At 41.7% G+C, this 144,179-nt stretch overlaps 3 protein-coding genes across 3 annotated transcripts; 2 read left to right on the top strand and 1 right to left on the bottom strand.

Moving 5' to 3' along the window:
* Nucleotides 1–3,700: 3,700 nt before the first annotated feature.
* On the top strand, nucleotides 3,701–31,566 carry ADSS1 (adenylosuccinate synthase 1). Its single transcript, XM_083863795.1, has 13 exons — nucleotides 3,701–3,901; nucleotides 15,941–16,043; nucleotides 17,415–17,477; nucleotides 18,223–18,273; nucleotides 18,617–18,683; nucleotides 19,077–19,184; nucleotides 19,543–19,624; nucleotides 20,531–20,657; nucleotides 22,319–22,473; nucleotides 23,638–23,762; nucleotides 25,475–25,572; nucleotides 26,706–26,855; nucleotides 28,274–31,566. Exons 1-13 carry the CDS (start codon nucleotides 3,716–3,718, stop codon nucleotides 28,324–28,326), a joined length of 1,368 nt encoding a protein of 455 aa, XP_083719921.1. The 5' UTR covers nucleotides 3,701–3,715; the 3' UTR covers nucleotides 28,327–31,566.
* An 11,121-nt stretch (nucleotides 31,567–42,687) lies between these two features.
* On the top strand, nucleotides 42,688–45,420 carry SIVA1 (SIVA1 apoptosis inducing factor). The gene is made up of 4 exons (XM_083864438.1): nucleotides 42,688–42,806; nucleotides 43,030–43,206; nucleotides 43,844–44,003; nucleotides 44,466–45,420. The coding sequence occupies exons 1-4, from the start codon at nucleotides 42,689–42,691 to the stop codon at nucleotides 44,521–44,523; spliced, it is 513 nt and encodes a 170-aa protein (XP_083720564.1). The 5' UTR covers nucleotide 42,688; the 3' UTR covers nucleotides 44,524–45,420.
* Nucleotides 45,421–60,427: 15,007 nt separating this feature from the next.
* AKT1 (AKT serine/threonine kinase 1) lies at nucleotides 60,428–135,793 on the bottom strand. The gene is made up of 14 exons (XM_083862718.1): nucleotides 135,677–135,793; nucleotides 129,043–129,219; nucleotides 96,969–97,097; nucleotides 90,262–90,373; nucleotides 87,383–87,530; nucleotides 83,155–83,286; nucleotides 82,924–82,989; nucleotides 80,998–81,066; nucleotides 80,182–80,307; nucleotides 78,794–78,922; nucleotides 74,385–74,599; nucleotides 67,025–67,112; nucleotides 62,342–62,444; nucleotides 60,428–61,761 (listed from the first exon to the last, which is right to left on the bottom strand). Exons 2-14 carry the CDS (start codon nucleotides 129,086–129,088, stop codon nucleotides 61,682–61,684), a joined length of 1,443 nt encoding a protein of 480 aa, XP_083718844.1. The 5' UTR covers nucleotides 129,089–129,219; nucleotides 135,677–135,793; the 3' UTR covers nucleotides 60,428–61,681.
* Nucleotides 135,794–144,179: the final 8,386 nt, after the last annotated feature.

Genomic DNA, 144,179 nt, shown 5'->3' with positions numbered 1-144,179 from the left:
TAGGCAGCTTTAGACTGCCTGGTACTGGGGCAAGAAGCCTGAAGAGTAAAGCCTATGCTCAAGGAGTTGTGGCCAGACCATTTGGTACATATCAGACCACAGGAATCAAACGTTTTTAAAGAATTCACAGTAACTAATTTCTGTATTTGGCCTCACTAAGATGGATTTAATTTTCCCCATAGCAGCCCTCCTAGAGCTGTGCTTTGCATTGGCAGCTGTAAGGGTGTTGATAACACACCAGTGTTTTGGCTACTGCTGAACAGTGCCCACACAGCATCAAGGTTGTCTCTCCAACATTCCTCCCTACACAAATAGGCTGTGGGAAGGGACAGAACCAGGACAGCTGACCCAAACTGATCTAAGGGTCTACTCAGGTAAAGCAAAGAGAAAGGAGGAGAAAGGGGGCCATTTATTATTTATAACATTTGTCTTCCAGAGCAACCGCTACATGTGCTGAAGCCCTGCTTCCCAGGAAGTGGTCAAACAGCATTTGCTGATAGCAAGAAGAGAATTACATCTTTTGGGTTTTTCCTTTGCCTGTGTGCACATGACTTCTGCTTTTGCTTCAGAAAACTGCCTTTATCTTGACCCACAAGGGGTTTGATCATCTTATTTTCTCTGCCCCCATTCTGCTGAGGAGGGGAACAATAGAGCAGCTTGGGTCGGCAACTGGCTCCAGCCAAGGTCAACCCACCAAACATCCTTCAAAACCGAAATAATAGCCAAAAAAAGAAAAAAGTTTAAAATTCTATAATGCAAAATTCCAAAACCCAAGCTGGAGTCTCATCTCTCAGGCCACATTAGATCTCACGTGGCATTTAGCTGTGAATATATACATGAAATTCCAAGTAGCTGAATTGTGCATGTGAAGTGCCAACGGCAGAAGAGGCAGCGGTATTTCAGTGTGTGAGATACCAGCACTGCAGTGAGGTGTGGAAAAGGAGCTGACTCTCACCATGTATGTGAAACTTGGCAAGTCCAGGAATGTCTTAGATGAGATATTTCCATCTGAAAAGAGAAGACTAATTGCCTGTTAGAAGGTAACAGGGAACTTGACAAGGACCACAGTGTACAATTCTCTCTCCCCATATTCAAGAAACATGAGCAAAAATCAGAACAGGTGCAGGGCTGGCAGGTGAGAATGATCAGCAATTTGAGAGTCTGACTTGAGAGAAGAGCAAAAAAATCTTGTCTTTTTCTGCTGAACAAAACAAAACTGGAGACTCGATGTAATTCTGTCTATAAATAAACATACGGGGAAGGGAAAGGAAGAAGTATTTAACTAAATGGCAACATCAGCATAGAACATATGGACATAAATTGGCCAGAAGGTTGGAAATTAGCAAAGGTTTCTAACTTGAACAGCTCTGGAACTTATTCAATACGAACAGTGAGGTGTTGTATGATTTCACTGACTGCAGAAGCCAGAGAATTAGGCTCAAACGTCAGGAGTTCCCTTCCCGCCTTCCATATTTATTACCTCCACTGTTCCCTGCTACATACTCAGCTGTAACATACAGAGTGTTAAATCTTCTCTACTTCTTTTTCCTAGAAGAAATGCTGCAAATGCTAGAATTGAAGTAAAGCAAATGTCTTCTCCTTTTTAATGAATCCCTACAAGGTGCTGGAGTCTGGATTTATGTCCTATACACGTACATACATAAATGGATCCACATATGTCTATAGGCATGGTAGAACTTCACATGCACACATACAAGGTACACATATGCATGTTTGAAGTGGGCTGTACGCACTGGATATTTTTATTTCTCAGGAGTTCATTAGAGTATTCCAATAGTTTCTTTTCATCCTTCTGCCAGAGTAATAGATGTGGAACTACCCTTCTGCATTTTGACCATGGCACAAACCATGTGCTTGTGTGATCTCATAAGTATCATAGCACCTCATCTGAGTCAGAGTGTAAGAGAGGGAATGTGTCACTGGAAAATGCTGAATTTCTGTCCCTTGCTCTCTTGGTAGGGGTCATATGCACACAATTGCCAGGAGGAGCATGGAAGCAGCAGCTGGTGCAGCTCTCCCTGCACTGAAGCTGCAGCCTGATACGTTCTGCTGTTTTGCCCCTGTGTGTGTGTGTTGGTACATATGTGCATTTATGCACCTCACACTAACACTGGTGCATGTGCCGCAGACTAGTCTGTTAACCTTACACAGTTCAATTCCCTTTTTTAAAGGACATTGTGCCAACCTGCCTGGAGCTACAGGGCACGTGCTGCAAAAAAAGCCAAGCCTAGCCTGTGACTTGTGCGTGGGGAAGGGGTTATAGGTGACAGGCACGGTCTGTTTGCCTGTCACAACAGAGAAGTGGGTGCTTGAATGTGTCCTTGTGACACAGCTTCACATGCCTCGCTTGTTTATATGTCTGTCTCAAAGGGATGGCCCTGTGGGGTTTTTTTCAGGTCAATGTGTGAGTGTATATGTGGGTGTGCATGTGTGCCTCGCCAAAATAGTCTTGAGTGTCTCAGACCATGGAACAGACTATGAACAGACTACCCTGCCTGTCAACAGGGTAAGTGCCAGTTCAGTAACAACAGTATTTTAGGCTAATGTGTGTGTCAGTCAAACTCGAAGTGCGCCTGCCTGTGTTTCTCTCAGGCCAGCGGGTGGATGTTTGTGTCTCATGATCCCCGTGTGCTGGAGCAGCTCGTGTGCTTGTCCCTTCCCTTCCGATTGTCACGTACCACAGTGACAATCTGAGTGTACCGTGCACATGCCAGGCTTCTCTGGGTGCACAATTCCCTGCGGGTCTGACAGCAACAATCCCAAATGCCTCAGGGCAACCAACATCTGTCTTGCAGTGACAGTGGCCTGTGTTCCCTGGGCCAGTGTCTGTCTGTCACTGATACAGGGTCATGCACCTCAGGACTGTGTATGCGTGTCTCACGGGGACAACAGCTCCTATGCCTAAGACACCTCACTAACAGTGACAGTGCCTGCGAGTGTCACAGTGACAGTCATGCACCTCAGTAGGACACATCTGCACATCCGTGTGACACGGCCACACAGGCCTCAGGCCTCCATGACAGCCACGTGCCTTGAACCGTGTGCTGTGACTCTGTCGTGTAGCCCGAGAGTGACACAGCTTCAGACCCCTGTGTGAGAGCACTTCACAGCCCAATGTCTGTAGCACAGGCTCATCTCAAACTCTGTGTCCCTGTGGGTGACACAGGCCTGCATCCCTGTGAGGCGCCCATTATGTGCCTGCCCTCGGGCTGTGCACTTTTCACAGTCCCACAGCCTCTGTCAGCTGTGCCTGTGTGCGAGGGCACTGTGGCGTGAGGGGGCCGTGAGTGTGAGGGCACTGTGAGTGTGAGGGGGCCGCGCTTGTGTGGGGCGCTCCGTGTGTGAGGGGACTGTGCCTGTGATATGCAGCACAGTGTGTGGTGTGTGTGTGTGTGAGGGGAGACCGTGAAAGCTCCTGTGAGAGCGTGTCTGTGTCTGTGTACCGGTGTCTGTGTGTGTCTCTCTGTGTGTGGGGCCCGTGTGTGTGAGCGCGGCCGAGGCCGAGGCCGAGCCCGGGGGGCAGCGGCCCCGCACGTCAGCGCGGCGCGGGGCGGGCGGCGTTGGCGGCGCCCTTAAATGCGGGCGGCGGCGGCGGCGCGGGCAGCGCGCAGGGCTCGGCGGCGGCGGCGGGGAGCGAGCAGCGAGAGGCGGCGGCTGCTGCGGCCACAGCCACCCTCCTACCCACCCACCCAGCATGTCGGGCACCCGGGCGTCCAACGACCGCAGCGGCCACCCCGCCGCCGGCGGGCTGAAGCGGGCGCGCAGCGAGCCGGGCGGTAACAAAGTGACGGTGGTGCTGGGGGCGCAGTGGGGAGACGAAGGCAAGGGCAAGGTGGTCGACCTGCTGGCCACCGAGTCGGACATTGTGTGCCGGTGCCAGGTGGGTGCCGGGCCGGCTCTGTCAGTCACTCCCTCGGCGCTTCCCCACCCCGCGTTCCCTTCGGCTCCCGCTTTCCCGCAGCTCTCCTCGGCCCGGCGCCCTCCTCCCCGTGCGGGTCCCCTCTGTCCCCCGCTGCTCCGCCTTTCCTCCTTCCAGCTGCCGCTCCTCGCTCCTGCTGGTGTTCTCCCTCCCCGCTCCCCACTGCCCGTCCCCGTCCCTCTCCCGCAGCCGGGACGCGAAGGTTCCCGGGCGGGAGGGCTGCCGTGTGCCGCACACACACCCCGGCCCACCCCGTCTGCGCCTCCAAATGCCACTCGGAAAGAAAAAAGCCCTGAGCTATAAATATAAATAGCTGACCCTTCCCGATAAGCGACACTGGATCCCGAGGTGCCGGCGGGCGGGGGCCCGGGGAGGAGCCGCTCCGGGCGATTCCAGCCCTGGGCTGCCCTGGGAGGCCGAGCCCCGGCCCCGGGTGCGGTCAGGGCTTGCGGGGATGTTCCACGGCCTGGGAGGGGATGGTTGGGTGTCTCCGGCCGTGCTGCTGCTCTGGGGAAAAGCGCTATGAGCCGGCCTGAAGGCCAGCTGTAATAAACCTCAGGGGTCTGCCAAAGTTGTGCTGCTGGGGCTGTTTGGGATGGGCGGACTGTGTTCCCTGCAAAGGGCCTGGAAGTTTAGTTTAAAAAAATAAAAAAGTTGAGTGTGAGTAAAATAGAGGGGGGAAAAAAACAAGTTATGTAAAATGAGGATTTAGAGTTGCATGAAAACAGGAAACACCTTGCATGGCTTTGTTTATAGGTATTTTTGAGTTGAATAGAGTGTAAGGATTCTCAAAACAATGTATTTGCATAATATAAACCAAATTAGACACATAGGTGATTCCAAATAGAATTGTAGGACAGGTTGGAAGGGACCTTAAAGTTCAGTCTCCCTGCCATGGGCTGGGACATTCCTCTACTGGACCAGATTGTTTAAAAGCCCCATCCAGCCTGGCCTGGAACACCACCAGGGAAGGGGCATCAATAATGGGAATAACTTCTAAAGAACTGTTTTCAAACATTAGTTATGAACATATTAGACCAATACAGCTAATAATATCTCTGTTGTCCATTTAAACTATGTGAGCACATTAAAAAGTAGTCAGTTTAGTCCAGTTCAACTGGTATGTACCATGAAATTTATTCTGCTTTATAATGCATGATAGCTACTAAAAACCTACAGACGTCCTTGATTCCGAGATAATAAATCCAAGGACGTTTTTCTAATTAAGTATATTATGTAAATAAATATTATCATGCAGGTTAAATATTTAGAAGGTGGAGGAAGTATTTTCAGTAGGGACATTAAACTCCCAAGATCTTGAATCACCTTGGGGAAAAGGTTTCCTTGCAAAAGGTAGCTAATGAATATGCATTGCCAGGACCATAGCTTTATTTCCATATTTATTTCCCCCTTGCCTCTCCCAGCAATGTGTTGCCAGGAATTTAAACTCAGGTCTTGGGATTTCTTTGGCGAGAAAACAAAATTTCAGAGTTTTAGCTGAGGAGGAGCATTTCATAAAGGCCCCTGTCAAACAATGCATTCTCATGGAGTTACTGCTGCAGGAAGTCATACTGGTTCTTTTAAGGCTTGATTTTGAGGGGTGCCCTGAAGCTGCTTTCAGGACAGATTTGCTGTCCATCCAGTGTGGCCCCCAGGTTCAGCCTCGGGCTGCCCTCTGAAGGTAAAGGAGTGTGTGTGTGAACATGCCAGAAGGGTTGTGTTAGTGTGTTAGCAACAGGCCCATGGCTTAGGTGGTCTGACGTGCTGCTGGGCATGTTCGATCATTTCTGCAGTCTGAGGAGACCAGGATGGATGGAAGGCAGGTGGGGCTAGAAAAGCACTGGGCTCTTTTTGAAAGTGTTCCCCAATACTCAGTGTATGAGACACGATAATGGGATTCCTGATACACTGGATAGAAGGAGATGTCTTCAGGATTAGAGTTCAGGCCCAACTATAAAGCATTTGAAAAAGAAAATACGAGTAATGGTTTATTTTTGAGTGGCAAATATTATGTAACTTTGAGGAGTGGATTTTTTTTAATACTTCAGTGGGTGTTTTGTGCATTTGGTAATTTTGATTGTGTCATTTTAATAATTTCATATTTCATATTTTCAAAGCGAATCATGCAAGTAGATAATGATGTATGATTTTTGCCTCTGTTAGAAATTTGTTAAGGTTTAGTAAAGATATGCACATATTTAAGGATGTGAACAGTACTGATAAGTTCTCTCAGTGCGATAATGACAGGTCATTAACTTACAGGTGTGATCAATTTGAGAAGAACTTCATTAATGCTGTGGAGTGCCATGAAAAAGCTCAGTGACCAGAGCCTTGCTGCTTCACAATGCTCCTGGAAACTAAGAAAAACTTTCAGTGCCATAGCACTTGTGTATTAGAAGTAATTTCTTAAACAAGAAACACTGAATGACTGACTTACTAGAGATTTTAGAGAAAATGTCAGAAAAATTTGCACCTGATTTTTTTTGTTAGAATATGGTAACTGACAATGTTTTTACGTGATGTCTTGTCCAGTCCATTCTCTGAGACATTGATGGAAATTATGTTGAACAGCTTGTTTTAGTTCTCAGTTGAATGGAAGTAGAGAAAGCTTGAAAACTAACATCTGAAAAATGGATTTTCAGGTCTTCTGAAATAATGCCCCAACTAGAGTAATTCTTCATCCCAGTAGGATACTCTTTGAGCTAACCTTTTTAAAAAAGGTGAGGCTGCCCTCCTCTCTGTGTAGGGATTTAAATTCAGGACCAGATTTGAGTTTGAAGGGGTTTTAAAAAACAGTAATTCCCTAATGTTTCCATGAAAGGAAGTAACTTCCATTAAGTGTTTCTCAAATATTTTAGCGTGTTGGTTTCATGAGAATAATCTGTGACATCAGTTGCTGCAGAGGAAATTAAATTCTATTTTCTGGGATACTAGAAAAAAAGGCAGGCAGGTGAATGGCAACACAAGTCCATCAAAGGCACAAAGGAAGCTTTAAAGTATGTTAAAAGAAAATTCTGCATTAAAACTCTAGACTCTGTAATTTTCCTGAGCATTCAGAATTTCACATGAATTGATGACTTAATTTGTTGTCCAGTGCTTAGATTATACACAGTCTGAGTTCAAAAATTAGGTACACACCATTCAGTGACACTGAAATATGTCAACATAATTTAAATATGAAATACTAGTTCACCAGAAGTAATTGATTTCATTTCACCTTTATACTTGTAGCATTCTTTGTGAAAGAGGATGTTTCAGAAAAGGTAAAAGATCTCTGAATGTTCTTATGGATGATGCTGTACAAAACTTTTCACAGGTTGCTTTCATTAAAATACCAGATACACAGGCACACAAACCCATATAAAGAAGCAGAAAAGGTATTTCTAAATAAACTAATGGCAGCAGGTTGTTAAGGAACTGAGTAGGTTTAAGTTCAGGTTATTAATGGAGAACATCAAAAACATTTTTTCCTCTAAGCTGCTCTTTCAGCAAGCAAAGGCATTCAGAAGAAAAACATTAGAGGCTAATATTTCTAATTGTTGCCTTCTGGGGCATGGAGCTGTCACGTTATGCCATGCAAGACTTTTAATCCCTGGTATATTTTTAGGAAAGGGTAAAAACAAAGATTTCAGTAGGAAATATTTCATTTTGAAGTTTCTTCAAAAAACAGGTTATGTGTATTTGTTTAAGGCTTTTAGCTGAGAGAACATTGAACATAAAGATGGGAGTTCACTTTTTATGCGGCCGCTTAGCATGTTGTCAGAGAATCAGATGAATTTGGATATATATAACATAGGAAGAGAGCTTTGGTGTTGCTCAAAATATGATTTCAGATTGTGGCTTTATCTGTGGTAGCTCTCATTCCACATGTACATTTCTCACATCACCTCATTCCTTGTTTTGTGTCTCCCTTCAAAGCTAGAACTGGTGGCTGCTGTTAGCCAGGGTTTTAATGAGCTGATCTCTCAGATCAGTTTTGGCGTGTGATCAAACAGTCCCCTGTCACAAGTGCCAGGGGGCCAAGGGGGTGTGCTTCCAGAGGGCCTGCTTGGACTAGAGCTGTTCCTAAAAAGTCACACATCGTAAGTTCTCGGTTAACTGAGGCCAGCTGCTTGTCATGCAGTTCTGGCTGTTTCCTTAAGGTGAGACTACATAAGGTACACTGTAATATTAACTTTTCGCTTTAAATGCCCCATTAACAATTTGATAAAAGATTCAAAGGAAAGGTTTTCCAAAAGTTTAATGTGAAGGATGGGAAAGCTATTGCTGCTAAGTGTGTAGAGGCCCTGTGATAATCACCTCTACCTGCCCCAGATCACATCATGGCTACTGAACAAATGTGTAAACCAGCTGCAACACAAATGCGTGCCTTTCTTCCCCTCACACCAGCACCAGTGGCAGTGATTCAGCAGCAGGGACTAGGCCAAGGCAGCTTTTAAGAAATTTTTCAAGCTGTCATTTGGCATTGCTGTTCCAGTGTACCCATAACAATGCTGGATGTGTCAGTCCTGTGACAATTCTGCCTTCTGGAAGTCTGGAAACAATCTGCCTGATGTTATCTGCATTCCCATAAGAACTGACATGTAAGAAACAGCAGTAAAGAGTGAGAATGTGATTGCATTAAGAAGAGCTGTTATTAGATTTCTTGAGCTTCTCATATAAAAGTTTCTGTTTTACACAAAAAATGCAGTCACTTTTAAAAATATTTCTTCTATCAATTCTGTGCTTTCAACTTTATTTTCGGAGATCATCTGATCTTTTTGAGGAACGTGGACAAAAATCACAGTTGATGTTAATAGTGAAGAGAGACTGAGGAGGTTGAGAAGGGTACCAGAAATAGTGGCTGTTATGGTCTTTTGTGATTGAGTGGTTCACAGTTACTTGGACTGAGAGGTTTAACCAGGTCATAAACCAAGGGTGTGAAGTGGTTTCTTTTCTTTGTTGTGGATGTTAACAAATAAGTTTGAGAAGGTCTAAGGAGTAAAAAAAGCCTGGCAAGGTTTGGGGTTTGAGCAAGCATTGCAACATTAGGGAAAAACTTAAGCAAGGTTGAAGGGTTGTGCCCAGTGCTTCCATGCAAGTAACTATTGTATGTTATTGTAGGTTTCCCTATTTCCTTGTATTAGTGTTTTAATTAATGCAATGTAAATGTCGAATATTTTAGTAACAGTACTTTGAGGAATGCAAAGGAAAATACTGTGGGCAAATGATTGAACAATAAAACCCAAGCGTGGCAGAAATGCCAGCCCAGTAGTTTCTCTGGGTGCTTTAGGTGCGAGGTGGGGAGGTTTCCTTTGTTCCTCTGTTGCTGCTGACGGGGCAGGGGAAGCGGCCACACGTTGTTGTGACTTGTCCCTATTGATCATGGGCTACTGGAACTGTTTGCAACAGGGATTAAATTAGGGCAGTTTTATGTGATGATTATGTGGAGTTACAGGGGTTTGTTGGCTGCTGTTTTTCTCTCTGTGTGTCATGTGTTGCTCTCCTTTCAATGAGATTTAACTGTGATATTTAGTGTAATTTTTCCCTACAGGATAAAGTAACATGGAAAGACTTTAATCTCCTAATGATTTAGTGCTTGATGATCTTCTGTGAAGAGATTGATGACCTTGAAGTCATGAGCGTGCACTGACTGCAGGACTGTTGTTTTTGATTTCTCAAATGTTTAGGAAGGTTGATAATCCCATTTGCATGTACACTTATACATGTTTCTAAGTAATTTTTTGCAAGATTCCCTGCAAAAACAGAAGTAGGTTTCATTTCTCTATTCAACACAGGAAAGGATTTACGTGTGAGTTGCTTCTTTAGCTACAATGAAGTAGTCCAAACTTGAAAATTTTTTTGTAGTGATCTGTCACTTCTAAGGTACTTTATCCAGTTTTATTTTTCATTATGCTTATACATACTTACATGTCACACTATATCACTTTAAGCTTTAGAACAACATGGTGACACTGCTATTTTAAACTAGCCTTTCCTTTGGGCATCAGCGAGATCATCTCAGGACCACCAGGATTATAAATACTGTATGAGAAGGTCAGGTTTAAAGTTTCCAAATCTCCATAAGAAAGCAAGCTTAATTTTCAATCCCCTTTATAAAGCCTGATGAATTTATTATCCTCTACAAGCATCAAAAGAAAACAGCTGAAAATTAAAGTGAAATTACATCTGTTCTATTTCATTCCTCTTCTTAACTTGTTTACAGATATAAGAAAAGTTTTGTTCATATCCTTGGATCATATTACTTTGCACAGGGACATGACTATGCTTCTTCAGCAGGGAGAATTAAAGACAAGCAGACTTTTTCCAGTTTTTTCATGTTTGGTTTCCTTTATTTTAGTATTCTGCAAGCATTAGAATATTTTTTTCCACTGTAGCATTTTCTACCAATACACCTTGAATTTATACTCTTTGCATCTGTTGCTGGAGTAAATATGTATTTTGTTATAGTGGTCTGTTGTGGTATGTTTTTTTGATATGACTTGACAAAACAATGAATTCAGTCTGAGAGAAAATAACTAGTGTTTGAGTGTCTAGTTTCCCTACTCTGATTGTTGTTTAAAATTTGAGTTGAATTAGACTTGGCTTTTCCAATTGCATTTTTCAGATGCTTAGGAAGACCAAGATGCCTGTATAAGTTAGGGTCATTTTTTTGTAGTAAAGAAATAATACCACATTATGGGTACAATATATGATATAAGCTTTAAGTTTTTTATTTGTGCTACAAATAATTTTACGGTTCTTTAAAGGGTCAAAAATCTTGCTCAGTTCTTAAGAGTGTTTGTGTTTATAATCATACTAATTATCTCCTGAGGTTTTAGAAGGTCTCCTCCCATGGGAATTTGGGAGCTTTTGGAGCAATCACTATTCTAGTTGAGACAGTGGGATCCTGTGGATTTTGCTCCTTCTTTGAGACAGCAAAGGGGCACACTTGGACAGGGGCAGGAGTCGGAGCAGTTCTGGGCAGAGTTATTTGTACTGAAGTAATTTATTTCAGCATAGTCTTGGGAAAGAAGAGACAAACTAGATTTGGCTGACGATGTTTGGGGTCTGGAGATAAACTTGCAACTGAGACCAGTTGTTTGTCACTACCACAGCTTTAAAAATCACCATTCCTTCAGTTCTTGTGGTCTTAAGGATTCTTCTGATTATTCCCAACCCACCTCTTCCCAATGGGTTGAGTTAAAAAATAAAAAAGTTGGTCCACCTCTTGAAACCTGAGTTGGAGTAAGTTGGATGTTACTTGGCAATAGTTAAACTGGAAAAAAAAATTAGGGAAAAAAAAAAAAAAACCAACCAGAAAAACTTCCAGTAAGGGAAACTAACAAGCGCCTATGGCAACAGCCTCCCAGCTGGAATGTGCATCACTTCCAGTCATTCACACACAGGTGATTGAGTGACATTGTGTTGAAGGGTCTACATGTACAAAGCACTTCATGTATTGCACTTGTCTGACTGGATTTTTTTAATACCAGTGATGCTCAAACCTCATTTGCAATGGTGTAAATAATAAGAAATCCCATGAAAGTCAATGGCTCTAAATTTTTATAAAGTTCATGTCAGAGCCAGGCATGCTGGTAGCGGTTATTAGCTGCATTTATTCAAATTATTTCCAAGCACTTGCTGATGTAAGTTAGAAATAGCCATTGTTAATTAAATTGTAAAGAGAAGGAACAATTTATGTAACAATGTTCCTTTTTGTTTATTTGCATAAAAAATGCTGTAATAAACTGAAGAAAATAACTCAGTTGAGGTAACAAAACAGAAGTATTTTGTAACCTGCATGATGGTATCATTAGAGAGGTATTTGGCTTGCAGGTACAGTTGAATTTCAGAAAATGTTTTGTTTCATTGATTGATGGAATTAGTATTGCTGGGACACTTATCATGAAGAGAGACAGAAATCATAGCATTTATTTTCAGATGAAAGCTTCCCAAACTGCTGGTTTGTGGCTGGTATTTCAATTCATAGATTATAAATTCATATAATAATGCCAGAGGGGATCATCTTGTAATCTTGTCCCCGTACCAAGGACACAGTATTCTAGTAGCAGTTGCATGACTGCCAAAAGGAGAGGTAATACAATCTTTCTACTCCTACTTGATATTCCCATTTAAACACACAAGGTTTGCCTCAGGCACATCATCCAGTACTGAAACCGTGTTCAGATAGCCTCATGTGCTTCCTAGCACAGATATCTCCTTCAACTACATTTAGGTTTCTAATTTTTTTTATTTAAAACCTGCTTGTGACATTTCATACATTCGTGGCATGTAGCAGTGGCCAAGGAGCTCTGTGCACTGCTGGTATGTCCCTCACACCATGGTGGTGTTGCCTGCAGATCTTCAGTAACCAGTTTCTGTCTTTTCCCCATTGTTAACTGGAAGAGGGTGAGAACTCATCACTGTGGACCCATCAAAAATAAAACTGTTTCTTGTTCACACTCTAGTTACAGTTTGAAACTGTCATCTGGTTTTAAGGTTTTTATATGTGATCTGATGATTTTTCATATCAACCTACTTAATCAAACTGTGTTTGGGCATTGTGAGGAGCACTGAGCAAATGAAGGATGTACCAACCAGGAGAGCATCTGGTGACACTCCTCCACACTACCTGCCTGGCAAGGGCAGACAGGGACACCTGTGAGCATCAGGACACATTTCCTTTCCTATTCAAACATGTATCATTAGGCTAATTGGGAGAATCAAGTCCCTGCTGCAGGTACTGAACAGCCTCACGGATGCTCTCAAAAGAAATTCTCTGTCTTGGGATGTTTTGGCTGCAGAAAATAAAGAGATGATTTTAAAAACAATACAGGCCAAAACAGCAGCCTTTAAGCAGTTTGGGAAGTGGGTTTGTTCCTTCATTGCTTTTGTAAATTCTACTATGGAGACAATGACTGTCCTCTGGCAACCTGTTCATAATAATTATCAGCTCCCTGGTGCTGTTTATGCCAGCTACAATTGTTAACACTGATAAAATATAGCTTCTCACTTTAGTGTATTGATACAGACCTGGTGTTCAAGCACTCTGGAATAGTAATCAATGTACATCAGTGCATCAGTCCAGTACCACAAGTAGATCAGTACATAAAAAGCTTGGAAATGGATTTTCTTTTTAAACAAGTGTTGTACTGCAAAAAGACCATACAATGTTGCATGGGGTAGTTTAGTTCCTCCGCCTCCTTCTAGTACTAGGAAAATAAGTGATTTTACACTTGGATTATAAAATTTCAGAAAATATGGATTAAAATCTTACAGGAAAAAAAAAAAAACAGTTTTTATCTGAGTACACTATAATCATTTTTCTAAAAATTATTTAAATAAACCCCAGACCCCACTGCACCTGTGGAAGGGACACACTCTGGAGCAGGGGAAAGGTGTGAGGAATGTATATGGATACCACTGGAGCAGCTTCCCTCATGGTGCCTTCCTGGGAACAGCAATTCCTACAGCAGAATGGTTTAATGGGGATGCCCAGACTACACAGCAACTTATTTCTAGTCATACCATCATTTCACAATGCAAATCATGTGAAAATGGCACTGATGATTAATCTGTCAGAAATTGCCTTAACATTCCCTTTGTTAGACATTTTTTAAGACAATACCATCTCTAGGGAACTAGGAAACTGCCAATGGTTGAAGAGAAATAATTTGCAGGTGGGCTCAGTGCTGAGTCTGGATATTAAATGGAAGTTTTTGATGTTCACACGTTTGAAACAAGGGCCAAGCAGAGGCTCCAAAAGTTTCTCAGTCAGAGGAAGTCTCCTAAGGGTCCAGAGAACACTGTCAATCAGTGTTCAGATGTGTAGTCTTCAAATTAACCCTGTATAAGATTTTAGGTTCACTTTTATTTTGTTAGGAGAAGAAATGGCTCATACAAGCTGTATATTGACTCTCAGAACTGGAATAAAATTACAAAAGGAGTAGATGTCTTTAATATCTCAGCTGTTAGGCTGTCAATATGCTGTCAGAGCATCTGTGTAACTGAACATGAGAAATTACTGAGATTACCAGCTAATAAACAGAAAATATCTCTTCAGACCAGTGTAATGTTTTGCAAGTGTGGTCATGTCTCTTGGGTAATTTAATGCTCTGCTCTCACTTCAATTATATTTGTAAAAGTCTAATTAGTTGAGCTGTAAAAGTATACTTGGAAAACACTTGTTTAGGAAACACAGACCAACATGAGCAGTGCAAAATGCAGTTCCTGAGATGTCAATGCTAGTTTTTAATTGGAGAAATGCTGGTTTTGATGGTCTGGCACTGAATTTCTGATGTGCATTATCTATCCAGAGGGAATGAAACTCTATCAGAGATTTTGGCCATTAAAGGATGTACAATTTCTGATGACGTTTCTGTGCTTCTGCATTTTTTACATATGCCAACTTTTACAAGCTGCTTGATTAACATCCCTTTTTGAGCATTGCTAAAGAAAGAGCATTTGTCTGGGTGTCAGTTGTTCAGGAAATTTTCCAAAAGCATAAGCTGTCTTTCATAAGCATTTTCATACTGGTGTATCCCACCTTCTGAAATTTTAGGATACAAGAAAATACCTTTGATTTAATATAGGAATGTTGTTATCTCAGATTGTGAGTCCTCAGACCTGATTTAATTTGTTCATGTTGATTGAGAAAAGCAAAGTATAGCTATAGCATTGTGACAACAGATACTTTTGAAGCTGCCTGGTTCCCCGTTTTCTGAAGAAAAGAGGAAATTGTTACTTGTAGAGGTTAAATTGGTGTTAAATGATGGAGTTAATTCTTTTAAAGTTTCCTTCTTGCCATTTTCTATAGGTGAGGAAAAAAGGAAGGCCGGGGTCTGAGAAGAAGTTACTAGCTGCTTCTTCTCAGCCTGATAATAAAATAAACCAGTGTTTCAACCAGTGCAATCCACCAGAGTCAAACCTCTTAAATATCATGTGAAGTGCTCTCCTGCCTGATTTACTAACCTTCTAGACAATTGAGTACTTTTAACTAGATCCAGATATCTACAACTGGTTTGTTATATCTGGGAATCAAGCAAGATAGCCAGGATACTCTGGACAAGTTATAACTCTACATTAGAAAGACATTTGGGAGTCCTTCCCATCCCAAGGATGAACTACCCAACAGTTTTTAAGTCAAATGAAATTTGTGTGTACTATTTTTTCTGTTCTAACTCATTCTCAGCTCTCCCTTAGCAGGTTATCTATTTAAAATGAATTGTTGAGCTTGTATGTTCCAAAACATGAAAATTATTTTTGTCATGTTTGCAGACATACTTCTTAAGGTTCTGGTAGGTAGTCATGTAAGTCAGGAATTGTGGCAGATTCCATAAAGTGGTGGTGATGGTAACTGGGAAGATCATCTCTTGGCCATTTTCTGGGGTGGTCCTGTGTAGGGCCAGGAGTTGGACTTCAGTGATCCTTTTGGGTCCCTTCAAAGTCAGGATATTCTGTGTCTGACAAGGTCGTTCAGTGAAGCTGCAGAGTCTGCACATGCTTCCAACCTGACAAAGAGCCTCTGTCTGGAACGCCAAGAGAAGCCGTAGCTGTTTGTGGTTGGGCAGGTGGGAAGAGCTTCCATTTAAAGGGAAATACTGGGCTTAAACTCAAGGAAATGTCCACGTACAGAAGATACTATATAAAGGATGGGCTTGTGAAGGTATGTCAGAGACAAGACTCCAAGGGCAGTAGTTAATTCCAGTTCCTTTTCCCAGAAAGCTTCAGTTCTTGTCTAGCTTATGCCACCACTCCTGTATTAACTCCTGCTCTGCCCCAGCCCGGCCTTGACTTCATGGTGTCCTTCTGCTTCATAATTCTACAAAGTCCTGCTGAACTCCTTTAACCACCTCACTGTCCTGTCTGAACCCTTTTTACAATGCTACAATGTGTTAAGAAAGTGTAAGGTGTAGAAAGCAGTGACCAAAGACATGTATAAATAAAAAAAGATGGTCTTGCCACATCATCTGCTGAGAGTTTAGACCATTATTCTTCACGTGTTTCTTTCTCTTGCAGGGTGGGAATAATGCAGGTCATACCGTGGTTGTTGATGGGAAAGAATATGATTTTCACCTATTTCCTAGTGGCATCATTAATCCAAAGGCAATTTCTTTTATTGGTAAGATGATTTGAAATCTACTATAAAAATGATATTACGTAGTCGATAGCTGCAGTTGTACTTTATAGTAACAAGGAAAGAAAAACATGACTTTCAGTTAGATTTTAGCTTCAGCTGTTGGACTTTTATTTCATTGCTGCTTTGACATGAAGAGTTACGCTACTGTCAGTGTCAGTTTAATTTCCACAGTTAGAAAACTGAAAGCAAGAACATCTTATCATGTTGTTTCTTATACTTTGTGGTAAAGTTTGGACCCCACCCTCTACTTGCACACTCTTTTTATACTTTCAGAAATATATGTGCTATTCTTTGAGCACACAAATGCTAGGACTTAGCTAAATCAATAATAAACCCAAAATGCAGGGCTCTACTTAGGAGGTCATCATCCAGTCCTTTTTTTGTTCACATCACCAGCTGTTTAGGATGATGTTATATTTTGCTATAAAGATACTTGGTGCAGATGGCATCATAAAAGGATTTGCAGCATTCACTGGACATTAGACTCATATTTAAATGGTAGGCAAATTTAAGCCTCTTGTCTGAAGTTTTGATTCCTTCTGAGAGAAATTATGTACAGACTGTTCAAGAAATGAGTGTAAGTTCTAGTGAGTCATGGATTTTCAGTTTTGTTCCATTTAATAATTTCCAAATGGATAACTGGACTCTATTAAACATATTTTTTCTCTCAGCTAAATATGCTGTGTTGTCTCGCTTTCCTATTTGCTCCCTTGTCAATTAGTAACGACTATAACTTGACTTACGCTAAATTTAGGCTGAGACAGGCTCTTGCATATATTTTTGACATTCCCAAGAAGGAGGCAGCAGCTGTTTCCAGCCCACTGCATCACTAATCCTCCTTGTCTCGCCAGTACTGCTCTTTATTGCTTGTGGGTTTTACTTTTGTAGCTCAAAAGCAGGGGGAAGGCATTGCTAATGTATCACAGCACTAGTTTGAGCTGAGTTTGAAACAAAAACCTGAATATTGAAAAAGATTTAAATATTTTTCACACAGGCTTGTCAGTGTGGAAAGGTCAGGGGCTTCTTTAAGCTTTTCCCTGTGAACAATTGAGGCTGAAGTTGCAGGGCAAAGTCCACCCTGAACAAAGACAAGAATCCGCTTACCTCAGCTGGCTGTGCAGCAGCCTGGTGTTCGTGCCTGGAACAAGCCAGCTCTGGTTTTCCTGAGTTCAGCAGACCAGTAGCTGCTTACCCCAAATCAGGATTTATCCAAAAAGTTCTCAAGATCACTTTGTGTGAAATCTAGTTTTACTTTTTAAATAAAATTTTAGACAGCACGTGTTTACAGGCCTTAAATCCTAAAAACAAGTGTTTTATTCCTTGCTTTAAAATAAATCATTTATGTTCCCAAAGGTAATGGAGTGGTTATACATTTACCAGGCCTGTTTGAAGAAGCTGAAAAGAATGAAAAGAAAGGTTTGTATCAAGTAATTTTTAACCTACCTTTATATTGGTAGCCAGATTGAGGGGTTTTGTAAGCTGTTGTTTCTGACTGTAAGTGTTCAGTGCAGTAATAACATTCTGGATTTTAAATGAGGAAATAGTATTTAAATTGTTGAAATGTGTGGTAGTCAGTAGATGTACTTTCAAAAGCAGTCTTTTCATGGGTTCCATGGAGTTTTATGGCATTTGATGCCACATTCGATGGAAAATAAATCCTGAAGTGTGTGCTAAGCTTCTCTTGACCTCAAATAGGAATGATTTAACCCAGAATTTCTGTGTCCAAATAAATACTCAATTGGTTCTGCTTTGAGCAAGGCTTTAGACCCTATGACCTTCCAAGATTCTCTACTTCTTAGATTGTTTTATGTTTCTGTATAGAAATTCTCTATTTTTTGAGGCACAAATGGAGTTCAAGTGATGTATTGTGTAGCAAGTTAAACAAGAATATTTATATAAAGAATTTTGTGTAAGTCACAGCATTCTGGAATTTAAGAAGTGTCTTTATCCATACCAAAATGAGAAAGCTGGTAAGTCAAAAATGAGAAAAGTTTCTCAACAGAAACATTGCTGATATTTGATACTGTCTTGTGGTTTATCTATTTTGTCTACAGTTATCTTAAAAAGTAAACTAGTAAAAAAGACAGAAAAAGTAAAAGCCAATGTCAAAGCTCGACTAATTAGTACAGCTGAAATCCTACCTTTCTTTATCTTTTCACAGGTTTGAAAGATTGGGAGAAAAGACTGATTATATCAGACAGAGCACATATAGGTAAGTGAAGATTGAAAGGGGAAAAACCCTCACACATGATTGCTTAGCTCATGATGCTAAATTACATTATTATTCCACAGAGCATCTATGCATTTGATCTAACACAGCTTCTTATGATGTTGTGTAATCTGAAGCATGATAATGGAATCTGTATCCACAGAAGAGTGATGTTTTACATGTTTTCACAATGTTTAAGGAATACTCGCTCTGTTTTCACTTGAGGAGGCCTGTGCACTGTCAGTGACAGCAGAGGCACTTTGTCTTGAAATTATGGATGTCTGTGATTTGAAGAATATTTTTCTCCTTTGTTCTCTCACTATATCCATTTAATTTTCCACTGCAGTGTTTGACTTTCACCAGGCAGTAGATGGGCTCCAGGAAGTGCAACGTCAAGCACAAGAAGGCAAAAAGTAAATATTTTCAACACCCTCGTTTCATTAATAGTTATGCAAATTTGGAAAATCAGTGTAATTGTGGAAAACAGAAATGCTGTGTGTCTCTAAAGAGCCTTGTTGATGTTACTAATTCTGCACTTCTGTTCCGTTTCTACTTATGTTAATGGACAAACTGCCAGCCAGACTCAAGGCCTCATGCTTTACTGAACACCACAAATGTTAGCAATACTTATGCAAAGCCTGAAAGGTGCTATATATTTATTATTATAGAAATTTAATATCTCTTTATGTCTCAGACATCCTGCCTAGTATGTGATATAGTGAAGAACTTTGACAAAATTACTTGACATAAAGTGTATTTTTGCACGTATTTATACATATTGGGGGGGGTTGTTTCTTTTTGCTTAGTATTGGCACAACAAAAAAGGGGATTGGACCAACATATTCTTCCAAAGCTGCACGAACAGGCCTTCGGATTTGTGACCTCCTCTCTGACTTTGATGAATTTTCTTCAAGGTACAGCTATTTTCATTTCTAAATATTATGTGAAAGAGTGATACATTTTGCCTGACAGATTTGCTTTTAAGGAGATGTTTTTAAATATGTGTCTCAATTTTGTATATAAATTGTCTAGAAGGAGAAGAAAACTGGAAAGAATGTGTGTGTGTGTATTTCTTGTACTTCACAGAGTTTCTCATAATTTAAAATGTAATTTTGAGCATTGGGAAATGCACTGGTTGAGGTGTCAGAGTCCTGGGTATTTTCTCCCTATAGCTTTCTGCATATACTGTACATAATATAAACTGAGTTCTTGCCAAAGGTTCTGTGATTCTGTGACTACGTTCCTCATAGATACAATTTCAATATTTTACAGATTTAAAAACCTGGCACAACAGTACAAGTCAATGTTTCCCTCATTGGAAATTGATACAGAAGGACAATTGAAAAAACTAAAGGTAAAGATTTGTCACTTGAAATATTTATTTTAGTTTTAAAAGGTAAAAATGAAGTGTACCAGGCATACCACTTATTGAGCTAATTTAGATGAAATATGCATATGTTGATTATTTTAAAAGTTTATTATAAAAGCTGATAAACAGTAGCTGTGCTTTGTAGTAGAATATTCTCTCTTACTGTAGGCGTTAATGTAACCTCTGTGGAGGATTTAATTCTCTTATAATATTTTACTGTTTTGAATGTTGTTTAAAAATACTTGTATCAAAGTAGTCAAGAGAATGCAGGGTGAGGACTTCAATTAGTGGCCAGTGTGTCAGTGGGACTTCCTTGCTTACTGCAGAACTGTTTGTGGAAGCATGTTTCAAGATCCTGGTATTACAAGAAAATTGTCTTTTTACAAATAAATCCAGAAGAGCCATTGGTAAAACAGCTTTCATGAATATGTAAGAAAAGAGGATGTTAAAAATATGTCTTACCTTTTCCAAGTTTTTTCTTACACTTTTTCAGAGCTGACACCGTGAGGATGTTTTTTAATATTCAAAAGGAATGATATGTTTTTCTTTTGGTGCTTGGACTAGTTCTAAGTCCCTTTCTCAGTGTGGCCTAGACTATAGACACACTATCTAAAGACTCTAGCAACAAAATTCAGTAGATACACCACATCTCTGTGACAGAAATAATACAGAAATTATGCATCCTAATGCCATAATAAGTCATGTTTTCTTACATGAGTGGTTCAATAGATTGAAAGGAGTATAAGCTAATGGTTGTATTTTTCAGGAAAACACAGTTATTGAGACTGGAAGCTCAGACTTATCTGTATGTTTTGTCTTTCAAAAGTGAACACAGTGTTCCCTGCTTCCAGCTGTTGTCTGGGGAAGCTGACGTTTGTGTTCAATTTGCAGGGATATGCTGAAAAAATAAGACCCATGGTTCGAGATGGTGTGTATTTTATGTATGAAGCTCTTCATGGCTCCCCAAAGAAGATCCTTGTTGAAGGAGCCAATGCAGCATTACTTGATATAGACTTTGGTAAGTTATATTCTAAACTCAGCTTAGCTCCCAAGAGATCAGTTTTATTTTGATTAGTTTTATTTTGATTTGTGTTTATATTGACTTAGCAAACAGCAGGAAAACAGAGAAACAAAATAGTCTTTCCTTAATAGGAACAGATCTCCCAGAAGTAAAGCTCATTAAGAGAGAGATTGTATCATTAACAGGATTAAATGCTTAGGGTTTAAATATTGATTTTTACTGAAGTTTATTCCAGTGCAGCTGAAATTTCACTGTAGATATTCTTGTCTTGATTGCTTTTAAATGTGTGTGCACATTTCCAAACAATCGAGGTACTCATTGCAGTGCTGCTTAAGTAATTCCTCTGCCATTGGAGGAGGATTAAACTGAACTTAAACCTTTAAGTCTTGCCACTACACTTGGTCTCTGCTCTGCTTTCTTATCAAAAATCTAATTAAATCAATGAAGAAAAAATTAAGGACTGAAGAGATTCTCCAGTCCAGAGTCACAGTGTAAAGATCATGAGTAACCTCTTAAGATTTAGACAATTTGTGGCAGATACTCAGAGCCACTTGTGCAGAGCATTGAGAATGCCAGTGAATGACTGTGACCTTTATACCAGGTTCTTCATGAATGCAATGGAAATAATTTCTGTGATACGCAGAACATTGAAAAAAAGCTTGACACAGCAGAAGCAACATATAATAGATCCTGTGCCTAATGGAGGTGGTATTGAGATGCTTTTAAATTTCTCCCTTGCGTGCAATCCTCAGTGAAAGTTGTAAAGGATGAATGACACATAATAAAAAGAATTTGCCTCTCTCTTTGGTTGCTGTTCAGCTTTAAAGCCAAACTTAGAAGCGAAAGTGTTGGAGTCCAGGGCATCCCTCTGGGTGCCCTGGAAAGTCACAGACCTTGGTAGAGAGGCCTGGGACTGAAGAAAGAGGGTCTGGAGTCTGTGCAGGGGAGTTTGCCTGGCACAGAGCCCAGGAGGACACAGTCTTTGATTTTGGTCCATGTGAAAAGCTTCCAACAGACAGAAGAATTGAAGCCACAAATGTTTAACAGAGAGTAGTAGAAGATGTTGTAGTTTGGGGATTTTTAGAATGTAGATGCAAAGGGACAAGATGGAGATTTTAGGGCGGTGCCCTGGGTTCTTCTTCTTCTCCCTTGGTATCCATCTTCTGCAGTAACGTGGGCACAAAGTAGTTTCAGTGGATTGGGTCAAAGTAGAAATGACCCTTCTAGTATAGGTGATAGACATTGGCACAGAATTGTAAACAATAGCCACGTAGTTATCTGTATAAGAGGTAGTGACTTCCCATCATGGAGGGAGTCACCTCGTGTCCAGGCTGCTGTGAACACCTTGGCCGGACACTGAGAATTTTAAGATAAGAAATCATAAACAATGTGAGAAACCAAGAAAACCAAGACCTTGAGACTCCTCTTCATTCTCACGCCAACCACCAAGCACAAAGACAGAGACACAGAGTCAGACCTCAAATCCTTCAGAGTTCAGGAGGGAAAAACGCTCCCTCAGACCCACACGAACCACCAGTCTTGGAATCTTGGGAGGAGAGAAAAAGCATAAAACCCGAGACGAAAGCTGATAAAGAAAAATCAGTGTTTGTTTCTTACTGTTGCTGACAGAGGGCTGAGCTGCTGTGCTTTCCCTGCAGGCACATATCCCTTCGTGACCTCGTCGAACTGCACCGTGGGCGGCGTGTGCACAGGGCTGGGTGTGCCCCCGCAGCACGTGGGCGACGTGTACGGCGTGGTGAAAGCCTACACCACCCGCGTGGGCATCGGCGCCTTCCCCACCGAGCAGATCAATGTAGGTGTGGTGTTACAGAGTGTGGTGTGCACTGCTGGCAAACAAGTATCAGTCAGTGAAATATTGGGTAAGGGCTGTTCCACTGGGAGATAAGTGCGGTAGTAATAAGGCTGGAGCAATCAAACCCATGAAGAGAGAGTTACGTGGTGAAGTTAAGGTATTTGTCATGAGAGGAGAAAAATGAGCTTGGTGATGTTACAGTGCAGTGACCACACTTCTGTTGTAATGATCAATGTGAAAACAGATGTCATCATTTTACATAACCATTAGGTGTATTTCAGTGGCGAGAGTTTGTTGTGGAGAGTGCATCCCAGAAGAGCTTAAATGACACGAACAACTTCTGTGCTTAACAGCCTGTGTTCTGTGTGATTTATAGAATGAATGTGGTGTGTGTGTCAGCCAGTCATACACAAATGGGTCAATAAAAAGAAGAGGGAGAGACTTTGGTTATTTTAGACTCTCTGCTGTATTTTCATTATCAAGAAACTAGAAAGCTCAGGATATTGATTATGAGCTATGCACACAGCAATCTCTAGGGCAGTGTTCCGAATCTAATTTAAGGATTTAGTCACTAAAATCCTTTCTCTAATGGCTCAGATGAGTTGATGGTATCCTTTGGGTTTATGAATCATGAACATAAAGTTTCTTCCTTCTTTATTTTTACCACAGTATAGACACTGCTGGTCTGAATGGAACAGCTGGCAGAATGGCAGTGTCACACTGTGGTAGAAGCAAGGAGCCCTAGGTTCTGACCTAGACATTGTACAAGCATTGGTCTTGTCCCAAGCATTTAGAGTTTTGTCCCCAAAACCAAAAGATGTCAAAAGACCAGATGAAGAAAGTAAATGCAAACAAAATTTTATAAAGGATTGAATTGTCAAGGAAATCTTCCTGTTGAATGAAGAAAGAAAAGTCTCTCCTTGGAACACGAAGATCATAGTAAATACATGATTTGAAATGCTAGTGATTGCAATACAAAAATCCTGTGCACGAGGCGATTTGTTATCTTAGTCCTCTCCTAGTAAATTTTCTTTTTTCCTGAAAAATAGCTTTCAAATTGGAACAACTGTGTTTTTCCTGGTATTCATCTATAATTTGTTTGTATTTATTTTCCAGCCATGTTTTCAGTGAAACCCCATCAGCATTCTCTCTGTCTCACTGTAGGAAATTGGAGACCTTTTGCAGAACCGTGGCCATGAGTGGGGGGTAACTACGGGCAGAAAGAGACGTTGTGGCTGGTTAGATCTTGTCATTTTGAAATATGCTCATATGATCAACGGATTCACTGCGTAAGCATCAAAGATTTTGCGCTACATTTGGAAGGGATAATTTTGTGCTTCGCAGAATAAATATGTAGGTAACATTAATATAAGTCCAGTAAAGTGTCACATTTTAAGCAATACAATGATGCATAGTGGGCAACTGAGAATTGTTTTAATGCTAATAATAATATAATTCCTTTGACTTTTGACTTTTTTTCAAATTAAGTGCTTTTACAACATGATAGCTGTGATTTTTTAGAATGTGTTTTCACTTTGCTTTCATCAGGTGACCAGTAAATTGTTTTTCTAACAGTTTATTCTGGTGTTTTTGATCCAGTGCTTTCATACTGACTTGTGCCATGGTGTGAAACCTGTTGGGTTTGAGGTTTGGTTGGCTCTAATAGATCCTATCTGTAGGACCAATTCTGAATCATTTGGAACCACTCCCTTGATAAGTGAAATTAATGGAGTTATACAAGGGTACAGCAACTGGGACACTTTTCATTCCAGTTTCAGCAGGTTCATTTATTTACAAAGGTGTACTCATATACTGTGGTATAAATTCTGCTTTTAATGGGTTGTTTTATTTTCTTTGGGACCGAGTGACTTCCTTGGCTGATTCATTCAGGCAAAAGTGTCCATATAAGCAAACACATGACCTGAGCATTTTAATGTATTATAGACTGAAACCTAACTTAATATTGTTTATGCTACTAATGTTACAAAGGAACAATGGTCTTGTTCATTAATTTATCCAAAGGGGTTTTTTGCTTTGGGGCTTTTAAAATTGGATTTATATTTTGCTTTAACTTATGCAGCTCTAGTTTATGTGGAAAATTTTAAGAAGGCATTATGTTTTCTTCCATTTCAGCTCTGTACAATTAGTGCAGTCCTATCAACAAAATTATATCCTCTTTGATAACTGTGATAGCTAAAAGATATGGGGAGATTTAAAAAGTTGAAGAACTGGCTCTATGGTGCTTCTTTCTCAAGAAGTCTTCTCACTTAATCCTTTCATTCATCATGTACTTACTGGGCACATATAGCCTGGACTATTATGCACATACCTGTCTAAATCCTTATCTGCTCGGATTTTTGCCAGGCAACATCTAGAATATTGTTCTGGAGAATTTGATGAGTTTTAAAATGCAGTTTTATTCAGATCAGTGAATTCTACAGTGTCTTCTTGAGGTTCCATTTTTGTCTCCTGATGTATTCATTCACAAAATTAATAAGGCTCATTAAACTGACAGTACAGCCCAGGCACTGGAAGTCGGGATGGGATCCTTCCTAATGAACTTCACATGTGGTTTTAGTAACCAGACTATGCTCGTTCTGTTATAAAAGTGTAATCAGTCAATAAGTCTGTCAGACAGGTGTGAATCAGTAGGAGTAACAGAAATCGTCATTGTCAGTGATGTCAAGTGTAGTACCCATCCAAGCCAGGCCCAGCAGGTGCCCCTTTCCACAGTCAGAGTGCATTTTCATGCACTGAACTGAACACTCTGCACCTGTGTGAGCAGCCAAGCATTTGGAAATGTCTTGTAACATCTCAGTTCAGTATTCATCCCAGAGGTGTGAATTCAGTTAACAATGTTCATAGTTTAATACATTTGTGTATTTCTGCTGGCTGGGCTGCCTGAGCTGGATTTCTAAAAGGAAAAAAAAAAAAAAAAAAGATGGAAAGTATTGAAAAGGAGGTTCAACATGTGTGTAACTAACTGATGTTTTTTGTGCAGTTTGGCATTAACAAAACTGGATATTCTTGATGTCCTTGATGAAATTAAAATTGGTGTTGCCTACAAATTGGGTGGAAAAAGAATTCCATATTTTCCAGGTAAGTTGTTAAACCTCTGTGTTCATTTTTATCTTTCCCGCCTGTTAAGTCAATTTTGCTTTTTGCAATCAGACTTGATTTCTTTTTCACTAGACATTCTGTGGCAATTTATGGAGCTTCAGTATCTGTATAAAGATGTTTGTACCATAAATTGGTATTTTCATTTACCTTGCATCTGTGTACAACAGCAAGAATTTCCAAACAAATAAAATATTGTGTTAGGGCCTAAGTGGGTTGTCCCATTAGATTTTTTTATTGGCAAAATCAGGGATCTGAAAGTCAGCAAGACTCGAGTCAGTGACTATGTATCATTTGCAATAGCAGTTAATGAAGCAAAATTGAAATAAAAGCTGTAAAAATGAGATGGAAACAAGCAGAATAAAGCTGTTTCTGGATAGCTTTATTAATCTTTATTAACAGCAACTACACTGTCTTTAATAAAATATATATTGCCCCCTCAATAATTCACGTTAACACTTTTTAGATGTAATAATACATTTTAATTTTTTTACATTAATGGTGTTTTCAAGATATGTAAAAGTCTCTGCTAAGAAAAGGGTTTTTTTCTGTTGAGGTTTGGGAGATTCCAGAGGCACAGGGTGGACTGGCAGCAGCCAGCTTTCCCACCACTCCTGGTGGCTCCTGGCTGTGGTACAATGGGAATTCCAGTGGGGAAAAGCTTGTAGACATCAGAGTTTTTCACAAGACTGATTTAGCCTTGTTCTGTAAAAATGAAACTCTCAGAGACAATAATACCTTGTCTACTGTTTTATTCTGTGTAAATTTGAACCAAAAAATGGAAGTACTATAAACCTCAAAAAATCTTATTTCCTCAAAAAACCCCAAACTGTAGTGTTGTTGTTGACTCCATGTTGACAGCACAGAGTACATTCTATAGTTTTTAGAAGAGGAAACTGCATTCCTGGATCTCCTTGAATCAGATTTATCATCCTAAATATCAGAATTTAACCTCAATTAAGAATAAAGAAGTGAATGATTGAATGAACCAGTAAAAATACAATTTCCTCATATATCAGATTTTAATTGTTGTCAAAAGATAACAAGAACCAATGGTCTGTTCTCTTAAGGCAGAGCAGCTAAAATCAACTGTGACAAAAATTGTTCTTCCACAGCTAACCAGGAGATACTACAGAAGGTGGAAGTAGAGTATGAAACAATGCCTGGGTGGAAAACTGACACAACTGGAGCACGGAAATGGGAGGACCTCCCACCCAAGGCCCAGAATTACATCCGCTGTGTGGAAAACCATGTTGGTGTGCCAGGTAAATTTCTATGTAGATGTCTATATGAGGGTGCCACAGCAGACAGACACAGCTCTGTGAAAGGGCTCTATTTGTTAGTTGTAAGTCACCTTATTTGGGCAGGAGGAAATTAAAGTCCCAGCGGTTGGGATGATGGAGGTAAATCAGCTTGCCAAGAAGCAGCAAAGGGTGGTGTTCAGCAGGCAGGTCTGCAGTGCTGCAGAGAGCTCCAAGCTGCTGCTGGCAAGGATTTAACCAGAGGAAAGATAAACATGTGCTGTTCTTGGCAAATGGCCACTTTCTGTCAGTGAAAACTTTGGGGTCTGTGCACCATGCTTCAGCATGTAGTTAGGGTGATGTCCTCATCTCCCCCTTTCTGCATCCTGCACTGCATCCCTGTTTGAACTTAAGTGTCTTTGTTTTGGTTTTTTTCCATTCTTACTCATCTAAGGAATTGTGTTGCATAACAGGTACAAGATTGCTTTGCCCAGTTCTTCCACTTTGGAAGAATGAGAACCTTAACATCAACAATCTGCAAAGGTTAAGCCACCCAGTTTTCTTAAAATCTAACTGCTAGAGCTCTAGATGTGCCAAGAGCTAGGTGTGGCATGAATGGTGGAGTTTGCAAAGGGAATTTCCACAGTAACAAGCTTAGAAAGCTGGCATGTGTACTTTTGTTTTCCATAAAGCACCTCAAAGGTCACATCAGTACAGTACAGGCTGGTTACAACCGTGACGATTCCTGTATCAGTCACGGATCAGGAAACATCTGATAGCAGAGACTGAAACTCAGAGAATGGGCTGTGTGTGGTCAAGGACACCCAAGGGAGGTGTAAATACAGCTCCCCTTATCTTTATTCCTCTGGTTTGCTGTGTAAAGTCAGGATACCTTGCTAGGTTTGAGTGCTAAAGGCGACGTACCCACAGTCAATTCTATAGCAACCACGGGCAATAAAACTGCAGTGGAACAGCTACGGTGTGGAATTTGGGGTGGCTGCTCACACTGGATAATGTTTATAGTTAGAGCCCTACATTTAAAAAAATTACAGTTTGTAGGCATCACTATCTCCTGTTCCACATCACACAGAGTTCAGAGTCTGGCATAGCTCTGGCTTCCTCTCTGCAGGGATGTAGCTAAACATCCTGTCACTCAAACAATGGCACTTCAACCTGCAACAAACATTCCTGAGCTTCTCTTAGGTCTTCCATCTGCAATGTTTTGTGTTTATGGTATAATTATTTCATGCTTTCAAACTTCAGTATACTTTACTTTTAGTCCAGTAGTGCAGCTGGAGTAGAGGGATTTTTGACAATGAAACTTCCTTCCTAAAACTGGTCAGTCTGTTGTGAAGCATGATTAAAGGTGAAAATTATTCCAGTTCATTGATTATAGTATTTACTCTCAGTAATTGTTCTAACAGATGTGTTTTCCTCCCTAGTTAAATGGGTTGGAGTTGGGAAATCAAGAGAGTCGATGATCCAGCTGTTTTAAACAAATGAAGAACTTCAGCGATGAGAAGCACAACTTGGCGTTCATCGGTCCCTTACTGCTTCCTCTCTAAATGGAAATGCTATTTAAAACAAACCAATTCTTCTAGGAATTAAATAGAAACACAACATATATTCTGTATTGTAATGTTTTATTTAAGTTCTCAGTAAATTCAGTGTAAAATCTCCTTGGCGTCCATCATCAAAAAAGTCAAAAAACGTATTTCTGACAAAATAGGGAAATATTTTTTTTTTCAATTGATCCATGTTACTATTTGAAAGTACTTTACACCTATATAGTATTTCTCCTTGATGAAACCAGTATTAGGCCTTTTTCAGTAATTATTGGGTAACTTTAGAGTTGCGAAGCTTGGATTTTTTCTTCAAAAGTTAAAATATCTGTGTATCTGGGTTGACAGTACTAGGACAGATACCATGCACTGAAATTGGTTGAATTATAAAGATATTCAGTTTATAAAATACAGCATAGTTAGGTGGGTATTTTTTACTGCACAAAGCAAAGCAAACACAATTACATATAACTTTTATATAATGTTTTTTGATAGCCTACTAAAGTGAATGGAGAGCAGCTAAAATGTATTTATCACAAAGTCTATCCTAATAACTGAGATAACATCTGTAAAGGGGCCAAACTGGAGAAAGCTGACCTGTGTAATAATTCTTTGAACTATTCTGTGTACTAACAGGCTGGAGACAGTCAGGTGTGTGGCCTTTCTTCTGTGCAGTAGGAAAAGGAATGAGTGAAGGTGGAAGGAAGAGAGTCCTCAGGGTACAAAACACATGAGGAGAGTGGAGCTGAGATAGCACGCTGCGTTTTCTCCATGAACCTGGATGATTTCTTCCTGCCAGTCCTGTGATTGAAGTTTCCCAAGTTCTACTGTGGTACTCTGTTGAGGAACTTGGAACTTGTGGCTCTGTAAGGCACTCGCTTCCACAGCTCATAAGTTTCCAAGAATAAATCTATGCATGACTCAATGGTGACTGCTGCAGTATTTACACCCCTCACACATTTTGACCTTCCTCAGCAAAATGTAATGTCTATTTATAGAAGGGGATGACACGTGGCAGCCAGGGTTGGGACATGTAGAAGCTATGGAGAGGTCCTAGAATCTTCAAGAATATACTTGGACTTCTTTGTGGATCTTCTAATTTGTAATGGTTATGCATTAAGAGCTATCAAAAAAGGCCTACCTCTTGTAGAGGGAAAAGTTTATTCTAGAGATGGAGTTAATCCCTATTTTCCAAGTAGATGTTCCTTTTTTTAGATATATCTCAGACCTATAACAGTATTTTTGTATCATTCCCATGGGCTGTGGAAATGGCATCACATCCTCAGTGGTGCCAATATGCAGTGTGTAAAAACAGCCCTTTTCTGACATGGTAACTCTAAGGGTACAAAACTATGACGCTTGGCATTAGAAATGGGGACAAAAGGAAAACCTGTCAGGAGGATCTCGTGCCATACCCATCCCCTTTGTCTCATCTCACTCAATATCAAATAGCAGGTAATGTTCAAAGCCATTTGTGTCAAGAAACACCTTTAAAAGTACCAGTGCAAAGCACTAAATGCAACTGCTCATGGATGTTTTGCTGCTTGTAAGGCAGAATTCTTACACCATCCAGCTCTGGTGCAGTCTCTTCATGCCCCAGTTCATTATAGTCTGGCTTAGTGCACAAGCAAATACCTTTTTTCTCTAAGAAAAAAATAACAAAATCCCAAAGCTGTGAATGCTTACTTCTGTTTTAACTCCTTCGTCTATCTTTGACAAATTGTTTAATCTCGTTCCTGCTGGTTTTGCAATCTGTGAAATACCAATTAGTAATATATCCTCACCTCTTCAACGCTGCCTTTTGGAGTTCCCTGGGTCAAACTCTGCAGTCCTTGATCTGAACTGAGGAGGAAGCTCTCCCTATCGAATTTATGGCTGTTCTGATGAAAAGACCAATGAAACTTCTGACCTTATTTAATGTTTGCAAAGCACTTCTGAAAGGTACTTGGTAAGTGCCAATTATCACAAGCACTATGAAGTGTGCCTCATTTATATGAGGTACTTTAAGCATAAAAATGCTCGGAGATACAGTAAAAAAGTTTTGTTTTCACATGGCTTAACCCTGTACATTTGCCTTCTGAATGATCTAGAGCTGTTCCTTTTCTTGGCCCCATCTTCCTCCGTGCATAGAGGTGGCCACTATATTTAAGCTTTGGTTGATTTATGGGCAAAGTCCACAGTGACTAACGAGCCACTTGGTGTGCTGAATAACTGGATTAAATGATCAACTCTAAACTGAGTATTTGGCATATTGAAGACAGTAGCTTTTATAGTGTAATTTTCACAGGATTATTTTCCACCTAATCTTTTTATTTTTCATTTTACCATTAAGTATCCGTTAGATCCACATGGCCTGTCCTTGCTTTCAAGGATTCATCAAAAAACCCAGTGATGTTGTCATTGAGCATGATGTAATAGGCAATTATCCCATTACTTACTCTGTTACCATAAAAATAATATCATGCATTTCATTTCATGGATATTTTAAATAAAAGTTCTTCTTCTATTAAATTTTACATGTGCTGTCATTGAGTTAAATGTGAGTAAGTTCAGGCTTTTATCAAAAAGCTCTTTAATCTACTGAGAGGCACTGCTTAATAGGAACATTTTAGCATAAATTTCCTTTAATTTTAGCTGTTTTCCATGTATGTTATTTTATATTGTTTGGAATTTCATTTAATAACAATCACTGTGATGGATTTAACTACTTCTTTCTCTCCAGCCAAATTCAATAATAATGGCTAAAACTGGCTGATGCATCTTGCTGTTTGATGTCTGGATAGAAGAATAAGGGTAAATGTTTACTGAAAAGCTGTAATTTGTAGTAAAGATTATAGTTTTAATTTTAAAAATAGCAATTACAGATTCACTCCTGCACAGTAATGTTTTTGAGACATTTTCTGAGACTTACCCTTACAATATGGCCTTCCTGGTAAGATATACACTTCCTCACACATTCAGAATAGAATTCTGAAGCTTTTGTAATTTTTTAATTTGGCAATATATGGTCTTACAGTTCTGGCATAATGCACTTTTAACAGGAAAGAAAATGAAGCTTTTCCATAGTAATGTGCAACCTATACTTACACCTTATGCAGATTTTTTTCAGATGATTTTTGATCCACACCTGTTTATTTTGTTCTTGAAGATGTATTAAAAAAGATTTAAAGTAACAGTGCTTTGTCTCTATTTCCCTTATATTTTAACAAAGTAAACTTCATACAAAAAATGGTTTAATATTTCATGAATTTTAGAAAATAAGTTGCAGCATTAGTGAATGAAGGTGTGTTTTCTCTCAGTCTACAATTTTTCAGTGTTTGGCCTTTTTTCACAAATTCCACAAACTGTCTCCCTTTCCCATCTACAAACTGAGCAAGGATCTACCTTTATCACTGGAATGCATGGTTATTCACCTGAGTGACCAATGGTTTTATGAAGAAAAAATACATTTTCTAAGTGGTGGAGAAATTCTTGCAAGAAAAAGTTGGTTCAGAACAACTGATGTGAACTCTGTGAAGCTCTTTATCAACAACACTGAGAAAAGGCAAAGGTCGATACAGATTCAGATAAACAATTATCACTTCTAAAACTGTCCAGGCTTCAGACAAATGCTGTTAGGGCTTCCAGAAGCTTCCATAGAAACCACCTCCTTTTCTCATCTGTTTCAGAAGGAGCCAGAAACAGCAGTTAAGTGACCCTTCCAGTAAATGACAGCAGGTCAATGCCTCACATCAGTCAGGGCAATGGCTGAGACCTGTACGAGAATTGATCTGATAAGTAATTTGTATTTCTTCATTTCCTTTGCATCAGTTATATATATATATATGCACACACACATATGTATAATTTCACATAGAATGGTCTTTGGTAGCTGTAGCATCTGAGGTAGTGTCATCTAAATCCATGTCAGGCTGGCAATGCCCAAGTCAAAAAACCAAACAACACCCAAGAAACCATACACACACACACACACACACACACACACACACACAAAAAAAAAAAAAAAAAAAAAAAAAAAAAAAAAATCTTAAAAAACCCAAACCCAAGCTGAAGAGCTGTACATGATGATTGGGATGGAGGAAAAAAAAATAAGGCACTCCTGACCCTAACCTCTGACAGTAATACTTTACATGGGGTCAAGCTCTAGCCCACTCATTATTCCCTGTGGAAGTGGCCTTGCCTCCTATACAGTAACATATCATGTCCATCAGAGAGCTGGTTTAAAGTGTCAGGTGTTAGCAAAAAGGATGAGCTCACATCACCCTTTTAACTGGGCATCAGGCAAGAAAGGAAATCCACCTCCAGCTATCTTCTTTCTAGAAGTGCCTGTTTGTGTGAGTCCATCAGGGGTGTGACCTGGCGGTTTGTTGGTCACTAATGAGTGTGTGTCAGTGCTTGCTTTGTCTCTTTATTAATCCAGATTGCCAGTGACAAAGAGGATGCCTGAAGCATGGAGCCTGCTCAGCTGCCATGGTGCTACATGGATCCATGGCATGAGACAAGTGGGATTGTAGAGCCTGTTTCAGGGAGGTAGGGAACTGGGTCATTTTCTTCCCAAATCACTGGTCCATCACAAACGAGCTTTGATAATGAATGTGTTTTACACAATGATTCCAAGATTTTGCCATTTAATCTCTGATATACTTACAGGAAATTAGTTGTTCTAAAACACCTTCATGTGTTATTAATACCTGTAGATTTCTGGAGCTGACACTGTTTATTAAATATTTGCCCATCAGCTCTATGAGATGGTAAGAAAAATAAAACAGGAGAGAAGGTCTTTTGTTAGCACATACACTTTATATCTTCTATTAATGTAAAAAAAATTGGCCAACAGCTGCATTTTCAGTCATTGAAAACAGTACAAATTTGAACACTGTCTAAATAAATATGTTTGGCATGAAATTGTCTGTCAAGAAAACAAAAACAAAACACCCAAACACTTGTGTATTTTAATGTTTTCACAGTCTCAAGATAATGCACCCTTCCTGTGACAGGCATTACCTTTCAGGAGCTGAGTGTAGACACCAGAGTTTACATTGCAGGGCTGTAAATAGTGCCTCAGACAGCAGTGTTGGGTTTCAGGTGATACCTTTACAGTGCCTGAGGAGTGGCAGAGCACTTCAGACAGTTTAGGTGGCTGCTGAAATCCTTAAAATACCCTGGGCTGAGTCACTGGAGACAAGCTTTCTTAAGAACTGCAGTATTTATACATAAGAGACCGTGTCTTAAGGACAGTCAATTATATGTGTCCTTCCAGCAGAGGTGGCAGTATCCATTTTTCCCCACAGAAGACAAAACTTTTCCTGCTAACTGGGTCTGATTCTTGAAATGTGAGAAAATGGTGTTTGCTACTGAGGTTTGTGAGCCTGGCTGGCCTGTAAATGGGAAAAGATCCCAAGCAAGTGGTGCTGGAGTCAGCCTTTGGTGAGTCTGACAAAATGACAAGCATGGAAATACAGTGTATTACCAGTCATGATCACAAAGAGGTGTTTCATGGTGTTCTTTGCTTCTGAAGAGGAAACTCACTGTGTCAAACCTATAGTAATTAGAGTTGTGTTTCCATTGAGATTCTTAAAATAGTACAGCTCTCTACCATGAATGGAAACCTGCCCTTTGAGCTCCAAATTCCAGAGTGGCTGAAAAATGGCAAAGACATTGATAAGCTTGGGGGCTGGACCAAAGAAAGCTCCTGAAGCTCAGGAAGAGGCCCAGGATTTCTCATGTCTCAGTACAGCCTGGGAAGCCCCTGCTTAAAGAGCAGCTCTGCCAAGAACAACCTGAGGTTTAAATGAGTCGTTACGATGAGCATGAGCCAAGAGTGGACTTGCATCTTGAATAAAGCAGGTGGTCTGCTGGGCTATACTGAGGGGGATAATGGCCAGGAGAGGGAGGGAAGGTGTTTTCCCTTACTCAGGTTGATGAGTAGTACCACGAATCCCTGCTGCATGTCCACTGTATGCCCACCATCCATTGTAATGACATGTTTTGCATCCTTAGTAAATGGGTGAAGAAGAAAGGGAGAATTGCCAAGGTGATGTGATATTCTTGTTTTAAGACTCTGCCTTGCTACAGATAAGACTCATTTTGCTCCCAGTGCACAGTCACTTATACATCAGTACCACAGTCACAGATTTGCTTCTCAGTTACCACCCCATAGTAGTGAAAATAGTTCAGGTTTTGGACTCCAATTTTCTTCTGCTTCATTTCTCCCAGCCATTGAGGCTGTACCCTTTTGGTGACCTTGGCAATTACTCTTATCACTGCTTCATGCTTTCCTTGGAAGCTGGGTTCTTTCAGAATTCAGGAATGCAGTTTGTGGCTGTACCAATGGGGCCTTAATCATGTTTGTGTGAGATAAAATATAGCTTGAAGACATCACCGAGTAAGTTCGCAAAAGGTTTGCTTTGTCATTCTGAAACAGAATTAAGTTCCTATCTATAGCTTTGAAAGGAGATTATTGGAAAAGGGGACTAAGACATCAAACCCATTCCCTGAGTATTTGGTCCACTGATTTTTGGTACTGTATGTTCTGCAGAAAAAAATAATATGCTTTCAGTGATATCTACTTGTATATATTGGATATTGGAATAAGTAATATCTCCAACTTTGCCAGAAGAACTGAAATCAGAATAAAATGGCAGGAAGCTTGTGCCGGGTGCTGAACCTGGCCTGAAGAACAACCCATGCCTCGGACAAACTGTGTGGGAGCTGTGAATTTTGAAGAGCTGGGAGGAATGTCAGGCTACTCTTCTTCATAATTCAATCAGTTATTCAATAACAGTATCACAGTTTTACATTAGAACCAGTTACAGTGGTGATACATTTGTATATTTAATTAGCCCTTCCTACAGCTTAGGTAGCGATAATGGATCAATATTAGTAACAGAGACAATAATGAACACCTTCACCAGCAATCTGGGGAATCTTCTAAATCTTGCAGATAGGAAAGAAAAAAAGAAGGACAGGATTGTGTCACACCAATATCTTCTCTGAAATCCTCATGCAGAAAATAAAATCAAAAAACCTTAATGCATATACATAAGAAGCTTCTGAGCATAAATACAAAGAATAAGTTATAGTAGATTTGAATATACATGAAAAATAAGTCAAGTGAAAGAAATAAAAGAAGTTAGCTAGTTAAGGCATTACAAATAGGATAAGGCATTTTGTCTATTAGAGATTGATTTGTCCTGCACTATGTAATTAAAATACTAAAGCTGGTCTAAGCCCTATGCAAAACACATTGATAATTTCCATGCAGAGGAAACATGCCAGCAGCACAAAAAGTCTCATTCTATTAATTGGCACCCTGGATGGTAGGCCTAGGATTGAGCATTACTTTTATAGACAATACCTCACCACTCATGGAAACTGCTCAGCAGAGAGCAAAGAGAATTAGTACCCTCAAGACTTCCCTGCACAAATGGATTGCATCTGCAAAGGCTGTGCTCAGGAAATTTCCACATTAGTGCTTGTGATGCTCCCTGTAGCTGTGGCATGTTATCCTGGCAGCGTTCAGGGAATTGCCTTGACTCTGTGCAGCTTCTGTTCTCTGCACAGAGATCTTCTCTGTGCAGGGCTGACAACACAGCCACACATATTTAAAATAAACACACTTTGTGGGCTGCTGCTGGGAATGGTTTGTTAGACATGGTGAGTGCAGAGCTGGGTTCTTGGCCAGCCTACACTGACACAGCCCCTTTGAGCTGAGCAGATGCACCCTGAGTTATTCCAGCTGAACAGCTGCTCTGGGGAATGGAGAGAGGAGAGCACACGAGGAACGACATATAAAGCTGTCTTGAAGGAAGGAATCACTTCCACAACAAAATAATAAAAGCAGGGCTGGATGCAGCTGCAATGTGGAAGGAGGAAGGTTTTGCCCATCCCTTCCCAAGCCATGTGTGGGAGAGGATGTTTGTACTGTGTAGGGATAGTGAAAGGACAGAGCTACCTCTCAGAGCCTCTCCCACATAAATCCACACTGAATAATGGATAGCACTACTTGGAGAAAGATTTAAAGAATCCTTAGGACAACCACCTGACATTAAATCAAAAATGTTGCCTGCAGAAAAAGAAAACAGAACACTTGGCACTATGTTAGGTCAGTGATAGCAGTTCTCACTGTCACAGCTCATATTCCTTTACTCATGACAGATTAAAATAATCTGGAAAGAAGCACACTGAAAGGAAAGAGTGCAACAGAATTGAAAGCACACCATGGAAGCGCCAGGAACAACAACAACCATGAAAAAAAAGAGAGGGAAAGCATCCCTTTTGTAAACCCCTGTCAGCAGAACAATAACATCTTTGTAACAGCAAAAATAATTTATAGTTTTGAGGGTGCCCTCTAGTGAGTGGGACCCTCGGGTGCTCTGATCTGCTGAGCAGCACTGGTGCATCTCAGGGCTGGCAGGAACGAAACACGCTCTGAAACCCAACCATGCTGTGCTAATTTAAGAGCAAGCACTGGCAGGGGTGACAAGATGGCAGAGCCTGCTCTTAACAGCAGCAAGTTCCGAGAGCCAGCCCTTAAAAATCCTGTGTATCACCATCTTATCAAATATTTTTTAGAGGCAGGAACAACGTCAAGAGCTCGTCAAGATGAGGGGACGAACTCTGCTAGCAAGCCCTCATGAAACAACATGCTCTTGTGAACAGATAATGTCTGAACCAGGTGTAGCCCCTCTGATCCCAGCTGTAAACATGTTGTCTGTTCAGGCTGATGTACTAAGAACAGGACATAGAAGAAAGAAAACGGCCCCTAGCCCTTCCAGTAGAAGTAGTTTTATGCAAGGAGGGTTTTTTAATCTTCAGATCCATATTGCAGAGCAGAGAAAGGACAGTGCAGTGGGACTGAGCACATGGGGCATGGTGCTTTACCCTAGGCCCAACAGGGGATGTGTGCCCATTCTGATAGTCCAACCCACATAACACAGACTGCATGCTGGAACATGGCCAACTGTATCAGCTACTAGCAAATAATTTCCACTTGACAGAATTTCCAGATCGTTTCTTTAACCGTTTTAGCATGAAAACATTAAAGAAGAACCAGGAGTTGGCCAAAAGCCACTCATTTTTATACAAATTCAACTAAGGAAACTCCCTATTTAAAGAGGTATAGGAGGCAGAGTCCCACCTTTATGTGATGTGCTTTGATATCTTTCTAAATGGCCTAGTAATGAAGGAATAGAAAAATTGGGAAGTTTTACTACAAGCACATAGAGAGGAGGATTTTGGTATAAGTGGAGCTGAAGGGATAGATAAAATATTGTAAGGCCTGGATCACTATTTATCTGCCACCTATTTCTGAAATGGAACACTTTGACTTTTTACAGTAAGTTTCTTGCAAAACATGGCATAGAGGGAAAGAAGTAAGGCTGATAAATATTTAGATTCACAAAGCCAAATCAGCTATCCTGTATATTTTCCCTGAGCCTGCCTAAAACAGAAGGCAGAATCTTCTTCAGTTTGCTGAGCTTGTAAGTTCTTTTCCTTTTAAGAAAGCTTTCAGTATTGAATTGTAATATCTGTGACTTATACTGTGATTTTTATCTGGCTGTTTACTTCTAATTATATTCCAGTGTAGTTGGAAGCATTGAGTGACAGGTAAACATTTATTATTATTGTCTCACAGATGGATCAGATGAATCAGAAACAAACAAACAAAAATCTTTAAATCTGTAATTGCTTACTGGAGTATAAAAATCTAAATCTATATGTTTTGTGGGCAGTCTATAGTAGTTCAGGTCAGAACGTGATATACTTAATTAAACTGATCTCAATGCAAAAGGAATGTGAAGACAGCAGTTACAAGGGGATAGCTCTGATCCCAAGGACAGTATATTGGTAAAACTGAGGAAGCTTCTGCCCAGTCAATGTATTTGTAAGAACTCTAAGAAGGGACACAAGCAGTGATGTATCAGAGAGATGTCTGTGCAGAGCTCTTGGGGTACCCAGGGCTCCCTCCATTCCCACACAGTTTTCCATGAACTTGGATGTGGCACAGGACACACTGCAAATAATGTTTCAATATGAACAAAATATTACAGCTTGAATAAAAAGTGGAGAAAGATGATTGACATCTTCATAGTCATGGATGTTATTCAGAGAATCAATAGAGAATGATTATTCATTGTTTTCCATAAAATCAGACATAGGAAACACCCAGAGTTATTCTGTGTCTGCCCTGAATTTCTTGAAGCACTGGTAGAAATAGAATACAGGAAAGACAGGCTTAGAAACAACAGTCCATTTTGTGCATTGGACTTGCTTACTGGAAATGGAAACTGTTGAAAACACATGAAAAGCCATTTTTCTTTGTGCTATAAGTGACCAAACTATCAACCTGGCAATTTGTCTGTAATATTCACACAGGCAGAGGAAAAGCAATGTAGCAAGAAAAAGACTGTAATTTTTATTCTCTAGGTTTTGGGTTGATTTTTGGCAGGGTTTTGGGGTGGGTTTTTTGTTGTTGTTGTTGTTGTTGTTGTTGTTGGTTGGTTGGTTTTGGTTTTTTGTTTGGTTGGTTTTTTGGTGGGAAGGGGGGGAGGTGGTTCACACAAAGGTTTTCAAGGATAAACCAAAATCATGTTATTTCACAGTTACCTTCACTGATCTGGGATGTATTTGGGCTGCTTTTTCACATTCAGAATCTCATTAACTAACCTGAAATATCAACAGTAGGGTTAATTTTTATTATTTTCAGGAACATTCAATGCCAACAAGCTTTGGCAGGTCAGGTCTCATCCTTTCTGCTACTTTTAAATCAGCAGCGGATCTTTCTCAAGGCTCACTGCTTTGGAACTAATAAAAAACTCAGCACCATTCTGCTGGGTAACAATTCAGAAGACAGGCAGGTGAACCAATTCCCTCCCTGCAGGGTGCTCAGGCTTGCTGGTACAGAGCAGACAGAATTATTCTGCCTTCATAGCTTGCAAAGAGAAGAGAGCTGGTCAGTAGCAGATGCTGGTGAAGGTGAGTCTTTCAAAGCAATTAAGAGATGTCACCACCCGAGGCTGACTCAGAGAGCTGCAATAGAAGATTCCTGCAGTGGGGTAGTGGTGGCAATGTGTCAAATGTAATCAGCCCTCAGCAAAAGCTGGACTTGATGATCCTTGTGATTACCTTCCAATTCAGAATATCCTGTGATTCTGCAAAAGTGCCCTTAAATTTACTCTTCAGTGACAGCACCAGCAGCACTGGTGCAGCATGAACTGCTCCTTTTCAAATCTACTTCATATTTGAGATGAGTGTTTCAGAGCACTCCTTCCCCACAAGTGGAATAGTGCTTTCAGTTCTTTCTTTGTATTTCATCCAGTTCTCAGACAGCCAAGTTCTATCCATGTTTATCCCATGCCATGCTAATGAAACATGTGATCTGCTGTCCTCTATCCTGACAGGGCTCTTTCCAACTGGAATTACATTCTGATTTATCAATATTCACCAGAGAATTTCAGGAACATCAGAGTGTCTAGCTAACAGATATGTACAGAGTAGTTCCTTAGACAGAAAGAAAAGGCCATGAGTTTTTAATATGTAGTTGGAAAAGTCTGCTGAACATTGTTAAGCGGGCATTTGCAAGCACATGCAGAAAAAGCCAAAGCAGACTTACTTTCTTTATCCTTACAGATAAAGAAAGAGTGACAGGAGTAAGATTCTTGGAGCCCAGAAGCAATTTTTGGGAGTTGCTGTGAATTACAACCATGGCTTCTGCTCCACAGACCAGAAGGATGGACTGATCATCTTTACAGAAGGAAAAAAAAAAAAAAAAAAAAAAAAATTAAAAAAAAAAAAAATTAACCTGTATGAAACCAGAGTGGTTGTACCTGCAAGCTATTAGCAATTCAGCAACTCACTCCCATTATTCTGGTGTTTGGACAATGTTCTCAGGCATTGGTGTAATTTTTAGGACTGTCTTGGGCAGAGCCAGGATGCAGAGCCAGGATGCAGAGCTTGATGATCCCTTCCAGCTCAGGACAGCCTGTGATTCTACAGCCATAGTGAGGCACTGTGTTCAGTACTACTGGTCTTGGAGTTCCAGTAGTTTTGGAAGAACTTGAGCAATGAAACCAGACCAGAGTTAGTCCATTAGGTTTTGTAGCCCATTTGCAACACACTGATTCATGTTGCATGTCTTGCATAATTGTATCTTCATATAAATTATTGCTGTTCTAAATCTTGTGCTAATATTGAAAATGTGCATTGAAGTTTTTGTGAGTTTCTGAATGGAAGAAAGCCTTTTAAAAATACTGATTATGTCACTACTTTTTGAGGAGGTTTTTGGTGTTTTGTTTGGTTTTTGGTGTCCAGGTTTGGTGTTCAGGTTTTTTTGGTGTTGAGGTTTTGCTTGTTTCTTTGTTTCTTTCTTTGTTTTTTCAGGAAGAACCACAAGTCTTAACTTGATACCTTGTTTTTGACCAGAACAAAACAAAGAAACCAGGAACAAGTCCTTCGGCCTTAGCAGACCGTAAGTTCATTCATGGAAAAAATCACTGCTGTATTTGATTGTGATTCTGTCCCCAGTACATCCAGGAGAAGTTTTGAATTCAGAGACCTCTGGAAGAAATAAAACTATCTGGAAGAAATAAAGCTGTCTTGACAGATCACCTTCAAGTGACACAAAACATAGCACCTAAACTCCAACATCAGTTTTAAACTTGTTTGCCCTGAGGAAAACAACGTATTTTCAAAATATGCATAGTACCCAAACTGGCTGCCACTTGGAATGGCATCTGTGACTTTTAATCCATGAAATCACACCTGGGGTGCTTTACAGCCCACCTGGAAATAGAAAATTAATTGCAGTAATTCCCTTTCACAGCAGAAGGTCTTGGAGAACTCCAGATTTAGCTGAAACTTGGTGTCAGTCCCCAAAAACTCATTGTGCCCACAAGTGGTAAACCCACCCCTGATGTTTGCTGGTGCTGAGGAGCCCACCAGAGCCCCCTGGCCAGACAGGGATTCTCCAGCCTCCTTGGTGGTCTTTCAAAAAGGAAATTCTCAAGCTTGTGCACATTTTTGTTGGCTCCACAGCATTCAGACAGCCCAAACCTGGGCAGGGGGTTTAGGCTGCACAAAGAGCTCCACGAGCCCAGCATAATGTGTGGGCCTGGCAAAAAGGGAAAAGAGGGTTCACAAACAAGTTGGATGCAGCACTGTAAAGGATACTAAGTTTACAGATAAAACAAAATTGGGAGGAGCTGTTGATTTGCTGGGTGGCAGAGGCCTTGCAGACAGACCTGGACAAATTAGAGGGCTGGGCAATCACCAGCTGTATGAGGTTTGAAAAGGACAAGGGCCGGTTTCTGCACCTGGAACAGGGCAATGAATGCAGAGACAGACTGGGGAACTAGGAAAGGGACCTGGGGGTCCTGGTCGATGGCAAGTTGAACATGAATCAGCAGTGCCCTGGCAGCCAGGAGAGATAATCCTGTCCTGGGGGCATCAGGGACAGCATGGCCAGCCGGGCAAGGGAGGGGATTGTCCCCTCTGCTCTGGGGTGGCCTCACCTCAAGTGCTGGGGGCAGTTTTGGGTGCCACAAAATCAAAAAAAGGATTGAAGCTACGAGAGAGCTTCCAAAAGAGAACCACGAGGATGGTGAAGGGTCTGCTGGGGAAGCCGTGTGAGGAATAGCTGAGGTCACTTGGTCTGCTCAGCCTGGAGGAGACTGAGGGGAAACCTCACTGCAGCTACAAGCTCCTCATGAGGGGCAGGGGAGAGGCAGGCATTGATCCCTCTGGTGATCAGCGACAGGACGTGAGGAGATGGGAGGAAACCGTGTCAGGGGAGGTTTAGGAAAAGAATTTTCACCCAGAGCGTAGCTGGGCACTGGAACAGGCTCCACAGGGAAGCGGTCACAGCCCTAAACCTGAAAAGAGCGTTTGGACAACACTCTCAGGCACATGGTGCGAGTCTTGGGGTGTCCTGTGCAGAGCTGGACTCGCTGACATCGTGGGTTCTTCCCAACTCTGCATATTTATTGACAAATGAGCCCCACGCCCGGTTTCGCTTTCCCCGCCGGCTCGGCCGCTGAGGGCGCCCGGAGGTGACGCCTGAGGGGCGGGGGCAGCGGGCGGGGCCGGGCCGGGCCGGCGCCTCTGCCAACCCCGCCGGGCGCTCGACTGGCGGCGGGAAAAGGAATTTTCGCCCGCCGCGGACAAAACTTTCGCTTCCTTGCGGAAAGAACGGAGCGGCCGCGGTTCCCGAGCGCCCGGGCCGGGATGTGAGGGAGGCGGCGGCGCGGCCGTGACGCGGCGCGGGGCGGGGCGGGGCGGGCGCGGCTGGGCCCGGCCATGCCGAAACGCTCCTGCCCCTTCGGGGACGCGGCCCCGCTCCAGCTGAAGACACGCGTGGGGCTGCGGGAGCTGAGCCGCGGCGTGAGGGGCGAGGAGTACCGGCGGGAGGTGTTCGGTGAGCGGGGAGCGCAGGGGGGAGGTAGGAGTGGGGGAGTATGCCGGCCCGCCGAGGGGATGGGATGGGATGGGATGGGATGGGATGGGATGGGATGGGATGGGATGGGATGGGATGGGATGGGATGGGATGGGATGTGCCGGGGGATGTGATGTGCCGGCCCGCTGCGGGCCACGGCCATGGGGAGCCCGCCCCTAACTCTGCTCTCCTGTCCCGCCGGCAGAGAGGACCCGGCGGCTGCTCTTCAGGGGGGCCCAGGCGTACATGGAGGGCGCGGCGGCCGCCGCTCGCCCGGCGGAGCCGGGGCCGGCCGGGGAGGCGCAGGACGAGGGGCCCCGCTGGAGCGGGCAGCTCCTCATCGGCCACGACGGGAAACTGCGGCGGCGGCCCGCGGACAGGGGTGAGTGCCCGGGGGGTGCCACAGAACCGCGCAGTGCCCTGAGCTGGGAGGGTCCCATCCAAGTGCAGCTCCTGTCCCGCCCAGGACACCCCCGAATTTCCCACCATGAGCCCCGGAGAGTTGTCGGGATGATTCTTAAGCTTTGGCGGGGTTGGGGCCGTGACCACTTCCCTGGGGAGCCTGTTGCAGTGTCAGACCACCCTCTGGGTGGAGAACCTTTTCCTAATATCCAACCTAAACCTCCCCTGACACAACCTGAGGCCATTCCCTCTGTTCCTGATCGCTACAGACACCAGTGCTGCCCCTTGGCTTCCCCTCCCGAGGAGGTCTGTACTGTGATGAATAGTTTTGAGCTGTGTAGTTTTCTTTACTGACTTTCCTTAAAGAAAGTGTTAGTGAGCTGACGGATTTCAGAACTGCAGCGCGTATTTTCTGCTTTAGCATCCCGTAGCGTTTTGCCACTGAGCAGAGAAAGAGCCAAGCAAGTTCCAAGCGGCGCTCGGCGCTCCCTGTCCCTTCGCACGCCCCAGCGCCCCGCGAGGTGCTGCCACCTGCAGCTCTGCAGCTGCTGGGAATTCCAGCCGCTTTCTCTGCCTCGCTGTAAAGCTCATCCTTTCTCCACCGTGTCTGTGCCCAGCAGTTCCGCCGGCGGGAGCGTCCCGAGCCTGCTCGTCGTGTGTGAGGACGGCGGATGTGAAGGACGCCTGTGCTCAGTGTGAGCGGCTCGTCTGCCAGAGCTGCAGCAGGCTCTGCAGCGGCTGCAACACGGTCACCTGCTCCCTCTGCTCCGCTGTTGAGTAAGTGCCTTGCCAGTCTGGAAGCTTATTTTAATTACACATGCCCTAGTAGTTGGGTGCAGCAGGTATCTAGCTCATACACATGGAGGAGTTAAACTTTAGCAGCAGCAAAACTGTCTGAAGCATGCGAACCAAGATGCCTGTGTGAAGCACTCTAATCAACCATAGTGCAAGTCTAGTTCAGCTTCTTATTTAAATGATGTAGGAAGCAAAAATTTCTCTTCCTTTCTCACCAGCAATATGGCATGCTGGCCAGTGCTGTATATTTGCACTTCCAAGGAATAATCTTTATTTTTTTTTCTCTCATTGTTAACATTTCGGTGGTATAAAGAAATACTGAGGGTGTGGTGTGGGAATCCCATGGTTGATAATGGAATAGTATGCCATTGTTATGTTCCAGAAACAGTGACACACTGACTTTTGTTTCTTCTGCTTTTTGTTTTGTTTTGTTTTTTTCCCTAGTTATGGTGATGTGGGAGAGCAAGTTCTCTGCAATGGTTGTTCAGTATTTCAAGTCTGAATCTTGATGAAATAACCCTTGTGGCAAAAACGTCCATGAATTTCATGAAGTCTTCTCCTTACAGACGGTCAATTAATCCTTTTAGCATGTGAATTAGTGATGGAATTTCTATGTTTTATATCTTTATATTGTACTTTTAAATATTGTAGCTAAATAAACATTTATATTTTAAAGCTTTTTAGATTATTTTGAGTCGGCTTTCTCCTTTTCCCTAGTTGTGATATGCCTGTCTGGAAGGGACCACTCTGTGCTCTTACCTGGTGTTCCTGATGTGATACAGGATTCAGAATATTCTCTCCACGTGTTGGTCATGTTAGGACACACTTTTGTGGGATCAGAATAGAAATCAGTTGCTCCTTCTGTGCTTTCAGGTGAGTGTGAATCCATTCTGGACTCACAACATTTTCTTTGTGAGATAACTAGGAAAATCAGCCAGGCCTGAAGGCTTTTCCAAATAAGAGAATTTGCTGATTCTGGTTAAGTTTTTTTTAAGCTTTCGCAAACATATTGTGATTACTGATGGCTTGAATGGTTTAATCTTTCTATGGTAACTTTGATAGAAAGAGCAATAGCACACCAGGCTTGGAGAGAAGTTTTTCTCATTAGTAAATTTTCCAGTACATTCACTGAAAGGTCTTTCTTGGAAAGCAGCTTATCTGTATGAGTTGATCACCTACACTGTAAACTTCAAATTGTCCTGAATACCCAATCAGAAATACCTCATGAGGTGGTCTGAAAAATGGTCAGCACTCAGGGGTACCTCTCCTTAAATCAGCTCATTCCTCATTTTCTTTTCAAATCACTGCAGAGGCTTAGTATTGTTTGTGCTGCAAGAGTGAAGTACTACTGGACAGCCCCTCAAATTAGTTTTCTTTTACTGATATTGCTGTTTCATAAAGAAAAGACTTTTCATCTGGCAAACCAACTATGCCTAGGAGAAAACTAGGTCTTTACCTCAGGAAAAGGCTGATTTGAGTGGCTGATTTCAGACTGTAGGATAAAAGGAATAGATTTGACACAAGAAAAGAAATCCTTGTGGTACAGCTAATGGTCTGTTTCTCAAATTCTTTGCCCTGAATTCCTGAAGCAAAGCCTGCCACTCATGCTTCCAGTCTTCTCAACTGTGATTAGTATGTTTTAGGTGGAGTGACCTTATTTTACCTGTTTCCTTCCACTTTAGCCATTTTTGTTTGAAAAGATGGAAAGGCCATTGCAGTGTGATTTGAGAGCCTGACTTGTCCCTCATGGGGGGACACCTTTGTTTGACATTCTGTTGGAGACATTCTGGGTATTTGCCTGTCAGAATACTGCAGCTACCCAAAGAGAAGGGCAAATGCTGTAGCAAAGGGTGAGGGTGGCTCTTGCTGGAGGGCTGCTCTTCTTCATAGCTGCCCTGGCTGGCTTTGGGTTTATCAGCCACGGTGAGGTGCAGGATGACGCCCTCTCTAGCCTGTGTAGCACTTTGTATAACTATGCAGAGACACTTTAAAAGCATTTGTGCCCTTCAGGGTTTCCTGAGGGGTGTCACTTCACTCTCAACCATCTGTGTCAGCTTAGACTGACCATCTGTGCCAGCCTAGACATGCTGATGGATCTGGTTAGTTTTTCTTGTTCTGAATGTTTTGGAGCCAGTTAAAATGGGAGACTTTACTGGTTCTTATTCCGGTCTTCATTTTGAGCAACTGTGAAAGGTGTCTTATCTTCGTTCCTGTAACAAACAAGAAAAAGTCTCAAGTCAAGTGACTTAGTAGTGAAAGGATTAGTTGGAATGTGCAGCACTTCCACAGCATTATCTATCTTTTCAGAGCTCTGATAGATGAAATCAGGATGGTGGCAGATCTCTGGTGCAGTTCCCAGCTGGTATCACAGGGTGGATAAAAATGTTGCTCCTGTGGCAATCATTTAAACCACAAAGCTGAGTTTTATGGAAGGGAAGAACCTGTGGTTTACTGCATTTAGATGTTCGTTTTAGGAAGGAGTTTTAAAACTTGGCTTTGCTTCATTTGAAGCTTTAAGCAGTGAACTAAAGTGTTTTTCAGTCAAGCATATTTTTCAAAGTGAAACCTTTGAGAATGTGTCTGCTTTTTCTTATTCTCTCCTGAGGGTGAGAGACTGAAAATAATGTTTTGCTTCTAGGCTCTTGGAGAGATGAGGCATGTTGTTTACAAATGATTTGTGTTTCGAACTAGTGATAGAAATGGTTTTTTGGCTCATTTAGTCACTGCTGTATTTCATAGAAAGCTGTCCTCTGTAAACAATGACATGGATTTCATGGCTTAATGTTCTTATTTGTTATCCTCTAGCTGCTTGAAAGATGATTGTGCATTAGGATAGATAACTTAATGCAGCATGAAGAGGTGGGAGAAGAAAAGCAGGAGGGCTGGAAGAAGGTTACAGGCTGGGAGGAGCAGGGCAGAAGGAGCACAGGACACCATGGCCAACTCTTGCATAAGGGTGGTGCTTCATACATGTAAGAAATGAGGTTTGGTGGTTACCACATCTGCTGCTGTGGCTTCAGAAGGTGAGAAAACTGCCTGTGTCTACCAAAAGACTCAAATATTATTCAGGAAAGTTCTTTTTCTAGTCCTGCAGTTCTCAGATAAACAATGGGAGGGGACTGTTTGTAAATCTTTATAATCCTTACAGAAAAAAAACCAACTGTGTGAAGGGAAAAATCTTTGGATGAGAGGTACAAATATTTTTTTCTCTTTGCTAATTAACTCCTCCTCACAAGGGCTTGTCTGTTGCCACTGATCATTGAGCTGTAATAGAGTTACACATAGGGTACCCCTAGGACTGTAAAAGAGAGCCAGAGAAATTGTCTGGTTTATTAACCGAGCGGGAAATTTGGTTTAATATTGTGCTTTTTTGTTGTTATCGTATTTTCTTCCCTTCCTACTCAGTGCAAAGTGTCAAAAATCAAAGTTTGCCTGCTGTTCCAAGGGAAAGAGATCCCCTGAGGAGCCAGGGAATTGATGGGTAAAAATAAACTCCATTAATGATTTTACAGCTGGATGAGAAACTTCTGAGGCCTGTATGTCATTACTGGTGACATATGTCTCAAAGAGCAGACCTTTATGTCTAAAGGGAAGCCAGCTGATCTGATCAGGATAAAACAATTTCTTTTTAGACTAATAACTGAGTAAATTGTAGAAATGTGTGGTTTCATAGAGACCAGATATTTAAGGACAGTGTAAGGTGGTAAGTGACTGCAGTAGTCTCCAGTGTCTCCAGACTATTAGAACAAACCCACATTTTAAAAAAGCTCACTGAAAAGAACAAATACACTTGAGTTGTCTCCTTCAACAGCATTTGTCCTGTGCACATAGGAATTCCCAAATCTTTTCCAGTTCAGTCCAGAAATCTACTTCCTTTCCAAGAGAAAAGTGAGCCATTCTACAGGTGATCCAGACAATGTGAAAATTAAAAATAAATAAATGGTAGCTCTCCATTCTGTGATTGATGTGACTTTTGTTTACTATAGCCAGCCCCTCAGCCTCTTATTCTCCTTTTTGTATCAATGTCCTGTACATTTGGGCTCTGACTTGTAGCCAGCTCATAGGCTTTTTTTGGTATTCCTTTCTGGACAGGTGATAATGAGATGCAGTTGTATTTTATCTCAGAACAGGGCATAAACCCCAGAAAATGCAGGCGAGAGTGAAAGACAATGTCCTTTTTCTCTTTATGAATATGAGTGAGGCATTTATGCTTTGTTTCTATGCTGTATTTGCTGCCACCAGCTGTGGCACTCAGAAGTGGCAGCAGTATGCAAAGGGCTTAAATCTTCTGAATCTTACTTTGAAGAGGTGAAGCCAAGAAGTAGAAATGGAAACAGTATCTTTGTCTCCAGGTTTGTTTGGTCTGTTTTCTTTTGAAAACACTCCACTGGCCTCTGGATTGGTTAGACAACAGCAAATGCCAGCACCATGCAAGGAATAAATGCTTCTCTCTTTCACCATGCTCCTTACCAGTCATTGCATGATGGGTTTGGGTTTTGGCAGGATCAAACTGGATTAAAAAGTTGAATTTCAGCAAAACTTACCTGTCATTAAGCTCCCAGGTATGGAGTATGTGTACAAACTTGCATCTCCTGCTGCACTGTAACTTTTGGTTAGGTGTGATACTGTTTCATCATGGCAAATTCTGCAGCCGAAAGCTCTCTGTGCCGCCTTTACCACCCATCTGGATTCCAAGAGTGCTGACTACATGGACATGAAGCCCTGTGTGCTTGGAGAGGCTCCAGCTGGGACAGAGTGTGACAGAGTATCTCCACAGTTTGTTCTGTGTCCTCTGTTCCTTGCAGTGGTTTACTGCAGATCCTCAGACTAAGCTTAGATCCCAGGCCACTGCAGGAACATGTGGGGTTGTCCAAGCAGAGGGAGGAAAACCTCAACCCACCCAACAGCAGAGCTCAGGCATGTGCAGAACAAAACTGCTGCAGCAGCACAGGGACTCCAGAGCCCAACTTTGCAGCACAACCTCGAGGCTGGCAGCTTGGAAAAGGAGAGGGATGTAGGGGGGCTCTTCCCAGAGATCATCCTGCTTCCAGCAGGCCTTTGAATGAGGGCAGGTAAGGATAAGAAAAAACACCTGTACCCCTGTGTTACTTGCTGCTTTTTCCTCCACTCAATGGCTTTTCACTACTGAAAAGGGGAAGGTAGCAAAGCTCTGAATGTTCTTTTTAAATTGGTTCACCAATTAAAAGTAGCCAAGAGGCCTCAGAAAATGTTAATGATTCCTCAAGAAATAAGTAGGAGCTATGTAATTTAAAGACAAATAGTTCTTGTGGGTAGAAAATTGGAAGAAAATTCTTCTAAATTACTTTTTATTTTACATTGTTAAAATTGCAGTAGGGTGAAAGCGATCACACAATCTTTTGTATATTTTAATGTCTAATACACATGCACACACATATATAACACTTTTATATATGGGTATTTTATATTGACAGATATTAAAATACCATACCTTTTACAGCTGATTGAATTTTGAACTGCTTCTATTGGGATACAAGCTTTAATATTTGCTGGTGGTGTGTAGTCTGGGCTTTTGTTATTTTGTTTTCTTCCTCTGGGAAAAGACTCAGGTGGAATCAAATTATTATGTCTTCTATTAAAAGTTTTTAGTTCTCATGGTTGTGATTTGCATTAAAACTCTGTGATAGATGTTAAGCTACTTATCTCTTGCAGAGCTTATTGCTTGAACATTTTGTAGGATTTACTTTAAATTTTAGGATTTCTTTAATTGTATTTTCTTACATTGTTTTGCTCAAGTGTAATAGTTTAAATCACGATCCCCTTCTCATTTATTTGTTCTGTAAGATGCAGGTGTTTCTCTGTTTCTTCTTTCCCTGACAAAGACCCAGTTGAAGGATTTGAGGGCAGGTGTCCCCTTGATAACCTGCACAGCCATGTCAGAACCCCGATGGTGTCACCAGGTACAGTCCTGATCTGTTCTGTACGATTTTACTAAAACTTGCACTGAATTCCAACAGCTGCCAGCTCCTTGTGCAGAAGTGCTCTTCAATCTGATTAGAGGCTTAAGATAAAACATAATTCCTCATCCAGCCTTGGCAGTAGAAGTTTCATATTCAAGCCACAGGGTGGCAGCGTGACGTTGGGTTTATGTCTATTGTTACCCAAATTCTTGGTTTTTCTCTCAACTCCTCACTGCTCAATTGATACTGTAATAATTGGACTGCTAGTTTGGGGAGGAAGTGTTTTAAAATATCCCCCTCATAAATCTGTAGGTCAAATGTTCCCAAAACAGATTTTTTTTTTTATCCCAGATATTTCGTACCATTCATAAAATATGGCCTGAAATTCAGAGCAGACCGTTTTTCTGCCTGCAAAGACAAGAGCAAAATGTAAATCAAATGCAAAAGCACAATTTTATCCCTTTTTAAAATTTGAATTCCAATGTATCAGTATGACAAATAAGGGTTTTTATATGCCAAGATGTAAATTATGTCACACTTTTCTTAAAAAAAAAAAACTACCACCACTAACAACAAAAAAAAGACCTATTTAAAAAAATTCCCATTACACATTTCTTTGCATTTAATTAACTACTCAAGTTGCCCCTCATAAAGATGTGAAAGAGTACAGTGAGGTCCATGCCACGAGTAGGAGTGTGAATCTGGACCAGGACATGTACAGTGGGGTGCTGACTGGCAGTGGCACCTGAGGGATGGTCCTAGTGGTGATGGAACAAAGGTGAGAGTTGTGCCAGTCTGAGGAGAATAATTTGAGGAATGATGGGCTGGTCAGTCTGACCTCAGCCCACAGGAATGTTACAGTATGAATCCTCACAGAAGCTGTGTCCAACTCTACATCCAGGCTTCTACAGGAAGGGTGGGAACCTAATTGGGAACAGTCACACAGATTATCAAGGACCTATGACGTGACCAACCTCATTGGCTTTTCTGATGAGATGAGCAGCACTGGCTGAGAGGAGAGATGAGGGTGTCTTTGCCAGGGGAAAGCAAACGTGCTGGGCTGCAGGGGCAGCACACATCCCCTGGTGCCAGAGATCCAGAGCTGCTGCTGATGCACACAAGGCTTTAGTGGCCCTGGAGAGCCTGCACTGCAAAGAAACAACACAGGAGAACAAGAAGCCTGATGACTTCCAGGTCACACATGGGGCACATCTGTGCTCTTCAGAGTCTACCAAAAGCAGGATTTTATTATTTTTTGAGGACTGCAAGGCTGTGTATTGAGGTGTGGTGCTTTTGGATACACTTAGGAATTTATAGTACTATTGAAACTCTTCAACTCCGCTGCTTTCTTCTGTTCTCCTGAGCATTGATTGCTGCTGTCAGAAATGAGGAACTGGTAAAAGACTGTGTGGTCTGAGTGTGTCCACTCTTACATCCTGTTTACTCTGCTAGAACTACCGATATGATCAAACTTACTCATATCCTTAGGTGTTTTGGTGGGATGTACTGTAGAGTGCAGCATTTTGCTGAATGCGGATTTCTGAACCTAAAGAAATGATTCAATTTTCAACCAAGTAGTTTACATACAGAATTTAATGCACTTTTATGTATTTCGTCCCCACGAGTTTCATTTTTGGAGCTTCGTGCTCCCACGCTTTCTTGCACTGAGTAATACCTCCCCAAATGAGTAATCTGATTGTTCTGATTTTGCTTTCCATGATAGCAAGATTATTTACTGCCCCAAAATAGATTTTGAAGTATTTTTAAACACGGTAAAAACAAGCTTAGAAACCTGGGACTGTGATCAGTTGGGATAACGAATAAGGAGTTAAAGTACAGTAAAATATAAGGTTGAAAATATGTAGTCAATGTACAGATTTTCATGGTCTCCTCCCAGAAATGTTAAAAGAGGAAAGCCAGCTTGAATATTTTCTTCATAAATTGTTTCCTCTTCTGTTGAGTGGTTTCACTCCAGGTTGTTCTGGAAGTCCTCACTTCTCTAAAAATGAGAGAAGTTGGTCTCGGTTGGGTGTAGTTGCCTGTACTGCTGCTTACAGAGCTGGTTTGGAGAAATTTATGTACTTAGATGGGTCACAGGAGTGCAGGAGCTTTCTTGCTCAGCCAGGGAATGGAGTAAAGAAGTTTTATAGAAAACTGCTTTATTCCTGTGACTTTGGATCAGCACTGCTGAACACAAACTTCTGTAAGTCCTAAAAATACCTTTTGTTCCTCACCTAGCTGATACTGGAGTGTGCTGTCTTGGTGAAACCAGGAAATAGAAGTTATTGAACACTGAGTTAGAGGGACTTCCTTCCTTCACTGGTACAAGACTTCACTCTGTTCACTCTGTGCACTCTCCTATACCCCCCTGTCATGTTTGAGATCATTGCTAGAACACTTTTTCTTACATCTTGCACTGACTTTGTCCCTTCTGTGCTGATGCTGCTGATAAGGACACGGTGAGAGCCTGTGCAATTCTGTTCCCCTTAGCACTAACAAGTTTTCCATTTGTGAACTGTAGTGCTGTCCTTGTTCTGCTGAAGAGATCATCAGTGCTCGTGGTGCTGTCCTTTCATTGCTGCTGCTGCTTGTAACCTGCTGGAAAACAACATGACTTGGAATTCTTTCATCTTTTCCTTAGTGCCAGGCATTGTGGCAAGTGCAGCTTCATGTGCAGGAGTCATGGCTTCAAGCTGTACCTGAAATGTCTGTGATATTAATTCCACACGTGGTCGCTTCTGCCCAAGTTAAACGAAGACTTCCACCATAACGAGTGCTGCCAGAAATGAGATTACCCTTTAAAGTTTAGTGGCATGCATCACTTGGACATGGAAACTAGTTCAAACCTCAACACTTGTTCTCTGTATTTTCTCAAGAATTTCAGTTCTTTTGAGGCCTTTAACTTAGAATATTTTCTTAGTTTGCTTAACTCCTGCTACCATCTGTTGTTCAGTAACAACTCGGAGCCAAGGCGGCTGATGGAGATCTGAGTTCTCCTAGATCAGCACTTGGCACCACAAGCTTTTTCACAACCCAACAAGCAGTTCCAACAGCTGCATGCATGAATCACTTAAGTTATAGTACCCTGCAGCACCCTGTAAGAATGGATTTTGACAATCTGGTCAGATGCCACACAAGCAAAAGTGCGATGAACTGAGCTCCGTGGAAGGTGTAAAATAAATTTAAGAGGATTATTTTGATACATATTTTAATGTAACATGCTCCACAGTTTCATTACTGTTCAGAAAGTTTTGGGACTACCTAGATTGTTTGTAAGAGTTTATAATTACTGAAAAAATTCAGTGGGCTGGTGTATGTGTGTGTTTATTTGTTGTAGCAAACTATTCTGACACATTCCCTGTGGCATTTCATGTTACTGAGAGACAGTTTGCCCCAGCAGTAGAACAGCTCTTCACGTACTTTCGAGTCAGTCTATATTTAAACCTGTCTCCAGCAGTATTTTATTTCAGTTGTTTTACTCTGGTTTGCCTAGCTGTGGATGCATTCTTGATTATGATCTGTGTTTATTGAAAATTTGCTGTCACAGAACCATAGAATCATTTAGATTGTAAAAAACATCAAATCCAACTATTAACCCAGCACTGCTGAGCCCAGCACTAAATCCTGTCCCTAAGTGCCACATCTACACAGCTTTGGAGTACCCCCAGGATGATGAGTGACTCCACCATTCCCTGGGCAGCCTGTCCCAGTGTTCACATCCTGCTCTTCCACAAACGCTGCAGAACATCCTTTCATTCAGAGTCTGGCACTGCAAGGGCACCTCTGAAAGCTTTGCAGGAGGACTGTGTGGATTCCAGGATGGTTTCATAGCAGCTGACTGCACCAACACTGAGCCCAGGGGACCAGTGTCAATGAGCCTGGTGCCACTGGGCAAACTACACAGCTGAGGATCTGCCCCTGTGTGTAATTTGTGTTCTGCTCTAGTGGTGTCATTATTCGTTTAATGATATCCATGGCTTTGGCTGAGTGTTTAACATGAGGCCATTTACATAGAATTTATGGAGTCCATATGTTTGGATTTCACGTAGCTGCCCAAATAAGGGGGGAGGGAGCAGAATGGAGGTTGATTTTATTTTGAACCTGCATCTGCAGACTAGCTGGAGCCAAGCAGGGTAACTATAGGATGGGACAGTATCATCCAGGAATAGGGTGTTAAAACTTCTTGGGCAACTTCCACAGAGCTGCCTGGCAGGAATTCCCCCTCAGTTCCTCTTAGAAAATGAGATCAGTGGGTACCCAGGGGATAATGTGGGCTGGGTGCCAGAGAGGGGAAGCTTTCCGTGGTTCTGTAGTAGGATGGGAAAAGACATGATTAAGTCTTGAGTTCCAAGAGTTCTATCAATATTGTTGAGTTGGACTGCAAGCCTTTCACACCACTAGAAAAGTGGGTAAATTCGTCTTGGGATGTACAGGCTGCAGACTGAGGCAGTGAACTCGAGGATGCTGAAGTAGCTTGGGTTTAGTTTCCCACATTTTAAAGAGTTCTTAAGTGTTTGTAAGGGTTTTAAAGAGAAGATGTAAATATTTTCCATCAGCAATTTTCAGTTAGTGTCTTATCAGGTACTTAAGTCTACATTTTTAGAGAACTCTAGATAGGTTAAACTTGATATTTCATACCACAATACAAAGTGAGATAAAGGGCAGACAAATTTTCTGGGTTTTTTTCCCAGGTTTTTTTACATTTATGAGCTGGAAATCCACACAAATTTAGGTATGTCCTGTAACAGAAATGGATGCCAGACAGTAAGAGGTAACCAAATATTTTTTTTAAGCAATCAATTCCCTTCTAACTCTACTAAAGGAGCAAGAGTGTGTGACAAAAGGCACTGAGCACTTATCTCCTCCTCTTATCTGTAGCAGAATTGATATTAAAAATATCAATTGGAATAGGAAATCACTTTAAAACTCAATGGGAGACTTGTTTTCTTTGTTTAGGCCAATATTTCATGCCAAAATAAGCCAGTCAAGAGTCTACATGAAACTTGAGGACATGGATCTGTACAGACAGTGTAAGTGTTCCTATGGATTGGGGTCAGATGAAATCTCCACAGTGACCCAAGGAGCATCCAGCATAAGGAAAATAATTATTTAAAGATATATTCTGTCAGTTGATGACACACCCTCTAGAAGGGACTGCAGATGATGAGAGACAAGGTAAGGCACAAAAAAAGAATGAAAGTGAGGGAGAAGAGGAAGAAGGAATCCATTGTTTCTTGTCTGCTGGGAATAGACTGGAGAATGATGTCACAAGGCAAAAGGCAAATAAAGAGAACTGGAATTCTGAGGAAAAAAACAACTGAAAAAATGGAAAAGGAACTCAGTAGTGCAGGCTGGTCTCTACAGGTACCACCCAGCAATCTGCATCCAACGTCGGCGCAGCAGGGAACTGAAAGCCCACCTCCATGTGCCAGCTTTTTCCCTGCTCCCAGGAGAGGAGATCTGCTCAGCAGAAGACAGATGGCACTGCCATTGCCTGTTCTCCTGTGGGGGCTTTTTCCAGATGGGGAATTGGAAGCTTCTTTGTGCTGCTCCAGCCTTCCTGTGCAGCAGCCCTCGGGTGCTCGGGGCTCCACCAGCCTGCGCGCCCGGATCCAGCGCTGCTCACAGAAAACTGCAGCTGAACCCGTTAGGAAAATAAATGGATTTATATCCAGGGTTTTCTTCCTGTTTGAGGTGTCCTTGTTGACTTCTCCTTTCTTGTATGGAGAGATTATTGAGTGATTGCTAATAAAAGTTGAGTTATTGTCAGAAAGTTGACACGACTGTTCTGCACAGGGGAACCCCAGAGAGCCCTGTGCCACTCACACAGTGACCTCCAGCCAAACTCGGTGCTTTCCTGCATAGCTGGGATGCCTCTCCTACCTCGAGCAAGGCACAGCTATGACACGTTTCTCAAAGTTACCTGAAAAACCACTGGGCAGTCCAGGAAGCATCACTCTCATTACAACTCACTTGGCTGCTTACGGGAATTTAAAGAAAAAAATGATCATTTTAAATACCAAGCAGCCACCTTTGATCTCCACTTCCTTCACATTGAAAGTCACCACAGAAAGTAAAACTTTAAAGAGGTAACCTGATTCTAAGTTTTACAATCAAGTAAAGGGAGATAGTAAGTTTAATCCCTTTATCTTAGTTACACATTAAATTTATGACCTCACCTGCGTAAATAAGTACATTTTGTTCCGCTCTCTTCCACTTCCTTTCCTCTGCAACTTTCCAGTCTGCAGTTGCTCCAAGAGACTTTGTTCTGTTTTTACTCAGTTTCATTCTACACTCATTACTGGTTGGGCACCAGGAATATTCCTGTCTTTCTGTTCAGTTTCATTTCTCCCAATAATATCAGAATAGGGAAAAATCACAGCAGCTAGACATACCACACAGAAAACTTACTATGTGCTGCAACCATCTTAATAATAGCACTCCGTTTTTTGTTCTTGAAGTTCATTGAAGGGTTTATGTTTTGATCTTTCTGCATATCCCCAAAGCCTTTAAAAGTCACTGGAGCAATTTATTAAATATGTGAGAAAAGTTCATTAGCTATTTGGAAAAAAAAAAAAAATCACCCAAATGCTGTACCAACTGCAGCCCTCTGTGTGGGAGAAAGTGTTGGAATTGCTCTCTGAAGTCAGATCTGTGCCCCAGTAAATTAAAATAAAAAGCCAATTTCAGAGTAAGGAGCCTCTAAAGCACAAGTCCTAGTGCAGAGCAGGATCACAGGATCACAGAATAAGCCGAGTTGGAAAGGATCCACAAAGACCATTGAGTCTACCATGTTTAAGAATGGATTTCATGTTCATTTTAATCCAATTTTGATGAATTCTCAGGCACTCTGCTGAAGATCACGATCACTATTTCTTGTTCTGATACAGATTTTTTCAGTACTGAACAACTTCCCGGCTAACAGCATTGGCACTGTAAGGACACAGCAGCACAAGGAAATAGATACAGGGAGCTTATCAATAACTAAAGATCACAGTGATCACAGGGGAAGGGTTTGTGTGTCCTCTGTGAAGACTTTTCACTCCAGCATAAAGATAATTATATCTTCTGCAGGGTAAATGTATTAATATGTAGAGAATTAGGGAGACCTTCAGAATCCAAAAAATACAGCAAATGCTGTCTGTGTTGCCATTTATCTTCTTGAAACAAACCCTCGATGAAATGCAGCATAGGAGCAGTTACGGTAACCTGACAGAAGACATGAAGAAAACGTGGAAAACAGAGTTACATTTAACACAAAGCCCATCTTTGGTGGGAGGCAAAAAACCCAGTTACAGGCAAAAAAACCCCATGTGAAGCAGCACTTCAGCAAAGGGGAAACAGAACTGAGCTATGTGCAGGCTGAAAAACCACAGAGGGAAGTAGAGTTTTTATACATGAAGACCTTGATTTGGTCCTTAAGAACCCGCTACGCTCACAAAACCGGGGTGGTGACCATCAGTTACAGAAATTTTAAGAAGTGTCAAGCAGGAACTCCTGTAACAAATTGCATTTGTTTAAAATGATTTTGGACAGAGAGCAAGCAGTCATCACCTGATTAGAATGCAGCATATGCTGCAGCAGACAGCGGGCACACGTCTGCACTCAGCTGCAGGGGGATAATAAGCTCCCACTCGCTATAGGCACTGTGTGTTCCTTGTGTGTTGCTCCTCGTGGCAATCAACCTCCCTGTTATTAAAAAAATTGAGCTCAAAGCAGAAGACAAACACTCATTTGCAACGCTGAGAAACAAGATCCTTCACATCCTCCCGTTTCTTCAACTGTGTTTTTACCTCTTAAACTCTTCTAGATACGGTGAAATAAACTGGACCTGCTAAATGAGCATTTCCCAAACTTTTCAGGCAGATCTGTACAACTTGCACAGGCACTTTCTGTGTGTGGGCTCCTCTTCTGTACCTCTGTCTCCTTGGAGTTTGCACTCCCACTGTGGGCTGTGGCCTCTGATCCGAGACCACCATCCTACAGCAAACTATTGGAGACACATTTTGGCATGTGCTCTCTAAGATGCAAAGCATATTTTCTCTGACAAAGATTGAAAAGGCCCCACAAACACTCAGGAGTATGAGAACACAGTGCTGCTGTACTGAGCACTTCAACACAAGGGCACAATCCAAAGCAGCAGACAAAATTTCCCACTAGTTAAAGCAAGGACCGTCCAATTCAAACAATCCAGGCAAGTTTTTGCCCTCAAACCTCCAAAAACTATCGTAATTTGTTTCTCAGGTGAAAAACTGAATGAATTAAAAATTTCTTAAGACTTGAGAGAAGTATGAGAGCTGGAGAGCAGGTGGAGGTCACCTGCTGGAGGAGTGAAGGTGAAGAAAGAAAAATGAAGAAAAGGCTGCTTATTGTGCTGGGGGGGGGGGGGGGGGAGGTTAGAGGTCACAGTTTGTGCAAAGTTTGGAATGCTATGAACCAGAGTTATCTTCATCCACTTTAAAGGGAGAACAGTCTGTCATGTCCTAATGGGATTGTACTGGATGTTATAGTTACACCAGGGAATATAAAATGAAATTTGCAGAATTACCTGGCTCCAGCCCATGTCTCAACCCCAAGCAGCACTCAGAGGAATGTATCTGTTTCAACCACTGCCCAGCTGACCTCAATTCCAGACTGCAGCCACAGGCACACAGAGAACTCACTCATGTGCTCTTGCCAAGGGTTTTTTTCTCCAAGTCCGAATTTACAGTGAAGTTCCTGGGCTGTAACACAGATCCACCACTGGTGTTCAGAACCTGGGATGGACCATCTTGGCTGCAATGTGCAACACCAGAACAAGATGACATTTTTCAATGTCAAAAGAAGAATGGGGAGGTTTTTGCTGTAGAGATTGTTAGAGAAGTTCCGAAGTTTCAAACCAAAGAGCTAAAGAAACATGCAAGATTGAAGGAGTCTTGGCACATACGGTACAGAAAGAATCTGAGGTGGATGACAGGTCACAGGTTTTTGCAACAGTATTTTCTGTGCTAAATCAAAATGTAAAGAATACATTTCATGTTTGCCTAACATGACAGACAGCTGTAACAGCTGTAACCATTCCATTATGGACAAGTAAGGTATTTGGAACAATCACTGGCAAAATGAGGATGTGTCCAGAAGACCCAGCATTCAGGTGTGGCCCTCAGAGCTCTCAGCTGCTAACAATACTAGAATTCAGAGATTTGCAGCAGCTTTTTTGTTTAATGAGTTCTATTTTATATAAGGGAATTAAAACAATCCATTAGCAACAACTGGCAGAAAAACACTGAGACATAATCACCCTCAACAAAACAACCTGATCCAGGCCTGCTCCTGCATTTGACAGAGATTTTCCTGGGGCAGATTATGGTAACCTTTGCTCACTCGTGTTGCCTATATTTGGATGCACGAAGCTGTGTTAGTTCAGAACTTGTCAAGACTTGTAGACTTGCAGAAGTTTCCTTGGACTTGGTCCCTGGGCTGGCTGGAGATGTAGATGAAGACTTGGAAGCAAAGGAAGGAGAGCAGTTAGATCAGACTTGCTGAACAGGACAGGCTGTCCTGCACCAGACTCCACAGACACACAGATCTCTTCTTCCCCCTTCTCTCCTTGCATAAAATATGCACTAAATTGCACTGCAATTTTTAAAAAGTGCAATTCTTTGAACCGAAGAATTATTATTAAAACTTACTCTTTCAACCAAAAAACGTGCTGGATTTTTAATGGCTTACCACAGTTGCAACTCCTGTAGCTTAGTCTGAAGCACACTGCAGTTTTTATTGGATGTTCATATCTTGTTCTTTGTATTTTTGTTGGAAAAAGGACATTCCAGCCTTCTGTACCCACCTCCCAGTTGTGCTTAACATTAGTGCCTGGAGAGTGTTAGAGACTGTGCAGCACAGACTGGTCCCACTGATGGAACAGAAATACCTTTGCCGATCAGGACCTTTTGCTGGCACCAGGAGGGCAGCAAAACAAGGCCAGTCCTCATTCACCTCAAGACAATTTATTCCTGGCACAGGGTGCATTTCTCTGAACAAGCGTTTTCCAAAATTATCTTTGCATAATGATCAGCACAGAGATGAAACAACTGAGGAGGAACAGAACAACCTGAATCCCTCAGTGATACACACATCAAACTTGAGAAACTGGAGCAGCTGCTGTATCTCGACAAATTCAGAAGGCTCCTACCACAAGAAATAAGAACCTAACTGGTTAAAACAATTTTATTTAAACATTTGGAGGGAAACTTTCATATCATGAGTAAAAATACTAGAGTTGATTGTTGTTAAAAGAAAGTCAAGATGATGGGCTCTCTGTGCAAGCACAGCAGTGTCTGATGGAGAGTGGAAGAGAGGGTTTGCATAATATACTTCCTTTCAAATAAAAATATTAAATGCTACTTAACTGAAATACATGTCATCATTTTTTTATACAGTCAAGAGAATTAAAAAAACAAAAAAAAGCGCAATTTAAAGAACGCAACCTACAATGGAATAACTTTATTTGCAGCAGAGACAGAGTAAGACTGCTTTTATGAAAATTACAAAGAAACATGATACAACAAAAATAGGGTGTGGGGAATTTCCCACCAAGATTAAAAATGAAAAACAAAAAAAAAAAAGTTCACTTTTTGAACACCATTATTATTCAAACACGTATGAAGTTTCAACCTAGTTGTTTTTTATACATGGGAAACACTGTTAAAACTGAATCTTCAAGAGTGAGAAGGCACCATGAACTGTTGGTTGATACCTTTAATGCACACTCAAGAAAGAAGAAATGATCTGGCATGATGCAAAAAATCATTAAGTGTTTATATATATTCATATATCTTCTCGTAAAAAAAAAAAAGCGGCAACAAGTCATTACTTCAGTGCCAAATGTACTTGTGTCTGGCTGACTCATGAGGATGATTTCTCACTTAGACCTGGGTGGTATTTCTGTACAGTGGTGAAAGTGGGTGATTTTGTGTTGTTGCCTTTCATATTAGATTGGTAAATCAAGTGTTTTCTAGGTTCTGAGAAGCCAATCCTATGAAGTATTCCTAAATTCTATGCAAATGGCATAATTAAATGCACTGTCTAGAATGAAATACTCGTCTGTACGGCGTGGCAATCCCACTGGATTCAGTTTGATATGTAATGTCTTGTAGCAGATGTTATAACAAAAATAACTTTTGCTTTTTGATTTACCTCACTGAGGCCATTAATGCTGTTCCTATAGTTGGTTTTCTGGAGTTGGATGACACTTCACTGCTGTCCAAAATGAGTTTGAACCTTAACCCTCCAGAGTTTGTTCACTTTGTTGCTTATATTATTGCACTAGCTACTAAAGTCTTATATCTTCCTATATAAATCTAATTGTTCAGAATGCAGATTCTGTATTTAGATAATGAACTGTATGAAATAAATAAAATAAGGGGATTTTCTGGTCAGAGTTGCTGATATGTTGAATACCTTAATTATTTCTAAAGTAAACAGTTTTGGTGTATATTCTTAAAAACCTATGGTCATTCAGCATAAAAGCCTTGACATAATACTTAAAAGAATGGATTTGTTCTCCTTCTCAAAAATTCATCGAAGAATTGTTTTAAATACAGAATCTGTGAGGCTTCCTACAAATTCACCTAAGTCGTAATACAAACACAGTTTGTAACTCGATAATATAGAAAGTTCTCTAGTGTCCATTGAAGTAAGGTCCCCAAAATGCAGTCTGTTTTGTTTCTGAATGGCAAAACATTAAGCGGTTCCACTGGCTGAGTAGGAGAACTGAGGAAAATGAGGTCTTCTCTCGTTATCTACACAATCCATGCTGTCATCTGAAAGAGGAAAAAAAAAAAAACACCATTAGGTAACATTTGGTACCTTTTTTAATTTTCAGCAAATCAACAATAAGATAATGCACGGTGAAGTTATTTCAGAAAATCGATGTTCAGATGTCCATTTAAAATTGGTAGGAGCTGCATTGCTTAAATCCACATTCACTGTTCTGAATTTCTGGCAATTGCTGTTTGAGAGCATCAAACATACATCTCAAAAATACAATATTTTGACTGAATATGGACATTAGTCCATGCTCAACTGACTGCTTGCATATACACAGTGCAAGTGGATATGGACATGAACAAAATTCATTATCACTGATTTCCAGTGGGAATGTGCAGATTTGGAAAAGACAACAGTACAAATAATTTCACTCTTATTAAACAGCTTTTTCATTTCCAAAACTGGAAAGATGTAGAAAGTTTCACATCAATTTACCAACTTCTTGGTCAAATATATATGGAAAACCCTCAAGTTTAAACTGATGCTTTTTCATAGGGGCTTAAGAGACCCATCGTAGCAAATTATTTCTGGTGGTGTGGAGAACACAGTGGGAAACATTTGGAAAAACTTCACCTTGGTCAGGAGGAGTGATTGTTATCATCTGTGCTGTAAATTCTTCATCAAAGTATCTTGTATCTGTTTCAGATGTAACTTGTGGCTTGAATGGAGGTACAAGCTATGAAAAGAAAAAAAAAGTGTCCATTTACAGGTTCTTGCAGTGCTGTTTGAAACAATCTGCCATAGTTATAAGCTACAGTGCCTTTTTCCAGAAGTTCCTAAAATGTCTAAAAAACGCCAATTCACAAAGGTGTTAGTATATATAGTAAAAAATACTTACTTAGGTGTGCACTTCCTGTTTATGGGGGATTTAAGGAATTTTTTCCTCGAGGATTTAACTGCACAAAAAAAACTTCAGAATCCTAAAATTTCTTAAAGCAATAACATGCTGACCACAGTTCCCTGTGTAATTACATGGAAACTGTCAACCTCATCTAGTCAGATTTATGCTTAAGGAGGATGAAAATGAGTAAAGAAAGATGCACAGTGATATGAAACTTATCAGCTAATCCTGTGTAACACCACAAAGGTTATAACATTCACCAAAAAGTTTCAGCTACAGCACTACTGAGCCCATGCAGCTCACATTGGAGGTCTGACCAACCCAGCAGAATCTAGGCCAAGGCAGCAGCAAAACTAAGCTTTAATACTTCTGGTCCCCAAAGTTTGGTGTCAACTCTGAACTTTGAAAACCTGGAGTGCTTACAAAAACCTGAGCCCAGTGAGCACTGAACATCCTCCTCTTGCTACACCAGGAGCTGCACTTGTTGGGATTTATTCCTGAGACTTACTTGGGCAGACAGGCTGGAAATCATCCATGTGTACCTAGGCAAGCTCTGGCAAGAGCAGCTCCAGATGGAGCAGAGCTGCCTGACTGGGGCTGGAGGAGGAGCGCGCCTGGGAAGCGGGATGGGGAGCTGGCTGCATACAGATGCACACACTTGGAACACGGACAACTCTGGAGGGCAATGGAGCTGGGATTCAGACCTTGCTCAACCTCCCCTGCACGGGGCAGCAGAAGCAGGATGTAAACAAGGCTCTGAGCCCCCCTGAGCACAGGGAGCAGTGCCACGATCCCACTCGCCCACCACCGCGGTTACGCGTGGCCATCTTTTACCAGCACACAGCCACACCGGGCAGCAGCTGAGGAGTGTCACTGAGGAAGCATTGAGCTTCCAATCCAAAACTGCAGGAGAGGTTTAGCAAGGTGGATGGGAAATTGCTCCAACTGGAATTATGCAGTGACCCCAAGACATGCACTTCTGCACTTGTATGAACAAGAACGACACCGACACCAATCACTACCTGGAAAACATCAGCAAATCTTGAATACACAAAACACCTCTTCCCCACCCCCGACTTTGCTTCTCCTTTGGATGTGAAGAATCATTTGTTTGTCAAATTGGCAAATAAGAAAAACACTGGTTTCAAGCTCTCTATCACCAGGACGGTCTTTCTGATCTGTTTTGAGAGCACCTAACAGTGTCCTGTCTTACAAACAGCAATCCAATCAAATGCATTCATTTTCAATGTAAAGACTGTAAAAAATGTAATGTATACATATTGGCAGCATTCCCATTTACAAAGAAGCATTTACTGTTTAAAATCAATCTTTAAAAATTTAGGGGCATAAAAGCTTTGTTTATTATAAGAGAGCACAATTACAGTATATATTCATCATCTTTTCTTCCCAATTACTCACAATTCTCTGTGCCCAAGAACGGCTTAAAGGAGCTGGGTACATTACCCTTACAAAAAAATATGAGGCCCTTAGAAGCAGTCTTTATGTCCTCAATTTTAAAAAGGAAAAGGAAATAGGATATCCCAGAGTCAGGAGTCACTCTGAGCCTTGCAGTCCCCTGAAGCTACTGAAGAGGGAATGCTTCACATTATAATGTTAATAACACTCCTCAATCAAATCACACCAACATATTACATTTAAAAGCCCTGTGGAGCATGAAGATTCCTCCTCACGTAACTCTATTCTCTCTCTCTCTGTAGCAGTTTCTGCCTACTTCCCAAAGCAGCCCTGGGTTTGTTTTTGACAGGCTGTGCATGTGTGTGTGTGTGTGCGTGAAGCTCTATCTGTCCTTTTAAGCTAATGGTGGTTTTGGCACTGACAGTGCCCCCAGTTGCTCTGCTTGCTGTGCACAGCACGGAGTGATTTAGGACTTGGGCACTGCAGCAGACACCTGAACTGAGCACACTGGAGCAACTCAGAGCAGCTATCCCAAGCCAGCACACATGTGGAACAGGGTAGCACTGCCTGTATCATTTTCCTTTTTATTTTAGTATCTGTTAAAAGCAATTTGAGACAGATTATGATGCACCCACAAGACATCTTTTCCCCCTAGCTGTCAAATTCTGAGCGCTAAGCTGGAAACAGAGGGGAAGCCGCAGAAAGCTCCAACGTTGGCTTTAACAAGCAAATATGTCACTTTACTGAAAAGCTGTCACTGCAATAGCTCTGCAGTTCAACTGGCAGGGAGGTGCCACCTGTAGCCTCCCACGGCTGCAGACCAGCACTGGTACCCGCAGGCTCATGCTGATTTAAGAGAGAAAAAGGACCACAAAGAAACCCCCGTGTGATTAAAATCTCTTTGCATATGTTTCGCTTATGGCTGGGCAAAATACTGCAAATTAAACTGCACCTTTCTCTGCCCCAGAGACAGACAGCACTCTTTCCAAGAGAGTCTAATAAACATTTTAAATTTGGGGGACAACCCCAGTTATTCAAAGCTCCTTGTAATTTAAAGCAAAGCTATGTTTCCAAAAAGTTTAATTACAAAGCAAATGTTCTGGATTACCCAAGCCCATATTCATACACGTATCCAGCATTACTGGAGATGGTGGGGAACCAGGCTTAGCACACAAACACCTCTTGGCAGCTGACAAAATCCAGCTTTAATCTCTGGGACTGCACCTCAGGTAAATGCTGCAAGACCCTCTTTGCACCACCCAGAATGCAAGCAGCAATTACTCACAGGCTCTCCATTTGCACAGCGTGTCTACCTCAGATGCAAACACTAATGGAACATGAGCAAAGCCAGGATCTAGATATCCTTGGGTATCTATCATATCCTTGGATAGGTCAGGAATAGTTTCAATTAGCCCACAGTTTTCTCTAAAAGATGCAAGTATTTGGAATTTCCTGATAGTTTTCAGAATAATCTGAATCAGTACCACTATGGCACAATTTATGAAGGCCTTCCCAGTCCTATGGATAAAGAGAACATTGCCTCCAGCTTGTGTGATTTCTCTTCTGTTCAGGGAACTGGGACTACTACCAAATGACAGACAAGTAACTTTACTCAAAACATCTGAGCCCCACTGTCAGCTTTTTACCTTGAACTGCATAAAACCAGTAAAACCTAAAGCATTCAGCCTGTCAGCTGTGTGAAAATGGGGACAACTTCCTGTTTAGAACAGGAATTCAGACCTCCTTTTCACATTATACTGAATAAACTCCACGGAACTCTTTCCTGCCCTCATGACTGTGTACAGCTCTCCCTCAGGGGATGCTTTAAAAGAGCTGAGGTCTGATGTCTTATCCACACTTTCAAGGCACAAAACCTTGTTTTATGATTTTTCAGTTCCTTCAGCCACACAGATCTGTGAGGAAGTGAAGGAAGAGAAGGAAACAGAGCCCTCTCTGTAGCTGTGTACAGGCACTGGACAATGCTCTCACTACAGTATGGGAACTCAGTTTCTGCCAGGTTTCTTACCTGCTCCCACCAACTGGAGGGACAATCAAACTGTATTTAGGGATCAAGTGAGATCTGATACCACGAGGGAGTGCTGGGGGAAGGAGGGAAATCAGGGAAGGCTGGGATTGAGTGAGATCATGTGGCACCAGCAGACGGGAGCCTTGAATCAGCAGACCCACGTTTTAGTTGGCTGCATTTCACAAGTGTTATGAGAATGTGGCTGTTGAGATTGAATGTGAGAGGACAACAGCACACCACCCTTAGTGCACAAAGCAGGGCATCTTGGAGGAGTGAAATAGTTATCTGAGAAGGAAGGGGCAATGAGGCACAGACAACTGATGAAACACATTCTTACAGGAAGGGCTGGGCTCTTTGACTTCAGTGGCACCCACTGTGAAGCCAACAAACCCAGTGGGTGTCAAGGAAAACCCATGAGAAATACCATGAAGTGCAGACACTTTGTATCAGTCCTTTGCCACACACAAAAAACAATATTAGGCTTGGGTTGATGTAAGAGCCTACACTTGTCTGGTCTTGAATGCTGACATTAAATGGAAAAGGCAGGAAAAATGCAATGGCAAAGAAGAGCCCATTTTTTACTACTGCTTCTAGGAAGTTTGGCTTCAGATGCTCAGGAACCAGCAGTATCTCTGGGCTTGCAAGGGATGCATCAGTCAACAGCAAGAAATGGCAGCAAGAGTTCGCAGGAAAAGCCATTTTAAAAGCTTATATACTATCCAAATCTGGAAGCTATTTTGATTACATCCTATTTATTCAGCCATAAAACCACGTATCTCATTAAGAGATACTCCTACCATTGCAAAATAAAAATCCAGAAGTAATCTGATTATGGTATTTTTAGTTGTAGCTAAAAACAACTACAAACCTTTTCTGTGGAGGGTTTCTGTTCACCTTTAGAGAGCTACAAAATTTGAAACATTTGATACATTCACAGCTACAATTCACCTTTGGAGAACAGTTGTATAAATACCTTTTTCTCGTACACATCTTGCCAAACAATGCCAGCAAAGAATTTGTGCTGCATGATCTCCTTGGCATCATCAGGACCACCACCTAACCTGTAGGAGGCAAAATAAGTAATTAAATGTTTGAGTACAGTTATTTTTTCCTAATACAATTTTTATTGCGGTGTACTGAAGAAATTCTGAGTTTATATAATGCATTTGGGAGCAGTTCTAGCATTTGCTATGTGTTTGGTTTTTTGTGCAAGGCCTATTTTAGGCTTTAACACAGTTCCACTGAAAGATTTAACACTGGCTAACAAACAGAATTAGAAGAAATGTCTCTCTTAGACAAAGAAAAAAATAATAACCACAATTCAAAAGACCTGCCCTTCAGAAAAGATGCTGTCCAGGGGACCACAGCAGATTCTGTAAAGTAAAAGGTCTAAGACACAGATTCTTCTCTCTACATTAACATGCAACTAACTACCCCTTATTACCCCTTACAGTTTTCTAGAGCACAGTGATGCCAGCAGTAAAACTGAATTTAAAGTGAAAGAGAGACAAGGCTTTTTAAGGCAAACTGATTTATGCAACCTGATTTAAATTTCCATTAAAGAAAACAGTTGACAACTGCAGTGATAATATCATAGCATATGCAAATCTTTCCTCCTCCTTGGCTTCAGGAAAGCACAAAGGGTGTTTTATTGACTTGAGGTATATCAAGATAAAGCACTTTTATTCCAAAATAAAACTGTCCACACAGCTTATAGATGCAACCAGTTTAGCTGCAGTGTTGAGCTAACTGATGCTTAAATTTTGCTGTGGAGGTTAAAATGTTCTCTAAAAGACTGAACCACATCTGCAAGCAAAGGCAGGCATCGAGAAAACAAAAGAGATACTGGGTAATCAGCAGGAGACTCAGGTAACAAGGTTAAAACAAAGCTCAGGTGTTACCATGTTCACCCAGGCTGGTCTCAGTCTGTTCTCCCACGCCTGGTGCCACTGGCAAACTGAGATATTGACCTCATTTCAAGAGCTTGAAGCAATGACTCTAGGAGACCTAGACTAGAGTTAAACTGTTACAGACATCAGGGACAAGGCTTGTTCTCTGTGCCTGAAGCCAAGACCTGGCCAGGCCTTATCCACTGCTGCACATCTGGCCCTGAATGTCCTCTGGGCCACATGTGGTAACCCCATGGTCCAGTTCAGGATTATCTGGGGAGAGGAGAGGGGTTTGGTTCAAAATATCAGAGAAATATGAGGGCTGTGCTAAAACCCATTGAAGTGGCATTTTTACAGCTTGAGCATGCTCTGGAATGCAGAGTGAAAGCACAATGCTGCGGGGACAGCACTGGATGACAGTTCAGTGTGGAAGAGTCAAATATTGTGACACTTTGTTCTCATTGCTGGCTGGAAATGGATCCTGATGCGTTCAACCCCTTGGCAATGCCCAAACACCACTGGCAGAGAAGACAAACTGGCAGAGGCCACAGCTGTACCAGAGACACCCAGCAGCAGAGGTGCCTGACAGTCCAGAGGCTCTTCCATTCCAGTGCCACAGTGACCTAAGGGGTTTGCTCCTCATCATCCTTTAGGAAACGTGCAGTGGAACAGCTCCCCAGCCTTCCAGTACCTGGGTGACTCTCTCCTCCCCAGGTGAGCTCTAAGACCAACCCACCCCAGAGCCCCAGGGGCCAAACCCAGCTGGACCAGGGCTCTCCCATCTGCCTGGCAGCACTTTCTACAGCTGCACAGCAGCCTGGAACAGAGACAAACTCCAGGGCAGCCTGGGAACAGAAACAAACTCTGTGAATAATCATTCCTCGGCTTGTTCCCCCCAGGTCTAGTGGCTTTGCCAAGTCTCTACCAGACTCCTTGTTGCTTCCACAGCACAGTGATCGTGGCTGATGAAGAAGGTGGAGTCAATTCTCTTTATCCACAGATGTCAACAGACTGCACAGGAGTTCAGCAGTGACTCTGAGCTCAGAAGCTCCTGAATGGTGCTCTGCAGAGCAGCAGGCAGGAAGGCTGGCTGGCTGCAGCCATGTACAAGTGCTTTGCAGAATATGTTACCTAATATGAGCCTGTGTTCCATGAAGGGCAAACACATATTCAGGGAAATACTAAGAAAGACCCCAGATGTTTTACTTACCTTTTAAAAATTAGACAAATCCAGTCAAAGTGAATGGTGAAACAATAGAAACCTCGTATTTTGGATATGGATTTATTCCAAAATACAGTTTTATTTTCCAGAATTAGTATGAAAGGTCCCTCTCAAGGAGAACGAAATTAAATTGGCAACTAACACAAAAATCATGGTTAAGTACCACTGAGAATGTAAAGAGCAGCAGGTTTGTCTTTCATAGGGAGATACAATAAATAAAGAAAAATGCAGCAGAAATAAGAGCTCTGAAGAGATTCCTGATAATAAAGATAAATTCTGCACTTTTAAGGCCTCAGACAGAACCAAAAATAGTATATATAGGACTTGAAAAGCAAAGTCTACTGAAATTTACAGTATACAAAGAAATATAATAGGAAGTATAGAGGCCATAAAGCAATTTAAAGAAAAACAAGAGAAAACATCACTCAACACCTAACCACCAAACAATTCTGGTTGTTCACTCAACTTCTATCTACACTTGAGAGACTTTCTTTAGTTAAATCCAGAAGTGAAAATTATTAATAAAGTGCAACATCAACATTAAAATGAAATTATTTTCACATTTTAAATTTTTATGAAACTGCATATTGCTTTTAAGTCCCTCTAACCATTTAATGACAAATGTGCTACATAAACTGAGGGCAACCAGTGATCATTTCACAGATGTATCATATAGAACCAATTTTAAAAATTTGCTGTATTGCATTAACATATGTATATAAATACAGTCAGTGAACACATAGGAAGATTCCAATTAGTGGACCACATGAAAAATAATGTATCTCTATTTGCCCACGAAAAAATAAACAGTGCTCAGCTCCCAGGTCCATTCCAGCTCTTTAAAAAGAAACCTGCACACTTCTAGTTTTCCAGCCCTGTCTTCACATGATTTCTCTGAGTCACACCTGCCCCCAAACCTGGATCTACAATAGCACAAACAATCCCACCAGGCTCCAGAACAACAGCCCAGCAAACACTGCTGAGTGTTCACCAGCTCCAAGCACACAGATTCCCATTTCTCCTTCTCTGATACAGGCAGGATGGACACCAGTAACTTACTTTACAATGGCCCTTACCTTCAAGGCTTCTAATAGCCACAGGGAAGGACCTGGGAGCTCTAGCCACATCAGTTTCCTGACTGACACAATCAGCACAGAGAAGCTCTTTCTGGCTTTGAAAACACAATTTGAGGACTCCAGATTTGGAAGGAAAAGGCCACATTCTTCCCAAAGCCTTGTACACAGAGTCTTTGGGTGCTTTCCTGCTCAGAGATTAAAACTTTTGGGAAGCCTAATACAGCTAACTCCCAGCTCTTTGCTGAGCTTTACTTCCCCACTTCTTCATTAACCACATGCATGTGACACAAACATGGCAGATCAAAATGCACTGAAAAAGCTCCAACTTTGTAACATTAAGAAATTGAGAGGAGTCATGTTTGAGGTTGGCAAAGTCTGGGAAGTCTCTAAAATAGTGGTTTCTGGAAAGCTGGGAGAAAAAAACCCTTTAAACTTGCCTTTTATGTTTTTCTCAGCTTCAATTTAGATCTCTGTGGGTGAACTGTTTGAGTTTGTCTAAATCACTGTGGACAGAACTGATTTTGACTAAAATTATCATACACAACAGCTAAATCTCAGCCTGTCTCAAAGCACCTGGTGAAACATGAAGACTTGAGCATTTTGCACTTCAGCTGATACCAAGGCACTGGAGCTGTCTGGAGACAGAAGCACTCTCCTACTCAAGGCACACACATTTTGGAGCAAACACAAGTAACCTGTTGTGTGGCTCTAAAATCGTGCATGTCCATAAGGCATCCAAGTGTGCTGTCCAGGAGGACCAGCTCTTCAATGTTACCTCCCCTTCTGCTGGCCACCAGTTTGTTTGGGATCACCTCCAGGCCCCTGAAGTCCCCACAAGTGCCATCTCTAACTCTTCCAAAGCCAGCAGAGCAGCTCTCACACCTTCCTGTGCCTGAGAGCAAAGGTGCTCAAGAGCCATCTAACCTTCCTGAGCAAAGCAGCACAGAGGACACAGACAACAGCTTAACTACAAATCTCTTCCTTTCACTAGGGAAAAACAAACGAGTTTGGGTTTCATGCAAGTAAGGGCTTGACTGACACTCCTGAACATCTGCGGCCAAAGTTTCATGCAGATATGGAAAGAACCATCATGGCTAGGGAAGAACAAAGAACCAGATCTCCATGTGACTGCAAGAACTGACCACCAGGTCCCAGAGAGCACCTTCAGCTCCTCAAAGCCACAACCACAAATCTGTGAAGTCATCAGATATTTAAACAGGTGTTTTTGAAATGTTGCATCATCTTCCTCTCATTCTTGCTGAATGGCAAGGCCCAACAGCACCCCAGGGGCAGGTGAAGCAGCCTGTGACAAACCCCATCTGAGAGAGGCTGAACAACCCTGGCCTATGACAGGGACAAAGGCATGTAGTAAAATCTGATGATCAAAATTCAAATTAAACCATCCTGAAGCTCTCTCAAGTTAAAAACCTGCCAAGATCCAGAGCTTGCAAGACACTGATTACAAACCCACCCACCCATCTAAACTTAGCCTGTTTATATGGGGTGCTCTGATCCATGCCCACTTTCACAGGCTGCAGTCTCCACAGCCAGAGGAAAAACAGTAAAAACTTTGTTGCTTCATTTATGAAAAACTGCTCTGATTACCTTCTTTCATTTGATCCATGTCACAAAGCAGCAAAGGGGAATTTCAGGTCACATTAACAGGAAATATTTACAGAATAGATTTTTTCCTTCTTAGGAAAATTAGGGCTCACATTACAAGATTAATAAACTTCTATCAATCCCAAAAGAAACTTCAAAATTCCTTTTCTCTTACAAAATGGGATTTCATATGACCAAATTTAGAAAACAGCCATGATTAAAAGCAGAATGCAATTTATTGTTCTTCACATCTTCTCCATATGCCTGGGAGCTTGAGAATGAACTGGTATTACTGAACACAGAGTACTCACACTGCTTCTACAAATCCAGCTCAGGTGCAATAGGTCATTTTCCAGATTTAATTCACTGACAGAGATCACAATTCCCTAGCCCCTTGATATTTAACTTAAACTATCCTTGGCACTGAGCTTCATAATATCAACCTGTATTGTTGGGTTGACTGGGGTTTTTTTTATGATTTTAGGGGAAGTGACAACATCTCCTGGTTTCCTTTTTCTCATGGTTTTTGGCTGCCTCCTCCATCTCACTCTGAAGTTCATCCAAAGTTATGCTTCCAATTCTGACGCTTTCTGCCACAAACATTACAATGATACCAACTTCTGTCCACCACTGGGCTTTATGGAAGAGGGGATTTCTGCTGAATTACACAGTGGCTCCCTAAACTACCACACTATCACACATTATGTAACTTTTCAGTCAATGTATTTCAGTAACTCTCTGGCTGGTTTTTGTCCATATGGCTCCATGAGCTCACTGTGAGTCAACTACCAAGTACGCCAGGCACCCACCCCAGCACCCAGACCACCCAGAAAAAAGAATATAACACTGCAAGGGCAGAATGCAGGACTTCTACCTCTAGTGCTTCCACATCAGTTCTCCAAGCTGCCTGAAATGTCGCAAAGTGCAGGGGATTTGCTGAACCACAACTTCAGTTAAAACGTTATGGGAACAGTGACTGGGGAGAAAACCAGTATTTAGGAACAGTCCAAGATCCAAAAAAGCCTGGGAAGCACCAGGGTAATTAGGCATAATTACAATAAGGCATGTGTGCAGGCTTGTCTAGTCAACAGTTATTTCTATCAGCAGCATGAAAATCATCTGTCCACCAGATCAGAGCAGCACTGCTTCCAAGCCTGCAGAAGATACATGTGAAGAAGTGGCTATTTGTATTAAGTGAGCATATTGTGGAGTAATTATTGGCATTGGGAAAATCTCGTAATTAGAAACAAGTGGGCGTTCTTTGTTTGTAAACAAATTGCATTTTGGTTCATCAGAGATGCTCCTTTAAGAACAAACTGCAGCAGATGCTGCTTGTGTTTCCAGTGATTGAAAGGCCCCACCTGAATAAGCTATGAAAGGGTCACAATTGCATTTAACCCAGTGCTTTCCTGGACAGGAATGCTGTTGGCAGAGGCTGCAGAGCACAGAGCCTGGGGGCTGCTCATCAATTACACAACCTTCTCCTGGAGGTCCCCTCACAGGCGCCGGGTTCAGGAGGGGCTGCAGCTGTTGCCACCTTGTACAGGGCTGGCCACGTTCTGGGCTGCAGCTCCCCACAGAACCCCCAAGATGAATCCTCCGATATTACAAACTGTGGATTTGCATTACAAGACCTCCCAACAGGATTTTCCATCAAAAAATACTGACGGAAATAGCCTACAGTGATGACAGAAATCCTTGCTACAAATATCCACGTAGTGGCAAACCCCACTTTCCTGCTATGTGCACACACATGCATGAGACTAAACAAACACCAGAAAGCAAACTGGAATTCTCTGCTCACACCTCACATGAAAGGTTTCCTATTTCGGGTCCATTAACAGTGGAAGGTTCAGGACAGGAGATCAGGGCAGAGTCACAATATTATTTGTTTTAAAAATGTCTGGGTTGACAAGATGGCAGGTTTCTAAACTGATGTTTATCTCTATGTGAAGGTCAACATCCTTTTTGCATCTTGTTCTATTTTCTGTTAGCCATTAGGAGCTTTTTTGTGGTTTTAAATGAAGGGTTGTTTTTTAAAAAGTACAGCAATAAAAGAAAAACAAAAACAAAAGGAGGAAATAGGAAAAGCCAATTGAGCATGGTATAAACTCCACCACAAAAATGGTACAAACACCACCACCTACTGTCCAAAGCAGGATGCTAAATCACTGGCACAGATCTAGACAAAAATTCAGGAAAGGGACAGTAGTCTCAACTGCAACAGAAGATAAAAGCACTTGGTGTAGAGCATCTTATAACTCACAGCAGCCACTGGATTCCCTATGGCCAAAGGTAGGGTTAACTTGTTTTTTTCCCAGGCTATAGTTTTGCTTGAATGGCAGCCACCATAATCTGAAATTCAGCACCAAAGCTGCTTCATGTCGCTATTTACGCTGTCAGCTCATATAAAAAGTTAAAAATAAATTAGTAGATCCCCTTGCTGCATCTTGTTGGATAATCATTTTGAACGGATTAAAAATTAAATTACAATTTTGTCTCAAATACCTTAAAAAAAGTGCAACTATTAAGCAACAGCCTCACCTTTGCTTAGGATCTTTCTTCAGCAAACCTGACAAGAGGGACTTTGCTTCAGGTGACAATGTGCGTGGAAATCTGATCTCCTCCATAAGGATGAGTTCAAAAAGCTTTTCATGGTCCTGATTGTAGAAAGGGAGCCGGCCACACATCATTTCATACATCACAACTCCTAAACCCCACCAGTCCACTGCACGGCCGTAGTCGTTATCCTCCAGAACCTGCGGAATGTAAGAAAAAGGCTTTAGAAGATACTCCCAAATCAGGCATGAAAACAGAACTTAAGAAGCAAAAGTTACCCCAGCAAGTCCATCTTTCACAACACAGCCAAATCTGCCAGCAGAGTATTTGCAGAAGAACCATGTGAAAAGAATTGGCATCCATGCTCATCATCATAGGTGAGCAGAGGGGGAAAAAGGAGGCAGCAGGTATGTTACAGCAGGCTCCTTGTCTTCCTTCTCCAACCCTCCCTCACATTATGGTCATGATAAGCACAACCTTTGAAAGTCCAAAGGCCAAGAACTGTTCTCACATTACAGAGCCAGCTGTTAAACTCTCACTTATACATCACAAAATGTTCCAAACAAGATCCAAGTTTTTAGAAAAAACCCAACCCACCAAGGAGCCAGTACAGGGAGAAAAGGCCATCAACCTGCTCCTTCACAAGCAAAAAGCCAAACATATCCACCATCTTCTTATCAGCCTGTATCCCAAAGGGGTAGCTCTGCACATCCTAAAAGACCACCCACAAATACTCAATGACTAATCTACATTAAACACCAAGAGCCACAACACCACTCCTAACATTTGACTGGGTCTAAGGCTGTAAAACGGCAGCCAAATTGTCTGGAAATGTTTCCCCTCCAACCCTCTGCCCCGCTCCAAAGGCACTTCTGCCTCTGCTTAGAGGGCTGCAAACACAGGAACAGTCAGTGGGGTGGATTTCTGCCAGGTCTCACAGCAAAAGGAGCCCAGCACAGTTCATTCTTCCCTTCCCCTGGGCACTTCTACCTAGCAGAGCAGTGGCTGGTGCAGGGACTTGGACTCCAGCAGTGTTCTCCACCTCTCCCTCTTGTCCCAGAGAAGCCCTGGCACAGTGCATTTCTGATCTCCTGCACAGTGGGTTGCTGAAGGCAGCGGGGAGAGTTTTGTGGCTTGTGCAGTGGATGTTACAAGGACTTCTCTAGACTTTGTGTCTCCTATGCAGTTGTCTGTAGCTGACACCAGCATCTCATGTTCCAGACCCTGTCCTCAGGTTTTAGTTATCATCTTTACTCCTTGCACGGGCCTGCACTGAGCTGCTTACTCTTGCTAAGAGCACAAACCACAACTGCAACACCATCCTGTTTTCTTGCTGCACAGTGTCTGTGTGAGCTTTACATTCCTGCCATTTAAAATAAAAAGGTAAAAGAGCCAAAGTCAGCGCAAGTTTAACAAAAGCAAAATCTTAACCTCTTACAAACCTCGATATAAAGATTTTGCATATAAAAAAGAACCATCGAGGCACTTCATGTAACAACTGTTTGCACTCTGCCTCGCTTTATTCACTAATTATTCCCCTTAATTATCTGAACGAGGGAGACGGCCTGCAGTAAAAATCAAAAGGCTGCCAGGTATTAGATTACCCCACGTCGGTCTATTTACAGCATCCCCGGCCGTATGATTCACACCAAACGACAGCTGGCTGTGCAGCTGCCCCCTCCATGTCCAGGCCGGCACAGCTGCCGGCCGGCCGGGATTCCAGGAGCCGGCCCCGTCCTTCCCGAGGCTCCGGGAGATTGTGTGACAATGCAGTTCCCTCTCTGAGTCACCCCGCTCAACCAGCGCTTCCTCTTCACACTCCCCTACACTTGCCTTACCTAAAATAAAACACTCACACGGCCTCCGATTTGTGTTTTTATTCTTTAAACTGCTGCAATATGCAGCAATATGCAATAGGAGAGACTGAAAGAAAAAGAAAACCACAGAGACCACTGTTGTGCACGCAGTTAAAGGTGCTTTCGAAATGCAGTAAACATTTCAGATGTTACTTTAAAAAGTGTATTAATACTCAGTATTATAAGCTAGATTACTAACTACAATGATTTTCTTCATCTCCATTAACTTTAAGCAGAATATAAAATGCTTATTTCTTCAAAGCTCTTTAGCACAATGAGCATATCCTCGTATTAGTGATTGCATAGAAGACAGCAATGGTGTGAGTATCAAAAATACACCATAAAAAAAGAAGATAGTGCATTCATCCCTGATTTATTGCAACACACTGGATAGCTGGGGAGCAGTAAAGTAACAAGGTCATTCCATTTAAATTTAAAGGATCCTCATTTCTTAACGAGCAGCCCTAGACTGTTGTGAGCTGGAATTTGAAAGAGAAGGCAAGAACAGCTGTAAACATCACAGCCATTGATGCATCTGACACATCAAAGTTGACATGGTTCAGTCACTGTCATCCATGCATGAGATTCCAGTATGAACCTAAAAACAACGCTGCAACAACTGTACAGACACACTGCTGTGCTGGACTCGAGTTACAAATGCAGGCAGGAGCACTGACACCCCTGCTTTTAAGGATGTATATATGACCTTAAACACATGGAAGATCAGTTGCAGAGAATTTCCAGACTTTTGCATGCTATCAACCAGATGACAAAAGCCTCCTCAGAATTTAACACTCTAACTTCACAGATGGGATTTGCAAGTAAGGTAGAGAACTGAGTTAATCAAAAGGATTTGTCCTTCAGGGTTTTTGGATGAGCCAACTCATCATAAATATGAAAAAGAAAATATAATAGCAAGTAACACAACAGAAAGAACAGCTCAACTGCCTGCACAGGGAATCCCCACATTCCAAGTTAGGAAAAACAAAAACAATAAATATTTTTAGCGTCCTCAGAAAATCTCTGATGAGAAACTGAAGTTCAGCAATTGATTTTAAGAGGGAAGCTAAAATAAAAGCTATGTTTATGAATAATAAACACTCTGTCATGCTGCTAATTACTCTCTGCATCAGTAAATCCCAAATTGTGGTGCATGGACCCCAATTTAGATTCACTGAAGACTTCTGGTGATCCATGGAAAAGCTGGCAGTCATCATGAGACTGGCTCCACCTCTTTGTTGCAAGCTACTTCGACAGGTGCCCATGTTCTTCATTATTACAAAGGACTGGAGGCCCTTGAAAGCAGCTGGGAGTTAAAAAAAAAACCCAACAAAAACCAAACAAAACCCAAGAGCATGCTGCCACCACTATGAAAGCAGAGAGCACAAAAGCACTGCTCAGCAAACACATCAGCTCTCAGCAGAAATATTCCTCCTCCACGCTGGTTTCCCATCCTTTGTTACTTTTGCACAGTTCAATTCAAGGCAGGTTTGCAAGGCTCAAGTCTCCCGAATCAGAGGAAAGCTGTGCCAAAAATCTATAACTCGCTGGCAGCCCAAGGCTCGCTTCTGCATGTGCCCTGAGCAGGATGGAAATGTAAATGCCAGGGGAAGCAAAGCTCCACTGCAAGGGAAGCAGCCCCTGTACAAGGCACACCAAGCCGGCTCGGGCTCTGTGCCCTGTGAGTCCAGGAGTTTGATTCCACAGAGCTCGGAGAGTGGGCAGAGAAACCAGGGTCTGCCTGCAGAGCACCGAGGGTGCACATAGCCCCTACAACCTGCCTGAACTTCTCATCTGCCCCCAGCCCATCCCAGCAGTAACACCACACTGCTGCACAACTCTAAGTGTTTCCAGGAACAAACCTGCAAACATACATTTGCATTCTGCACTTGAAAAGAAAAAAAAATCTGCACAAAAAAAAATTCCCAAAACAAACGGTTTAAGAACTGAGATTCCCTGCCTGGATTTATTTCCTCTGAAACTGGAGTGCTCAAATCAACACTGAGAAATATCTTGTGCTTTTATAGTCATAAAACAGTCAGCACTTTTAATGCATGCCATGCTAAATAATGCAGAAAAAGCTTGGTCTGTCCTGTTTCTGAAAACATGTCACTTTTTACTGTCCTCAAATAGTAATGGAATTGGACAATACTTTAATTTCTTAAGTCCTATTGATACCTTTCAAATAGGACAACACATAGAAAGTTGCAAAAAAGGTAATCTATCATGAAATATTTGAAGTGATTAAAAAGGAGTTTTTTTAAATTATGTATCTGATACAAGAAACAAGCACTGTTCCAGTAAAAAGTACATATTCCATCAAGTGAAAGAAACCACCCTGCCAAAAAATTATCACGTATCATTATGCTAAAGATGTGTTCCAGATCATGATGAATAAAGGAGTCTCAGTATGTGTAATTATATAACAGCAGCTAGTGCATGAGCACATCACGGCACAGGAATTTATTCTGTACTCCTACTGCTACCATGGAAGGCACATAAGAAGGCAATTTAACACAACAGCCAACATAAACATACCTCTGGTGCAAGATACTCTGGAGTGCCACAGAAAGTCTTCATTGTTGCTCCATCCTTGATGCCTTCTTTACATAGTCCAAAGTCTGTTATTTTTATGTGTCCATCTTTATCCAGCATAAGATTTTCCAACTGGGAAGAAAAGCCAAATTAAGAGACATGATTACCTGTAACATACACTGTTCCTGAGCAGGATAATCAAAGACACAAATTTTGCAGATCAGTTTTGAACATAGGTCAGAGCCACAGCAGCTGCCAGGACATGCAAAATGTAAATATACATTTGTAACATATTCCTCAGCTCTTTAGGAAACATTAAGTAACTAATTTGTATCTTGGGGTCACCAACCATATATACAGAAATAACAGAGAACATGAATATTGTATTTATGCTTCTACGATATCATCCTCAATAGAACACCAGTTCTTTAGGAAGTATATTAAGTATTCCCCCTCATACAACTTCATCTCTGATTTTACTCTGATTTTATGAAATAATCTGTACCAGTAAGTAATAGCACAAAATAAATATAACAGAAATCATATGCAAAGTTAAGGAACTACTTCCAAAGAGACCCTTTAAATGAGAATCACTATATATATTTACTCAGCACATGGTATTCATCCCACCCCCCAAGTCTCTAATTTTTGAGAAAGTCAGCCAGGTATTAGGACAGTTTTCTCAGTGCATCAATAAAGTGCATTACAGGGGAATCACGGTGATATGAGAGACAAAATCCCAGCACATATCCCAAAATTATTTTGACAGTCTCAAAACATTACAGAGCATGCTTCACCTTAGACTGCCCCTAAATAAACAACCAGGATCCCTTCATCCTGTCCTGAAAACTCTTCTCAGGAAGAAAGAGAATACTATTGTTGCATTTCCTCAAGAATTTCTTAAGTTTGTTTGCCCTGAGACACCTTGTTTGGTTGGGGTTTCTTTTCCTCTTCTGAGTTCCCCAAACAAATTAGTAACTTGAAGCTTAGGCAGTTACTGTGTAGATAATGTGAGCACACTGCAAGGAAGCATAACATTCATGCAGTGTGAATTTCCATCTCTCTGGTAAGACCAGGATTATGTTCCACCGTGCAGAAGCACCAGCAAAGTCTCTCTCAGAACATAAGCAGGCAAGTGAAAATGAAACCCCTGTAGCCCAGTAACCCTTAGTGTTCTCTGAAATGCTGCCAAAGTCACAGTAAATGCCTTATGCAGCTTCTTGGACTATCAAAGGGTTTAGACATCCTGTAAAGTCCAGCCCAACAGCTGCAACAACAGTTTGGATAAAGTTCAGTCAGGAAAGGATTTCTTAATAGCTCAGGATCATTTGCTTTTTTAGCAACAAACAAAAGTCAAACCCCAAACGCCCGAAAATTATTTTTCTACGTACCTTCAAATCTCTATAAACCACATTCTTCTCTGAATGCAGGTAATCCAGCGCTGAAACAATCTCAGCCCCATAAAACCGAGCTCGGTCTTCAGAGAAGACACGCTCTCTTGACAGATGGAAAAACAACTACAAGAATAATAATTTTCAACTTTAAATGTTTCTGAATTATGTCTTGCAGTTCATAGGTCATCCTGCTTGGAAGGTGCTATTACCTAAGAGAAAACCCCTTCTTACACTCACCCAGCTGTGTTTCCAAATGTGTTAAAAACCATCATAAATTAAATTACGAGATAATTATGTCTCTCATTCACAGATGCACACTGATAACTAGTTCATGCACTACAATCTTACAGGTTCAGAAAACTATAAAACTATTTTTGACTGAACTACAATTACATATTAAAACTAGAGCCCGATGCATGATTTAGAGAAATGTTAACATTCCAACTTTTTCTTACTGACTGTAATAGTAGTTAACAGTTTCTAGCTCTCCCTCCAAGCATATTCACAATACTAAATTAAGTGTTAAAACTTCTCTGACAACTAGAAAGCAACCTTGCCTTCTTGTACTTCTAAATGTCAGACTGCAATATACTGCTGTCATGTATAATATGTACCTATGCCCCAAACCTCTATGTTCTAAAAATAGGGTTGAAAAAATTAAGTCTTACTTCTACATGTTAAACCTGTGAACAGCTCTGATTAACTGGCACTAATTAGAATTGCAAAAATGAACCTTAGCTGAGTAATGTCAAGCAAAATTAGTATTAGAACAGGAAAATCCTGAAGTATTAAACATTATTGTATTTCCCTTACCTCTCCTCCATTAGCATACTCCATAACAAAACACAAGCGATCATGTGTCTGAAAGGAATACTTTAAAGCCTGAAACAGATTTAAACAAAAACTTAGAAGACAGATCATAGTGACAGTTAGAGAAGTATTTTTAATAGATTTTCAGAAGCAGACATGAAATTTTCTATTTTAGTGAACTTTTTGTCCTTAAATCTTACATAATACTTGTATTTGCCTGTTGCAGCTGAGGACTGATTCACTTCCAACTTATTTCATTAAACAAAGTTAATAAAATATTAAACAAACTCCTTGCAGAAGCTATCATCACCTAAAATGCTGCAAAACAAAGTCCTGGCCCATTAACAGGGACTCAAAGTGTACCAACAGTGACTGTGAAGTTTCCTCCTCTGGTCACAGGTTCAACTGAGAGATAAGAGGCCACAACCAAACCCTGGAGCACAAGGTTTCACCACACTGGCTACAAGACCTCTTATATGAAACATGCAAGTATTTTCACACACCAGCCCCCTGGCCTCTGCCCTGATGCCTGCAACTGCTCCCTGCTGACAGCCTGCCAGGGGATTGGCCAACACTGGCAATAGCAATTTGGGAGCAATTCACAAAAACAGACCAGATGGAAGCTGTGATGTAGAGTCACAAGGTGCCCGTGTATAGTCCTGTCACATGTATTCCTGTGACAAGAGTAACATCAACTTGTTTGCCACATTCATCACAGAATATGCTGAGCTGGAAGGGGCCCAAAAGGATCACCAAGACCAAGCACAGGTCCCTGCACAGGACCACCTCCAGAATCCCACCATGGGACTCAGAGTATTGTCCAAGTTCTTCTTGAACTCTGTCAGGCTGGTGCTGTGATCACTTCTCTGGGGAGCCTATTCCAGAGCCCAACTACTCTTTGGGTAAGAATCTTTTCCTAATACCCAAGCTAAACCCAGTCTTGCAGCTAACATCTCAAGACAGCCCCTGTTTTGGATATTTGGGTTTATAAAAGCATTAAAAAGAAAATACTGCATATAATACTGTTATCTTCACTACAAAGGGTGACATTTTTAAACCAGTCACATTTCTCCCAGAAAAATCAAGGACCAGATTTTAGACATGTCAGTATTATCGATTTTACTCAACAGAGGCAATATTTACTTCCAGAGGTCACGCTTCAAAGGTCTGAATTTCAGCTAAGCCCCTGTACCTGGCCAAAGGAAACAACAGGATCCTACACAGTCTCTTTAGAGGCTTTAAGCAGTTGTAAAGAATTCAGAGGCAACTTGTAACAAATATTAGAAACAAAATCTTGAGATGAAACTTGGACATCTGAACTTAGCCCAGAGAGACTGCTGGCACTGGAAGTCAAAATAAGAATATGGTTTGACTTTACAATCCAAGAGGAAAGGAGCAGATAGAACACAGTCCTGCTCTTCCCCTCCCCATTCCCCATGCTCCTACCACTATCATTTGGCTGGTAATACCAGTGCTCTGATTCCACAGTGAGCTGTTTCTGGGAGCTTAGAAAAACAACGAAGACATTTTTTTCCCCCCAGTATGTCTTCCTGAATTTGTTTGTCACAAGATCAGGGTCACTCTGATCTCTGCTACAAAGAGGAGACCAAACATTTGAAGGGCAAGGAGAGAGATATTCCTCTCAAAGACAGCAAGTCATTAAATGGGTGAGCCCTAATGTCAAACCACACCCTGAAACACTGTATTCAAGAGGTGCTGAGGACCTGCTCTGCAAGAATCAGAAAACTTGAAAAAGTATTTTCATTTGGGCATCCCAAAAATGGAAGGGTACAAAACTACACAGCCACTCTGAAAACACAGATCTCAGATGCATTATGTAAGTAAAAAAAAAAAAAAAAAAAAAAAAAGCAAGGAAAGCCTCGGTGGTGCTGATGTCAAGTTACACTGGGCAGAGGCAGAAATGCTTACTGTTAGGAACGGGTGCCGGGAGTTCTGTAGGACCCGGTTTTCTGTCAGCGTGTGCGCTACTTCATCCTGAAACACAAGCAGAAGGAAATCGGCAAAGTGATCCCCCATATCGGGCTCCATTTCAAACACCAACAGAGCAATTATTTACAACTGCTCTGAGAATCCTTCCCATGACTTTGACAAAGGCTGTATCAAGGGTGAACCACACTCCTAAGTTTCCCATCTACTCACCTTTGCTACAATAACTTCCTTCTTCAGAATTTTCATGGCGTAATACCGTCCAGTTGCTTTTTCTTTAACTAAAATGACCTTTCCAAAAGTGCCTTTTCCCAGCAGCTTAAGGTATTCAAACTCATTCATGGTCTGTTAACGATACAGAGAAAGAAGTGAATTACATGATCTAACAAGAAGTGTATTATTCTCAGACCAGAATTCCTCATTCACGTGAGAATGCATCACATATGTTGCACATTTGCGTTTTTTAATCCTTTTGTTTGGTAGAATTCAGGAGCAGAAATGATTCTTCCGCAAAAATGAATGCCAGTGCACCCCCAAAGATAATCAATCAAACTATTTACAGAAAACCATAAGCTTTCAATTAACTGAACACTCTTTTGCATGACTCAACCCTCAACTGTACAAGTAAGACTGAACACATTAATCCATAGCCATTCTGACCTCTTGGCCAGTGCAGACATTCATTAAAAGGCACATACTGCTCTGATTCCAGGATTGAACACACACCTTTTTTCTGATGTTCCCTACCTCTCTAGGAGACCAATCTTCTTGTGCTTCATTAAACAGTACCAAAATCCAGAGACAACATGACTCCCTGTAAGGCCCCTATCTACTCACCCACTGAGACTTTTGGAAGAGTTTTCTAGTGGTTCACACACTCCAAGTTGGACATACAGGAGAAATACCAACCAGATATTCTCATGAGGTCAAAACAACACAAATAGCTTACTGGCAAACTTTAGAAACTCAGGCAACTTTGGCTAAAGGTTTACTACAACATCAAATCAATATAAAACGCTTCTCACAGCATTAACTTGGACCATTCACCTTAACTTAAAATTCAAACTTTAAATTTATTCGATGGTAAGTTACTCAAAATATTCCAACAAGGGGGAAATGAGGAGAAAAAGAAAGATAGAAAGGATACAGAAAAGCACACATACAGCTACCAACTCCTGGCTTTCAACTGTGTTCAGACAGAATACTCCAAGAAGAGGTAGGGTCCAGACAAGGTGATGGCCTTGTGTTCGGCCTTAAATACCCCTTGGCTTTACGGGACACATAAATGTCCCAAATTGCCACCGTTATCCCTCCCACCAGACAGGTCTCAGGGGATTACCAGAATCTGCACCCAGGGTAAGAGGAAGAGGTCAGTGGGTATCATGGGAAACCAAGACTAAAACACCAAACTTGCACAACGCTAAAAGTAATTTTTCCCCAAGAGGTTACGGATTCTGCAGTTCCACCTCTGGCCTCAAGCGGCAGGCAAGGCTCAATACCCACCGCTGCCAGGAGGAGGCAGTGTAGGAGGAGTTTGCAAAGCTCCATTGCAAATACCGGGAAACTTTGAGGATATTTGAATTCTCTACCCTCGTCTACTTTTTGGAGTTGGTGCAGAGAGTTTTTTGTCTCGGTCTTGATCCTTAAATGTTGCAATAAATAACAATAACACTAGAGAAGGCCAACAGGGCACCATGTGTTTCCCGTGCACTGGTTGGATGCCCACTGCCTCCCACACTCTGCCAGTAATTTTACATGTTGGAGAGGGGAGAGGGATGAGATCTTCCCCTCTCCAACAGACTTTTCACATAATAGGTTGCTCCCTTCTCAGAAAGCTTTATTTCACTCCCCATCAGTGAAATTTTCTAAATATTATTGGTTTTCTTTAGGACAATTGCTAATTTTCCTTTGCAAATTAACCAATTCTGTTGCAGAGTATGATAACATCACCATCGGTTCTGCCTCTTGACAGCAGGGCTGGGGTGGGGTGCAGCGGAGGTTGGTTTTGCTGAGTCAAACCTCTCCTCCAAGGAGTAGAGAGAGGTGACATCAGTGACATCATGCTCAGGGAGTCCCACCTCCTCATTTTTTACCGATGGGCAGATTTTATGGGTTGGGGAGGCAGGTTGGCTTTGTTGCATCAAACTCCACCGAAGAACTGAGGGGGCTGAAATCACCTTCAGGGAGGCCCAACTCCTTCCCTAAGCTGGAAGACCCTGGTTCATCCTCCACACCTTCTGCAATGGTGTTAATTTGCAACTCTAAAGCTCTTTGGTTCCGCACAAAGTTGTTTAACAGGTTTCTCAGGTTTGGGGCTAGTTGCTTTTGGGCTGTTAATTCTCACTCCGCCCTGAGGCGAGCTATTGTTTCAGCCTCCAAGGCAATTTGCAACTTCACCAGCTCTTTCTCTGGCCCTTCCCACATGTGCTTCTTTATCTTTCTGGACAGCCATTAAAGACTCTGAAGTGGAACCCTTACCAGGTGTTTTTTTCCCTGCCTTTTTTCCCTGCCTTTGACAAATTTCCAATATTCTCGGCAAGTATCTGTGTTTTCTGCCAGTTTTTCTCAGACTACATGTCTGTGTCTGATCAAGTTTCTATACTCGGGATTCCACGACCTTTTTGCCAGAAAACACCGGTTTTGACCGAAAACTACCTTCTCCTTATTCTGAGCTGGATACACGGGAAAAATACCAACCAGATATTCTAATGAGGTCAAAACAACATAAAACACTTACTGGCCTCAGAAACTTACAAACTTCAGAAAATCAGGCAACTTTGGCTAAAAGTTTACTACAACATCCAATCAACATAAAACACTTCTCACAGCATTAACTTGGACCATTCAACTTAGCAAACTTTAAATTCATTTGACAGTAAGTTACTCAAAATATTCCAACTAGAGGGAATGAGGCGGAAAAGAAAGACAGAAAAGATACAGAAAAGCACACATACAGCTACCAACTCCTGGATTCCAGCTGTGTTCAGATAGAAACTCCAAGAGGTAGGGTCCAGACAAGGTGATGGATAGCCTTGTGTTTGGCCTTAAATACCCCTTAGCCTTCATGAGCCTTTCCCCCAAGTGGGACTTGTGGTCATTTGGCCACTCAGCAGCTGGGTTAGGGGAGAATGGAGCATTGCCTCTGGTGTGCCAGTGACTGGCAGCTCTGCCAGACTGGGATACAGGCTTTAGGAGGGTGTGGGGCAGTTCAGTGTCTCACCAGGGCAAGGCCAGATTGTCTCCTTCCCCCACATACATGCACCCCCAACTTATACAACCAAAGGCTACTGCAGACGCAGTTTGGAAATTTTTTTAAAATGTTCCCAACAGCAAACTTTTCCATATTCTTCCCTAGAGTTGGTTGAGGAGATTTTCTGCTCAATACAGTTGATGCCAGGACCCCATCCTCACTAACAAGTCCAGGAAGAGACAGTCACTGTTTCAGAAGACTGCATCCCTTTGATGAATGAGGTGGCTCTTAGGTTTCTATGAATATAATGATCTGTTCAGAATCTGTCCAGCCGAAGACCCAGAAGTCTACTGGCAAGCTCTGACTCAGAGTGGCATGAAAGTATCCACCCACATCACTGTGAAAGCCACTGACATGACACAAGGGTAACAGTGAAGACAGTGGTGGATGGCTATCTTTTTATAGAAAAACTTCATCAGTTTTCCCAAAACTGAATCAAACTTATGAAAGTAAGGATGACAGCAGTGAGATGAGGACACAAGGAAGTGCCCACCTAAAATCCACAGACTGCATTTGCATGGGGAAAGGTTCTATAAATTCTCTCCTGCAGGAACAGGTGGGAACACTTTTGAAAATAGACATGCAAAGAGAATAACACAATGGGGTAGAAAGAAATAAAGGGAAGTTGAAGACAGGTATCTAAAAAGGCTCAAGAGGGAAAAGATCTCCTCTGGCACATACTCATGTCATGGAAGGTCATTCCTCAGCTGGCCCTCTGCATTCAGACTGTGCAGCGCCTAAGGCAAAACTCCAAGTTGTAGAAGCACTTCAGACAGATAATGCAGTGGCTGGCTGGAGTTAGCCTAAACCCTTAATCCAGAGCAATTAAATCCACAGACCCACCCTAAATCCTGCAAATCCACCAGAATACCGTTGCACCAGCCTGCAAGGAGTTTACAGCTGTCACAAGGTGCAGCAGGAGCTTTGGTTCCAGGCTCTGTCCCACAGGAAAATAAGGAAAACCAAACCCCGACCTGAGCTGGCCTTGAAAGCCATCCAGTGAGGATGTGTGAAGTCAGAACTCTGGCAAGACCTAGACAGGCTCTGCTCAGTTGAGACAATTGTTTCCTCCAGAAGCTGCATCTACAGCCAATCATGTAATTGTCAGGGAAACAGACACTGTTTGATGGCTATTTCTTGTCTATATCTGAGAAGACTTAAAAAACAGTCATTCCTGCTATACCCACTTACCACTTTGTGTTTTGGCTTTGTCATAGAAACTTCCATTTCTTCGGCACCTGAATTATCACTGGGAGAGCCAGATCTAAAATCCATCATCTCTTCCTCTTGTTTCTTGAGGCTGTCTGCTACTGTTTGGATGGCTTTTGTCCATTCTTCCCTGGCAAAATATAGGCAAAGACATTAATTACTTGTGGCTTCAGATTACCATCTGCCATGCAAGGAATACAGCAAGGAACACAGAGCCACTAATACTCTCTGATGAATCAATGGAAGATACGATGAATTATGTGCATTTTCAAGCACTGCAAAAAATGCCTTTTAAAAATCTTTATTAATCCTACTAGAAACAAGAGACAACTGAAGTCCTCCCAGTCTGGACATAATACAAGGCTTTTTGGATAACAGAATTTCTAATGGACATTCAGCCAACAGCTCAGGATATGACCTGGTCATACAGAGATTTACATAACCGAAACAGACTTGCCAAAATCAAAAAGCAAGTAAAGACAGCTTCTACATTTCTATGGTGCACTGAAATACACATCTCACTCCTGGGGACACTATGGCACCTTTTCACCCTCGTATCCCAAATTTTAATGGCTGTAGCAGCAAGGGATGCTCTTGGAGAAGTTATTAAAGCTCAGAATAGTTAGGTTATTCTTCTGTTGTAAAGATGATGACATTAGTACAGCAATTGCTGTGTAAACTTTAGCAGAATGTCAGCAAAAGCAGTGACATTTCATCTTAGGCACAGATCTTGGTTACAATAAAGTTTCCACAGCTGTTTCAGCCACCAGTGCTCTAACAGTGACCCCTTCAACTCCCATGGAGACCACTTCCACTCCAGTGTCCTTTGGGAGATTTCACACCTTTGGAAGCTACTGAAGTGAATGTTCCTTGACCTTCACTCGATTTCACTGCAAATTTATTGAACATAAAGAATACAACTCATAAGGGCTTCCAGGGTCTCGGGACAGGCTTTAAAGACACACACAGAGGTTGAAGACACATCCAGTGGACTATCTGAACTTCACATGTTTACTGTCTTTTGTATATGCCGGGAACAGGATCTGGTGGTTTGTTTTCTAGGGACTGGGTAAATTCTTCTCCTAAGGACATCCCCGATATTTTGGTACTACAGCAGGATCAGCAGCAGTCAATGCTGAACAACTCTGTGCACAATCTGCAGTGCAGCCGTGCCATCCTTATCAATGTCCAATTTTTCACTGGTCCTATGAAGTTGGTTTTTTTTAAAAAAATCATATCTGAACATGTGAGTTTCCAGTTATAATGGATGCAAGAGGCAGATCATTCCCCAGAGGAAGTGAAGTCCATGGGAAAAAGTATCCAACACAAGATTTTAATGAAAACTGCACCACGTATGGTCTTTCCTGCCCTGTGCATTTTTTATTTTGGATTTTGCCTGAATTGTGCACAATTCATCCAGCCCTGTCTGGGGCAGCAAGGGAATGCCAAACATTCAGTACATTCTCCCTGTATTCCCAGCACAGACTGCCCTATTCACCATCACTAACACATTCTCTTATTTACTAGTCATATTTTTATATTCAAAATGATTCAAAAAGAACTTCTGCACTTTTCTCCCTCCATTTTTTTTCAAAAAAGCAAACATTGGTTCTAAAGGCATATAGAAAGCTAAAGGCATATTGACCTTCATATCTCTTTTGTTACTGACTTGGTTGAGATCTCAGCCCTCCTGAAGTGAGTATCTTTGATTTCTGAGAGAACAGAATTTCACCCTTAGCTTTTATGTCTCAAGAGTACACAACAGAGGTGACTAACACTCTGAGCCCTGAAGTGTCACAAAGCTGACTTAATTGGCTAGGAGGGAACAAAACAAGACTGAAATACAATCTTCCCCCAAGTGGAAACTGCTATTCACTCCCTTTAGGGTCACTGACCACGAAGTTCCTAAAAGAAAAAAGGACCAGTTTTTTTTCTTCGCTTTTAATTTGACTTAACTTTCTTCTGATCATTGCAACAGAATCAAAAGCAATAATAAGGAGCATGCAAAGTGCATGCAAAGGTTATAAAAAAAGTAAGCAGTTAATACCAGGTATTGGTCTTCACAATAAACATGTGCTAATATCATATCTAGGGAGGAACAGGGTTTTAAGATACCCACTCCCTAAAGGCAATGACACTGGAATAATTTAAGTTCAGTTTCTGAAGAGCAAGTAAATATTTAAATACTCAGTAGCTGTATTACAGCTGTGCTGGAAAACTGTTCTCTCTGGAGGTAAGAGATCAATTCTCCAATGATGAGAGCACAGGATGTAGCTCTTTGCTTTGTTTCCTAAAAGATGAAACAGAAATCTGCACCTGCAGCAGATAACTATCACCTTTATTATCTAATTTGCATAAAACATTAGCAATCAGCAATGATACAACTAACTTTTCCTTTAGAAATAGGGTGTCTAAATAGACTTTAAACGGTCACTATTTTGATACAATTCAACTCTCCCTGAATCTATTGCACTTGTGCTCATCCTTCCAGAAACTCCCAGGTCAGAAACCCTTCATTTTACATACCACAACATTTCCAGTGAGAAATGAACCTTATGTTTCCAGAAATAACTACCTGTGTGCTGGTACACACCTGCACCTGTCCGTTTTGGATACCCAACCTAGCAACAATTCACTTACAAACCCTGCTCAAAATCTACTCTCTGAAACCCTGCTTTAGGATTGCTTTTATACTGGAAAATGCACTAAAACTGAGGCACTCGAAAATTATTTGTCACTTTTCAGTCCAGATGTACATCATCTGATAAATAAGAGCTTCAGCAGAGGACTCAACTATTAATGCTGAACACTTACATCTGCTTTTGCAAGGAGTTTATGCATTAAATATGAATGAAACATACCGCTCCTCTGGAGTCTCCACATGAAATGTTCTTTCAATTACTGTGGTCCACTGGAGGCATCTAATGATAAATGTGTTTGGTTTAGGTCGCTCTGTCTTCATCAGCTGGCACTCTACCACAATCAAGGAAGAAAGAGTCATGGTACATAAGCAGGTTTAAATAATCATTTGTCTTTATTCTTATCTAGCAAACTGTTGCAATTAATCAGCCATAGAAATCTCTGTAAGTACTTCTTTTAGGAGACTTGAGACAATTTACTGTGTTGATGAAACCAATAAATAGCTTGGGAGATAGCCATCTAAGCAGCTCTGAAATCAAATTCTGCTTTGAAAGGCTCCACATTTGGTGTCTGCCCATAGAGGTAAGAGAAATGTGATGTGATTACACAGAAGCCATTCAGACTCAGGTCCCATACTCTAAAGGTCATCCAGAGCACAGCACATGGTCAAAGTCATTTGATAATGCAGCAATTACATATCCTGAAAACTGAAGTCAAGCCCCCACATTTCCTCCTTCTGACTTTCCCACATAAAACCCCATCCATGGATTCCAGGGAGCTGCAAGACAACATCTGGTCATTTTGCAGCAACCTGACGAAGATCAGACTCAGCATTTCCAGCCCTCAAACACTAGAGGGAACATCAAACTGCAAAGGCGCCCCCTGAGAAGACCCTGCTCCAAAAGCCTTTGGGAGAGCTGCTGCAGTCGGATGCTGCACGGACACACAGTGAGCAGCTTCCATCACTGCCAGGGTTTAAGCACAGCCTAAAAAGGCTACAGAAGCACAGCTACATGCTAAGCCACCACTTCCTTCATCAAAATGTTCTGTTGACAGCTGAGTGTATTTTTTTATTTTTAAATTTTTGAATCACATCTACTACTTGAAGCTTCTTAGGATGTTACAAATGTTTATCTTTCAAATTTGGGCCAGAAAATGCTGCTGATAAAAGGTATGCTTTAGCTCTACTAACAGAAATCTGAGAAACAAAAGAAAATCAATGAAGTAACAGTAAGAGCCAAACCACCACATTTTTTAGATAAACATTAATAGAAAAGCTAATTAATTAAATAGATCCTGCTAGAGGAAAGTCATATTAAGAAACCAAGTGAGCAGGGGAAAAATAAAATATAATTGTGCGAGTCTTCTTCTTACATTAAACTCTTTTCCTTGCAGTTAATGAAACCACAAGCTGCTGTTATTTGGTCTTCAGTTTCTAAATCGACTTCTAAATAAACAAAAAGGCACTATGAAGACAAGAAGAAATTTCTGTTTACTGCTAGAGCTACGAACTTCCTCCACCATCAGAAACGTGCAAACGAAGGACAGAATCCACCAGAACAACAGTACACATTACTAAGGCTACACTGGCACCATTAGGTTAATTTCATTATTGTGTAAATTTAGAATGCTCAGTTTTAAGTTCAAGCTCTTAATTAGCACCAAGATAAAATATTTACTGCCAGCGTTTTTGGGTGCTGTATTTTTGGCAATATATTTCATGCCTCATTTGCTGCTGGAATTATAAGCTTTTCAATTAGTAACTCTGCATTTTTCATGACAAGAAATATAATTTTTCTTTAATAGCACGCTGAGGTTATACTGCATCCTACTAAAGCACTCCAATTAGATAAGAGAAAGTTTATTAATGAGTCATGCAAAGGCTTTAGCGTAATAAAGGCACTCCTTCCTTCAGATTAAACAACTTCCACTGCGATGCAGCTGCGCTGGAATTGGCCTTCCAGCCACCTCTGTCCTCTCACAGAATGGAAAGAAAGCCAAACACAACTGCCTGGGCTGGCACAGCCCTGCGAGCCTGGTGCTGATAAATCCCACTCAAAAGATCTCACTCCTGCTCCCAGACCTCCCACCTCCGTTTAGCCGCCCTTCTTTTTTTTTGTTGTTGTTTGTTTGTTCTGCCTCCCGTTTTTATCTGCTTAACGTGATTAGATTAAGGCTGGGGTTGTCCTCTAGGAGCCTGCACAATGCAGCCCTAAGACACCAAATCTGGCTATTTCCTAACCTTGTGCTAATCCAGAGCTGTCCTCCCATAATTATCCTGAAATACAACATTATTAAGAAATAAACATAGAGGTTTTGCTTAGATTTTTCAAAACACTTTAGAGTCACGTTCTGAAGTAGCTGCATAGATATTTAAATTAGTCATGAACTCTAGATTTAACCATTTAATTTCAGCATGATAAACCACACAAGGCTTTTCCTGCCATAGATGGGGACCAATTTAATGTCACACTTCCCCTCACTCAGCACTGTCCATTGATATCTGTTAAGCTTGCTGATCCAGCAATCTTTAAGGCATACAGCAAGATAAATAATAGAGATTTGTCAGTTAATAACCACTATAATTCAAGAATGTCACCCAGAATTGTTTTGTTTAGTGAACAATATGCTGTCTAATTACCCTGCTCAATCATAACACCACATATCAAGAAATACAGAAGGCTTTACTTCGAAATTGCTTCACCAAAGTGCTGTACCACATAGGTTCTAGAAGTCTGAAACTACCACGTATTTCTCACCATATATGACAATCACATGGATTTTATCAATGAAACAAATGAACAGTGGTTTTTTTCTTACTTTCAAACTCAACTGTGTGCTCTTCACTGTAGTTGAAAAGTTAGAGAAGCACCAAATCCACCTTCTCTAATCATGTACTGCAACATGCACCACTCCAGCAGAGTACAGACAGAGCTGCTGTGTAGTGTTAGGTCTGATTTATGGCACGTCTGGGGGTTCTGCTATAAAAACATTCCATTTCAAATAAGGGCCGAGGGTCGCTCACCCACTTCGAAGGAAGTTTTTCCTGTGAAACAGGCCAACTTAAGACTTCCCCATTTGCAACAGAGTAAGTACTACAAACAGCAGCCTGTTAAAAATTATTTAAATTGCTCTAAAGAACCTCTTGATTCTTTCCTGGCTTTGGTCTTTTAAAGTAAGTAGGACAGAGAAATTGTTCCTAACAGGAATAGACACTAAGGCATTCAAATGTAAATTACCATTTTGTATTTGAAAGACACTTAGTATTATCCCACTGACTTTCTAAAATGTCACAATATTTGCTTTCCCAGCACTTAAGCTAAAAGGCAGATTACTTTCGATGAAAGTGTCAAACTCTGCTCCCTATATAATGACATCACACTTAAAACAATAATGTCAAGGAAGAATCCTTCCTATTCCTGCTTTGGTTTCTTTAAGGAAAGGTACGGAGAAACAGAAAAAAGAAAACAGAGAAGAAAAAAAAAAGAAAAAAAAAAGGTAAATAAGGAAAATAGAATGATGAAGAAATAAAATTTTGAAAGACAAACAGGAATATTATGTCGAAGTGTTTGTTTTCTGCTAGCACCACTGAACTCAGCTCTGAACTGTTCAGCATGGCAAAGTGAGGGGGGCCAGGAGCACCAAGGGACAGACCTGCACAAAGGTGGCTCTTAGTAACAGCAGACAAAAAATCCAGCCACTAATCTGACCATCCTCTGCCCTCTGAAAAATGCTTGACTGCAGACACACAGTCCTGTCCCAAAAGGAGCTCTTGTATTGTTGAGCAATTATGTTTTCAGCAGTACAACAAAACCACCACAGTCCATCTTCCTTTTTGACAGCTGGGAGAAATAATTCCTTTCTAACAGGAACAGCCTCTCTCTCCATGTGGTTTTTCACAATATACTGCTTTTCTCAGCTATATGGTTTTAAAGGCTTATAATCTAATAGGGAGACATACATGATAATCCGAGATTACAATTGGTATGAAGGCTACTTATCCCACAGATTTACAACTCAGGCTCTAGTGGTTATTCATCAGCAGGAGCTCTGGAGCAGAACATTTAAGTACAGATTTTTTTATTCCTTCTACCTTATTAGTGGTAAAGTACAGAACACAAACAGAAATAAAATTCAAAAATCTCAGTTAAAAACTAAGGCACTGTGTTTCACAAGTGTTACTCTAGGTTCTTCTGTATTTGTTTTTTGTTTGTTTGTCGTTTTTTTAAAATAAATCATCAATAGGTTAATTCCAGAGAAAATGAACTCCTTAAACTCAGCAAACATTGGTATACGGCTATTTCAAAAGGAAAAACTGGTGGAGAAAAAGTTATTTTAAATAAATAGTAAGCCTCTCTTTAGCTAGAGTGGCTTAGAAACAAGTATCCAAAAATGTATGACCTAAACCCTCACAGACCAAAAGAAAAAGGCTAGTGTAGGAGAAAGAAGAGACTATTAAGCACATGAAAATCACACACTATTTATTGCTAATACTTACTTCATAACTGTTAAAGGAAAAGACAGGTGACCATTAGTTGTTACCTCCTGTCATAGCTAATTAATTATTTCCCACTTCTTGTGCTGACAGAATCACTCAATATGAATTTTACACTACAAATAATAAAATTCGCCTTTTAAAAAAATCTTCCTTTTACTTGCAAAGATAAAAAAGCCTATATTTTTGTACAGCAGAAGAGGGTAAAGATTTTAATCAGAAACATGGGACTACTTCCAAAGAACAGACTGACAGAGACAGCCTGCCATCTCATTAAAAAAAAAAAAATCTGGTTCACTAATTAACAAAAAAAGTCAGGGCTATCGTGGTCTCTTGGAGGAAAAGAAAACAGAAGGATTAATTTTTACAAAATATTTAATCTAAATTCCCCTCCATTGGCAGGAGGCTTCTACAGGCCTGTGCTCTGACCTGAGCCTTCCTCCAGAGATAGCTCAAATTCATACACACTAACTCAATATGTTAACCTCCATGAAAGGATCAGGCAAGCAGGCTCAGAGGGAAAGACTGTGGTGTAAAATGCATCCAAAAATGAACCCTGAGATGAGCTCAGCTGGTTAGACCTGGTGCTAATAACACCAAGTTTGCGGGTTCAATCCCCATATGGGCCATTTGCCCCAAGAGTTGGACTCGATGATCCTTGTGGGTCCTGTCCAACTCAGAATATTCTGTGAATCTGTGAAAGTGTGGAGGGCACCCAGAAGGGACAGACAGAAGTGCTGGCAGCACTGCCTGCTACTGCCTACATGAGAAATTAAATCCTGGTGGGGAACAGCTGCTTCTGTGGGCCCAAATCCACAATAGTGACTTCTAGGAAGGAGGCCCTACCCCAATCTTCAAGGCCTTCCTGATCTGCCACCAGGCAAGAGCCACTGCTAGGAACATCCTCCCACCCAGCACCCAGCCCACGATGCCTCTTATAGGGACTACAACTCATCTATAGGCATGTGCTGTGTCTTCTCTGACAATGCTCTGATGCCATGGTAACAAACCTGTTTATCTATAAATGCTGAGACTGAGGGGCTCAATCTGCCAAAAAAGCACCATATTCCTGTTGTGAAAACTGAGTTAAGTCAATCCATTTTAAAGGCAGCTTGGACAAAAAAAGGCGATGGGCACATTTTTAGTCCTTAGCACTGAGCTGCTCAAGTAATGCAGTTGGCAGTAAGAGGATGGAAGTGTCCTCCAGAAAGTGCATTTGTTAAAAGCCTCTGGCTATAGACCAAGTACTGAATTAATTTATGAATTAATGGCTTTCTACTGCTTTGCTTTACCTTCTTGATCTGTAAGAAGATACCAGTCTAAAGAGAGAAGTACCATATCATTACTGAAATGAAAACACTACCACAATTCTGCCTCTCAAACGAGACAAAAAGCCCCAAAGCACTCTTGGAATCCTGCACAGAGGCACAAGGCAACAGCATGTCCATTATTTGAACAGGTATATGCAGCTACTGGAAGAAAAATTATGAACATTTCCATTAATTCCTACTGCTGCCCAGCCCTCTTCCAGGAGCATGTTGTTTCAAAATAAATACCTGCTTAATGACCAGCTACAAAGATGAACTCCCTGTATTTTGAGCTACCTTGTAGTGAAGAGGGAAAACCCCTACCCTTCTCTCTGTAGAGTTTTGCTTCCAGTAGTCACCAGGAACATGGAACAGATCATTGTTAATAACAGGTGCCACGATAATCTATTTTTAAGTGGTGGAACGAGACACAGGCAGATCGTGAGACAGGAAAGATTAAGAACAGGAGAAAATAAAAGCTGGAAGTATACAGCGAAAGGTTAAAAACACGAGCAAGAAAAGGAAATTATCTTCAGAGTCTTCTATCACATCCTGTGCTGCAGCACCTGAGCAAAATCGGAAATGTTTGCATAGTAGAGAGTGCAGAGGTTAGGAGATGTTATTATTTCCAAACTCTTTTGTTGGCTTTGATAGAACAACTATGGATTTGTGTTCAAAACTAAGAAAATCCAAGTGTGCTTCATTAAAATGTGCTTGCTCTGCATTCTCTTATGCTAACAATTAAATAACTCTGACTTATGTCAATGCCACTGGAATCCAGATGTGGTGGCAGAAATGCTTTTGCTGTACCTACTTGCCAAGTACATGCACCTGGGTGAATTTTCACTTTAAAGCAATTTGCTGACTATGGTACATACAAAATATTAACAAATAAACTCATTTTATTCAATAACCAGAAATGGTAAATTACTAGAAAATGTAAAAAAAAAAAAAAAAAAAAAAAAAAAAAAAAAAAGTGGGATTTATCAGCTCAAATAAACACACTTAGTGTTTAGATACATCGCTCTGGGCAGATCTGAATGTCACTGCTTGTCATTGCTTACAGCTATGTTACAAGAAGACATCAACCCCCAAAGTGGACAAGGGAGCAGCTAAAAACACTTACGAGCTACTGAGAAGTTATTTAAAGGTGATTCCCGCTGGTCAACATCCTGTGGCCGTTCCTTGTAGCCAATGAAGGTGCCGTCGTTCTTTAACAGAAAATACCGTGGCCTCCATGTTTTGATGTATTCTCCTGGAAAGAGGATGGGCAAAGGGAAACAACATCAGAGAACACCCCAAAATACTGACACACCAATAATTTCTGTTAATATTGGAACTATATGTCATCCTGACAGCAGTGGTTTTAAGAACATTCAGTTCATTCTGAGACCAACAGTGGAAAAATACAGGCACTGAGTCACATACTGATAGTGATGTTAGCCATAAAAATGGGACTTCATAAAAGGTAAACAGCTATGTTTTGTTCTTCCATCTACTTTGATTTCCATTCAAATTCTGCAACATCTGCCTTAAATGCATTTTAAATTTTAAAAAAATCAGAGCAGATGTCCTATGTATTATTTTTGCTATTGTCATTTTTCATACTGACAAGTGGAGAAATTTTTTTCATTTACATTTTGCAGCGCAAGTATTTTAAACAACAATGGGTAATTTACTAATTAGTCAACTGCTTTATCAAACCAACAGTCACTTTCAGACCATAAGAAGATAATTCTCTGCTTATGTTACATAACATCACTCACTTCTCTCACAACATCTCAAGCATGAAACACAAGATGATATATCACAATATGAAGGGGAAAACACTGGATGATATATAGCCACCACAAAGTCGAAAACAAACATCTACTCAAAGATATGCCACCTTTCTTTGTCTGAGGAAACACCCATTGCTCACACCATACTACTGCACATCTGAGTAACCTGCACAGGTGACACTTCTGTGACTGTATTACAGCAACGTTCAAAGTGTTCAGCAATAGAATAAGAAGAAAAGAGTTAATCAAAACCTCAGTTATTTACTGGATTTATTAAGCTGGTCTTCAGGGAAGGAAGACTGAAGTCCCACCAATGGCTCTTCTGGATGACAGTCAGTATGCCTCAGTTTTTTGCTTTTTGACCAGATCATTGTTTTCTGAAGCAGTCTCTCAAGAACCTCAAATAGCTTTTCATGGTGCCAAGCCGCCCCCCCCTCCAGGTCCTTCCTACAATGTCCTACAGTTCTGTTTCTACTCAACTGAGTCACAAAAATCTCATTCAAGGTTTTTCTAAACACAGTACTGGCCACACTTTTCCAATTCTGCTCACCCCAACAACAGATTTGAAAATTTTAGAAGCAAATGGTCAACTACAAAGCACCCACAGCCACGCATCAACCATACCCTCCTCTCTTCTGTATGGTTTCTCACTGGTTTGATTAACACTGGGGAGAAGATGAGGGAGCACACAAGGAGCTGAACTCCATTCCAGCCTGGCACAGCAGGACAACACCTGTGCACCCTGTAATGCTGCCCTGCAGTGGCTGGTGCCCAGTGCCCACAGGTTTACCTGCCGGCAAGCTCTTCAAGTGACCAAGAACAGTGAGAGGAGAAGGCTCACCAGATTACTGGCTCTGGCGACCTTGTGCTGTTCTCCTGCTCTCCCAGGCTCCTCTCATTCTTTCCCACTCCTCAGCTTTCCTCTGGTGGTGATTTCTCTCGCAGCCAAGTGCACCCTGCCCCAGGAACTCCCTTGCAGCTGCTTTGTCTCTTTCCTCTCCCCACAGGCCTCCTCTCCGTCTGTGGTGCAGTTTCAACCTGCCTTGGGCAGCAGCTGTGGCACTTCTCTGTTCACACTCACCCTTCTCCCTCCGGCACACAGAAGCAGAAGCAACCCCAACACCCACACAATACAGACACCCCACCAGCTGCTTTCACCTCTTCAGTCCTCACTGGGCTTTCAATTTCCTAATCTAAAGCAAAAAACTAAGAGCTACTGCACGGTTAGAGAGAGTCACGGAGAGCCACCTTTGCAGTGGCCATGTCTGCAGAAAACACCCATTGGAACTAATGAAACAGGTATGGGGCAAGAAAGAAGAAAGGAAAAGGAGCGTGAGTTTTCTCATTGTTTCTTTTAGAGATGACTGTTACTGCTCTAAGTGTTATACCAAGCTATAAGGCATTTACAAAAGTGTCATCATCACTCTAGGAATTTCAGAAGAACTCACCTGTCATGGTTTAACATTTATAGGCAAGGAGGTAAATGTAGAAGGTTTTGTTGTCATCATCTTTTTAATTCTGACCTTAATTAAATGCTGAAAACTTTCTGGGATCAGCAGGAGATTATGAAGCCTTTCACATTTAAATTATCAGTCCAACTTGGCCCAGATCAGTGAGATTACTGCATTCTCATTACAATTACACCACAGATGTGACTACAGGGATGAGAAGATATGTGGCACACTCAGCCCAGCTCCTGACTAGAGGTTTGCCAGGTAAGCAGGTTGGGGAGGTGACTGCCCAGACTATCAGGATTTTGGAACATGTTGTTACATACCTGACTCCTTGGTATTTTCTTCTCTTGCATAAAGCACACCCAGGAGATCTAATGACCATCATATACCCCTTATCATTACCACCTAGGACTAAATCCAGATTGGATGAGACAAAAAAATATCTGAACAGGGACAAGACTGAGAGTTTCTACTTCCCTTACTCCTTAATTTATGCTACACATATTCCCCACTGGCATTTACAGAGGGGACATTAATTTTTTGCAGGTTCTAAAATTATTATCGGGTTATCTGCAGTGAAGTATACATAACTTTAAACAGAAGTACACTGCACTGTCACAGGAGACTTTCTCTGAGATTAGGTGCTTATGTTTGGCTCTCATACTTTCTTACAGCTTTATCCCACTGATCTGCTTCTCTTTTAGAAACACATCCTCTAACAGGATTAATCACACAGTCTTTAAAATGGTGCATTCCATACATATATAGCATCCTCCTCCACACTCACTGCTTCTGTGTGAAAAATCAAGGACTTCATTACCACCAGTCTTTCTGCAGGGATCATTCTACCTGGATCTTCCTTTAAGCATTGCTTTAGCTGGTTATGGTTCCTGATCTACCTTTTTAATTTGTAAATAAGTAATATGATTTTTTTTTTCTACATGCCTGGAGCTAATGAATACTGTAATATGGCAATCCAACATATTATTGATTATTGTTCTTGCCAAAGAGAGTATGAGGCACAGTGCAGCATCTATGGCACAAATTTTTATTATATAACACACTGAGGTTGTACTTCTGCAGCCTGCAAAAAAGTGGCAAGACACTGCCTGGTGTGTGACTTCCCAAAGAGACGATCTCCAAGTGTAATTTTACATTCAAGTCTGAGCAAGCCATCATTCTTCTGCAGCAGCTTGGACACACATTCACCAACAGTCATCAAAAAGATGCACAAAGTGCATGTTCTTAAGAAACAAGTTTATATTTTTATGGTTAGCTAAAAGACTTTAAATGGCCTACAGCCCACGAGGACCACATCAAAAGGTAACAGCAAATCTGAGTACTGGAGGCAGAAAAGGAGTTTGTCAATACAGACAAAAAAAATAATTATGTGGAACTGCTGGGACAAAGCTCTCTGAAAAACATCAACACCTTTTCCTTCCTCCGATATACTCAGCAAGCTGTCATGCCTCAAGAGTGAACTGAGCTGTTTCATTTTTTGCCCTGTGTTCTTTGTTCCTGTTGCGGTTTTGTTTTTAAGAATCACAAGAAGAAGTTACTTGAAGTCACTAATATTAGCAGTTGTATAGTCACACTAGAAAGAATTGTACCGAGTACAGTAAATGCAAGCATGTGTGGCAAATTCTATCAGACAACACTAAAAAAAAATAATGATCCACCATGGAAAAGTGAACAATTTACAAAGCAAAACATTTTTTCCTCTGTGATTCATTGCTTGTGTAATGCCCTGGCAGAGCCTTCTTTGTTTTCAGTAACAGAATGCTAACACTGCAGAGACAGGAAAGCAAAAGCATGGGTTATAAATCCTACATATAAAATCCTGGAACCAAACAGACTCCTCTGTAGCTTGCTAGCTTTATTATTTAAAATCTTTATGTACCATTCTGTTTACTCCAAGCAATTTCCAAATTGCAAAGATTCCCAAGCTGTATATATCTGGAAACATACACAAAGATTGTTACAGACTGATTTCCCTTTATTGCCTTGTGTCTGCCCCCACACACTGCACATTAAAATACTTAACACACACTCAGAATGTAAATCCATCTCATGCCAGAAAAGCTTTTTCGCTGTAACACATACTGCAAAGCACACTTATGCCTGAATATTTCAGAAAAAGTTAAACACAAAACTCCTTTGGTTCATGAAAAGTTAATTCTACTGAGGATTTACAATAATGCAGGGTTAGATGATTTTCCTCTCCTCCCCACAACAGTATCTCACCGAATCTGGAGCTGTCTACCACTGATAGAGTGTCTAACATCAGAAACAGCTGCCACTCCCTGGGAAGCTCACGGGGTAAGTGGAGAATAATGAGCAGCAAGCACCAGCAGAACAAAAGAAAATCCATCTTTATTTACCAACTGCTGCATGCTTGTTGCTGCATCAAGCTCACTCAAAGCCAACACCACACCCTTTAATTCAGAACAGACTATATTTAAGAAGCCTCTGCTTTTTTTTTTTTTTAATCAACTCATACATACCAATGGTTTGGAAAAAAAAAAAAAATCATTAGGTTAACCAAGTCAGCATCCAATGCTATCCTCGATACTTACAAAAGCACCCGACCATTAACTTTCTTATGGCCCAAAATAACCAAGTAAAAAGCCCAGGAGCACTGACTGAAAACAAAATCTGTTACATGAAATGCAGTCAAGTGGCTACCACAGATCTACCAATAAATAACGCATTAAACTTCCTGCTCTGAGCATCAGAAGTAGCACCTTTAATTGCATTTAAGCGTAACACTCAAAAAATTAGAGCTTTTGAGTTATGCAAGCCTCCTGTACATTCCCACAGGCTCTGACGATGTAGGGCACTCCCTGCTCGAACAGCCCCAGTTCCTGTCCCAGGGAACATGAAAGTTATGCCAATCGCAGCGCTAATGTGGCACCCATCAAAGGCAGAGTGACTCATTTCTGAGCCTCAATGGCCACCAGAAGTGGTCTGCATCCTGTCGGCCTAATAAGGGCTCGGAAAACAGATGCCAATTTCCTTAAAGACGTGAAGCTTTCAGGAGCTGCCATCTCGTTCGCGCTGAGGAGTGGGATGGGAATTTACAGTTAGTTATTACTGCTTGAGTAAATTGAGTAAGTGTACACTCACTTTAAAACCAGCTGAAATCAAAACAGATTTGGAAAAAGAAAGCAGGGCTTGAACACTTGCCTTTGCATTTCTAAAGCACTCAGCAGCAAACCCTTTCCAAGTGCAGGGAGCTAATTCTGGATCTTAACGACCTGACACCAAACAATTAAGTCTAGGGTGACCCGAATGAAAACTCTCAGCTCAAATATGTTTTGTTTTTTTTATAAAAATAGCTGCACAGACACCCACCAGGCTAGTGCACCACCCTTCGCTCCCCTTAGCAAACTGTCAGAACCAGATATTTAAGCACAGTAGATTTTCGGTAGCTTGGGGAAATCAAAAAGAAAGGGGAGAAAAAAAAAAAGAGGTTATGTTAATGTCTTTCCCAACACGCTGGCGGGAGGAGGACCTCTGGTTTGTCTGCCTATTCAGAGGCGCGGCGAAGGGGCCGGTTCTTTGATGATTTTTTTTTTTTGGGGCCCCTCTCCGGACGCCTCCTCGGCCCCCGCCTCCGGCGTACAGCTGCAGAGGCGCTCCCTGTGCCTGGAATGTCAATGAGGCGGCCGGGCTCCATCCGCCGGCGGGGCTGCTCCGGGTGCGGGGTCACCGCAGCCCTGCCCGGCTCCCCTGGGCACGGCCAGCCCCGCACGGCTTGGCCAGGCCGACCCTGCACAGCTCAGCTCCTCCCAAACCTGGGGTCCCACAAATGGGTTCCTCACTGTCTTCCCCCGCGGGCAGTGGGATGGCTGTGGGGTGCACGGCCGTCACCGACGTGACTGCCAACAGGTTCGCCTCCTCCTCCGCCGTGGTTTCAGCTTTTCTAAACCTCCTGCCGTTCCTCAAGCTCAGGGAGAGTTGCAATATAGGGCACCTGCTTCATTATCGTATCTTGGGGAATAGGAGGAGAGAGGGAGGGAGGTGGGCACCGGAGGTGGGGCGAGGGGTGATGGATGAGCCGTCCGGCCTTTGAGTGACAAAGGGAGCGGTGGGAGGACAACTCCCGGTCACCCGGCACCCCACATCTGTAAATTAACTCCAGACAGCAGCACACAGCCTTGGCTTAGGGCTTCCCACAAAGCTATGGAGAAAAGTAAACGTACTGGAAGCTACCCCTCTCTTTAGTTACACAACAGCACAGGTGGGAAACACCTAAGGAAGGCAATGGGTGCTTTGATTCACAAAGCTGGCCATGGGAGAGATGAGAAGCCAGATTACAGAGAAAGAAAAACAGATTCTCACCAAATACCTTCTCTGTGCAGGGAATGGACAACTACCACGTTCGCAGATTCTATCTCTGCCAAAGGGTTTGAGATCACCAGCCAACAACACTGCTGCAGCAGATGACACCTCTGTGTTTTTTACCACTATTCTTCAACTGTATAGTTATGTAAAAGTGAAACATGGAGGTTTATATTTTTCTTTTTTTTTCCGCTGAATTTCAGTTTAGAAGGTCAAAAATGTTGCCATATTGCTTACAGCAATCAATTTAAGCAATACCAGATATTCCCAAAGGAGCAAAAGAGAATTAATCAGCATGTAAAAAACTCCTTACTCCTACCTTTGGCACAGCTTAGTCAGGCTAGTCCTAACCTACAGCTGTCTCCAGTGGGAGAAGATGTAAATGAAATTTCATTAAAAACAGCAGTTTTAAGGATACCTACATAAATTACAGGAAAATATAAAGTGATTTCTTAAGCTATACTGAAAACAATCTCAGAGTGAATTGCATCTTCACGACCTCATGGTGCGAACAAAAGGACTTCAAACTACCGTGAGGAGTCCAACACGATTAGAGAAATCTTTTCTGCAATAAACTTGCAAGCAGCTACAGGATTTTAACAAAATAAAGCATTCCAGTAACAGAAAGTACTGTTGTGTACTTCTCTGCTTCTGACAGGTGCCCAACTCTCTCCCATTTTTATAAATAAATAAAAATGACAGAGGAGGTGTCAGATCCACTGAACTGGATTAAGCATACTTAGAACAATTATTTCTCCCCGAGTAATTTTTACCTTGACACTATGATGGAAAATAGCACAAGCAGCTAACAAGGCACTTAAGCTAATAAGCCTCTGCAAGTTTTTAAATATCTTCCCTTAGAGGAAGGACGTAGCTACAACTATTCCTCAAGCTTCATCTGAATACAGTCAGTATTTCTGCAAATCAGGCTCTTAAATACACCCCATGTACTTATAAAAACAGCGTGACTTAGTCCTCCAAAGATTTTATGTGTATTACAAATACAAAGAAAAATAAAAACTACACCAGAAACAGCAAACACACCACACCCTGGTGTATTTGAACAAGGATGGGCTTTTCTAGACAGCATCTGAAAGTTGATTCAATTATTTTACCTTTTCACCTAAGACTCCTTAGGCATAACTCTTGTGCTTATCTGAACATGCCTGATTTGAATATCACAAACCCAGTTTTGTTCTTCAGTAAATCCCATCTAGAGACTGGCAGAGTATCTGAGGGGACAAAGCAAAAAAACACACACAAACCAAAGCTCTTCCAGAACAAATCAACACTGAAATCACAGGTTTTTAACTTGTATTCCTCAAGTGACCTAAACATAGGGGATGTTCAGGAAAAGCATCATTAATTGACTAAAAATTATTTTAGGTCCCTTCCCTCACTCTGCCCCATTAAACAAAGATTAGCTGAGAAAAAGACTTGGGCAAGAGTGATTTTTATGATGCATTTATTTGCTTTACGAACATTAAACCTGGAAAGTGCCCAGCAGAGGCTCCTCATTAAAATCCCAAAGTTGGTGAGGCTGAGAGATGGATGACCTGGTAGCTTGGGGGGTGGGAGCCCATGGGAAAGCAAGAGCAAGGGAAGGAAAAATCCAGACACAGCCACGAAGGAAACAGAAAACATCCACATTGATGATGTTTTCATCCACCACTCCTTGAATCCCTGGCTTTCTCTTCTAGGCTCCCATTACCACATCATTATGTCATTCATAAAGTGACTCAAAACCTCAGAGAACTCCAAAGAAATGGAGAAGAAAAAAAGGCTAAAGGACATTAGGGGAGATATATGGAAACAGCAGCATTTCTAAAATAGATATGAACCAACTTCAGAGGCATTTTGAAGAGGGGGAAAAAAAAGCTCTCTTCGTAAAAACTAAGCTTCGGAACAGGGATTTTAATAAATAAGCAATTTATGGAGAGTAAGAAATTAACGCATTGTATTGTTATCCTTCAGCTTCTGGGTTTGAGTCCTAATTTTCAACATAAATGCACAGAGTTGTTTTCGGTCACTTACAATAAAAGCTCTACCAGTAATTGTGTGATCACGCTGTGCATCAGGAAATTTCTTAAAAGTGCCAAGAAAATAAAATCAGTGTAGAATTTTAAACATGTTTATACAAACTGATAAATATTTTGTGGAAAGATGAATGAAAGCTAAGTTAAGCAAACATTTCAATGGAAAAAATAAGAAGCAACATTAAAAAGGATGTGGTATCTTTGTAGGGCTGGAGCTAATTCGGATTTCCCTTTTTCATTTTGTCACTAGCAAGTCTTCAAAATCCTGGAGGAGCACAAGGAGACCACGTTAGTTCTAATAAAAAGTTACATTTATCTTGAGGCATTTAATGGCCATCAATGGAAAAATTAGGAGCACTTCCCAGAAAGCAAGTCCTAATATTTGTTATCATGGCAACCTCCTGGTTACGCCTCCAAATTTAGTATTCCACAGATAAGTTTTACTGAGTCACTACCCCAAACTCAGCAATGAAAATCTCCTCCAGATAACAGGAGTGCTGCCTCACTTCAGAAGAATTTTGCAAAGTAATTTAATTGCATGCTGAGAGTTTATTAAAGCAACTTCACCACTGAGTAGCATGAGAGCAGAACAGCCACCGCAGCTTTGGGGCTAAGCTTAGCCGAGTAACGCAGGCGTAAGAAACTCTGCCAAGGATTTCTGTGCCTTGGACTGAAGTGTGTCATCACTGTAAAGCAGAGCACAATCCACACTGCTGCCTTAAGCTCAGTCAGACACACTATTACAACTCGTTGATTTTTATCATAGACAGTAAAAATGTTGAGTCTTTATATAATCAAATAGCAAAATTCCTGCTGGATTTCAGTGGTACCATAATTTAGCCGTGTGACACTGAAACGTGTCTAAAATTCAACTAAAAACACACACATATAATCACAACTGTTTTTTAACCCTGAAGTTATCTATCATTATTCTATCTATCTCTCATTATTCGTCTCTCTAACAGCTCCAAGCTCCAGGAGAGATGCATTTCACATGAAGATCTGTTTCTTACCAAGGATGAATGAAATAAAGACCAACCTGAAAAAAGACACAGTAAAGACCCATCCACCTTGACACTGCTACCATAAATTAATTTCCTCGTTGCCGACAGAATCTTACTACACTAATGTCACTTTTCATTTTAAAAATAGCATAAAAAATGAACAGTATATCCCACACAGAAGTGGAAAGCAGACAGACACACAAGATGGGACCTTGAATTACAGTTTCCAGTCTGTGGTACCTCATACTTTTGTTTCGGGAAGACATGGCAATACTACTAATCTTTTTTATTCAAACTGCTCCTATAAGCAGTGAAAAAAAGAAACATCACCCCCAGCCTGTCTTAAACTCACACCAGTTTCTGTGGGCATCAAATCTGGCACTTGCCTCACTGGATCTTCTGAGGTCAGGGACTGCTGCATGGGCCCCACCTTTCCTCCACACCTGGTTTTCCAAGCACAGCACACCACACAACTGCTCCTCACCACACACATTCCATCATCCACTTGAATCTTGAAAGCCCCATCCCAAAACTGAGCACAATCCACTCTCCATAGTTCCATCTTCCCACTCTCACTAGGATATCCCCAAAGAACAGAAGCAAAACGAATTCCAAAACACATCCCTTGCCTAACTGCATTACAGCTACCCCATCAGGTGTACAACTTGCAACAACTACAACAGCTCTCCAGGAAAGTCATATTGCCACACTTTGAGAACACCATAAATAAAGCTTTGAACTCATATGACAACTTTTTGCTTTTTCTTGGCTGTTTTTTTTTTTTTTTGGTTTGTTTTTTGTTTGTGTTTTTAAAGAAGAGAGCAAAAGCCCTACAGGTCACATGGGGTAACATTCCTGAAGGCCATCTGGGGCCATGCTCATGCCTCAGGGACTTCTGGCAAGGAAGGTACAGACACACCTACAGAAAAGCCTGAGCACTGCTCGATGCTTTTAGTGCACCCTCTGTTTTACAGCATTTCCTGACACTGGTCCCTGAGCTGATGTTTCCAGCTCAGCTAGCAGCTGCTGGGGGCTCCTCTGCTGCTCCAGGGGTCAAGCCAAGCAAGGCCACCCTGCAAACCCTGCTGCTGCCAGTCAGGTGGGAGGGAAGCAGGAGAAGAGAAGGGGGGGCATAGAGGCACCTTTGGGAGGCAGAAAACTGTGCTAGACACGAGTTTAGATGTGGCTACAATTCTGGCTGAAATAGCTGCATTGGAGCAACGTTGACAAACGGGACATGCTGGGTCTCTGATGGGCAGAAGGGAAGGTGCTGAATGGGCTGAGAGCACAGGCAGGGCAGGGAGAGGCCATAGCCTGATCCCCACCCCAGGCTATGCCAGTTGTGCCTGTGGCCATCACCAGTCCTCTCCTGCTCCTGCCCCGGCACCAACACAGGCAGGTGAAGCGAAGGTTGTGCTCAGTCCGTGGGAGAGTATGCTCCCCACTTAGTAACTCGTTCTTGACACACAGCCAAATCCAGCAAGTTGAAATATCAAAGTTATATCCTTTAGATACACACAGACACACAGGTATGTTCCACAGAGCTAACATGGAGTCTGCCTGTGAGCACAGGATCGTTGCACTGACCCTGCTCCTTCACAAGCACAGCCAACACTCACAGAAAAATCTTCCCATGTCACACTGGCCACCAAGACAGTACCACTCTCTGGTCTCGGGAAGCTATAAGGATAAGATTATTCCCCTATTAATGCTTTTGCACGTTTATTTCCCCATCTCCTATGAGAAAACCTTTTTAACTTCAGGATTACAGCCTGAGTATCAAACTAAGAGACAAAAATGTTACCAAAAAGCAGTCACTGAACACTTGCAATTTTCATTTATCCACCATACACTAAATGAACCTTGATTGTGGGCAGACTTATTGCAAATTACAGTTTTCTAAATGAAGACACATCTGGCTCTAGAAATTGGACAGTACAGGTAACACCCTCTTCTTTAAAAAAATAAAAAGAAAAAGAACAAAGGACTCAAATGAAAATTACTGTCATTGTATTATATTTGATGGTAAAATTGTAGCTCAGCTGCAAGATTAACTAAGCACAAGTCCACTAATGGATCACTATCACTGGTTTGAGAGGATGTTTTTCTATAAGCTTTTCTTCCCCTTGTCAGAGAATCCAAATTTCCTAATTTAATAATTTTCCCTTTTCGAAGCAATGAAGACATCTAGTTATTTAATCACAAGTGCTATGCAAGATTTAAAACGGTTTCAAAACAAATAATCCTTTATGATAAAGTTTCCCAGTGAACATTAAATCAACAGGTTCCAAATTTCAGGTATAAAATCTGATTGAAACTGCTGCTCTGCAAAACTACCACATGCTCCTGCCTGTCCTTACTGAAAATGTAATCTAAATTGCTACTTCCATAAAGAAATATAGCAAATATTAACAGGAGTTGTATTTAAAATTCTTGATGGCAAGGATTGTTGTATTTAACCCAAAGGTAAAATTTGTAGTAATTTATCATACAGAAATCAACGGCTCTGCAGATATGCACACAAGCAGATTCTTGTTTCATGCTGCAGTTGGAATTTCTACCAAATTTTGGGTAGTGGCAATTAAACAGCTCCATTTGCAGTCCTCTATTCTTTACACCTAATTCATAATAGCACACAGGAAGGAGAGAACGGTGGTTATGGCATTTCATCAGGTATGCCGCCATGTCTTAATCTTCAAAAAGGAAACTGTGAACAGTAAGCTGGAAAAAGGATGATGATTTAAAAGCAAAAAAGACAGGGGTGAAGGAAATTAATTTTTTTTTTAAATGGAATTTAGGATTATAAACATCAATGCCTTTTAGAAAGAGATCCATCCCTATTCCCCCTTTCTTTGTACCGAAGTTTTGTAAGATTCTTTTCAAGTTACCAATTTTGAGAAAATCACTGGATAAACACTTGTGTTAACCCAGCTACATGGCTCAGTGCCAAATGTAATGCCAAACTTCCCAGTTGCAAAACGAGCTGTTTTTACACACCAAAGTAACCACGCAGCAGGCCTGCCGAGCCTGAAGACAGCTGACAGAGATGACTGTTGCTGTCCCCCCATTGCACCGACATCCATCCAAATACCAACATCTGCTGTGCTACAATTTACTTTTTACACAACATTTAGCAAAACAGTGCCTCTGACTGCAACATCATTAAGGAAGTAACAACAAATAAATCGCAAAGTCCCATCAGACAATTGTAAAATTAAAGCATAGTTTGCCTTGCATACACTGAGCTTTAGTTCAGACGTGTCGGACTTCAGAAATAATAAGCATTAGAAAATGTTTTCTTTTATTAAACACACAACACAAAATTCTGTAAACCATGACAAGTGTAATCCATCATTACAGTGTAAATTACAGTTTTGAGGATATTGACTGGACTCAGTTGGCAGAGAAGCAGATGCCTGCGAGGCAGCACGGCCTGCCCAGGACCATCGCAGCAGCCCAGACTCCTAACAGGATTACACCGTGCCTGGGAGTGTAAGCTCTAAATTCGGGGCCCACTCCTTTCCAAACACACAGCGTGCATATTTGTGCTTGCAAAGTAAGGAATTAACATTCCTAGAAACTCAAGTGCCCTTTGCTTTGAAAGCAGGACTGAGCACAGGGGCCGAGGCAATCGGACACCACTGCACAGAGGGGAGGTGGGCTCTGGGAGTGAGCCCTGTTACAGATTCACAGCCTGGAGGTTCAAACCAGGATTTTGGCTCCTGAGTGCAATCCAGGCCTGGTGAGTGGTTCCACTGTACTGCCCAACACAGTTCACCCCACAGAACACCCTACATTATCAGTGTCCTCCAATCAGTTGTCCTTCACACCTGAATCACTCAGGGTGCAAGTTAAAACGAGGCTGCACTGCCACTCTGACACTGCCATACAGCTCAGGCTTTTATTGGCACACAGGCCAAAGAGGAGAAAGAACAAAGAATTTTGATCTTTAAAATTGTCACCAATTTTCAAAACCAACTCTTTCTTCCTTCTGTTCTGCAGCAAGTCTATGAATGCAAAAAAAAAGAAAAAAAAAAAAGGAGGAAAATTTCTCACTTTCTTTTGAAAAGCAGATACTGAAATGAAAAATTTCATGGAAAAACAACTTGAATTTTATTAGGCATCAATTAAAGGGTTTTTCCTCAATCTTTCTGCTCCACATTACCCTCTTTTTTAACAGCTTTAATAAAAAAAAAAAATGCTTGAGTTACAAAAAGCAACATTTTTTGTCAGAACAATCAGTCCCCCTACATCTCCAGACAACGTGTCTGTCAGGAACAACATATCTAAAACTCAGCTCAAGATACAAGAACTTGGCAGGCTCTATTTCAAAGCAGTTTTACCAAAACAATACCGTTTCCCTTAAATCCCTATCAGCTTAATAGTGGAAGACAATAATATTTCAGATAAAGACAGCAAGTGTTTTGGTAAATTCAGTGGACATTCTTTATACAAGCCAAAAATAGCCAATGTCCACAGCCAGATTAACAGATGCTACTTCACCTTAATTCATGCTAAAGGCAAGGGGCTTGAATACTTCTGGGGGTTTTGGCCAGGGTTGATCTGTGTTAGACTATGTATATATGCACACACACACAAATATATATGTATTTTTTTATATATATGCCCACTGTGGGACACAGGAGAAGCCATGCAAAGCACAGCCTGTGCTCAGATCCTCTCCCAGGCAGGGTATGAGAGGACAGACTCCTCTGTACTAGCTACTACGTGTTTGCACAACACAAGTCAAGGTCCAATTGGAAATTATCTGAAGGGTTGCTCCTGTGCAAACTTTAAGTTCTGAACCTCTGAGTTCAGAACTGAAACACTATTTGTTTGTCCACTTATCCCCTGGCACGGTTGGCTTTTTGTCAGACAGATGTATGCCACATGCAAGTCATTTCCCAACCTCTCTGCTCCACCTCCCTCCACACACTCTGCACACACTCTGACCCCTCAGCAAATGTTGTAAGAGAGGAGGAAGTGTTTCTGACAGTTTGCATACTCTTCACAACAATTTAATGCCAGAGTATAAATGTTTTCTCCTGCCCTCCAACCCTACTTGTAAGGAAACAAAGCAAAACAAACACCACTTCCCAAACAACTGAATGCCCTAAACCCAGCAGCAGGAAAGGAAAGGGGTGGAGAGGAAAGGATAGAGAGGATGGATTACACTGAAGTTATTTTTGTCCTGTTCAAGTGGATGGGCAGAGACAGCTAAGTATAGAATTTATCAAGGCAGGTGAACAAGAAAGATGTCATGACTCCCATGTTCCAAGGAGCAAGCAATAAATGAAAATACTTCTACCTCCTGGCCAAAAAAGCTTCCAAAACCCAACTGATTTGCATGAGCAAGATTCAACTGAACAAATACTCAACTCCCCACCTCCTTCCCTTCAGACGTGTCACAATGTACATATTAAGCAGAGAGGTTTCCTGTCTCTTACCTGTTTGTACTATATATAGACAAGACTATAAAGTCCACATTAAATGGAAAGAGCTTCACTCTGTGGTGACCCTGAACAGAAATTCTTTAGAAGTATGCTTGCACGTACAGCTGGGTAATAAAGCTTTGCTTGAAATCAAACATTAAGGAATGTTATGTTGTCAGTGGCAACACAAAGGATGTGGTTTCTATGAAATTTAACCAGTTATGTCAGGGACAATTGCTTTCTTCTGGTCACACTCCAGTCCAGGATTTGCTCAGAATAACTGGTACAGTAGTCTGGATTTCGCAAGTGAAAATCCATTCATATGTATTTTTAACTCCTTCCAGAGTGTGAGTTAGTCTGTGAAATGCCCTTGGTGGCTGGTGCCAGAAGCACAGACTCCATTCAGTAACTGTGAGCAGTCCAGGCTGGAAAACAGACAGCAAGACTCACCCAGGCTCTTGGGCTCACAGAGTCTGCAGCCAAGGACCCAAAAAATCACATTCAGAAGGATGTTAAGGGCTTTCCCTGCCGGCACACAGAAGTGAGCAAGAAAACCTTCAGAGGGAAGACATGGCACCAGTCAAGCCATGACTTCAGTGGAAGCCACACTCACATCAGTGCCATAATCTACCACTGGGCTCAAAGAACAGAAAGCTTTTATGTGGAACATTTCCCTTCTTCCATCTGTGCTCCCAGTTACCACAATATCCAAGAACCCCACAGCATGAGCTGCATTTGTCCTCACAACATCCCCATGAAGTAAGGAAGTGCTGTTATCACCACTTTACAGATAGGGAACTGGGGCACAGAGAGAGAAAAATAACCCTGTCCGAGGTGATTGTATAAGGAGGAAGTTTGTGGCAGAGCAGGGGAAGACTGGCTTCAATTCTCAGTTCCAGGGTGGTACCTTCATGCACCAGACACCTCTCCAGCCCCCAGATGCTCTGCCTTCAACTAGACTGACCTACCAAGCTCCCCACGGCCACAAGAAATGGGTAATGGATATGTCTTTTAGCAACACCATTTCTAGCCCAAGAAAAATGGAAGAGGGTATCAGATACAAGAACTGTTTGCATTCAGAAGTCCAAATCTGAACAAGGAAAACAATCTCCAAAATAACCACCACTATCCTGGTATGGTGGGAAAAGGAAGGAAGACGCATCAAGTTTTCAAAGCAGAAAATTAAAAACATCCACAGCAGAGTCTAAGTATAATTTTAAAATAATTAGTGAAAGTTTAACAGGAAGCTGGTATTAGACATGCATCCTTCAAGAATCTCCCTGTTATAGAGAGTTTAGGTTATAAAACAATGAGAAATAATAAAAAAAAAGTCCCTAAGGTACTACAGCTATCTCATTTCATACACAGATCCAAACACAGGTCTAATGTAGTTTCATATGGAGACCCTGGCTCCAGACTTCACAAAACAGTATTGTCTCAGGTAAAACAAATTCCAGAGGCTGCACACTGCTCAAGGTTTCCCATTCCTGGCTGAGCCAGGGTTCAACCCTGCCCTCAAAGGCTCTTTCTTCTGAGTGAAACAGCACATCAGGTCCAAAATTTACTCTGTCCTTTGGGACTAGTTGCAACCATCCAGAGAACCTGTTATGAAACAATCTACAGCTTAAGGGCATTCATAAAGCAGCATTTAAAGTCAACTGTTTGAAGTGGCTATTACCCTGGAACAAACAGCAGAGATCTATCCCACTATGGATCACCAGGTTTATCAAATTTGACTTCAAAAGGTGACTGCTCATCTCAATTGCCAAAAAATGAAAGTACTGCTACTAAACCATCACAAACAGGCCTTGATGACTGACACAGTCACTACACGGACTGGGTCAAAGGAAGAAATTTGTGAGTTGGTGGTAGCTGAGGACACCAGATCAGCCATGAGGAACTTCCAGGTCACCTCTGCTATCCATGAACTGTTCTGTCAATTGCTGCTGAAAAGGTGGACCTCAAGGCCCAGGCCTCGACTTCTGCAACAGACTGTAGCTCTAAGCTCCAGCCACCAGCAACAAAACCTGCATCTAAAGCACCTCCTCTGCCACAGAATCTGAAGGAGCTGCAGCCAACCTCTGCCAGAGTCTGAAGGAGCTGTAGCCAACTAGTTTCTTCTGAAGGCAGCACCATCAGACACCTACTTCAACTTCTGTCAGTGACAAAATAGAAGCCCTGCTTGAAGGGGACTAGAAAGAACAGAGCTAATTCCACCACACATCCTGCTACCCCCAAATTTCTCCCCTTTCTTTTATACCAGGACTATAAAAAAGGAGAAAGGCTGGGATGAGGTTAGAAACATTTCTTTCTGACAGCAAGCCTCACAGCAACAAGAGCCAAATAAACAAATGAAAGCAAAACTTCCAGCAGCTTCACAGCTACATAGCAATCTCAGTAAACTAGACATTCTAGCAATTAAAGCAAAAAGCAACTTTTGGCTTTAGACCCAGAATACTTACAAAAAGTAGTAAATAAACAACATTTGTTTATTATTCCAAGTTTTGAACCTTTGCCTTGAAAAATCCCAACTTCTGTATTTGAACAGACCAGCCAACACTGAAAAATGAAAAGGCCTGTTGACAACTAAGGAACTGCTATTTATTTTCTGTTTAAGGGTCATCAAAAAGAATATGAAAAATAAAGCCAAACACCTCTACAAATGGGGTTGTTATCCTCCTTCAAAATCAGGTGGGTTTTGCATGAGATTCCCAATATCCCAGTATTAAACCAGCCAAGAATTACAGAATATGTTAAGAAGAGCCATTTGAGGTGATCTAGTCTGATCACCCTTCCCAAAGTGGGGCCACTCAGAATGCTCTAAGAGAATTCCTAACACTAATAGTGCACATAGGTAACTCAGAATTAAAAACCATACAAACACAAGAAACAGAGCAAATGCAATTTTACCAAACTGCAATTTTCAAATCAAATTTGAAGAATAAAATCTCAAGCCTGCTTCGCTATGTGCCCTCCTTTTTGTCTCCTTACCTCCAATAACAGGTCTGAGCATTTTAAGAGTCAACAGAAAGATGAGTATCAATACATTCTCTGTGTGTTCTGGGCATAAAAAAGGAGAAATGAATCCACTGTTCTTCCATGGTTTATTTCACCACATGAATGATGAGAGAAAAAGCACAGGATTGTATATGGTCACAAAGGTATGCACGGCCCCTGAAGCGCGAACATGTATCTACAACCACATATCCTGTTGTGTGTCATTCCCTTTCTAAAATAATGCCTGAAAAGAGGAAAGTCTCCAGAAATATGAGGTTTTGCCATAAGCGCACCCACTCTATTCACAGGAATAAACAAACCTCTCCAAGAAACCAGTAAGAGCTGTTGTGAAGTAGCCCATTCCTAGTAACCTGGAGCAGCTCCTGAGAAGAAAGCTTTCCTCTGGCCATAGGAGAGGTTTCTTAACACAGGAAAGGTTTCTTAAAATGCGAAGAGACCTTAATACATATCCATTTTCTGCATAATCCTACCAGTAACATGTCAGAGGATTAGTAAAAAAACAAACCCAAACCCCAACCCTTAAAAATGCATAAACCTTATTACAGTGTATCTGAATTCTCCCCCTATTTTAGATGCAGGTTTTCTGTAAAAAAATGATTTGTGTTACTGCAGTACACAACAGCTTCAGATACACATCTGGATCTGAGCCACCTGCTGTACACATGGAACAATGAGACAGTCCCTGTTCTGCAGAGTTGACTGTCACAGGACAGGGACAATGGAAAGCCAGACAGACACACACAAAAAGGGGGACCGATACCGGGCATCGCTGGGAACAGCAGTCTCAGTACACACACATTACAAGTTCATTGGGGCCTTTTATAAGCAACACAAGGAGCCAGAGCTTTTGAAGAGGATAATAAAGCAGCACTGCAGCTGTTTACAGGGACCATTTCCCAAGTGTGAAAGGGTAGCACAAGAGAAAGCATGTAAGTGCTTGCTTGCCTCTACGTTGTAGTCACAGTATAGACACATGCTAGGCTAACGGGAGGCAGAAGTTAACATCTTAATAGCAAATTAGAGATGGTAAAAATAGGTATGAAAAGCAAAAGCAGCTGGTTTTGTAGCTCAATGCAACAGAGGAACTAGTGGTAAGGACAAAGCAGCAGCCCAAAGAACGAGCTCTGCCCTGTTCAGAGCAGCACTCTGAATAGGACACAGTTACATGCCAAGCATACAAAAATGCAAGATGATGCAAACCTTAGAAAAGTGTATTCCCCCCCCTCCATGTTTTGCTTTTGTTTTCCATTTTCAAGAATAACAGTACAGTCCAACAACTACAGAAACTTTGAAAAGAAATCAACTTTGAAGATTAAAAAAGTCTCTGCAGCTGATCTGCTTAGAGCTACTGTAGAGTTGAGACAAGTCCCTATTTTTCAGAAAGAAATCTGGCCACCTGCTGCTCTAAGCAGAGAAGGCGGGATACATGTAAAATCATGCTCTCTCTGAAATTACAACTGATATTACCCAGGAAACACAGACTAGACTGGGAAAAATTCATTCCAAATGGTGCAGTGTGCTGAACTGAACATGGCTGACCAGCAGTCTTCATTCTGTTCTCATAGGTTTGCTCATCTTAAAATCATTTTATATTATTCCCAATGAACAATCTTCCACAGACTGCAGACCTTTAGACCTATGGCTTCTGTTCCAGTTAGAGAGTAGATATTGGTGAGACTGGGGCATCACAAAACCTCAGGCATTAACAAAAAGAAAGTTACATGAGTTATTACGGAAGGATGAAACACCTACAGAACAAGAAGTTCCTACTGCAGCAAGAACAGCACATTCTAACCCAATAAAAGCAATCACCAAGTCTAGTCACAGAGCACACTAGAAATCAGATCAGTCTATGCCAATTACAAGGTTTAAGTTTTAAGCAACTGCTCTTAATGCAGCTGAGACACCATGGCTGAAGGGAAGACACTGCTCCGTTGCATGTCTTTAACAGGGCTGTCCCACTGTGCTCAAAATGTGAGGTCACATTTGGCTGCCACATCTTTGCAACTCCACTGCATAAAGGGTGAGAATTAACCCAGCTTGTAAAAGCAACAGTCTGGAGGAAAAATGCCTCATTTTACCTGAATGTGCTGAATCTGGCAAGAGCTGACAGCCATGGAACACACAGAACCCTTTAAAAATACACAGCATCATTTATTACACTGGGACAGTACTTTGTGTTGCACAATCCAAGCTTTTGTTTCAAGCAAGAAAATGTTTTCTAAATATTTTGTCACCATGACAGTCTAGCCTTGGACTCTAATTCTGCCCTTGGTTACTCCAGAAAACCCCTGTGAAGTCAACTGTGTTGCACAGCTCGTCACTGCATCCCAGGCTGCTGGGAAGGCTCACCTGGCAGTGCAGCCACCAGAGTCCTCTTGGGCCTGTGTGCCCTGCACAGCTCAGCCTGAGTTATTGCCTGCCACAAACTAAGACCTGTGTGATAAAACAACGTCATGTGTAAGAGGAAGAGAGGCTTGCAACTGTGAAGCACCAAACATCTTCCCAATAGGTTCAGCTTTAACCAAGACAAAACCTACTACTGAGACAGCAGAATGAAAAATTTTTAAACACAGAGAGAAAACAAGGCATAGAAAAACATGCCAACTTTGAGGGCCCTGTTCCAAGCAAAAACATGTCTTTCAGGGACATTAATGTGGAAACTAAATGTGAGCAGATACAGCCCAAGTCCACAGCACGGCCCCAAGAAGAGCAGTGGAGCATTTCCGTATGACTCAGGAAGCCCAACAAACACTTCTGCAGAACAAGATCAACAGGGTGTTTATATACAGCAGCAGCGTCATGTGGACGGGTGGTTTAGTTTGTGAAATGAATGTTTGCATTGTCATTAAAAAAAAAAACCAACCCAAAAAACAACACCAAACCAAAAAACACCCTCTATTCCCCACTTACAAGCTTCCAACATAAAAACATAGCAGGAGAAGGAAGTACTTCAGCAGCCAAAATTTACAAATTCTTACCATAACTTTGGCACAGTAAACTTCTCCAGTGTCACAAAGGCCTATTCTTCAGGGGGCTTGGTTGCCTTTTTTTTCAGAAGGACTAATCCACATGTGAAGGCTATTAAAGAACACACAAAATGCCAAAAGAAGCAAAAACACGCACATTTTGTGTCTGTTTGCCAAGTTATATCTGTTTTTCCTTACACAGATACCTAAGAACAGCCTGGAGGCAGGTACTCCTGCTTTCTCCATTTTTTTTTTATGAAGCTCAGTGAGCTTTTTCTTTTCCCAAAATGACAATGCTGCTTTATTTTAATTCATTCAAATTAGTGAGAAAGATTCACCCTCTTGAGCTGCACTCAAGCGATCAGGCTTCAGGAATTTGACAAAGAATGAAGATTTTAGTACAGAGGGGTTTTGCTTGTTAGTTTGACTAGACAAGAAATTCCTCACAGTAACCTTTTAATTATTTGAGAGGCACCTTACTAGAACCTCAAAGAAAATGCTTAATACTCTAAGTTACACTTGGCATTTCTGCACAGCAAAACAAATTCAAGCTCTGAAAGTCAGCATTTTTTTTTCCTCTTATTGTCTGAAGTTACATAAAAGCCCTAACATAGATTTGAAAGAAATATAACTAAAATTCTGCCTGATCTAAGTACATAGAGCTAAATTTATCCTTGAGTTTCCAAAACACCACTTGGAGATTGGGCATTTAGAGTTCTATTCACTGGCTAGAAAAAAGCCAAATGGTACGTTTTAAAAAAGTGACTTTGAAATATTGTTATGTGAGCAGGGACAAGCTATGCAAACCCTAAAATTCTGTGGGTCTTTGTATTCACAATTATTGTCACAAACTAAAAGGCTCATATTCCCTACTAAGCAAACATTTACAATTAAATCCATTCTGCACAAAGCATTTGCATTTTGAGATAGAACAGTCAGTTGTTCAGCTGCTGTGATTTAGATGGATTGGTTCATTATTGCTGCAGTTCGTTTTCAGCTACACTGTATAACAAAGGGGTGCCAATGTAGTTGTGAATGGCTTTAAAGCTAAGTATGCTGCTATTCTTCCATGATGATGTAATTTAACCATCTTCCCTTCTCTCAGATCAAGATATCTTGACTTTACAGGCTAAACTTCAGCAAAAACAACAAAAACAAGCTGTCACAAGTGTTCAATAGGCATTATAGAGATACTGCAAGTCAGCTGGAGGTTGTTGCCAGCTTGCAGTGGTTTTCCACAAATGAAAATGCAATTTTCCCTAATTCTTATTTGGAATAAATGCTTTTCTTATCATGCAAGTGATAAGGCAACTTTGACTTCTACATCAGGAGATACATCAGTTATACACCTTTCAAATGTTCCTGCTATAGTAAAAACATACCTACATCAGATTTACAACTATCCCTGATGCAAAGAAAATTCCAAATTGAAGAAGTCAGATAGTATCTTGCTCTTTCACTGTCTGAAAAATGACATCAAAGACAGTATTAAATTCATTGGTTTCATTCTTTAAGAGGGATTAAAGAGAGAGTGTTTTCTTACACAGGCAGACAGCGACAGAAAATGGTTTCAAACTAAGAGAATAGATTTAGACTAGATTAGGTTAGAAATTCCTTAGGGTGAGGGTGGTGAGGTGCTAGAAGAAGCTGCCCACAGAAGCTGTGACTATCCCATTCCTAGAAGTGTTTAAGACCAATTTGGATGTGGTTTTGAGCAATCTGGTCTAGTGGAAGGTGTCCATGGCAGAGGGGTTGAACTACATGATCTCTATGGTTCATTCCAACTCAATCCATTCTATGATTAAAGGAGATAAAACCATTTTTTAGTAACAACCATGTAAAATCACAGGATTTCTTAAAAAAAAAAAAAAAAGGAAAAAACCCCTTGATGATATAAAGTGTGATATTCTCAATACATTGCCCCAGCAGCATGAAGAGCACTTCCCATAGAATTACTTGATCAGTGAATTTACAGTGGCACAGGACTTAATATCCTCTGCCCAGAAATCAAAGTTCACCTAGAAAACTACTTCAAAATCCTACAGCCAGCACTGTCACCACAACTGTATTCCAGGCTGCTCCATGCATAAATTTCCAGTAGAATAATAAACATTTAATACAGCTAAGTCTGTGCAACTACACATTTGAGTCTTGAATTATTCCTTGGTGTTCCCCAACTTTTATTCTACTTAATGAGCATAGGAAGGCAAGGAGACCACATGATCCAAAGTTAAAAATAATAAAACAAGACAAAGAAAAATCTACATTACAAAGAAAACACTTTCAGTTAGTTGAATGATTGCTGTTTATAGATGGTTTATTGACCACAGACAGACACAGGGATACCTATGATGTGTAAAAACACCAGTCCAGACAATCCATGCCTGGAAGCCCCTGAAAAGCAACCAGCAAATAAAAGGCTGTATTCCCACTCTGCAGAGGCCTGGCAATGGATTTGGAGCTGCTTAACAGGTTGTTCAAGGGTGTAACTATTTACTAATACTCAAAATGAGAAGCCCCAACACAGGCATAAAACCAAAAATATACAGAACTCTTGTGTAGCCTTGTAATATTTGGCATAAACCCTACTTAGTGCAAATATTTTTCACACAGTTTAACTACATCCTTCTGCACAAAGCAGCAAAATTCTGTCATTTGTAACGTGGCACATACAAAGGCTTGTACAGGAAGACATGACAAAAACTTTAAGTATTTTTTCTCTTAAATCTTAAGATTTATTTTAGGGAAGTTTGATAAATAAAAAAGCAGTTCAAATACAGTTTCATTTCTGTGTTTCTATTAACAATTAGACCTGTCAAGATAATCAGAAATTTATTTTTTCATATTGCCTGTTTTCTGAAGTCTAATGAAGATGTGTTCTGTGATCCCCGGACCCTCTGACACAATTGCAGAAATAGCAGGGTACTAATACTGCTAAGGCTTGGAGGCTAGAAAAACAAAAACACACACTACAAATTATTTCAAACCCTCTATTTTTTGAGCTTTTTTGTGACAAGTAATTAAACAGCCCTTTCTGTTCTGCTTGGTCTAAACCATGAAGTAGGCACTTGGGTTATCTTTTCCAATTTTTCTCAACATCATGAGGACTAGCAAGCTTCTCTGCTTCAGGAAGAAAAACAGGGAAAACTTTCAGAATCTTGTGACTTCTACAGGTAGGAAGTGATTTATGAAACCAACATAAACATAAGGGCTGCATTTAAAATTTGAGAATTAGCAGCAATTACTGTAAGCAGCCTGACCTCCATCAGCACCTGAAATTCACTTCAAGGCACACCAGTCTCAATCTCTTGAGCCTCCATCAGCAAAGAATACTTGTCTTGAAGATCTCTCCTATGAAGACAGGCTGAGAGAGTTTGGGGCTGTTCAGCCTGAAAAGAGGAGGCTCTGAAGAGACCTTATTGCTCACTTCTTATACATAATGAGGGCTTTAAAGAAAGACTGAGAAAGGCTTTTTATCAGGCTCTATTGTGACAGGTTATGGTTTTAAAATATAGGAGAATAGATTTAGACTACATAATATTTAAGGAAGAAATTCTTCATTCTGAAGGGGGTGAGGCACTGGCAGAAAGTGGCCCAGTGAAGCTGTGGATGTCCCATCCCTAGAACTGTCCAAGGCCAGGTTGGATAGGGCTTTGAGCAACGTGGTCTAGACTTAGTGCAAGGTGTGCCTGCCTATGACACAGGGGTTGGACCAGATGATCTTTAAAGGTCTCTTCCAACCCCAACCATTCTACAGCTGGAGCTCCTCCCCAAAACAGGTATCTCCTGTGAAGATACCTGTGGTTCACCACCAACACAAAGCCCACTTCTCTGGCATCCTCATCCTGTGGTTCTCATTAGGAGTCCATCAGTAAAGCACAGGCAGAGGAGACTGATTTGACAGCCCCACAGATGACTCAGATGCTGCACTCAGTCTCAGTATGAGCACGAAATACCACTGCAGCCATGCACAGAACCACTGACTCCAAAGTGTATTTCTACATGCAGTTCACCAAAAGCCTGGGTTTTGGACAGCACTTCAAAACATGCTCTCCCAACTTACCCAAGAGACTCAGGGAAACAGTAACTGACTTGCCCGCAGTCTGTGATGATTGTTTACCTCAGCTGTCCTCAAATATGACCATGCACTTCTGAATAAACTGACAAATTTCACAATGTTATTTTACCAGCTATCTTTTTAACATTTTTGGCTCAACTTGAAGAGGTAGGAGAATAATCCCAAAGGTCTGTAGCATGCTTACCAACTGCACTCAAAGCCAGTCTTCATTATTTCCCCCTTTCAGTTGCAGTAAATATTTCTCACAAAAACACACTACTTCACACCTAATATGGTGCTTTTCTTTCTCCATTCTTTTTCTTCCTCTTTCCTCACATAGTTTCCTGGTTTTTGTTCCCCCTTTAAGAAGCACATTGTACCTACAACATAATGCGTCTGAAAATAATAACCTCTCCTGTCTTCCCCCCATGAGAGATGCCTTTAAAATAAGACTCAACTAATTTTTTCTTAGTAAATTGGCTACTCCGATATGTAAAAGGGGAAAAACCCCACACAGCTGACAGATACTTGGCTTTTACAATGTTCTTTTAAAATATATTAAAATTGAATGTTGAGATATTAAGCAAATCCTCTTTTTCCCCCCCAGTAGATATCAAGGTCTGTTTCCCAAATGAACCTGACACCAACCACCATCCCAATTTTTAAGAGAATTATTAGTAACATAGAAAGTGTATGAAAGGAGAGACACCACAGGTCACCATGTACTGCTCTAAGAACATCAAAATCCTCACCAGCTTTTTCAGATGGCAAATAGCAGGCTACAAAGGATAACCAGGAGCAAGTTTGGGCAGGGGAAGCCACAGGCACAGAGACAAGGAGTGCAACTGACAGTGCTTACACAGTGGCAGCAGCACCAGCTGCAAGGGAAGGAACCTTCTGGCATCCACACAGGGGCTGCAGGGGAAGACATTTCCAAGCAGGAATAAGGCGCCAAATTTTAAATGCATGGCACAGCACCTTGCCTAAAACCACCCCTGCAAGAACAACGAGCAAGCTTCATTCTCTTGCTCTCTCTTTACCTCAAAATAGCATACTCACTCAGTACTTGTTTCTTCCTACATCCAAACCTGATGACTCCTCAATATGCCTACTGAGAGAAAAAAAGAACAGAAAACATGGACAGCCTGTTTTTTGGTGGTTTTTTTTGAGGCCCACCTTTCCCTTTTTGAAAAGGAAGGAACCATGAAAAAGAAAATCAATGCCAATACAGGCACTTTCTGCATGATCCACTGTATCAAGCATTCCCAGGCTCGCTTTTACAGGGTTTGCAACGTCCTAGATCCCTCATCCTCAAATCCCTTTTAATAACAAGTAACATTAATTTATGACGCTACCCCACTTTTGGAGATAAAATTGAGACCTAGTTTGTTAAGCTTCTGATGTGCAATGAAACAGAATATGAAAGTAAACTTCCAGGAGTGACATAAATAACGTGGGCATCAACACCCCCAGCTCTTCCTCTTTGCCATTCAAAGCGAGAGTGTTCAGTGTCACTTGCATGTAAGTTCCAGTCAGTTTACAATCAATGAGAAACACATCTAACCCAGCATCACTTCTCTAAAGAACTGAGAGTATTTTGTGAAAATGTTAGAATAAAGACTTTTTGGAAGTAACTTTTACTGAACAAAGAAACATTTGGATGTCACCCTTCAAAAATGTGAAGCTGTAGATTAAAGAAGGGGTTTAATGCAAAAATGTTCTGGAAAAAAGTTTTCTGAAAGGATGCTGGAAAGTAACAGAAAAACTCAAAAGACAAGTAGTCTGCTCTGTGAAGGGAAGATGAGCCATTTCTAGGCTACACCAGCTCTTTCAAAGGTGAAGTACAGTACAGTTACACTGCCCCAGCTGATTCTCAGTTTCTGACTTCCCTTGTCATCCAGAGCAAGCTTTTTACAGTACTCTGGATCCAGCCTGTTTCCTATGATCTCTCCACAAATAATTCCATCAGATGAGATTGCCCTCCAAAAGTCTAGCTGACTAGCCATTATCAGCTCATATTTCTCCAGATGTTTTGTGATCTCATCCTTTCTTAATGTTTCTAGCATCTTGCCTACCACCAAGGTCAGATTTATTGGTTGACAATTTCCTGGTTCCTCCCCAGTCCCCTTTTCCCAGAACAGGACAAGCAAAATGAAAGCAACCAAGAGCTAGAATTGCAAAACTATTGCCCCTTGTGTTGAAAAAGAGACACACAAGGAAAACCACAAACTGACACAGCTTATCTTTTGTTCCCAACAAGAAGAGCAACAGATTTCCCTATAAACCCAACCCTTCAGCTCTAGAAACAGAATCAGCTTCTTTCCCTCTGTCACAACTTCCCCGCTCCAATTCTTCATTCAGCCCCACTCTGTGTTTGTTCAGCCCCTATCTTGTTTCTTACCTTTCCATTCCCCCCAGTTTTTCCTCTGAAGCAGCTGTGCCCTCTATAGCTGGCATCTTCAGAGTTCAGATGGCTCTTAGGATCCTTTGCATCAAGTGCCACAGCCATTCTTTGAAATACCATGAAAGCCAGACGATCCTTGAACTAATCTGAACCTCAAAGGTTCTGACTACACAGGTCACCAAGACAGTGCATCACTACATCCCAGGGACAGACAGAAGCCAAGGTAAGAACAAAAAAACACCAACACCCCAAAATAAAACACACATACACACATACAGAAAAAGAGGTAGGGAACATGGTGAGAACAGAAAAGAGAGAAGAAAGAAGAGGTGAAGAAAAACAGCAACACCAGAGACTCCCTGGCTTAAAAATGTATCTGATCAAATCCTCTTTTGATTCACACTAACAGAATACTGACAGTATGAACCTGTGCTCAAAATAACAAAGCTAAAGTTCACCATCTGTGCTATTCTGCTAGAGAAAGTTAAAAGAGCAACAATCAGCATTTTAGTCCTGGTTTGTATTTTACACATGGATCTTGCATCCATTTTATGCGATGAAGCTATAGCAAGACAAATCAGAACAGGCCACTTGTTATTTATTAGGCCGTCTGCATCACTCCATTCACTACAGAAATAATACTTTAACCAAAAGAAAAAAAAAAAAGATATTATATCCAGAAGTGGAGTAGGTATCTTATATATTATTGCTCGTTTAAGGGCCTCTATTAGTTTTGATCAGCTTGTAAACCAGAAACTCCATTAGTCAAATAGTTTTACCTGCCTGAAGTCCATAAAAATTGGCATTTGGAGGACATGTTATGGTTTTCATGATTAAAATGACTATGTGGTGTTAATATATTATTTAAAAACATAATAGATCTGCATTTCCTGCTAAATATTAATGGATGAACACACAAGTCTCTCCAGATTCTTATAATTGCTTCAGATTTCTCAGACTGAGAAATGGAGATTTTTCTATTTCCTTTTTCAAATGTCAGTGTATATTTTTCCCTCCCCCTCTTTTGCTGCCTCCAAAAGACTCCTTTTTTTCATACAAGTTTATGCCCTAATAAGAAAACCGGACATACTAGGGAGGACAGAGATGACAGAGTATCAAAACGCACAATCCCCTCTTTGTTAGCCATGCAGAAAGACTTAAAAAAAAAAAAAAAAAAAAAAAGAAACAGGATGAAGACTGAAAACAATAGAAGGACCTTTATAAACAGGGACTGGAGAAGAAAGATGCAAGAAATCCAATGAGATCTTTAAAATGGATCAGTAAAGCAAGTAAAATACACTTGGGCACACCTCTGTTCTACAAAAAGTTACCCACACACAACCAAAATTAAGGATCCTCATGACATACATTCAGAAAACCTATAATCCTGGAGCTCAACGAGCAGCAATTTGGGCAGATAATTTTCTCTTTCCCCCCTTATATTCAATCACAATTATAGCACCTCTGCGTTGAACCATTTCCCCCATCCTTTCCCACTAAACAGAACCTTCCAGCACCACACAACCAGGGACTGCACACACCAAGCCTGAGCTCCTTCACACCTCCCACCTGCATGCTGGAACAGTCCAGCCATGCAGTTGTACACAGAGTGCTCACAAGAGTCTGTCCTTGCTGGGATCTGAGTAACAGCACCAAGCACTGCCAGTGGGGAAAGGGACGGGGAGGGTAAAGTTCATTCATGAATTCTTCTGTTTCTGCCTGGTTGAGGTTACACATGGCATGGACATGACTGGCCCCTGTACAAACAAACATCTGCAATACTGGAAGTAGAGCTTCCTTTAGTGAGTGACTTAGAGAACTGCCAAGAGCTCTCGGTCAGGCAGCGATGTTTAATTTCATTTCTCCATTTGTATTTTTAATCTTGGAAACAAAAAACATAAACGTAAAGCATGCTGACAGAAGAAAACAACTCCACAGTTCTAGAAAGCCCTGCTACTTCCCTGCCAGGCCGAAACACCTGCTCCTGCTAATGATGGCTTTATGCTTACTTACACCTGCCATCCAGAAGGGCTCCAGAGCACTTTGCAGCTTGATTTATACATATACAAATCATTAAAACCACCAAAATTAAGCCACTGCTGGGGTGAGATGTAGCAACTGTTTAACTGCATGCAGCCATGCTGTTCAACTGCTCAGGACAGGAACTGTAAGAGACACCAAATCCAACCAAAACTATGGGGAACGTTAGGCTGAGAGAACATCATTGCCAAATCTGGATTTTGGCCAGTCACTACCTAAAATATTTGCATGTGGAATGCCCTAGGATCTTTAAAGAACACATGCAGTGCAACCTTTGTTTTTATAAATGATCTAAAAGACAAACTCTATATGTTTCTTATATCTAAAATCCCCCCTTTAGCAGTCCCTCCCTGCACTAATTATTGTTTGTGCCTTGACTTCAGAAGCTCACCGTATCAGACATCAGTTTTGGAAACATCCTGTGGTTGAAGCACTTGATCTAGCAGAGCCAGCAAACTGATAGTGTCTGGCAATAAATGTAGATTATTAAAAGAAGATGCTTAATAAAACACAGGCGCACACAGAGTGGATAAGCTACTCCCCAGCAAAGACAAAGCCAAATGAACTGAATTTGTCAACTTATCCCTGAACAGCTACAAAAACCAAGAGAGTCCCAGGGCTGACAGCAACAGGCTGAGGAGAAGATAGAGCACTGCTTTCTAAAACCCTCCTCAAGAGGACAACACCGACTTAAGAGTTGTAAAGTCAATGGAGTGGAATGAAATAGTTGTCACCACACATACCAAGAGGGTAAAAAGGCATTGGGAAACAGGTTAAAAGGATTAGGAAACCTGGCATCCAAAAAATGCCAAGGTACATTTAACAGTTTAGGAGTTTGGGCACAAATTTGCGGCATCAAATATGCGGAACATGCAGAGTAACATTTTGAAAATGGGAATGTGTTCAGCACATAATGTCATCATAATATTATCAGCAAACCATCATAGATAATAATCTGTTTCTCTAAGGCAATTTTAAACAACTAAAAAAAAAAAAAAACAGATCAGGAGATCTGGGCATCTTTTATTAAGACATCTTCCAGAGGTCTCTTTACTTGAAAGTAGCTTTATCATAATCCTAGAAACAACAAAAATTCAGTTCCCAAAACTAAACGCAGAAAAACATGAAATACAATGTGATTGTTTAGAAGTTTCAGACACATGTGCTTCTGAATCATCCTTTTCAATGCCTTTTCCATACTGTTGAAAATAAATGTTTCTCCCTCAAATTTTTGTGTAGTACTCCACAAAATAAAACAATTTTTTTTTTAAATTACAGGTGGGTGCAGGAAGAATTGCAGCAACAGCTGGTTAAAAACCCTCAGCCTGGAAACACTGTTTAAAAAAATCACTCATTTGAAGAGTTTCTAGATTCATAAATTCTGTATTTCTTTCTTCTATTTAATCCAAACACAGAATAGTTCTCATATACTTTGTCAGAACAAAGCAGCCTGGGAACAGCAGAATTACTGAATGAAGTAATGAGTGTAATGGTGTTTCCAACTGAAATAAACCAGAACAAAAAAAACCCCACACACTCCCCTAAAAAAACTTGAACAAAACACTTGTACATCAAGCATCAATCTGCTAAACTATACTGCATATCCAATTGTTAGAAATACACACTTCCACCCTTTAAAAATACACATTATCAACATGTTTTCTAAATTCCTAGAAATTTCTTATTGTTGCTGAAGAACCACCAGCCTTTACCAAGGTTATGATAACGCATTTCAAATTTCTTCCATAAATAATTATGCTACACCCTTTGCACCTTCAGGCAAGTTGTTGCAAACCCTCTAGAAAAATCCTGAGTCTGCAGAACCATGTAAGCTTCCCTGCTGCTGGAGCACACAGATCCTGGTTTTGGTCCAAAAAAATGACACTATCATGGAAAGTACCTAACACTGCTCCCTCCTTTCCAAGAAACAATAGTAGAATACAAAGAAACAGGTAAGTCAAGTACCTTATAGGATCAATGCTGTGGTAATTGAAAATGAGTATCTCCCCAAAAAAGAACAAACCCACTGTTCTGGGAAGAAAACATGTAAGAAGGCAAAAATGATACATGTGACTGTCTTTTCAGTTTTGCCACTCCGTCAAAATAAAGACTTTTTACAAAAATCAAATGTCATTGGTGGTACAACCAAAATGCAGAGTGCACAAACTCAGGGCTATTCTTCCCATCCAGGACTCTGGTACCCAGAGCAGTTCAGACACAAACAGAAGAGCACATTTTCCAGCAAGTCTCTGCAAGAGCACAGCATTGCTCACAAAATACAGGCATATTTTTCACCGTTCAAAAATATTCATCTAAATTCCCCCTTCTAGCACAAAAAGGAAAGCTACAGACCTACATACAAACCAAAATTATTTCCTACAGTTTAACCTGTAACACTCCAAGTAGCATCTCTTCACTTGCTACCTTTATCATCATTTTCAATGCAGTTGACACTATTTTTTGGTGAACACATGTACACACACACACAAGAAAACCCCTTACACATGCATTTTCTAAAGCTTGAAAAAAAAGTCAGGCACACTCCCTGTGTGCTGTTTCCCACTAGGATGAACAGGAAAATAATGGATTATTTGAGGACATGCTGCTAAACACCAGATTAAAGAGAGATGGAGTCAATTTAAAGAGAGAAGAGTCACTTACCTCGTTTGTGAAGCCAGCCTTCCTTCACTATCGCTACTTCATTCATAATGGCAGGAATGTCTCTTGAAAAACCAGTTTATGGCAAAGGATCACTCTGCTGAAACTCTTGAACTCCAGCAGAAGGCTCCACAAGAGCGACGAGGGCTTTTCCTCCGTTTTCCTCCTTCCCAGCTACTTCTAAAAGGATCAAAAGAAGAGTACACCATCATGTCAAAGCATGTCACGGATGTACAGCAAGGGATACAACAGACAGTAGTTTTCATTGCTGCACTGTTGGTTTGGGGATTTTTCTATTCAATTATTACAGATCATAAACAAGGGCTTAGCTCTCCACAAGAATTTATCTTGGCAGGTAGAGGTGCCAAAATACAGGCTTGCTAAAGTCCTGCTTCTTCACTGAGTAGGCTGGTCACGGGGAGACTCAACACTGTCAGGTACTGTCTGAATTACAGGTGGATTCAAGGTCTTACCTAGGAGACCTCCATCTCTGCAACACCACCTCATTCTTTCCAACAATAAAAATTCTGAAATACCACAAAAACCAGTTTTTGATGTTTCCTGGTAAGGAAGACTTCTAGAACATGTCCTGGAAGGTTTCTTTACAGCCTGATAGTAGTCTATTAACCAGCACACAGTGTGTCTTAGAGCTAAACCTCTCAGAGTAAATATTCCTATCCTGCTTCAGATTTTCCTACCTTCAGCATCATTCTCTTAATTCCACTGAGATGTCCTTGACTCCCCCAAAATCATTTTCTCTACCTTTGATATTTCTAACTTTTACCTCTCCTAGAAGTATACAAACAACCACAGATCACGTACCTCACTGTTATCCCAAATCAGCCCTTACAGCACCCTGATCAATTTTACTGCTCTTCCTTAACTGCAGTGCAGTTTGCTGCTGCCTTTCTCACAATGAAATATACCCAAGCACAACCTGGGATTTTTACCCCTCTGCTTTATGAGACAAAGTCCCTCTCTAAATAGCTCCATTGCCATTTCTTATTGAAAATGTGCCTTGCTCATGGCTGACTACCACAGAAACATTCTGTGCATTTCTCTCCCTCACTGAATGTAATCTCTTCCCAAATGCATTAGCTTTTATTATTTTTCTAAATTGAATCTGATTATTTTTCTGCTTGTGGTACAAATATTCCCCATTTTTGTTTAATTCTTCTGTGCTCTCCAAAGTGTCCATGCTGCCATTCAATTTGGTATTACTTGAGTGATCAAAAAACCTAATTGGTGACAAATTCCCAGCAGCAACCAACAAGTTTAATAAAACAAAACCCGGCAGCATTTGTAAACTGCCACCAAAGACCTGGCTTTCACTGAGCTGAGTATCTCAGCAAGCACAGAGACATCCCATTCCCACCTGACAAATACACACCATCTCTGCATGCATTTGGCACATGTGCATCAATTATCTCTGAGCATGCAGGTGATGGCCATCCATCAGAAACTAGATTAAAAAGCAACTAATTCCCCATAACTCACTAAGACACAACACTGGATGGAAGAAAACAGGTGGTCAAAATGAATCCAACGTAGAACTGAAACCCCAGCAGGGGCAGGGGGCTTTGTACCACATCAGAGTGATCTGAAAACAGGCAGCGTTCAGAGCACAGAGCTCAAATTTAACAAGTTCCATCACTGCCAGCAGAAATGGACGGAGAAAGGAGGTCACTCCCCTGACACTCTGCCTACAAACCTACACTGTTTGTTACTGTTCCTCAGTTTTTCCAGTTAACAGTTTATGTTGAAGTACTCCTCAGAAACAAGGTGAGTGTGGGTTTTTTTCCAAATTATAAATCTGCCAATCTCACTAGTTAGAACTATCAACTCCATGAAACAGATGTTTGCCTGAGGGAGGGAAGACACACAAAAAATTACATTGGAACAAGTGACATGTAAGAATTCTTAATTCCATAAATAAATATGAATTTATTGAAATTATAAAAATATGAACCGTATGATGCAGAATAGAGACCAGTTATCCACAGCTGCCAGAGATACCTTGGAACAAACTCCTTGAGCTCCAGAGTAATTAGGATAGAACCTGACAAACATAGCAGGCTTTTTCCTGTCAAAATGGCCATGCACAATAGCCATGCAGGCTAGACTTGCTTGCTGATGTCAAAAGGAGACTAGACCTCACTTAGAGGCTTGAGAAATTTGCAAAGTGTTGAACAAAACCCCCAAGATTATCACAGCTTGTGTATGGAAATGCAACACCCAGGTGTGAAAGTTAACACTTCTAACTTAGTGTCATACAGGGTGCAGGGACCATGCAATCCTACCTCTGCATCCAGAACTCAACCATTTAGAGGCACTGAACAATCAATATCCTTTCCAACAACCATATATAAAAAAAGGAAGCTACAAGACAAACTAGGCTGTAGAAAAGGCAACACTATTATTAAAAACATAAAAAAGCATGAAGGACCAGAATTCTCCAATGTGCAGCTAACTTACACCAGGTTTTCCTGAGTTAACACTTGCCAGGATAACCACATGGCAGCTTCCTGCTTGTCATCAGCTAAACTGTCATTTAATAATCCAAATTTGAATGACAACAGAGAAAAAAAAAAAAAAGGCAGATCAACAAAGAAATACAAAGTTCAGAGGGACTATTTTTTCTACCCCCTGGTGTCCAAGGAGCTTAGACTGCCTTCTCCCTACTATTTCTACCCAAGAACTGTTTCCCACTTGCTGCTGTAGCTGTACTCTCAGGGATGTGTCTTTACCTGCCTACCCTCTTTCATGGGAGAGGGGTGGTGAAGGGGGTGGAGGGTTTTGTAAAGAAGCCATGGCACAATGAAGTGGAAAAACATTAAACACTTCCTGACACCAACCTGCAGCACAGGTCACACCTCAGTCCTTCAGTCAGCCATGTCAGAGCACTTACTTCACATGGAGAAATTTAAGTTACTTTTAATTTGCAATGCAAGAGCTCGGGATCCCTTCTCACTGTCTAATAAGATGTCCATAGACACAGCTCCAACAGCAGCCAACCTGTTCTACCTAGTGTATTTTAAAACACACATTCAAGCTCTGCCTAATACATCTATTTTAGTAAGAGACATTATTGAAGACAGTGGCAGCAGGCAAGAGTAATTTCTCGGAAGAGAAGAGCAAGTTAACTATAGGTCAATGTACTACTGAAGATGTGTAAACCAGAAAAAGTTCCTTTTCCATAAAATCCTTAGAGGGAAAAAAAAAAAAAAAAAAAAAAGAACGATTACAGTCCTCATTTATGGTCATCTAGGAATGGTTCCCAGTGAAGAGAGGGCATCTGAGGTAAGTATGACCTGGCTGCTCCAGTCTGTGTCTGCACAGGACTGAATACTGTCAAAAGCTAAACAACTTGGTCTTTCTCTTAGTCTTCTCTTTACTTGTTTTTCAATACGCATTTCTGTAATACTTTTTTTAACTCTGAAATAGTCCTCACGCAGCTGAAGCGCTGTAAATCATGAATGGCATGACATCAGCATTGTATCATGGTGACACCGGCTTTGCGTACATATTAATTCCTTAAAGGCTATTAACTGCTTCATAAATAATGAGATAACTCACTTCCCTAGGCATGGCAGCAGTGAAACCTGCTTTAAGGAGTCAGTCAAACCAACAATCCAACAGAAGGTGGAGCAGAACCATCTTTTCCGTATTTGGGAGAGTCGCGTTAGAGCTCCTTCTCTTGTTCTCTTCTATACATTATCCTCATCTTTTTTCTCTAAGAAAGTACAAATATTAATCTGTACTTCCTGTTTCCTTTCCAATGCAAAGTTTTATATTTGTTTCTGCTCACACCCTAGAGCAGATCAGGAAGAAGAGGAAGTCTTCTGTAACACTGAATCTTGAGCTCATGGGATGCAGGAGCACCTATGGTAATCACCTCATCTTCATGAGGGAGAGTAAGCAAGGGACTAAAGGGAGACTCTGACCCACCAGCCTCAGTCCTGGCATGTCAGACTGTGTCCAGGCTGTACTTGTTAGCCCAGATCAGAGAGCAGATTACAAAAAAGCATTCCCCTGGGCTAACACTTTGCCCTGTCACACCACCAGTTACTGATGCCCACTGTCGTGATGTGGCACATTCCCGATTCTCCCAGGACTTGAGCTCAAACATGCTGCACATCCTTCCATGTCCTCGTAACACACAGCAGCAGGACCAGACAAAACAGGATCCAGCTGCCCAAGTTTGCCTACTGTGGGCACATGACACTGTCATGAGAGCAGATGAGCTCCACGGGAACTGGACTGGGCCAGGGCGGTGCGTCCGGGCCCGTTACATGGGGGATGCCACGAGCAACCTCTGCTCTCTTCCCAGCACAAACTCCCAGCTGACAGCCAACTGCACCTAAACAACACAGACACAACAAAGTTGGGCTCCAGCCAAGGCTTCAAGTGGAGCGTACAGATAGATGTTCCCACCAGGCTTTGACCAGCGGAGTACATCTCCTGCGTTACGCAAATCCTGCCCTGGGTGTTTCACGGGAGCAGCAGCGATTCCAACGTGCTCAGGGCCCTCTGAGCCTGCAGCAGCTTCGCACCATGACCCAGTTACCAAATCTGGGCAGACAGCTTTCAAGGAAGCTTAGAAGGACCAGGTTGTTCCACCATCTTAGCTTCCCGTACAAAAAGGCATTGTGGGCCACAACTTAGGTGTGGTCACCAGTATTTGCTGCTGTGTGTCGAATGACACCACATCTAAACTGGAATTTCATGGCAGCAAGTGCAGCTGATCACAAGGTTCACAAAGGATTCTCAGATACTAAGTTATGGGGGAAATGGTAACTGGAAAACAAAAATCCTACAGCCCCATTTTTTTTTTTAATCTGTTGGCCTAATCTAGGTTTACAAAACCGTAATTTGAAATATTTGTGCTTTCCTGCCTTTGCTGATCAATAGACAGGAGGTTAATGCTGTTCAGGTGAGGGGCCACAGTTACGACATCCAACTGTCCATGCTGCAAACACAACAAGAGTTTGATAGGACAAACTAGGATACCTATTTCAAAACAGAGTGATGGCAGAAAAGCAACCTCTTTACAACCCCCTCTGCAGCCCAGATAAAATCTTCTTTATGTTCCCAAACAAGAACAAGTCCTTTTACAGTTTATGCTTATATAATTTAAGAACTGCGCTGTTTGGGACTTCAGTACCAACCTGATTTATTTAGTACCAACCTACATTTAATCAAATTCTATTTTAAAGTATTTGTAACAGAAGTTTTGTTCTGTCCCCAAAGAAATCAAGACAATTGTAAAACTATTTAATTGTTAATGTAATCACTTCCAGGACATTTTTATAAGACTGTAAGTGATTACGGGAGCTGAAAGTGACTTGTGGACACTGGAAAAATTCTTAAATTTAATTTACCGCTGCTGCACACCAAAAACAGTTCTACAAACACCCCACACAACACAAACCCTACTATTTTAAAAAAATCAAAGGTAGTTCCACAGTGTCTTTAAATCTGCTAACTCAGACAAATGGTGTGGCTGTCACCATGAAACTAACTACCACATGAAAGTAATTACTAGTCATGCAGTATGTCAAATTTATTTACCTGCAAACAAATATTCTTCAGCATTGTTAGTAACTCCCTTTTATAACTGTATTTTGAAATGTACATCCCTCCTGTGGTATAAATAAAACAAACAAGCGCAAATCATGGATTTGCTTCTTACACGAGAGAGGTGACAGAAAAACAAAGCAAAACAGTTAAATATTTCCTACAGGGATGGCCAAAGATGGGGGGAAACACACCACCAATAAGGTGCAAACTGTATCTGCATCAGTAGCGTCCCGCCAGTAAAAATATATTAAAAGCACCAGAACGTTTATATGCTTGATTATGCGTTTTACAAAGAAACAGACACAAGTCCTACAAGTCTCTAAGAACATTTCGGCAACTGCAGAATTTCACCTGGGGGCGGGGGGAGGGGGGCATCTGCAGACAGCTCCCTACACCTCTGCAAAACACGACTGCAAAAAAAAAAAAAAAAAAGAAAAAAAGAAAAAAAAAAAATCAAGTCCATAAGCGCTGCACAGCCACCTACACACGCCAAATGCCCACGGAGAGAATCACACCCCCGTCGGCAAACACTCAGTGGTCCGCAAAGCGGAGCTAGGCTGAACAACGCGGCCGCAGAAGACAAGGGGAGAAAATGGGGGCGGGGGAGGTGGCAAAATGGGGGGCCCTCGGCTACTTTGCTCGCCGCCGTTTCCGAAATACCGCGAACCACCCCCAGCCGCCCCCACCGCCGTTTCCCCGGGGGATGCTGGCGCAGGGGCCGGGGCAGGCCCGAGGGGAGACCCCCGCCCCGCCGCGCTCTCACCCACCACATCCCCGGGGAGCCAACAGCTTCCTGTCCGCCCCGGGCCCGCCGGCAGGACCGACCGACCGGCCGGGGCCGCCCCAGCCCGGGCCTCCGCGCCCCCCACCCCGCCCGGGCCGTGCCCGGGGGCCGGCGGGGAAGCCCACGCCCGGGGAAGGCGAAGGGAGAGCGGCCGCCCCCTTTCCCGTCCCTTCCCTTCCCTCCCGGCCCCGCACAATGCGGCCGCGCCGAGCAGGCCCCGGCCCCGGCGCTTCCTTCCCCCAGCCCTTCCCGACCGGGGAGCGGGTCACTTACATGGCTGGAGCCCGGGGAGGAGGCGGCGGCGGCAGGGGAAGGGAGCCGGGGAGGGAGCCGGGGGAAGGGGAGGGAAGGGGGGAGCGAGCCAGCGAGAGAGCGGGGGAAGGGGGCGGCCGGCGAGGCGGGCGGGCGGGCTCTGCGGCGGGCGCCGAGCGAAGGCCTCACTGGGCTCCCGGCAGCCGCCGCCTCCTCCTCACCATCCCCGGGCGGCGGGGCGGCTCCTCCTCCCCCTCTCGTAGGCGCTCGGCCCGTGGGGTTCGTACGCCCGCTCCGGCTGCCGGCTCGCCTTCCCCGCCGCTCCGCCCTGCGAGGCCGCCCCCTCGCCTCGCCTCGCCTCGCTCCGCCGCCGCCTCCCCCCGCAGCCCCGGGCCGGGCTGGTCCCGCACGGCGTTCGCTCACACCCTCCGCCGGGTCCCGCCGCCGCTTCCCGCCCGTGCCGAGGGGCCGCCCCGCTCCGCGCCGCTCCCCGGCCGGGGCTGGTGGCCTCGCTGCCCTTCGAGCTCCCTCAGCGCGGCGGAGCAGCGCCCGCCGGCCCGGCCCCCTCCTCCCTCCCGCCCGCGGCCCGGCCCCAGGCCCCGGGGGCGGCGTTTCCTGGCCCCGGGCGGCCCCGCGTTCCCCTTCCCCGGCACCGGCCCGGCCCGGCCCGGAGCGCTGGGGACGCTGTGCCCCGGAGGGATGTGGCCTCTCCTGGCTCGGCCTGTGAACCCACTGCCCGGAGCATGGACAATATCACAGAATCACAGGATCAATTAGGTTGGAAAAGACAGATCATCGAGTCTAATCTATGACCGAACGCCACCATATCAACTAGAGCATGGCATTAAGTGCCACATCCAGTCTTTCCTTAAACACCTCCAGTGTTTCCACAGTGATTCCACCACCTCCCATCGAAATGGGCAGCCCATTCCAAAGTCAAAACACCCTTCCTGTAAAGAATTTCTTGCTAATGTCCAACCTAAACCTTTCCTGATGCAGCATAAGACTGTGTTCTCTGGTCCTGTCCCTGACTGGGAAGAGAGACCAAGCTCCACCTGGCTACACCCTCCTGTCAGGGAGTTCTAGGGAATTATAAGGTCCCCCTTCAGCCTCCTTTTTTCCAGGCTAAACACCCTCAGCTCCTTCAACTGTTCATTGTAAGACTTGTTCTCCAGACCCTCCACCAGATTAGCTGCTCTTCCCTGGATGAAGGGCAACATCAAAAAAGAGGGACCCAACCTCACACAGGTAAGAGGCCCAGGTGGGCCCAGCATTTCAGAGTCTAGGAAGGGCCAGGCTCATTTAAACCTTTTGGGGTGCTTCCAGCAAGCTCCCCTAAAAGCCTGGGGTGCCAGCCCTGCTTCTCTGCCCTCAGAGCTTTCCCTTACACTCCTGTGAAATACCAGATGATTAAATAACGAGGTACCACAGTATTGGAGGATGCTCCAATATCCCTTTCCACATTGGACTGGCTTCAGTAAGGAATTGCCCATGGAGGGGCTGGGGTAGTGATTCTGGATGTTGCACTTGAAGCCATCCTGCTCTCCCAGCAGGAATGGCTCAAAACCTCACAAATTGCTTCAGCTATTGCTTACAGCATGGCAATATTTTTGGTAAGGTTTTTGATAGCCATTCTGCTGTAAAAAAACAATGTTGTGGAAACACCTATGACAGATGAACGTTTCCCCGCCCTTCCACTATCAAAATTTGTCTTCTTCAGTCATTAAGGGATTTTGCTTATTCTCAAATTGACAGCGCCATAAACGTTAACTGGGTTGTAAGAACTGATTGGATTTCTTCAGAAACATACGATCACTGATGATCACATTTCTGCAATCGGAAGCTGGCTGGAATTTAGGAAACAGCACATCTTCCCACAGCTTTACACTGTTGGCAACATAAAAGTGCATAAAACGCATTTACAGCAGTAAAGCTGGGGAATACAGCTCTGCCTTTACAAACCTATTGGATATAATAAGAGGCTTTTTTACCACATCATTTTGATGATTGTAAACATTTACTGAAATTCACTTTATTCTTCCGTTTTGATCAGCTAGGCCTGACTAAACATATCTGTCATCAGGGTTCCCGAGTGTCAAATGTATTCCTGGATTGTGCTAGAAAAGCCAAAGATGAGGCAGAGAAGAAAATGCTTCACTCTTCTTCATGGAGGACCAAGAAAGAATAATGCCTCCTTTCCCACCAACATACAGAGCAATTCCTGCTGGCAGAGCAGCTACACCAGCGTGGGGTTTTCTGTGGGTCACCTTTAGGTTTACTGGGGCATATTTCAGCACAGTTTTAAAAATGTACCACTCAGGCACTTTAGCAGAGTAAGCAGGCCTCATTGTACTGGCCCAGTTACCCAGGGCAAAATGGAATGGGTGTGGGAACTCTCTAAAATATAAAGGTATTGGAAGGGAAAAATCTGGGTTTGTGATCACATTTTGACCTACCATGCATTACTTTCAAAATACTTACTGTGTATTAAAATGTAAGTGATCCTTAAATATGTATTTAAAATTAAATTCATCACCAGTGTACAAAACTTGCAGGTAGGTAGAGGACATGTATTTTACTTAAACAAAAACAAAGAAAAAATTAATTTATCAACTAATTTTGAGCCTTCAGACTGTAGTTACACCTAGAAGCAAAGAGTGCATTTAAGTATAGGAGCTCACTGGCTGTAAGACACTTCTGTCCAGGCAGGGGGATCTCTGGTAATAGATCTAATTTCAGGAAAGCTTTCTGACAAACCCTCTCCTGATTGATAAGCTCCCAGGCTGCGTGGTGAGCAATGTCATTAGGACTTCCCCCTGCAAATGAAGCAGCAGTTTAAAAAATAAGATCATAGAGTAAACAGTTTTCTGTCCTGAAGAGAAGAAAATAAACGTCCGTTGTTTGCTAGAAAGGAAGTACAATTAAAAAAAACCCTCCAGATTTCAACATGAACATATTGTTTAGATTTGCCGACTGTTGATTTACCATGATGAAAGACAGGCCCAAACTAGAAAGTTTGGATCCCGATCTGGATCTGACATTCCCCAAATCTGAGGGGGAAGTGTGATTCAGAGTCTGGAGTAAGGGCTTATCTCTCAAACACAGCAAAGTACTGTGGATAAAAATACCCAGGTAAAGTAGGAAGTGCCTGGTCTGCAACAACAAGAGTGACTTTGTATCAACAATGAACAAAAGCAGCTTTTTTTTTTTCGTTGAGAACAATGAAATCACTCAAGAATTGTTATAAATACAAACAATGTGGGTTTTATCACTCAGCTATCATCAGTGGGATTATAGTCTATAAACCCTAATTTTCAGGGAAGTCCCTAGATTTCCCTGAGCTCTTCCTCAGATTTCACATCTGTTAACTCTAGTTTATTAAGTGCTTCAGGATAAGGTGCATCAACTGAGCCTTGGTATTACATTACCCGAAAATACTGAATGTAGGAGTTAGTGGCAAAGAATGGATGATTTCCAGACAGTGTATTGATACCACGCCAGAAGAGCAGGCACTCCTGTTCCCATCCATTTTTAACACATATATAGGTAACAATTAATTCGGTGTCACTTTTAGAAGTTATTTCTAAATGTTTAAATTATGAAGCTTTGGATAAAATTAGCCAGTCAGGCATAAGGAGAAAGACTAGCATGGTAAGATGAAGTGGAATTACTGAGTTAACCCCCAGCAGAACAAACTCTGTTCCAAGATTTCAAGTAATGACAGCACCTCTGTGGGCCAACAGTGAATTTGTTCCTCCCTTTTTAAAAGATGGGCTGTACTCAAACATACTCAGAGGAAAAAAAAAACAAACTTGTATGACATCTTATTAGAATTACAGAGCTGGTATCTCAGTCTAGGCATTAATAGCTTTTAAACAAACAAATCAGTTTTGGTCTCAGAGAAAAAAATCTAGCTTAATAAAAATAGAAATTAGAAGTGCTTTTCACAGCGCCAAATATAATAAACATAGTTGTGCTTCTAAAACTGAACTAATCCAATGTTTGAAGGTGCATTTCTCAATAGCAAAACAATAGCAAGCTCTCTGGAAAAAATAATAAATATAGTCATGCCTAAACATTGTGCATTTTCTTTTTAGAAATTCATCTTGAGACTAAATAGATGTATGGGTTCATTTGTACTTCTCTGATGAATTTCCTACAAAACTGCTGTCAGCTGAACTGGTAACATTGTTAGAGAGCAGCACTGAATGTGGCCTTGCTGCTCTTCCTCATGGCTTGCTAGAAGTCCTGGAATAGGCTGAACAGGAGATTTAGCTTTGGTTTCCTGCTTCTGTTCCTGAGATGCTAAAGCTACACAGCCCTGGAATGGCAGTTGTCAATGCTGTTAATTCCAAAAGGAGAGCAGTACAGTCTTCTTCACCAGAAATAATGATAACCATGACAAGGGGCCAACATGCTGTGGGGAGTTCAATACTTAAACAGGAAGCGAATTGGTTTGCACAGAAAATGCACTAAATAAAACATACAAAAATAGCAAATATATCAGTTCTGTGCCATGCCCCACGGCAGAAGCTTCTGTTGTTACAATAATAACCACAAGTCTCAGTCTGGACTAGGCACTGTTAGGCGCTGTAGACGCACGTCAGGAGACGTGGGCTTTGATCTGAAGGGACTAAAATCTGCTTCAAACCATTGCTTTTCCCCCTTCCTTGTAAAGTGACACCTCTTGAATTCTTAGATCAGGAAAAATACCTGAAAAAGCTAAACTCCAATGATCTGTGTGAGAGAATATCATAATTTTATCTATAGTCAGACAGGCAAATCTTCTGAGACTGAAATACTGGTATTATAAGCACATACTAAAAGAAAAGAAAAAACTTTCAGGTTCCTGTTGCATTCCCAAAGCTCACACACCCAGTGCTGATTATGTTCTTCACCTAAAATTACAAGGCTAAGTACAGTGTGAACATATTAACCAGGGGGCTGTTTTCAGTGGTCGATTACCCCAGCAGATCCCCATGTGCAGATCTCTGTGAAAGGGGCAGCAGCCACACTGCTGGATGAGGGCACAGGCACAGCAGTGGGTTCTTGGAGCACTGCTTCTGGCCACATGGATGTGCAGGTGACAGCCAGCACAGAGCAGCTCAGTCTTCCTCATGACATTTGCAGTTTCCTAAAGAGCAAGAGTTGCCATCAAGTTTTTAAGGTTTTAATCATTATGGTGACAGGGGCTTCCCATATCCTTTAAAGTGTATATGCATATGACATTTACCCAGTGGACTGGCAAGTGTTTTTATTATTTGTATAATAAGGCTAGAAGAGAGGGGATTGCTTGTAATTTCTTCAGTGTGTTTTTAATGGCATCTGCATGTGGACAACAATCTGCTTTGCTTTGAATCAAAATTACATAGTTTTGAAAATTAAGGGCAGAAGTGACCATTTCAGCATCATTCTGGTCTGACAATCTGGCTACTGCAGCCACAAAATTGTGCTTACTGATGTCTTCATCTATATTCAGATTCTGCTTTATTTGTAATACAAGAAGCAGTCCTGTGAAAGGAGAGGTGCAGTAATAATTTATATGTTATAATTTCTTTTTATTTGTTTGAGCATCTCTCTCCTGTATTTCTTTGATGTCTAAGCTTATGCTACCACTTGCCTTCAATGAAATTACTGAGTTCTCCTTTTCTGTTGGATGTCTTATTGTCACAAAACTTTTGATGTGCTTTTTCTAGCCTTTGGCTACTTCTGTACTGGTTTTGTTAGCTGTGCCTCTAGACAGGCCTGTGGCTTCTGTGCTCTGTGGTCAGAGTGAGCTATGTCCACCCTGCTCTGAGGAGGCTGGGCTCCTCTCCAAGCCTGAACCCTCTTCCTCTGCCCTCAGCTTGAAGTTCCCTGAGAGAAACAAGCTACAATGCACTTGGTCTGGTGAGCAGTAGTGGCCCTGGAGGAGAGGTTTTCTGGAGTCATTCTGTGGATTTTGAGGACCCCATCTCCAAACCAAAGGTGTTTCAGGGAAGGGGGAGTGCTTCAGGCTAGCTTTAATGGGGTCCCATGGACTATGTACCCAGTGGTGGCCAGAGTTCATGTGAACTGCTCTGGAGGATCACACTGCTTTAGGTTCACTGGAAGGGCACCCAGTTCATGCAGTCCCAGGCTGGTCTGTGATACGAACCTAAATGCAATAAATCAATGTGATCTGGCGGTCTGCCTCAACAACACAGTCCTCATTCAAACACGCAAGTAGAAAGTAAGGCATTGAAACCAGAAGTTAAGCAGGTATCGGGGAGAAGTTTAAGAAGATATTAGGAGTAAGAATCAGACATATGCAATGCAAAATTCAGGCTCAAAACCCCTGCACACAAGCTGATTAACAAACACCTATTTGGTTGCCCACCCCTCAGCATACTTGGCACATAGCATCCGTTTTCCTGGACCTTGAGTCATCAGACATTGCCTGTCTGCTGAGCTTCCCAGCCCAGCCCAGAATAGAAGGGCTCATGCATTAGCTGGATTCAAGAGGGGCCTACATCAGTCAGGACAGGACCATCCCTCCAGGGCTGTCTAGGACAGAACCCACCTCTCCACATGTCCATGTCCAGTGCTGAGCACCACTGCTGCAGGAGCTTCTTGGTGCTCATCCAACATACTAACTTTTAAAATAATAAAGGCACCCGTGAAAGAAATCAATCTGTTGACTGGCCTTGCGGTCTTCGCTGCCTTGTCATCTGCATTCAGCTCGAGGAGCGACTGCTCCTCAGCCATTTATTCCCTGCCAGCCCAGAGGGAATCAAGCCCACTGTGTTCCTCTGCCGCATCCAGCCTGGCTCTCACACAGCGTTCCCGCTGCAGCCCCGGAGCCTGCCAGGACAGGCTGGCAGTTGTAGGGAATGATGTCACCGAATGGGCAGGGCTTCTTTGCCACCGATAACATCTTAGCAGATGTCCTCCAAACGTGCTCACGGTTCTCCCATTATAGCATCTTTATTTTCCATCTACCTTTCACAAGTCCCACCTTTTAAGCTAGCAAAGAGGTTACTCTTTGCTGAAGACCGTGTTTAAAAACTGGAGAAGAGCTTTGCCAAAGTTGTTTTAAGTGTTTTTGATTTATTCTTGGGCAGAAAAACTTTACATTTCAGTAAAACACCTCTACTGAGATACTTCAAAGCATATAGGTAACAGACTATCACTGAAAAAGTTTATGATTTTCCCTCGTTCATTTACTCTCTTCCAAAATAAAACGAGTGCTCAAAGAAGTTGCTACCCATTGCCTACAATGGTATGTTCCCCATAAATCCTGCAGGTTTTACTCCCACCTACTGTGCCTCATCCCTATTTAGAAAATCAGATCTACCCCAGGGTATCCTTCTGGACGTGTAGAGTTCCACTGAAATCAGCAGGGATCTGTTTAAGGACATGCCTGCAGAGAGTATCTGTTATTCTATATTTACACAGTACCCAGCATAATAGGACATGAAACCTGATTAAAGCCTCCAAACACTACTGCCATGGAAATCAGTCTTGTTATTGACTGATGACTCAACATGTCTGGATTTAGATGGAAGAGGACTACTTTCAATTCCCAATTCTTTTATAGACTCTCTGCATAACCTAGCCAAGTCATTGAATCTCCATACCTCAGACACTCCTGTATTTAATGCAGAGAAAGTCAATCATTGATTAATTCCCTTCTCCCAGCCCATTCTGCGGTTTTTGATTATAAGTTCCTTGGGGCAGGCGTTGCCTCTTGTGAAGTGTGAGGACAGCACACAGCACCAGGGAGCTCTGGCAAGCCTATAAATGATAAAATAACAATCATGTGCAGTAGCAGAGAAGCAGCTGTGATTGTCCTAATATTTGTCCTCACAGAGTCATTTTTAAATTGAAAGCACACCTGGGATAACTCAGTTCCAGAAGAGGCTTGACCTGATCCCGGGATGATGACAACCTCCGAGTAACCTGAGCTACAGCATTGCCTTTAACAAAATAAGAAAAGGTAAAATGAAGAAGAATAATAGTTTTGTGGGGTTTTTTGCAAAATGTAAAGCAATATGGGATGGATCCAAACCTTAAATAAAATACCAGCAGCCACACAGCTTTCCCTCTTCATGAGAACAGATGTGGAAAGCCATTATTATAATTTGCAAATAATGTTACCCCCTTATGTGTGTCATTGGAGCTTTTTTATGACATGGATTCAGCTAGAGAGTTTCTTACATAACACTGTTATTCTGTTTTCACTTCAGATGTAGTTATCAGGTGATGGTTTCCCATGTAAAGGTTCTATTAATAAATAGCTATCAGTTTACACAGCTACTTAGCTCTCAAAAATCAGCGTTCTGAAATTGTGAAGGTATTTCCTAGGCTGGAATATTTGCCAAAATTTAAGCCCAGGAGCAAGCACAGCTCCCTGCAGGTATGCCACACAACTTGCACAGACAACCATTATTAATACAAATCACTTCCATTAAAATTGACACCTGAGCTAATTAATAGGATGTTGATTGATAAACAAGACCTTGCTCATTTTATCCAGGCGTTTGTTAATTACCTGCTCGATGTT

This window comes from Zosterops lateralis (genome assembly GCF_965231275.1).
Source record: "Zosterops lateralis genome assembly, chromosome: 6".
Classification (NCBI taxonomy): domain Eukaryota; kingdom Metazoa; phylum Chordata; class Aves; order Passeriformes; family Zosteropidae; genus Zosterops; species Zosterops lateralis.
This window is presented reverse-complemented; position numbering and strand designations above follow the sequence as displayed.

Coding starts and splice junctions, on each gene's coding strand:
- SIVA1 (XM_083864438.1), top strand. CDS start 42,689: ATGCCGAAACGCTCCTGCCCCTTCGGGGACGCGGCCCCGCTCCAGCTG. Junction 42,807..43,029: donor GTACCGGCGGGAGGTGTTCG/GTGAGCGGGGAG, acceptor TCCCGCCGGCAG/AGAGGACCCGGCGGCTGCTC. Junction 44,004..44,465: donor TCCCTCTGCTCCGCTGTTGA/GTAAGTGCCTTG, acceptor TTTTTTCCCTAG/TTATGGTGATGTGGGAGAGC.
- ADSS1 (XM_083863795.1), top strand. CDS start 3,716: ATGTCGGGCACCCGGGCGTCCAACGACCGCAGCGGCCACCCCGCCGCC. Junction 19,625..20,530: donor GACAATTGAAAAAACTAAAG/GTAAAGATTTGT, acceptor TTCAATTTGCAG/GGATATGCTGAAAAAATAAG. Junction 26,856..28,273: donor AAACCATGTTGGTGTGCCAG/GTAAATTTCTAT, acceptor TTTCCTCCCTAG/TTAAATGGGTTGGAGTTGGG.
- AKT1 (XM_083862718.1), bottom strand. CDS start 129,088: ATGAATGAAGTAGCGATAGTGAAGGAAGGCTGGCTTCACAAACGAG. Junction 90,374..96,968: donor AAATAACTTCTCAGTAGCTC/GTAAGTGTTTTT, acceptor TGATTGTGGTAG/AGTGCCAGCTGATGAAGACA. Junction 80,308..80,997: donor AGTATGCTAATGGAGGAGAG/GTAAGGGAAATA, acceptor TTATTCTTGTAG/TTGTTTTTCCATCTGTCAAG.